General features: G+C 40.1%; 1 protein-coding gene across 1 annotated transcript; it reads left to right on the top strand.

Moving 5' to 3' along the window:
• Positions 1-43,656: 43,656 nt before the first annotated feature.
• GRM3 (glutamate metabotropic receptor 3) lies at positions 43,657-143,719 on the top strand. The gene is made up of 5 exons (XM_081536534.1): positions 43,657-44,124; positions 66,168-67,023; positions 118,891-119,957; positions 129,976-130,150; positions 143,646-143,719. The coding sequence occupies exons 1-5, from the start codon at positions 43,657-43,659 to the stop codon at positions 143,717-143,719; spliced, it is 2,640 nt and encodes an 879-aa protein (XP_081392660.1).
• Positions 143,720-144,179: the final 460 nt, after the last annotated feature.

The raw sequence follows: 144,179 nt of genomic DNA, 5'->3' as shown, positions 1-144,179 counted from the left end.
CTTCCTGTCCTACCCAGGTTCTTTACTGAATCTAGTATATATCATCACTAATCCTTCCTTCCTTATTTCCCCCCGTTGGACATTTAACAGCCTACTCTGGATATCCAGAACAATATGAAAATACAACTCCAAAAGCACCACTTTCCACTCTCCTTCTTCACGTCAAGTAAGTTACTTTTCAAGTATGTAATTAAAAATGAAAGCACTAAGAGATCTTTTAAAGGTGAATCTCAGAATTCCTGCTCCAGTTAACTGTTCACACTCTCTGTGCAACTCAGCTGGGAATCCACTGCATTTTGATACATTCATTTTCTCTGGGACCACTCTTCTTCACATAACTGGTCAATATTGATTATTCTGAAGTCATAACTGTATGTCAGCAGCCATACCTGAGTACTGGGAATAAGAAACAAAACTGAAACAGACACTGAAGTTGTCTATTTGGAGATTGCAGCCAGGATCGAGGCAGAGAATGTAAAAAACTGAGTGGGAATCAAATTTAAGTGGTAAAAGTTAAGGTCTCAAGGCACAGTCAAGAATAAAACCTATAGATTAGGGGAGAATCCAAAATGAGTAAAACAGAGTCCTCTTTTCTAGGAAAGTTAAGTAAGATATGCATGAGGGAGATAAGTGCAAGATAATTATAACACAAGGCAGAAGGTGACATAGCACAAGAAAGACACAACAAATCCACAGGAAATTTTAATGGAAGGAATGTCATTTTAACCAAACAAGACTCTCTGAGGAGAAAAACTCTCTAGAAAGACATATGACGTCTGTTCTGGTCTGGTCCCTAGTTGTAACTCCTCTCCTAGTATCCCCACCCCAATTCACATGTGCTCTAGCCCCTTCTTTACCCGAATCTGAAATCCTATCAATCCTTAAAGACGCCCTTCAGACGTCTCTTCCTCAGAAGGTGTTAGTTACGGGTACTTTGTGCCTCTCTCAGCCTACTGTACATAAAGCTGTCACAGCACATATGACAGTTTATTTTATATTTATCTTTCTTATCAGCCACTGATGTTCTTGAGCGAAGATGCTACCCTTTTCCTCCTTACACCTGTATGTTTAGTACAATACTTGATACCTTGTAACACTGACCAAATGGATGTTGAATATAGAAATGAGGATCTGATGTCAGGTCAGAAGTCCAATACAAGTGAAACATACGTTAAGAAAAAATACAGTGAGATGTTACTGTTTTTCAGTTCGCATAGGTGTATATATGAGAGTACATGAACTAAACCAGGAGTCTTCAGACTTTAGCCCATAGGCCAAAGTGTCCCCCTTTTGTACAGAAAGTTTCACTGAGACATGGTTGCACCCATTTGTTTCTGTATCATCCATGGCTGCTTTTATACCCATCCCAGAGCTGAGCAGATTTTAACAGAAAACACGATTTGCAAAACCAAGAAGATATACTATCTGACCCTTTATAGAAAAAGTTTGCCAACCCATGATACGTAATGTTTAGAATGATAAAGTATAGAGTCTAAAAATGCCATGTTATGTCCTGGAGACAATTTCATTGCTTCAAAAAACCCCTTTTGCTATGAATATCCCTTCATATACTTTCTTACTACACTACTTCATACCACCTTGCTCCTACCCAGACCTGCTTCCACACCTGCCACCTCTATTGCTTGGTCAGTCTCACAGCAGCCACTGTACAAAGAATGGAGACTTTGCCCTCTAGGAACTTAGAATTAAGCACACAAAAAAACTGACTAGTAGGAGCATCAGCAGTCCCTCTGCCTCTCACAGATCACACAGATTCTTAAGGAAAGAGTATATGCAACAGGGAGGCAGTTCCCATGGAATATGGATAAAACCACTAATGAATTTGCAGCAACATGAGCAGATATAGAGATTACCATACTAAGCGAAGTAAGCCAGACAAAGACAAATATTATATGATATCACTTACTTGTGACACCTCAAAAAATGATACAAATCAACTGATTTACAAAACAGAAATAGACTCACAGATATAGAAAACAAACTCACGGTTGTCAAAGGGGAAAGTGGGGGATGAATTAGGAGTTTGGGATTAACAGATACATAATACTCTATTGAAAACAAATAAACAACAAGGGCCTACTATATAGCACAGGGAACTATATTTAGTATCTTGTAATAACCTATAATGAAAAAGAATCTGAAGAGGTATATACACATATAACTGATATATATATATATGTGTGTGTGTATATATATATATATATATAAAACAATCACCTTACTGTATACCTGAAACTAAAACATTGTAAATCAACTATATTTCAAAAGAATTCTTTTTAATTTTTAAAATGCGAATTTCTTGAAATTTGTAATGTGCCCTTAAAACAGGCCAAAATAATTAATGCAAATCAAATGAGGGACTACCTATACTTTAGTCATCATTTTTTCAATTTATTTGCAGCAGGTGTGCACAAACTTGACTATCCTGAGAGCTTGTGACCAGTAGCATCCAGAGACATATCCCTTTCTTCCCCAGGCAGTGGGGCTGTTGAGCACATCAGTGAATTAAACTCATCTAATGGTCCATAGTGAAAGAAAGTGAAGTCGCTCAGTCGTGTCCTACTCTTCGTGACCCCATGACTGTAGCCCACCAGGCTTCTCCATCCATGGAATTTTCCAGGCAAGAGTACTGAAGTGGGTTGCCATTTCCTTCTTCAGAGTCCACAGGTTCTCACAGAGACGAACATGGCTGAAGGGACGTTGAGCACACACACACAATGGCCTAGACGGGCTTCCCAGTTGGTGCCAGTGATAAAGAAACCCCCTGTCAATGTAGGAGACCCAGGAGACTTGGGTTTGATCCCTGGGTTGGGAAGATCCTCTGGAGAAGGGAATGGCTACCCACTCCAGTATTCTTGCCTGGAGAATTCCATGAACAGAGGAGTCTGGTAGGCTATAGTCCATGGGGTCTCAAAAGAGTCAAAAACAACTCAACAGCTAACACTACATTTAATCAGCCATCAGGTCTGAGGTCTTCCAGATCCCTGTCTCCCTGCAGTCTGTCCTCGCTACTGAGCTGACAGCCTTTCATATCATCTTCTCCTCTCCTCCTAGCACAGGCTTCCACTGCTTCAGTCACTTGTGAGTGTGCAGGCCTGACTTTCCCTGTATGTTTACTGTCCTTCATCGCCACACACAGAGCAGAGCAGCCAAGTCCACATCTGTTCCATTGGTCAGAATTTTATCATTTAGCTAAATGAGCAGGCAATGAAACTGGTAAAGTAATTGCAATTAAATCCAAGCTTCCCACAGTGAAATGCAGTGGTGGAGGCACACAATTATTATCACAGAGTTTACAGTGATACAGAGTCCAAAGACTTAATTTCTTCATTCCCAGAGAAGTTTATTTTTTTTTTTTGCTAGACTATCTTTTCCTGGTCTAAAAATAGTACCTTCTAAGATAAGGAGTTTACAGTTGTCGCAGTCAATTTATCCCCAAAGAAAGTAGCTCTCTTTTATCTGCTCTGATTCTATCTTCATAGAGTGAATTCAGATGCAATCACAAAGCATTACTTCCAGTTAGCTTCCTGTTGTGAAATCATTTTTAAACAGATTTTTTAGTTGAAGAATGCTGATGTCCTTTACAAATAGCAAGGTCTAATAGTTAAGAGTTTCTATTTCTAAGTTGCACTTGCTATGGGCTAAGTCGCTTCAGTTGTGTCCAACTCTTTGCAACCCTATGGACTGTAGCCTACCAGGCTCCTCTGTCCATGGGGATTCTCCAGGCAAGAATACTAGAGTGGGTTGCCATGCTCTCCTCCAGGGGATCTTCCCAACCCAGGGATCGAACTTGTGTCTCTTATGTCTCCTGCATTGGCAGGGTAAGCTGCACTACCTGGGTTCATACCCCAGCTCTACCAACCTCAAACAAAATAACCTCTTCCCGTCTCTATACCTCAGTTTCTTCACCTAAAAAATGATGATGACAGGGCTTACCACATAATGATGTCAGAAGGATGAAGTGAGATAACATAGCTAATCTAACATTCTTAGAATAGTGAAGTGAAAGTCACTCAGTCGTGTCTGACTCTTTGCGACCCCATGAACTATATAGTCCATGGAATTCTCCAGGTCACAACTGGAGTGGGTAGCCTTTCCCTTCTCCAGGAATTCTTAGAATAGTGCCTGCCATAAAACGTGTGTCAGCAGTATTATGTCTCACTTTGGATTCACCTTTATTTATCTAGAGAGCATCCCCATGCTACCCATGGTTCCGCACAGAAGTGACTCTGTCTTGTTAATGACTTTTGAAAAGTGGTTTTGAACAAAATGCTGTTTTATACTTCTGATCCCAAACACACGCTTTTCTGTCATGGACAAAAGCTATGATTTCTAGTGTTAACTTTACCCTTTTTCATTAGCAATGAAGCCATTCACTTAGGGCTCATATCTCAGTTCTAAGTTAAAGGAAAACGATGATTTCACATATATATGTATCAAATTACGTATGTTTAACTTTTCCACCAGAATCTGAACAAATTGTTTGCATATGTTACTGTCAAACAACAGAAATAATTTCACAATCTCGTGGGAAAAAACTCTGTCCCATCATAGCTCTCATAGTTCACCACTGCTTTGATCATGTAAGATCAACTGCATTCTTTCAATAGCCCAGCATATTTAAATTTCTATTAAAAAATAGTGTGACTGGTGCCATAGTGGAAAGCTATTAAAAATATGATGGGTCTCAGTGGAGAGGAATGGCCCAGTATTCTTGTCTCTTAGGTGCTCATTTTTATAAATTGTATTTGCTACTCCACTAATTTTGTGCATTTTCATAAGGAAAATCAGTTTTCCAGAAATCACAGTATCTGTATCTTTTCCTTTAATAACTTTAGAAACCATCTAATTTCTGCCAAAATTGCAGAAAGGACAGAACTTAAGAATTTTCCCTGAAACTTCAAATATATAGACATATGTAGAAACATACTCCAAAAATAATTTTTAAAATAATTAAATAACAAGTATTAGCTAGACCATCATTCTCCCAACTGTTTCATACTCCTGGATCTTAAAAATAGGCCACTTGGCAAGATAGTCTACACTTCTTGCTTTTACTTTCTCACCACTTATTCTCTAAACCTTAGTATTCTATCCTCCACTGAACTACTAGTCACTTGGGTTTGAATCCTAGGAATCACCTTTGATTTTTCTCTCTCTCTATTCACTATACAAAATCAATTACCAAATTCTTTTTATTCTTCCCAAGAAATGACTCACAACTATTTCATTCCATCTTCTGGGAACATCACGAACATTAGCTCCCCTCTGCACTGCTGAACCTGATTTCTATCTAGCTCCCCACCCCAGCATCTCCTCACACTGATCTACAGGGTATGTGTGCATATGCACGCTCACTCATGTATGCATTCACATCAACATCCTTCCTGGATTCCATGTTGTAACTCCAAAACAAGAAAATCTTGCCAGGAGTAACCAAACACCACGCATACATTTGTTTTCTATGTGAGTGTTTCTGTTTTGCATATAGATTCATTTGTATTATTTTTTGGATTCCACATAGAAGTGATATCATATTGAAATAGTATTTGTCTTTCTCTGTCTTATTTCATTTAGTATGATAACTTCTAGATCCATCCATGGTTGCTGCAAATGGCAGTATATTTCTTTTTTTTAATAGCTGAGTAATATTCCATTAAGGGGCTTCCCCTGGTGGCTCAGTGGTAAAGAATCTGCCTGCCAATGCAAGAGACACAGGTCTGATCTCTGGGTCAGGAGGATTCTCTGGAGTAGCAAATGGCAACCCACTCCAGTGTTTTTGCCTGGAAAATCCCATGGACAGAGGAGGCTGACAGGCTACAGTCTATGGGGTTACAAAAGAGTAGAATATGATTTAGCGACTAAACAACAACAATAATATTCTATTATATATATAGATAGATAGATAGATATGTATGTATATATCATATATGTGGGTCTGTATGTATATGCCACATCTTCTTAAACCAATCATCTCTTGATAAGCATTTGGGTTGTTTCCATGTCTTGGCTATTTTAAATAGAGTTGTAATGAACATTGGTGTACGTGCATTTGAAAGATTAAAATTTTAAATGTGTAACCACAATGGAGAACAGTATGGAGGGCCCTAAAAAACTAAAAATAGAACTATAATATGATCCAGCAATCCCACTTCTGGGGATATATCCAGAGAAAACCATAATTCAAAAAGATACACGCCTCTAACGTTAACTGCAGCACTATTTACAATTGCCAGGACGTGGAAGCAACTTAAACATTCACCAACAGAGAAATGGATAAAGAAGATGTGGTATACATATACAATGGAATATCATGTAGCCATTAAAAATAAGGAAATCATATCATCTGCAGCAACATGGGGACACGTCGAGATTGTCATACTGAGTGAAGTAAGTCAGACAGGGAAAGACAAGTATCATTTGATACGGCTTATATGTGGAATACAGAAAAAGGGTACAAATGAACTTATCTACAAAACAGAAATAGAGTTACAGATGTAGCAAACAAACTTAACCAGGGTGGGGTGGGGGGCAGTGGGCAAGGAGAGGGATAAATTGGGAGACTGCGATTGATGTGTACACACTGCTACATATAAAGTAGACAACTAGAGTAATAATGACCTACTGTATAGCACAGGGAACGCTACTCACTACTCCATAATAGCCTACATGGGAAAAGAATCTAGAAAAAGAGTGGATATATATATACGTACAGCTGATTCACTTTGTTGTACATGTGAAACTAACACAACACTGTAAATCAACTATACTCCAATAAGAAAAAGAAAATTTTTATGATGTGTATTACATTCTACACGGACAGTATTTCAATTATTTCAAATATATATACTAAGAGTCTTCCATATATAAGATATATTAGGAGAAATAAGAATGTAATTGATATGGTCCCTGACCATAAGGAGTCTACAATTTAGCAGAGAAGGAATAAAATGAGTAAATAAGTTTTAAGGCAAAGTGTACTAGGTGTCTTAAGAACGGAAATATCAAATTCTTAGCATGTCAGGACTCAAGAACACCCAAGTATGAGGCAGATCCAAACCAGAGGAGAAGATAAACCTAAGGCACATGACAACGAGGGTTGGGAAGACAAACGTGGATCCAGAGGCAGTGGTTCTTATCCAACAAGCATGGCAAGTTTAGGTGTGGTTCAAGCAGAAGATTTTAACTCAGAGACTGTACCTCCACAGAGATGGCATATTGCTAATGATACTAAGAGCATAAACAATAATAACAGCTAACATTTTTGAGCATTTACTGTACGGCAGGCAATGTCCCAAGGATTAACTAGGTTCATTCTCCCAACAGTCCTATGAAGTAATACTATCAATACTAAGGAAATTTCAATATGAGGAAAGTAAGGTTTAAAAAGATTCAGTAACTTTTCAATAGTCACTCAGGTAGCAGGAGGAGTCAGTGGTAGCTAGAGACTAGGAATTAAGTACCTCTTAAAGAAAGGTAGATGGTCATCCTGGGTGACCATTCATTTCACAGAATAGAGAAATAGCTGAAGGAACATCTAGCACCACACTTAAAGCACAGACCTAGTGTGATCTCAATAAGTTCTATGGACTCTGACAACAGCACTGGAATCCAGAATCAGAAGAAAACCGAAATGCTAGGCAGCAAAACTGAGACAGAAGAATATATAAACAGAAACTCCATGGAGAAAGAAAGGATGGGGAAACAGTAAAGGGTGAGACTTAGAAGCTCACTCCCTCAAATAACTGGATTCCCGGTCTATGGAAAAAAGACTGAGGTTAAATCCAGAAAACAGCTGCCTTGAGGCTCTTGTCATTCTTCCCTCTGGGAAGTGCTAGGCACACATGAGCCTACAGATGGGCAGCATCTGTCACTCCAGAGGGATGGGCCAAAGTTTAGAAGCGCACACACAAACACTGGGCTATAAAAGGGCCTCATGGATAAGTAAGAGTTGACTTGGGTATTCAAGAAACAGAAGAATTTATAAATACTGGGCAAAAGAAAGGGACTTCTAATGAAGCAAAGATGTAGCAGGGAAACAGGGAGCAAACTAGTTTTGCTGAAGCCAAACATTTATTTCAAAAAGTAGCCAAAAAACATAGAAAAAGGAAGATGCCAGGTTGAGGACTCCATACAGCATCCAGTGAGATGAATGGTGTCCTATGGAGTTTTGAGATAATCGAGAGTCATTTTCTTCTACTTCTAACTACTAATTGTTCAAGAAAGATAAAAGGATAGGTTAAATACCAGCTCAGCATGAATTACACAGCACACCTCTTTCTAAAGCCTTTGATCTCTCCATCACCTCTGTTGCTCACTGATTTGAGCCAGTTCATTACTCAATTAGTTCCTTTTCTGGGAGAGGTTCCAGGCAGGTAGGAGGCAACACTAAATCCATCAGTTCTGGTGCCTGCTAACAATTCTGCCATTCAAAACTATGGGTTAAAATAAAATTTAGAGATTACTTTTGGATTCAGTTTCTCTCCCCTATTTCTCCCCATCAATAACATGGAATTAGTCATAAGCCATTAATCTCTTCACAGACATGTTAGGGTTAGGGAGCCCCAGTATATACTTGCAAAGAAAAAGAGCTCCATATGCCCATAAATGTCACATAGCAAATTTCTCTGCAGGCAGCTTCATTCTAGAACACCACCCTCTAATGATGCAAACGTCCTTCACAGACAAAGGTACACCCAGAGGTGTATTTCCATTCATGGATAGTTTGGGATATAGCCAAATTCTTCTCATCCTCTTCTTCTCCTCCATCCTTTCCTCACCCATCATTTGTATTTGTATTTCCACTCCCACAGCTCCCTCTGATTCCTCTCTTCCACACTGGCTCAGTTCTCTTGTACACACACTCAAATGAATTTCCTTCCTCTATATGCAGTAGAAGCTAATACATGACTACTGCAAACACTTTTCTCCTGTTTATAATGTGTGAGAGTTTATCATTATTACTATCAGTAATGGTCTCCCATATTTGTTAAAATGACTAGAAGGGAATGAAAGAAGGGAGTAGAGAGGATAATCTTTCTCTATTTGCATATGAAACTGGATCAAAATCTCAGTGTGATACGGAAGCTTCATCTACAAGAGACCACAGGGATCTGAAGAGAAACTGTGTTAACATAGCTGGACTGGGAGTGACAACACATGGTTGATGATGACAATGTGATCTCCCTGCTGTTACCCTGCCTCCTTTTCAGCCTTCTGTCCTCACTTAAGAGCAGATCTGCCTGACTGTCAATCACTGCACTCCTCAGTACAAGAAACTATGTGAAGCATTAGTTCTTACAAACATTACACAGATTTAGAAATTTTAGAAGTCATACAAAATAATATTCCCATGGCTAGCATTATACTCTCTAAGACACTTCATCGGCCTTCCAATCGATGGTGACTTCTAATTCTTCAGTATTGTTTGTATGCTTCCTTGTCTCCACTGTTAAATATTTGCTAACATGCATACAGATAGTTACTAATGCTGGGATTATCCTGACCTGCTGCAAATCCTTCAAACATATTATTTTTTATAGTTTTCAACGCTTTAACTTGAAAGCACTCATTTGGCCTCACAACTCTCTGCAAAGTAGGCATTATTAACTAAAACTCAGATAATAAAACCAAGCCATGAAGCTACTATTTCAATAAATTCCTAGTTCATACAACTAGCAAGCACTGGAATGTAAGATTCCAAAAAAGATGTCTATCAATTTGTTTTAATACACCATATTGCCTTTCACAAATAAAAAGAAATCGGGTAATCGGACTAAGTACCATTTTAATATAAAGACTGCAAAAATGAAAAGTGTTAGTTGCTCAGTTGTGTCCAACTCTTTGCAACCCCATGGGCTGTAGCCTGCCAGGCTCTTCTGTCCATGGGATTTTACACGGTGCATATTTTTATATAAATAATAGTTATAATGCCATACAGAGCACTTTGCAATTCCTTAAAACACTCGCATAAATAGGATGTCCATCCTCAAAGTATTGCAGGAAAGAAGCAGCACAAGAATTGCTCACATTTTACAGACAAGGAACCTGAGTTTAAGAGAAAAGGAGGTTTGCCCGAGGCTACGTGGTCATTAAGCAGTGGAAGCACAAGGAGCCCTCAGGTCTTCCCAGCTTATTTTCCCACTGTGTTTAAAGCAGTTGTGAGCTGAATTAAATTTCAAATTCTATCTGAATTGTCCTAACTGCTATGATATAGTACGATATGATATGATGATACATAATACAAAAGAACACTAAGATAGCCCTGAAGAGCACATGGACGGGGGATAAAGCTGATGGATACACACTGATTCTAATGGGAGGTGTGTAAGGATCCTTACAGGCTGGCAGGCAGACAGGTGGAAGAGATTCAAGGTGGTCTCCAGGGGCCATGTGCCAGTTCATTTTTCCTGCAAGCAGGTGGTGAACCTTGACTCATTAAAAGAGGTAGGTTCTCAATCAATCTGGTTGACATCCTTGCCAAAGTTTGTGAGACATTTGTTTGATACAAACAAATCCCAAGAGGGATCATGTCCCAACACAAAAGAAAGTTATATTTTGCTCATGTAAATTCCACTAGAGTGTTTTAGATGGATGGGTAGCAGTTACCCAAGCATGATCCAAAGAGACCCAGGTATTTTTCATGTACGGCTGTGCTACATTTTGCAGTTGGCTTCCAAGGCTCCTGTGCTTTCCTTCAGTTTAGCAGGGAAGAAAAAAGAACACAGAGACAATCTCATGAGGAGGTTTACAGGAGCCATACCCCACTCACCTTCAACTGGCTGAATTCAGCCACAGGAGGCTGGGGTATACTACCTCGCTCAGTGTATCGAAGGAGACGAAGAACTAGATTTGGTGAATAACTGACACACTTTCCCAGAACTCTAGCAAAATTTGCCTGTGTGTGTTTTTTTTAATTGAATCCATACCTAATGACATTCTCCTAATACATTCATCAGAAAAAAAAATTATACCTATTTTAACTCTGGTGACAGAAGTCCTGAACACTGTTATTAGGGCCCATAAACAATAGAAACCATCTAATTCCACTTTAAAAATGATAGTTTCTGTGGTTCTTTGATAAATAGCCATAAGCACCTGCCAGATCAGATTTTAGTTCAGCACAGGAATAGAAACAAGCACAGCCCTGGGCTCAAGAGGATGGACTTGGGAAATGGAAAGTTCCAGATCTGACTCCTGACTGTGCTTCTCATTGGTGAGAGTTAATGTTTAACAAGTGTCAAGGACCAAGCAAGTATTTAGCACTTGACATGTATTATCACAGAGAGTGGATTTTATGGATGCTAAAACAAGTTTAGGGCTTGCTTACCTGCCCAAGGACACGAGAGAACACAGAACTAGCCTCAGACCAAAAGCTTGACGGAGATTCCAATCCTGTGCTCTTCTCACCCTTACTGAACTTCTCTGAACACTGGCTACTTCACTTGTAAAACAGAACTAACCATACCTACTTCATAGGTTTCTTGCAAACAGTAAGTGAGCAAGTATGTAACACAAAAATAGGCACATAATGAAAAGCCTGGCTTGTTCATAATATTGAGAGTAACTGCTCTCTCAACATGAGTTTTGATCTACCACAGTTTGTTCATCTTCAAAAAAATATATCTGAGAAGAGTCTAACAAAAAATATTCTTTATGCCATATCTCTGGGACACAGAGATCTCCAGAAATTTACAGAGGGGCAGATTTGCTAGTAGTTTATAAGGTTCACATGGCCTCTGCAAGGGCAGAGCATGATATAAAACAATATGATCTTTAAAACAGCTATGGAAGAAAAGAGGTTGAAATATATCAGTAAAGCCATAATGAAACAGTCAGCATTAGCAGCAGACAATCTATAAGCTGGCAGACCAGACAAGAAGGATAAATACTCTCATTATGAAGGATAAATACTCTCGCATGACCCACTTTGTTCTATGTGAAATCTATGGTACACATTTTCCCCACCAATTGGATACTCCTCTGTCAGATTTGACACAAGAACATTTCCCAGCTTTAGAAGTTCTGCTTTATTGGGAATATTTTGTGGGCAGCCATGTGATGGAGCATTTAGCATCCCTGGCTGAATGGCAAGGAACTAAGGGCAGGAAGGACCATAGATTTCTCTCTTAAGGATGCTCAGTGACCACCCCAGGGATGGAAAGAGAAGAAGTCTCAGAAACTAGTGATGGAATGATTTCCCACTGACTCTATATTCACAGCCATTGCCCATCCTCAGCCAACTCCTGCTCCCAGATAGAACAGAAAAATGAAACCATCCTGAGAGACACCAAATCTCCAAATTTTTAGCTCAGCAAGGAAAAGGCATGGACACTCGAAAACACAGTCAAGGAGAACAAACCTGTGGCCCACTCAGCCAAAGGCATCACTTAAACCTGAGGAAACTGCTTTGGTCAGAGCTGACACCCCAGCCATCTTTAAAAAGCTAAAAGAAAAATCATAAATCACGCATAATTCTGTCTTTAGGAGGCAAAAAAGAAGAAAAAGAATTCCTAAATTGGTTGATATTACAGTGAAATCAATGCAGAGGTTAATCCGTGTATCATTTATAGTCTGCCCTCTTACGCACAGTTTCTCCACATTCACGGCTCCTCCACATCAGCGGCCTCGGCCAATCACAGACCATGTAGTACCCTAGTATTTACTACTAAAAATATCTGCTTGTAAGTGAACCCACACATTCAAGCTCACGTTTTTCAAGGGCCAACTACACATATATACCAACTTGCCACATTTGGACAGAATTAGAAAGTAGAAGCGTCTTAACTGTACCTGAAGGGAATGAACTGAAAGAGCTAAAATAATTCTCAAAGAGCCAGCCCAAACGAGCAGTGTCCACGTCAGCTGGAAGCTTGCTGAGATTTCAGGTTCGGGAGCGCTCGCTAGATCTCCAAAAACAGAAACGCTATGGCTGGAGCCTGGCCATTTGTGGTTTAACGCCCGCTCCAGGTGCTTCTGATAGTGCTCGGTTTGGTAACTATTGAATTAAGACCACCTGAACGCACTATTTGAAACTTAACTGAAGTAAAATCAGAGCCGAAAGTACCCGCAGAAGATGAGGAAAGTAGATTTATTACTTAGGATATAGTAGTAAATGATAAAGTCCTTTCTACCAGTTTTACGAGATGAAATGGTTGGATGGCATCACCGACCCCAACTCAAACTCAACAAACATGAGTTTGAGTAAGCTCCAGGAGTTGGTGATGGACAGGGAGGCCTGTGTGCTGCAGTCCACTGGGTCTCAAAGAGTCAGACACGACTGAGCAACTGAACTGAATTGAATCAGTTTTATGTTTTTTGAGAACGTACATATTTTCATTTCCTTTTTCAATTTCCTCATCTCTAAAATGGGAATAATAGTACAATTTAGTTCACCAGGAAGTTGTGAGGATTAAATAATGTTTGGATTCACAAAATGTGCCTGACACAATTGTTAGCATTCAAAAATATGAACTATTATTATTACAGTTCAAATTAACACCAAAAACAAAACATCCAAACCTGAAGAAATTGTCCACAAGTATAATCAAATTTAAGCAAACCAAATATAAATGAGAAAATTTACAAATCAGGAAGAAAAAGCAACCAGATATAAATTAGGAAAAATAGTACACCCACTATGAATGAAAAACTATGCGAAGTGAGAAAAAAAAAGAGAAAATTTTCCAATTGTGAAGTGAGTAACAGCTGAACAGATAGTTAATAAGATCTGATAACCATTCCATTAGTTCAGCTTCTACTGTGAGGAGAAAAAATAAATGTAACCTGTCCTTCCTTAGAGTAACCCATTCTAGGAGTAACTCATGCTCTCTTAACCTGGAAAATCAAGACTAAGGAGCAGAAGATGAGGTAAAATATTCCACAGTAAAACTGCATTGGACTTAGTGACAAAAATGGACACCAAGTCCATTTAAAAAGCAAGAATTTTTGACAATATAAAACTCAAAATAGCAAGTTTTTTTGCCATTGAAAAACATAAAACCAACCAGATTTTTTTTAATAAATAAAACAAAAAAATTCTGCCTATCCAAAATCAAGTTGCAGAAGAAAGTTTGTGATCTGAAACCCAACTGAATTTTTTTAAGTGCATAAGGAAATTTCAAGAAACAATTCAAACTTCAAAAGTCAAATTATGGGAGAAGTAAGCTAGAGTTGACTTCAATGAAGCAAAAACACTCTTAAAAATTCTTTGGTTATTTCAAAAATCAATCTTTTAACTGGCTGAAGACTTGAAAAAGCAGAAAGCCCTTTGCAAGGACTTCCAACTCATTGACTTCATTCATCCAGAACTTGCCTGACTGATCTGTCATCTTCCTCCTAGGGTGATGGAAATGATTTTCACCTCATCCACTTTTCCCTGTGGTGTTCTATTCTTTAGAGCATTGTAAGCATGTCAACTGCAGAGGTAGAGATCAACCTGTACAGTTCATGTCTAATTCAACCTTTGCAGGCAGATGAAGGCAGAAATACATGCATAAGTGTGGACTGACCTTGGCAGTCATGCAAAGAGAAAACAGTCCTCTCAATGCCACTATTTCCCCCTCCTGCTGAGTTTTCAAGAGCCCTTTTTTGCCAGACCGTGTGAGAGTATAGAAATATTTCACGTATTTAAGGATCATAAGGAAAGAGCTAAAAAGTGGCTAAACCTACAGATTGGCTGCCTGATGTTTTCGAACTGTTGAGATTTGATACTTCCCTTGGTGTCATGGGTTGCTGATTGTGCCGATCGACGGACATGCAAGAATCAATACTCCCAGGTCTCTGAGTGCGTGCTACCTGTGGCCCACTCAGCCAAAGGCATCACTTAAACCTGAGGAAACTGCTTTGGTCAGAGCTGACACCCCAGTCATCTTTAAAAAGCTAAAAGAAAAATCATAAATCATGCATAATTCTGTCTCTAGGAGGCAAAAAAGAAGAAAAAGAATTCCTAAATTGGTTGATATTACAGTGAAATCAATGCAGAGGTTAATCCGTGTATTATTTATAGTCTGCCCTTGTAGGCACAGTTCCTCCACATTCACAGCTCCTCCACATCAGTGGGCTCGGCCAATTACAGACCATGTAGTACCCTAGTACTACTAAAAATATCTGCTTGTAAGTGAACCCACACATTCAAGCTCACGTTTTTCAAGGGCCAACTGCACACATATACCAACTTGCCACATTTGGACGGAATTAGAAAGTAGAAGCGTCTTAACTGTACCTCAAGGGAAGGAGATAAACCAGTGATTCTCAAAGAGCCAGCCCAGACGAGCAGTGTCCACGTCAGCTGGAAGCTTGCTGAGATTTCAGGTTCGGGAGCGCTTGCCAGATCTCCAAAAATAGAAACGCTATGGGTGGAGCCTGGCCATTTGTGGTTTAACGCCCACTCCAGGTGCTTCTGATAATGCTCGGTTTGGTAACTGTTGAATTAAGACCACCTGAACGCACTATTTGAACCTTAATTGAAGTAAAATCAGAGCCGAAATTACCCGCAGAAGATAAACGTGCTACAGAGTTACTCAGAACAGGTGGTTCAGGAAGTGAGTTAACATCTATAGCCAACTATGTTGAGTTATCCACGAAGAAAGGTGTTTCCAAAGACAAGCCAGTGTGACGGACACGAGAGCCGAGTTCCACCTTCAGTTCTGCTCATTTGCTTTGCTACCTTATTTGCATTGCTACCCTGCCTCTGGACCTATTTCTGCATCATAAAGGTCAGAAGAGTAAACCTTTATTGGTGGTTTCCAAATCCAGAAACTCATCAGAAGGCTTTAACTATATTTCTGGGTACCACTCCAGATCTTCTTCATCAGAATCACAAGAAATAAGGCCCAGGATATCTATTTTGCAAAAATTCAGCTTTGGAATGATTTGATTAGATGATCATTAAGGATCATTTTTGTTTTATATGTTGTATGCTGATGCTGCTAATGCTAAGTCGCTTCAGTCGTGTCCGACTCTGTGCAACCCCACAGATGACAGCCCACCAGGCTCCCCTGTCCCTGGGATTCTCCAGGCAAGAACACTGGAGTGGGTTGCCATTTCCTTCTCCAATGCATGAAAGTGAAAAGTGAAAGTGAAGTCACTCAGTCCTATGCTCAGCACTGATTTCTCCTCCAAGTACAGAACAAATAAGAAATGCCTTTCACCATCAAAATCTTTAAATATAAAGGGGAATCAGTTCTCCCAAGTTGTTACACTTCTCTATTGCTGAGTAGCAAGCTACCCAAAACTTTATGGCTTAAGATGATAACACTAATTTTCCTCATGAAGCTGCTATTTTGCTAGAGCTTGATGGAGACATCTCACCTCTCTTCCACTCACCCTATCTGGGGCTGCCCAGGACTGGGGGCTGGAATATTTGCGTTCTCAAATGTGTGCTGGTGGAGCCTGGATGTCTGCTGGGAGCCCTGCGGGTGCTGCCACCTGAAACTCTTACACGATGCCTCTCCATATGCTGCTTAGCTTCATCCCAATAAGGTGTCCGGCTCTAAAGGTGAGCATCCCAAGAGAGAGAAAGCAGCAGAAGCAAAAAACCTTGTCCCTTTTACACCTTAAGGTCACACAGCTGCTGGCATCTCCACCTCAGTCTCTTTATAAGGAAGTCACAAAATCCCACCCAGCCTCAAAAGGATGGAAAATAGACTCCACCTCTTGAGAGAGAGTGGCAAATTTCTGGAAGAGCATGTAGGACCAGAAATATTTTGGGGAACTACCACCTGCCATACCATGAGTAAAGTAGAAGAAATTTAATAGAGAATAAGGCAGAATGGTAAGAAATAGGATTGGAAAGGCACTGTACAGAACAATTTAAAAGAACTTGAAAATCAGGAAGAAGAGTTTAGACATGCTTAGGTAGGAAATCAAGCCATGGAAGGGTTTTGAGCAAAGCATTCTTTGAGCAAAGGATTCTTACTGCATTTCACCTCCACAAGAGATACATATTATAAATAAAGGTGAACTTTGTAAAGCGCTCTAGGGAAAGTGTGTTATAGGCCTGGAGAACTGAGCTCTGTTTCTTCTCTGTGACTGCTCTCCATTACTACAGTTATGAATTTAAGAAAAGGAGAACAATGGGAGCACTTTGAGGTGTTTCCCACATGGGAGACATTTTGAATGTATTATCTTGTTTAATAATCACAAGAACAACCAGAGGTCAGTATTATTATCACCACTTTCTAGATGAGGAAACTGAAGCTCAGAAATGTTAAATAACTTGCCCAAAGTCAAAGAGCTTATAATCCATAGAGTCATGATTAAAACACAAGTCTGACTACAAAGTGAGGACTTTCTCACTGTGTTGTTCTATATGGCATCATCATTTTGAAAGTGTAAATTCTCAAACATTATATGTTTCATGCAAAAATATAAACAATGTAGTAGTCACTCTCCATGTATGTTTTAATGTCAGATAATGGAAAATGCTCAAACTACCGCACAATTGCACCCATCTCATGTGCTAGCAAAGTAATGCTCAAAATACTCCAAGCCAGGCTTCAACAGTACAACCGTGAAATTCCAGATGTTCAAGCTGGATTTAGAAAAGGCAGAGGAACCAGAAATCAAATTGCCAACATCCACTGGATCACTGAAAAAGCAAGAGAGTTCCAGAAAAGCATCTACTTCTGCTTTACTGACTATGCCAAAGCCTTTGACTGTGTGGATCACAACAAACTGTGGAAAATTCTGAAAGAGATGGGAATATCAGACCACCTGACCTGCCTCCTGAGAAATCTGTATGCAGGTCAAGAAGCAACAGTTAGAACTGGACATGGAACAACAGACTGGTTCCAAATCGGGAAAGGATTATGTCAAGGCTATATATTTTCACTTATTTAACTGCTTGTTTAACTTATATGCAGAGTACATCATGAGAAATACTGGACTGGAAGAGGCACAAACTGGAATCAGGATTGCCAGGAGAAATATCAATAACTTCAGATATGCAGATGACACTACCCTTATGGCAAAAAGCAAAGAACTAAAGAGCCTCTTGATGAAAGCGAAAGACAAGATTGAAAAAGTTGGCTTACAACTCAATATTCAGAAAACTAAGATCTTGGTATCTGATCCCATCATTTCATGGCAAATAGATGGGGAAACAGTGGAAACAGTGGCAGACTTTATTTTGGGGGGCTCCAAAATCACTGCAGATGGTGACTGATGCCATGAAATTAAAAGACGCTTGCTCCTTGGAAGAAAAGTTATGACCAACCTAGACAGCTTATTAAAAAGCAGAGACATTACTTTGCCAACAAAGGTCCGTCTAGTCAAAGCTATGGTTTTTCCAGTAGTCATGTATGGATGTGAGAGTTGGACTATAAAGAAAGCTGAGCGCCAAAGAACTGATGCTTTTGAACTGTGGTGTTGGAGAAGACTCTTGAGAGTCCCTTGGACTGCAAGGAGATCCAACCAGTCCATCCAAAAGGAAATCAGTCCTGAATATTCATTGGAGGGACTGATGCTGAAGCTGAAACTTTAGCTGATACTTTAGCCACCTGATGGGAAGAACTGACTCATTTGAAAAGACCCTGATGCTGGGAAAGATTGAAGGCAGTACGAGATGGGGACGACAGAGGATGACATGATTGGCTGGCATCACCGATTCAATGGACATGAGTTAGAGTAAACTCTGTGAGTTGGTGATGGACAGGGAGGCCTGGCATGCTGCAGTCCATGGGGTCGCAAAGAGTTGGTTGGACCTGACTGAGTGACTGAACTGAACTGAACTGAATGGAAAATGAAAGCAACAGAAGATTCAATTAAAATGTTCTGCTTTCGCCTTGAAATAAGAACTTTTTCAGAGAAATGGAAAGGCAGAAGCTATATTCCAAGTTACTATGATCTGTAAGATGTACATTTTCCTCCCTTATCACACACACAGAGATACACCTCAATGGTTCAGAAAAGCACAGTCTCTGAAAGATCAAAAGAAAACTACAAAAAAGCAGAGAGAGTTTATAAAGACTGCATGGTCCTTCCATTATTCCCTTTCTACTAAAAACAGTGTTCACATCTCATATTCTTTTCCTTTTTGAAATCACATTGTTTTGCTTATTCTGATATTCAATCTGTAACCCTGACCATACTATATCCCTGTGACGAGGGACAAATTGGAAGGTTGACAATGCTCATTTTTAGAACTTTTATTAGCAACTACTCACCCCTAAGTACTTAAAATGTCCTCTATGGGTTGGAAAAAAAAGTTTGTGATATTAATCTTGCCCAGTGAAATCTGTATTATAACAAGAGACTTATGGGTATAAAGAGTAAATCTGAAAGCAGAATTGCAGTTTGCAGGCTTTGTAAAAGAGGCTAAGCACCAGGATCTCTGTGAGTGAGAAGGGAGTGTTCAGCACCGTCTCCAAATCTATCATATACACACTAATGCACTAATTAATTTAAATTTGACCCAAGTCACTTTCATATGTAATTCCTCAAGAAGTGAGCTGGCTTAGACAATGACAATGAGATATTCCGTTATGAAGTATTTGGTTTTATATATATATATATATATATATATATATATGTATAAAACAGAGCATATCCATGAGCATTTTCTCGTTTAAGTTTATGAACAGCATTGGGAAGTGTTATTAGCATTATCTCACAGATAAGAAAACTAAGACACCAAGGGTTGTTTAAGATCACATTCAACAATGCAAAAGTTTTTCTTCAAGGAGAGCTACAGCAGACACGTGGAACCAGAAGCTCTTGCCCTCTGTAGCAGCCTAATGTCATATGGGTGTCTCTCCCAGATAGTCTGGGCCCCTGAAAAAATCTCAGAGAGTTATGCTGTTGATTTTTTTCTGCAATGGAAAGCAAGAACAGCTACCCATCACTAGGTCCTACCAAGAGGAAATAGCACCCATAGGAGTGTGAGGCTCAGAAGGAGACACAAAGATTCCAAACAGACCACACGCTGAGAGTTTCCACAAGGTCACTGGAGAAGCTTCCAACCTCCTGCTTCCAGAGCAACATGGGGGTGACGATGAGCACCACCATCTCAGAGGTAAGAGTTAAATTCCTTCTAGGTGTGGCAACATTCTCATGCATGAACAGAGGAATGAGGAAGTGAATGTACCACCAAGGAGCTTACAAGAGTTCTAGCATGGTGACCAAAACAAGTGCAGAGATAGATTCTCTACAGTACAGAAGGGGATGTGCCTTACAAAAGATACCCAAAAAAGCACCCTTGGAAGTGTATGAATGGTAACCAGCAGAAGCAGAAGTGGGCTCTGCTTGATTCCTCATGCCCAGGCCTTGGACTCTTAGCCAACACCAGTATATGCTGGTTCCCTCTGCTGTTGCCAAGTCTGGGTCCACTGGTTGTCTAGGCATCTCATGGCCCCATGTGATAAGTGGCTGATTTATGTGGTGAAGAAAAGCCAGGCTTTCTCATTTGCATTTTACCTTATGGAAATTTCCTTTCCATCTCATAACTCTCCCAGTGCTGGCATTTGGGTCATTTTCTTCTCCAGTTGGCTTTGTCAAACAGCAGCAAACTGCCTGGGCATTTGGCCACAGTGGAGGGGCAGGCAGTGCTTGACTGAGATAAAGTGCATTTGACTTGGCAGGTGTGCCCAAAGCCCCCAAGGGCAGAGGGACGTGTGCTTTATCTAATTACTCACAGCCACGCCACTGGGGTAGAGTGGGGTACTGGCCAAGGATAGAGCGAGCTCTCTCTTCTTTTAGCACTGGCCTACCTTGGAGAAGACAGACTTAGATTTAGAACACCACCCTCCAAACCTGGCAATTTGTACACTGGAAAATCTGACTGAACAGTCACGAAGGTGAAAAAAATAAAACCAGAAATCTTCCCTAGACACCTGCAGACACCTTGAATCGAGGGCTTTCTGCCATCTCATTCAGTGACCTTGGTGTAGTTACATGACGGTGCTCTGCCTCCAATTCCAACACTATATGAGCACCTTCCTGCAGACCTGCTCACCAAGAACTTAACAGACTGAGAAACTGGACCTTTGGAGTGAGAATTCTTTGGACAAAATGTGCTATGTCATCATTATAGTAGAATATATTCACATCTGATTTTTTTAATGTATATGGCTAGGAGGAATTTTTAAAAGGTCGTATTTCCAAAGCTTCTAAAAGAAATCCATAGTTTTAAAAAACCACAGAAATTTTGGAGTAAAGTTAAAGATAATATACTTACTTGATTAAATGGCTCACTTTAGGACAAAGGACAAAGACCTTACTTGTCCCATTCACCTGTGTATCTTGAGTGCCAGTCATGTCAGTGTATTAATTAGCATTGGTTTAAATGAATGACTGATGGAGAGGACCAAATTAGAAATCTATGGCTATGTCTAGTCTCCTAGTCTCATACTTAAGGCAAGCTGCTGCTGCTGCTAAGTCGCTTCAGTCGTGTCCGACTCTGTGCGATCCCATAGACGGCAGCCCACCAGGCTCCCCCGTCCCTGGGATTCTCCAGGCAAGAACACTGGAGTGGGTTGCCATTTCCTTCTCCAATGCATGAAAGTGAAAAGTGAAAGTGAAGTCGCTCAGTTGTGTCTGACTCTTAGCAACCCCATGGACTGCAGCCTACGAGGCTCCTCCGTCCATGGGATTCTCCAGGCAAGAGGACTGGAGTGGGGTGCCATTGCCTTCTCCAACTTAAGGCAAGTTAGGCCCTTAATAACTATTCTTACTTTTCATAGTTTTCTCCCTTACTTTTTTTTCCAACATTGCCAAAAATACAAAGCTTCTTCTAGGTAGGCCTCAGATATTCAGTATCTTTCAAAAATATTGAGTACCTGAGCATATTTTCTAATTATTTCCTCATCAGGCTCTCTAATCTTTATCTTATGACTAATTTGTTTGTGTTCTATCCTTGGTGGGTAAGGAGGGAGAACAAATAAGAAAGTATGGCAGGATGGGCCTAACAGAGCCCTGAACTGAGAAATCAAACCAAATACATGACTTGTAGAGGGTAAACCAGATGCATAAAAGGATATATATTTTGAATGACTTCACTAGAAGTCTATGCTGTATTTGAGAGGAGAGAAAAGTGTTGTTAAGTTAAATAGACCTCTAGAATTCCAGAAATATGTATCAACCATGAATTTAAGATGGAAAACAAAATATGCAAGTTAGAGAAGACTGATCATTCAGCTCAAACTCTTGGTTGTACAGACTGGAAAACTGAAATTCAGAGACTGCCCAAGGCCTTGTAACTCATCAGGGTCCAGCCATGGCCTTCATCACATTTGTTTCACCTTGTAAGGCAAGCTGAATCTCTAGCTTGGTGCATTTGCTAAGGCCAAATATCACAGGGCTTATACCACTTTACTCAAAAAGCACATTGGACAGAGATCCAGTGGTACTCTTAGTGATTCTTGGGTAAAGCAGACCATTTACAATCAGCTTCTTTGAATAACAGGGTTGGCAAACGTCACACAAATTTGGCCTGACAACAACTGGAAGGAGTCAAATGTCTCACACAGGCTTCAGATTCCAGTGTGCACTCTGCACTGATTTTGCAGACTGAGCAGAGCAAAGACCACTGACTCTTCCCATGGAGACAACACGCTCAGAGGACTCTGGAGTCATAAACTGAATTCTAGTCTTCATTCTGATTTCACTCTGATTTAATAATGCAGATGACACTGCTCACTGCTCCAGATCCTGAGAGGAACTGGAGGAGACACCTTGTAAGCACACTTCCACATGTAAGTGTCCATGATTCCATTACACATCCAATTACCCGGAGAAAAATTTCAACAGACACCCTTGAGCCATGTGGTGAACAGTGAACTGCCACAACTGCCTAACTAAGTTTCGGTACACTCAACAACGCGACGTTTCATCCATAAAATATGCTCTCCTTTACAGCTTCTAGACCCTCACTAATATGTCTCAGAACATGATAATGGACCCTCTCATATCTTGGGGATCCAAAAGGATTTGAAAGCCATTATTTTAAGAGAAAATTGACAGGGGATTTATTTTTTTATATCTTAAGCCATATTTTCTGTGAGCTCATTGTATTTCCTAAATGGCAATTGTGATATTGAATACGTTTGATCTTCTACATAAATCAAAGCCTCTAATTCCTTACAGGTTCAGTGTGTGCTATGAGCTCCCACTCATTTGTCTACAAATTAGGTACTGAAGAGGTTTAGCCTAAACCACATGCAACAGAGTCCAGGTATAATCCTGGCAGAAGTACTCAGAGACATAAATGGAAACCTCAGGCAGACTCTGTTGCAATATGTTGGGACCATCAGCTCTGGTTGCCAATTCTACTCAACCCATTTCCTGCTTCAGCAGCCCACCCTGGCAAACATCCGAAACGGCCAAGATCTAAAATATCCACACAGCAAGGGATACTATCATCCAACGTTTTTATTAATGATTCCTTCAAGGCCGTATCACAGTCCAGTGAACACGGAGTTGTTCAGTGTGGTCGTTCTAAAAACAGCTAATAGCAGGATGTAATTGGAAGCAGCTTTGGCTCACTTACAAAACCCTTGCTCTGTTAATTGTGATTTCACAGCCCACTAAGCAGCACAACCTGGAGCGAACGTTTCTGCAAGGAACACTCAGCGTTCTGTTACTCTGTCCTCTCTGCTGCTATTCTTCCTGTCACCCTGTGGTTAGCGTCACCTTTTTCAAAAGCTCAGGAGATGGAAGTAGTTGGCTTCCTGAAGGCAACATCCTTTTATTTGTCTCCCTATGTGGCAGCAGACAGCCTGTGGATACACCTATTATTTTGCTTTTGTCTTAACCTTTCCCTTTTTCCCTATTGTTCTCAGAGCAGCAGCATATGTCCAATACACACCTTGTATTTCCTACAGCTGGCTGCCAGCCATCCCTATGAAGCAACAAAGGAAGACCTCTTTGTCCGCCTTGGCTTACCCACGCTAGTACCCCCGATTCTTTCTTTAACAAACTCTCCCCCCCAGGAAGGAACAATATTGTCTAATGGAAGGAAAATATAAGCAGAAATTTCAAATCATTTGGGGGAAAGTAGGACTTCCCTGGTAGCTCAGAAGGTAAAGGATCTGCCTACAATGCAAGAGACTCAGGTTGGATCCCTGAGTCAGAAAGATCCTCTAGAGAAGAGAAGGGCAACCTAGCCACTATTCTTGCGTGGAGAATTCCATGGACAGAGGAACCTGGCAGGCTACAGTCCATGGGGTTGCAAGAATCAGATATGACTGACTAACACTTTCACAACAGGTCTCTATCTAGTAGAAAATATATTGGAAGAATCTAGCGTTGTGTTACATCCACAGATACTCACAAATAGGCACCACGTGCAGACTAGAGTTCATCCAGGGCAAGAGCCTTAACTCAAGTTTTCGAGAGAGACCCTAAAATAGGGATCCCCTTTCTCTTTGGGACTCAGATCCTTCATATGAAAAATTGAGAAGATCAAGAGTGGGAGTAGACTATCTCTAAGGCTCTTCTATTGAAACATTTTATCCTCTGCAAATACTCACACATATCAAAAACAAAAACACAAACTGTGATGCCAAGGACAGTGGCTGTTTAGAGGAAGGAGCAGTGGAGCTAGTACATTAAGAGGTACACCATGAAAGTTTTCATGGAGTTAGACTACTGTCTGTAGTTCACTGGTTGCCACAGAATCCACTCAAAACCCCCAAAAGAACACTTATCTTCTTTTGATACACCTATGTCAGACAGCGTCACTCATTGTTCTTGGCATGTCAAGTCTTCACAGCTCAAATAATGTGTTCCAGGGGAGTATCAGAGGGCGATTCTGTTTTGATCAATATGCAAACATCATTGAACATACTCAGATGCTAACGTTCTAGCAGGGATTTCATGTAAAGTCCACACAACCTCAGTAATATTTAAGGAAATCCAACATGCTCATTCTTTGTGCAGTTGTAACTAAAGGTGGTACTTCTCATCAATAAAATCAGAGCCCATTTTCTAATTCTTACTACAAGTTTTTGATCTAATGAAGAAATAATGGTTTTGAATAAAATCTGCTTTCCCGAGGTATTCAGTTTTCCTCTGGGTGTCATGTGAAAATACCATCCTGTGGTTGGCATCTGTGTGTCCCACCACAGACTGGGTAAAGTGGCAGCCCTCCCACTGGGAAGTGGGTCACTGGCATGCTGGGGAAGGGACGGTTGGCTAGTTCAGCATCCATACCACTGGGATAATTTTGTAGGAATTGCAAACAGGAACTGCAGTTCAGGGTTTTTGAAACTCCCAAAGGTTATTACTTGATATGTTCACTAAATAGCAAGGTGGAAATGTCTCATGCTAAGCCACAAGTTACAGAAACATCTGGACAGTGGGTGGACTTAGCTCCAAAGACGGCCCTGGTGAGAAGACTAATGGGCACCAGGTGTAGAAACAAATTCATGTTCAAAGATGTCCTCCCTAGTTAGGATCTTTCCAAGAGTCTCACCCTAGAGGAAACAGGCTTCTGAAACTAAAATGGAACTTGTATAGACTTGAAACAAAATATTTTTGAGGCAATTATACTTAAGGAATTTAAGTGAAGCAAACACAAACGCATTCAAGTAAAAAGCCCCAGAAAGACATTCAAGCCTCTTGATGGTATCTTACAGGTCATGCTCTTCTTATCCGTCCACTGGGATATCTGGAAACAATCCTCAAAGACAGGGAGTAATAACAGGAAGGCCAAAGAACTGGGAATCAGACAGATCGGTTCCATTGCTCAGTGACTCAGCAGTCCTGAGCAAGAAGTGCTGAAGTCTGCCCTTAAGCCAGTTTTATTCGTCTATTTACAAAAGAAACCTTGGGAAGAGTAAATGAGTACAAATTACAAATAAGCTCCAAAAATGTTAATTATTTTTCCATTCAGGATTGAAGGATCCAGTGAAAAAGGAAACTGATTTATTGTGAAGTGTGAAGGAAAGGAGAAAATAGTCATTTATTTAGCCAACAAATAGTTCTGGCCCACCTGCTAGGTATTGCCTGGCAACACATCATCCATTGAAAGGGAAGATCCTACCAAGCTCCACAGATCCACTTGTTCTCCAAAGGTTAGCTATGGTAACTGGTTTGTTCACAGCTTGCTAGGTAGCACATCCAGCAGTTTACTTCATGACCAATAGCAGACTTTTGCAGTACAGACCATAGCCAAACATGTGACACAACTTCTTTGTAGAATAATGCAACTGGGACAAAGGAAATGATAGAGACTTCACTAGCGCTACAGGCTGACTGATACATTAACTCGTGCAGACTAGAAAACTCTTCTGAGTTAAGAATGACAACAGAAAGCATCAAATGTTATGTTGGTATTTCCTAGGAGTTAGCTAAAGAAAATAGGCTGTAAAAGAGAACAGAAATGAAGTGAATGGGTAAAGTGATTGAAACTGGTGATGCTAAGACTAAATTGAGAGTGACAAGAGATGTCTGAATCTGTTCAAGTGACCACAAGTAAAGACTACAAGTGGAGAGCAGTATGTTGACCAGACTGAAGTGGAGATAAGACAGGCGTGTGAAATCCAACTGGAAGAAGGCTGTGACTGGCAGTCAGAAACAAAGACCAAGAGAAGATTAATGTTATCTAACAGTGGCAACAGAGAAAAGAAAGCTAAGTTAGGAGCTGCTGTGATCAAAACAGCAGTCAAGATAAGGTGAAGGCTTGAGCATATATAAAATAATGTTCACCTCAAAGATAAGATAAAAAGGATAATTAAAATCAACTTTCTATACAATCATTTGTGACCTTTTAAATGAAAGGCCATTGTAACCAAAAATACAGAGCATAAGAAAGACAACAGAAGCAAATGCCTGGATATATTCTCAGGACTGCTACTTACTGACACTTTGATCTTGGACCACAAGTTGGCCTCTGCAAGCATCAGTTTTGCAGTTGTCTAAATTGGCACCAGGCATCACAGAAGGCAGAATGGTCACACTCAGAGATTAACTGTCTCTGGAAAGGGCAGTGGTATCTACAGCCCTTGGAACCCCACCAGGTGGATGGCCCATCCTACCTTGAAATGGTAATCAAGCCCAACCTGTGTGGGAGAAGCAATTATAGCAATGACGGCAGGAGTCTTTGGGTCCCCACCAGGGCACAGAGGAGGGCTTTGCCAAAATCAGTTTGGGTTACATTACATTAACTTTCGATGATTACATGCTCTCAAGAAACCATATTTTTACCGTATGTAGCCAGGGTGCTATCCATTCATCCCTGTATCTTTAGAATCTACCAGAGGCATTGACATGTAATGGTATAGCAAATGATTTACTTAAGATTGCTGAACAGGATTTCTTCAACACTGGAACATTAAAAAGTCAAAGATTAATTCCATTTGCTTTTCAGAACTTAAACTGTGAAAGCCTTGGTTGCCTCACTTCACAATGAGGCTGAAGTTCAGCTCCACTAATTGGAGCTCACTGTTCACCTTTCTGCTCCCATCCTACCTGAGATGTTAAGTCGCAGGGACAGACTGTCAGTTTGCATGTGACTGATCACTCCAGTACTCTTGCCTGGAAAACCGCATGGATGGAGGGGCCTGGTAGGCTGCAGTCCATGGGGTCGCTAGGAGTCGGACATGACTGAGCGACTTCACTTTCACTTTTCACTTTCATGCATTGGAGAAGGAAATGGCAACCCACTCCAGTGTTCTTGCCTGGAGAATCTCAGGGACAGGGGAGCCTGTTGGGCTGCCGTCTATGGGGTCGCACAGAGTCAGACACGACTGAAGCGACTTAGCAGCAGCAGTAGCAGGTGTATGTGTCAATTACACCCCGATTCCTGGCATCTGCTTAAATACAGGAAGGAAAACAAAGTGCCAGCCTTCCTATTATAATGAGAAGGAGGTCTCTCTCTGCATCGCCCACACTCACTCTCGATGAAGTAAGGCACCTCATTTTCCACCAGGGCTTCTCACCCGGCATTAAGAGATTCTCTCATCAAGGCTGAAGCTGTCAATAAGCCCACAGTTGTAAAGTTTATATCAATACCCTGGTGACCAATTTGTCATAAAATCTCTTCAAAAAGTACACAGTCATGTTCACCATTCTTTTTCACTTTAGTCTTGCTTTTACTTTTTAAATTTTCATTGAAGGATAATATACATACACTTCATCTGTTGTAATTGTGTATCCATCCCAATTGTGCAGCTTGATGAATTTTAACAAACTGAATACTCCCTGTGAAACAAGAAAGCTACTAGCACTCAAGAAGAGCTCTCATGCTTCTTCCAGTCACTAACTTCCCACATCCCCAAGCATGACATCCATCCTCACTTTCAACACCAGAGATGACATTGACTTGGTTTTGGCTTTTTTATATGTGCAGATTCATACACTATGCACTCTTCTGTGTCTCGGCCCACCTCCACCTCCCTTTCCTGCCGGAGGAAATGGCCTTTGTGTAACATGGGAGCACTAATAATTTCATGCTGATAACTTGGGTGGTATACAAGGAAACAAAAGGATACCCTGAAACAAAGGACTTCCCTAGTGGCTCAGACGGTAAAGCGTCTGTCTACAATGCGGGAGACCTGGGTTCGATCCCTGGGTCGGGAAGATTCCCTGGAGAAGGAAAGGGAAACCCACTCCAGTACTCTTGCCTAGAAAATCCCATGGACGGAGGAGCTTGGTGCAGGCTACTGTCCATGGGGTCGCAAAGAGTCGGGCACGACTGAGCGACTTCACTTTCACTATAGGAAGACTTTGTGTTAAACTCAGTCTTTCTTAAAACACAGATTAAGGTTGTCAGACCCATTCAAGCTACCCAAGAGACATGTGAGTAATGCTGGTTGAAACTCTATGAGTCAAAATACAGCTGTGTGTTAGCAGCTCCCCACATTTGGATGTGGACAAAGAAAGGGGCTCAACTCTCCCTGAAAGCTAGGCAGGGACTGGCTAAGAGAGTAGAAGGCAATGTGGACTTGTAGGCACAGTAATTGCCATGGAATTTAAGGACTGGTCATTATTACAGCCACAAGCCTCTGTAGCTGAGATTCCTAATGCTCTGGGATCATTAACATTAAGACAGTTTTGCTGGTAGAATCTTAGTAACTGTCTGCTTTTGGTGTATGAATCAACTAATGTCCTAGTCCACAGTGACCTGGAGTAAGAGGTGCCCAGCCCCTTCCAATAAAACTCAGTATGGCAGGAAAGGATCAAGGGAGAAGGGATGAAGCAAAGTTGTTCAGAATAAGCAGAATAAATCAACTGGCAGTGAGCACCTCTTTTTCTTAGGTGGTTACTTTGCATCTTCTCCAGGCATTTTATGTTCCTGAGCACCCATACACACTGAACAGTCTAGAATTCACTGGGCATCTTAGAAGTTAGGACTTGCATCACTCAGGCAGCTAGCAATCCCCCAAGATGATGCCACTCCTAAACATCAGCCAGGAGAAAGACAGGATGCCAGAGCATTAGCACTAGGTGGTCTGCTCACTAAAAGAAGAAAGAGACTAGGCAGTGAAAGGTATCCAGTCCTGGATCAACGGTGGCCTTGAACTAGAGGTGATCATGTGGAGAGTCCAGAACACCTCCCAAATATCACTGGAGCCATTGACAAACTATCCTCACTACTATCATTCTTTTTTTTTCACTCCCTGGTGGCTCCAACAGTAAAGAATCTGCTTGCAATGCAGGAGACCTGGGTTCGATCCCTGGGTAGGGACGATGCCCTGGAGAAGTATTCTTGCCTGGAGAATTCCATAGACAGAGGAACCTGGCAGGCTACAGTCCATGGGGTTGCAAAAGAATTGGACATGACTTAGCAACTAAACAGCAACAACAAAAATGAAGCAGAAGTGGCTGTATGCCAAGGCCAGGAAGTAGATTCATGCCTTAGATCAATGTTTTCACATTCACTATTATATTTTAAACTTCTCTATTTCCTTTAACGGAGAAGGCAATGGCAACCCACTCCAGTACTCGAGCCTGGTGGGCTGCAGTCCATGGGGTCGCTACGAGTCGGACACGACTGAGCGACTTCACTTTCACTTTTCCCTTTCATGCACTGGAGAAGGAAATGGCAACCCACTCCAGTATTCTTGCCTGCAGAATCCCAGGGATGGCAGAGCCTGGTGGGCTGCCGTCTATGGGGTCGCACAGAGTCGGACACGACTGAAGTGACAGCAGCAGCAGCAGCAGCATTTCCTTTAAAGATCGTCACTACAATTCATTCACATATTTCGTGACACTTGAATAGCCCGTGATCTGCAGTTAGAAAAACACTGGCTAATGCATTATGTTGTATTGCTTTCCCAAGCTCTTCTTATTTGATTCTCTAGGAATGGACTTTATGACCACACCGATACATTTACCACCACTGGTGTGCTAGTAAATGTCTAAGAACTAGATCTTTGGGATTGTGAAGACCCTGATTATTAATGTTTGCTGATTTTTACACTGTAAATACTCCCACCATGGCCAGTTTGAAGCTATCAACATGACATTGATGAACACAGACTTGGGAAGAAATACAGATGATTGGCTCTCAAGAACTACTATCAATCAACTAAAAGAGCACCAATACATTTCCCCAAAATTTTCAACAAGAAGAACAGAAAATATGTTTTAAAGTCATATCAGTGATCAGAAGAGTTGGAGATGATTTGTCAATGACATTCAACTGCCTGTTTCATGGCAATTAGGGGCTTCCCAGGTGGTACTGGTCTTAAATAATCTGTGTGCCAATGCAGGAGATACAAGAGATGAAGGTTCGATTCCTGGGCAAGGAAGATCCCATGGAGCAGGGAATGCCAACCCACTCCAGTATTTTTGCCTGGAAAATTCCACAAACAGAGGAGCCTGGCAAGCTACAGTACATGAAACCACTGAGTCAGATACAACTCAGTGACTTTCACTTTCATGGCAATTAGTCTAAACCCACAGTTTCACGTATCTAATATATATATATAAACAAGCTTTTTCTATTTGAGTAGGGGTTCCTAAGTGTTATAACCTGAAGAATATTAATTAGGCCCTGCTACTTCATTATCTGTACACTGAGTATCTAAAATTCCATCAATAAAAGTGTTTCTCTTTTCCTTAAGCCTACATATTGGCCCATTTAAAACTTCGACCATCCATAAATAGGTAACAAATGAACTTGCATTAATGTGCTAAAAACCAGTGGTTTAAAATATCAGATTATTTTATTTGTAGTAAGTAAGAAAATTGAGAAAATGGAAGTTCAGGTAAGAGTATAAAGGAACTGATGACTTTGGAGTAATTGCATTTCTAGGAAAATCCATCATGAACAGGGTAACACAATAGGGACCATCACAAATGCTGGTATCATCTGAGATGCAGGACAGTGTCAGGCATCTGTGGAAAGGTATAACTGAGTAGGAGGAAAGTTGCAGGATTAAATAAAATAATCTATTTAGAACATTAGTTATAGTTTCTAGCACAACCTAGTTGCTCAGTAAATTTCAGTATCTTTAAAGGGAGAAGATGGGAAAAGAAGAAAGTTCTATTCAGGAATCATTTAATGAAAAGTGACATAAAAACAGATTTCAAACTAACATAAGCAAAGAGGAATTTATTATCTCACATGACTGAAAAATCTTAGCTGGATTAAATAGCACGTCCAATATTGTCAGGTCTTATTACTTCTCCATCTCTTGGCTTTGCATCTCAGACAAGCTTTGCCTCATGGTGGTGAGATGGCTCCCAGCAGCTCGAGGCTTACATCCATTCCTCTAAGTCATTCTAACAGAAAGAGGATGGTTTTCTCCTGATGGTTCTAGAAAATATCCTCACATTAACCCTGGCTGGCAATGATTTGGTTACAGGCTCATTCTGGAACAAATTGCTGTGGTCAGGGACATAGCACACTCTGGTTAGTCATGCGTGTCACAAGCCACCTAGCAAGTCAGGAATGGATTCACCTTGCTTTATGAACATAAGTTTTGGTTCCCAACAGAAAACTGTGGTATGCTTTCCAGAAAAATTGGAAATGGATGCTAATCTGTCAAACTACAAGGGAAAATCCAGCTTTGTTCTAGATCATGAGAGTTTTAAAACTGAAAGGTTCCCCAAATTTCCAACATCTTATTCAGCAAATCAATTCAGGGGTGATATGCAAAAGATTTAACAACTAATATAAAGTTACAAAAATGAACAGCAACCATACCCCTTGGACCTGGAACCTAAAGACCAGACTCTATCAGAACTGAACACTTTTCCAGCTGTGCCACAAGGAAACTGAGAGAAGTGCTGGAGATATGCCAGAGAGGGAACCGAGCAGCCAGAGGAGTGGCAGAATATTCAAAGGGTGTGGGAAACTGACTATTCACCATCCGGACAAAGTGTTTCAATATCCTAACAACTAGAACAGCTATACCAGTGTGGACCAGTGGTGTTTCAACCTTGGCTGAATCTATTTGCAGCTGTATCATAAAGAAGAATGCGCTGTTGGCTATGATCCTCTTATATTCAGAAGCCTGGCTTTTGAATTAGGAGACTGTTCTTTTCGCAGGACACCAGAGGAGCAAAAAGGTTTTCTGCTAACAAGATCTAGGATAAACGAAAACACATACACAAAGGGAGAAGTAAACTCAAACTATAAAATAAACCAAATAATAGCAGAATTCATATTTTCTTACCATTTTAAAATTTGTGACAAAATTGTCATGATCTCATCCTATCAATACTTAATAGTTAGATTTACAGATATTCTTCTATATTAAACCACATATTTACCATTTCTGCTGCTCTTCATTCTTTCCTGTAGATTTGATTTTCCATCTGGTGCCATTCCCTCTTCCTCTGAAGTAATTCCTTTAGCATTTCTCCTAGTGTAAGTCTGTTGGCAGTGAAATAAATCACTCAGTTTTAGCTGCCTGAAAACAAGTTTTTATCTTACCTTCATCCTTGAAATATATTTGAACTGGAAGTAGAATGTTGGGATACTTGACCAACTTTTTTCCCAAACCTTTAAAGGTTCCATTGAGTATGGTCGCCACTGCTTTTGAAGAAACGGATCCCTCATTCATACTGTTAGCCACAAATTGTGCTGTTTTGCTCTGTTTTCAATGTTTCTCTCTCTCTCTCTCTCTTTTTTTTTTTTGGTTTTATCAATTTGGCAAAGATTTGTCTACATATGGTTTTATTTGCATTTATCTTTCTTAGGGTTCGCTGAGCATATTGGTTCTTTTTTTAAGTTTTTTAATCTTAGGTTTAATCACAAAATTGAGGGGATTTTCAGCCATTGTTTCCCCAAGTATTGTTTTTCTTCTTTCTCCTCTACTTATGAAACTCAGATTCTACCTGTGTTAGATCTCTTAATATTCAAAAGAACTCTGAAACTTTAACTTTTTTCAATGTTTTTTCTATTAGGTCAGATTAAATAATTACTTTTCGCCTATATTCAGCTTCCCTTGTGGCTCAGCTGACAAAGAATCCCCCTGCAATGCAGAAGACCTGGGTTTGATCCCTGGGTTGGGAGAAGGGAAAGGCTACCCACTCCAGTATTCTGACCTGGAGAATTCCATGGACTATAGTCCATGGGGTTGCAAAGAGTCAGACATGACTGAATGACTTTCACTTTCACTTTCTTTCATCTATATGAAGTTTACTGACTGTTTTACCATCTTCAATCTTTTGTGTCCCCCATATACACCCAGTGGTATTTTTATTTTACATATTTACTAGATAATTAAGTAGTTTTTTTGGATATTTACTTTTATGTTCTAAAATTTCTGCAGTTTTTTTTTTAATTGCTTCAATTCTCTGCTAAGTTTCCTCATCTACTCATTCATTTTTTAAAGTCTTTGAACAAACTTATCTTTATAATAAACTATTTAAAGTTCTTATCTGCTAGTTTTAGAATGTGGATCATTTGGGGACTTATTTCTAATGAATGCTTTCTGTCTTTACTTCAGGTCCCATTTTCCTGTTTTCTTATATGTCAGGTAATTTTTGGTTGTATACTATGGAATTATAGTATGTCTGTGCCTCTTGAGGTCAACAAGACTGCCATTGCACCATGCAGAAATGCATTCCGTGCAGAATGTTGGGGAATTCATAGGGTAATCATGGTGTTTCCCTTGAATGTTTCTTTCTCTCAAAGATCATAGTTTGCCTTGTATGTGTTGTCAGTTTTATAGCTGTTTTCAGCAAGAGGACAAGTCTAATACCAGAAGTCTAATGACATGGCCAGAAGCAGAAGCTAGCTAAAGATATTCTGAAGAGTTCATTTAGCACAAGGCAAAGATAGTGCTGTTTCACACACTGTACCTTTTATATACTGAGGAGAATTTGATAGATAGGGGTGAGATTTTTGTGGAAATATGTATGATATGCATTCTCTTTTGTAAGACTACATTGGAAACTAATGATAAAAGTCTTCTTAAATCTAATTCTATATTTACTTTTCACTACTATTTTGAGCAATTTGCATTACTTTCTCTCTCTTGCTCTATTCAGGAAGCAGTAAAGCTTCATTTTTCTTCAAAACACTTTGACATTATTCAAGAGGAAAGACAGTATAGTACACACAGAGGGTATTATGAATAATATCCACTTGAGGAATCATATTGTTAATAGGTAAATGTGTTCTCCTGAAGAATATTTCTCCATTTCTTCCCCTTCATATTTTGTCCAGAGCTAGAAGGAAAGCTTATGACAAACCTAATTTCTGTGCTCTCTGTTCACGCTGACAAACCTGCAACTTCTAGTAGACTTGGCAGCTTCTAAGAGGAAAAGGAGAAAGATGCACTGCAGGGAGCCGGGGGAGGCTCCAACTCCAAGGCGTGGTAATGAGATCAGGAGATTTAAGGATGAAAAACAGCTGAAATGGCAACACACACAGACACAGAGGAAAATAACGTGCCCTGTGATATAAACAAAAATAAAGGTTTACTTTGAAGGGAAATGAATGGTTTTTAAATGTAACATATATTGAATGATCTTCTCAAGTTAACATTATTGTCAAACTACCAGCAGTTACTCTAAGGACCAAAGTTAAGCAATGTCAATGAATTGACAGTTCAAAATGGTCAATGTTTTCCTACCTCATAAAAACATGTCCCTCTAAATTCAGATGATAAAGAAAGGTGAGGAGAGTTGTCCAAGGCCATTTAGTGAAGCAGGCAAGTATCCTTTTGGCTTCATCAATGTCTCTTTCTGGCTCCATCGTCCCAATTGGTAGAGTTCCCCTCTTCACTGTAATCATGTAGGGTTCCTGGGCTTCTTTTATCTTCTCTGTGAATAAAACAGGCTCATAGGAAAGGGTCTGATCAATTTGTTCCCACTATTCTACTCAACGGTTTGGCTATTTCAAATTTTTAAATTTATGGTAGGACTTCAAAATACCTCAATCTAGAAAAATTTGAGGAAAGCAGAACTCTCCTCCCTAACTTCAAATTTTAATACATAAGCCTGGCATCCACTCTTCTTACTTGTCATTCATGTTTTCACAGAATATAACCTGTTATTTGGTGTGTTACTTTCCATTCCTCCTAATCTCTCTCAGATGGACTATATGTTTTCCAATCTTTCTAATTTCTCCAAGTGTTCTGAACTTTTCTAATTTTATTTAATTTTTTCCTTCAGTTCAGTTCAGTTGCTCAGTCATGTCCGACTCTTTGCAACCCCATGAATTGCAACACGCCAGGCCTCTCTGTCCATTGCCAACTCCCAGGGTCTACCCAAACCCATGTCCATCGAGTCGGTGATGCCATCCAACCATCTCATCCTCTGTCGTCCCCTTCTCCTCCTGCCCCCAATCCTACCCAGCATTAGGGTCTTTTCCAATGAGTCAACTCTTCACATAAGGTGGCCAAAGTATTGGAGTTTCAGCTTCAACATCAGTCATTCCAATGAACACCCAGGACTGATCTCCTTTAGGATGGATTGATTGGATCTCCTTGCAGTCCAAGGGACTCTCAAGAGTCTTCTCCAACACCACAGTTCAAAAGCATTAATTCTTCGGTGCTTAGCTTTCTTCACCGTCCAACTCTCACATCCATACATGACCACTGGAAAAACCATAGCCTTGACTAGACGGACTTTTGTTGGCAAAGTAATGTCTCTGCTTTTAAATATGCTATCTAGGTTGGCCATAACCTTCCTTCCAAGGAGTAAGTGTCTTTTAATTTCATGGCTGCAATCACCATCAGCAGAGATTTTGGAGCCCCCCAAAATAAAGTCTGACACTGTTTCCACTGTTTCCCCATCTATGTCCCATGAAGTGATGGGACCAGATGCCATGATCTTAGTTTTCTGAATGTTGAGCTTTAAGCCAACTTTTTCACTCTCCTCTTTCACTTTCATCAAGAGGCTCTTTAGTTCTTCTTCACTTTCTGCCATAAGGGTGGTGTCATCCGCATATCTGAGGTTGATATTTCTTCCAAAAATCTTGATTCCAGCTTGTGTTTTTTCCAGCCCAGTGTTTCTCATGATGTACTCTGCATAGAAGTTAAATAAGCAGGGTGACAATATACAGCCTTGACGTACTCCTTTTCCTATTTGGAACCAGTCTGTTGTTCCATGTCCAGTTCAAACTGTTGCTTCCTGACCTGCATACAGGTTTCTCAAGAGACAGGTCAGATGGTTTGGTATTTCCATCTCTTTCAGAATTTTCCACAGTTTATTGTGATCCACACAGTCAAAGGCTTTGGCATAGTCAATAAAGCAGAAATAGATGTTTTTCTGGAATTCTCTTGCTTTTTCGATGATCCAGCGGATGCTGGCAATTTGATCTTCAGTTCCTCTGCCTTTTCTAAAACCAGCTTGAACATCTGGAAGTTCACGGTTCACGTATTGCTGAAACCTGGCTTGGAGAATTTTGAGCATTACTTTACTAGCATGTGAGATGAGTGCAATTGTGCAGTAGTTTGAATATTTTTGGCATTGCCTTTCTTTGGGACTGGAACGAAAACTGACCTTTTCCAGTCCTGTGGCCACTGCTGAGTTTTCCAAATTTGCTGGCATATTGAGTGCAGCACTTTCACAGCATCATCTTTCTGGATTTGAAATAGCTCAACTGGAATTCCATCACCTCCACTAGCTTTGTTCGTAGTGATGCTTTCTAAGGCCCACTTGATTTCACATTCCAGGATGTCTGGCTCTAGGTGAGTGATCACACCATCGTGATTATCTGTGTCGTGAAGATCTTTTTTGCACAGTTCTTCTGTGTATTCTTGCCACCTCTTCTTAATATCTTCTGCTTCTGTTAGATCCATACCATTTCTGTCCTTTGTCGAGCCTATCTTTGCATGAAATGTTCCTTTGGTATCTCTAATTTTCTTGAAGAGATCTCTAGTCTTTCCCAATCTGTTGTTTTCCTCTATTTCTTTGCATTGATAGTTGAGGAAGGCTTTCTTATCTCTCCTTGCTATTCTTTGGAACTCTGCATTCAGATGGGAATATCTTTCCTTTTCTCCTTTGCTTTTCGCTTCTCTTCTCTTCCCAGCTATCTGTAAGGCCTCCTCAGACAGCCATTTTGCTTTTTTGCATTTTTTTTCCTTAAAAGCCAGCAATTTAAAGGATCAGAGCTTTAAGTAGGATCAGGGCTATTTAGGTCAAATTTTTCTAGTTCCAAGGTTGAATCTTGACCTATGATAAATATCACTTTGAAAAAACCTGGTCATTTCTTTATTCTCTGACTGGAATTTCCAAATCATTTTTCCAATCTCCTGGCCAGTCTCTCAAAAGCTTACATGCTATTTGGAATTTATCATTTGACAATGATGTACGTGAGACACTGTGAAAAATACAATATCATTTAAGGTATTGATCTTGATACCAAGTAGGTTAAAATCTAATGAGGAAAGAACAATTTACAATTGTTAAATTTCAATTTTCAAACTGTGCAAAGTAAATATAAAACAAAATATGATCATCCTAATAAACACTGGTTTCTCACATGGCGCTAGTGGTAAAGAACTCACCTCCCAATACATGAGACATAAGAGACATGGGTTCAATCCCTGGGTCAGGAAGATCCCCTGGAAAAGGGCATGGCAACCCACTCCAGTATTGTTGCCTGGAGAATCTCAAGGACAGAGGAGCCTGGCGGGCTACTGTTCATGGGGTCACAAAGAGTTGGCCATGACTGAAGTGACTTAGCATGCACATAATAAACACAGCACAAATTATAAGGGAATTCAGCAAATGGTATTAAACCTCCTTACTGATGCAGTAATATGGAAGGCTTATAAGGAGTAGAAATTTTAAGCTAGATCTGCTAAACATGAATGGATTTTAAATAGATTCTCATAGTAATTCCTTAAATGTTTCTGGAAAAAGTTCCTTTGTTGCCTAACAAGAATAAAAGTAGAACTGCACAGTGATACATCCTGCTAATAAAAATACCAGTATGGCTACAGCCTCTGTTTGCCCAATTAAAAAAGGTAGTCTAGGAACAAAAACCTTGTCTCTTATTGCCTGTAATTCTTGCAGCTGAAAACTTGATAATGAAACACGTAGCCAAATTGCACATGCTAGCACTAACCCTAAATTTTCTTCAGATCAGTTAGGTGTGCAGGCTTTGAGCACACTCAGAAGCCCTTCAGCATCCCAAGGGCTTATTTCTAGGAAAGAGTGAGCATGACTTCTGGCATTATACCTCCCCTGGATAAACTACTTATTCATTGAGTCAAACTGGATTTCACTTTCAACATTAAGTCCCTGGGCAAAGTCAAGAGAGGAAGCAAAATACGTATTAATGTATGCAGAATAGAGCAATGTGTCCTGCCCATGTCTTTCAGGGGTTATATTCACAGTCAACTCCTGAGATGCTACTAATGCAAAGATTAATAAAACGCTGGTGAGCAGGTTGCCTACGGAGTGGACTATACATGCTTGTATATGGCACACACGTCACTCATCACCCCTGAATGGAGAACTCTGGAATGCAGAGCCTCTGGCTGCATACAAATGTGGCTACAGGAGGAAGCCTGTTTATCCGGGGAATGTGCTACTGGCTGATTTATCATGAAAGGAGCCTGAAAAGAAGTGGTGGCTGCTCTTTCCCGCAATCCGATAAGCTGTTACACAGAGATAAACAGTTGCATTGAATTAAGCATGTTTGTCTATTTTTCAATGCTGACTTTTAACTTCCTGTTCAAGTTCTGCTTTAAGGAAAAGGTAAATATGAAAATATTGACAGTGAATTTAAACATTACTCTAATTGATGTTTAATTGGTAACTGCCTAAGACTACATAAGTGTTACTTAAGGATGCCCTGTCAGAGGGCTTAAAACTATTTCACGTGAAATAGGTGTTAGTCAACTTGTTTTTAAGTACTGTATATCTAATATTTTAATATATATAATATGCAATGAATTGCTTTTTCAATCAAATACTTAATAACAATTACCATGTTAAAGGAAACCCATGGCAAACTTATTATCAATATTTTCACAAATGGTGGAGATAGTTGGTAGAAAGAGAGATGAGTACTTCTCCATCACTCTCTCTATAAAAATATACAAGCATTTAAATTATTCGACATCAGGCATAATGTTTATTTGTTTACAACTAAAGTTTCTATCTTGGGTATCCAGTTCATGGCCCAGCACACACAAAGTAGATGTTCAATAAATATTTGATGAGTGACTGCATCTGTGACGCTTTGAAACAGGATAATAGGCATGCTCCTGCTTCAGTATTCTCCTGACTGAAAACCAGTAAATGTAGGAATGTAGGTCAACTTGAGGCCACATCTTTCTTGGCTTTGTACAGATCTGCCTCAGCTACAGCTTCCAAATTCAAAGACAGCATTTCCTCCTGCATGTGTACAAAATACTACCTGCTATCAGTCCTGTCATCAAAGAACATAATAGGGGAAGAACATTTGGGATGATTAGCTAGGTAATGAAATAGAACAACTGATTTCTCTAATTTCCACTTTATATGTCACAAATAAAATAGTAGAGTCATTTGCAAATATCATTATTGTGGATGTCTATATTCCTTCAAGAAATATTTGTTGAATATCACCTGGATGGCAGACACTATGCCAGGCCCCGGGTACACAAAGGTAAATAAAACACAGGCCCTACATATGAAACAGATAGGCTGACACACACTACTACTTTCAGCATGATGTGATGTTTCATTTGAAGCCTTCTCTGGCTAAAAGCATTTTCTTAAGAGAATTAAGCTTTCCATAAACTATAAGGTCATCTTTACTCTTTGTATAGTCAAATTTCCTTCATATTCAAGAGATATCTACATTTTTAATAGGAAAATGGTAAGACTGTGTTGATGACCTTCTTTTAATTAACTATTCTCTTTCATTAGGCACATAAAACAATTATTTTGTAGAGCCAATTTCAGTTTCTTTATCATTAGTGATAATGATCACAATGTCTTTTACCTTCCATGGCAGTTTTGCTTCAAAGGGAATTGCACATAAAGATCAAAGAGAGACCAGAATTGACAGGAAACAAACAAGATTCTACTACAGTATCAACCTCTTTAAAAATCATTATTATTATTAGATTTTCTGGTGCCCTATGGCAGATCTCCCAGAGAAGCTCTGGGTTAACACTGAGTGTTCCAATCACCGCCACTGTGAGTGTGGCGGTTCACACCTATTACATAAACAAAACCAAACCCAGGTGACTTGCGTGTCTCAAGAAAACAACCCATCACTTGCCTCACATAAAAAGAATAGGAAGTATGTGGAAAGCCAGGTTTTAAAGGGCAATGCCAATAGGAGAAGGAAGAAATGTCAAAGATGCTGAAATAAACACTGGACTAGTTCTTGTCTGGATGTTTTTGTTGAGTTTTGGTTCTTTTCATCCTACCTTAAAAATCCTTAATGTTGTGCATTTCATTTGTTCTAAATGAGCAAAGAAACAAACATGAATCGTAATAGTAAATGCAAATATTTCTTAATCTAGCTACAGTAGGAAGACAAAGCAAGAAATAAACAATTTGACGGAGGAAGGAAGATAGGAACAAATTCTTGGCCTTTTCTGTACTGGCCACGAGATCTTAAATGCTAAGTTGATATTTACCGAACAAACAGTGTAGAAGGGCCTTCCCAGCAAAGAGACCAGCATGTGCAGGATGATGATGTCATCATCATCTTCTGAAGTGACGAGTTCAAATAACCGAAGCATAAGGTTTGAAGGTAGAGGTGGAATGAAACTCATGGGCATGATGAACAGTAAGACTTGAGAGCTTGCCAGATTCAAGATCACGGAGCATGAAGAAGTCCTTCCTTCAACCTAAAGGCAAGGGGAAGTCAGTATAGATTAATAAGAGATGGGCACTCTGAACAGCAATTAAGATTATACATTAGACAGAGTACCTCCTCCAATGGGACACCATTCAATGGCTAATATTTACTAGTATTAATATATTTGAGAGCACACTGGTGGTGTGCCTTTTAGATAGTCTGACTGAGCCATAAGCAGCCAGGAAAGACCCCTCCTCCATAAAACCTCACAAATACACCATCATGCCCCAAATGGGAGAGCAGACCCACATACTTGACCACACACACAGGGGCATGCAACTGTGTGTTGTCAGGAAACTGCTGCAGGAGTCCCTGCTCTACCGTCTCTCACCTGCCTCTGAATGTAATCTTACATCACCAAGGGGATGGGCATATTGAGAGAGTGTGCTGGCCAGTGCTTACGCTAGTGCCAGGGAAATATGTGTCAAGAGTGCAACAGCAGGTCCACTGATTCATGTGAATGTGCAACCAGCCAGCCCCACACCAGGATTTTAAAAAAGAGTCCCCTGACAAGACCCCAGCCTACTGTCAACAACATGATCCCCACCTTTGCTTGATTCATAAAAGTTGCATATGTTCAAACTTATCATGTAAAAAGAAGCTTGATTTAGGGAACTGGCCTAAGCTCCAATGTACTGTGCAAACCCCAGTACTCATGCTTACCATTCTCCCTGAAATGTGAGGCCCATGTCAGGAGCTGCCTAACCCCAGCTAGGGAAGGCAGCCACCAGGCATCACGCTTTCTCCAAAATCGATGTTATATCTATGCTACAGGTTATACAATAAAAAAATTGTGTAAGTTTGCATTTGAGGAAGGGTATCTTTTCCTAATTCACAAAAAGATGCTTGGGGGCTAGCATCAGCTCCCTAGGAGTCTACTGCTATTGTCCTGTTAGAGATAACAAGAGTCTGACATTATGGGTTAAAAAAAAAAAGAGGACATGGCTTTGAAAGATGTTAAGCAGGTAGACACTACAGAGCTTTGTAGCTGATGGGGAAAAAATAAGAAAGGTCGAAATGGGAAGGGCTCTTTTGTGCAGGTTTCTGGCTCAGAAGCCTGGGTACAGAGAAGAACCACTCACAGAGATAAGAGTAGACCCTGAGGTGTCAGAGGATGTGTGGGTAGAACTGTTTATGTGTTATGTTTGGTCACTAGGTCGTGTCCAACTCTTTGTGACCCCATGGACTGCAGCACACCAGGCTTCCCTGTCCTTCACTATCTCCTGGAGGTTCTCAAACTCACACCCATTGAGTCGATGATGCCATCCAACCATCTCACCCAACCATCTCATCCTCTGTCTCCCTCTTCTCCTGCCCTCAATCTTCCCAGTATTTCCTCAGTCTTTTCCACTGAGTCTGCCCTTTGCATCAGGTGGTCAAAGTATTGGAGCTTCAACTTCAGCATCAGTCCTTCCAATTCAGGGCTGATTTCTGACTGGTTTGATCTCCTTGCTGTCTAAGGGACTCTCAATTGTGCAAGAGAGCTGTTTAGCAGGCAGTTAGCCTAGGAGACTGTTAAGTGGTTGAAACTGTGAACACTAGTTGAGCTAACGCAGGAAAGGAGTATTCAGTACTGGAATTGAGATGTAATCAGACATGAAGCACGAGAACAGAAACCTAGGAAACTGAAACAGGTAGAAAAGAATAAAGATTTCAATTAAGTAAAATGAGGACTACAAAGGCTTAATGGATTTAAAAACTAGAGGATCAGTAGTAGCTTTCTCCAAGGCCATTTTGTCAAGGCAGAATCTTCATCGCAGTGACTGGGAGTATCTGGGGGAGGATAGTGGGGACAACAAACACTGCAGACAATTTGTGTGAAGAGGTCAGCTATGAAGGGAGGATGGGGCTATGTTAGCAGAAATGCCGAAACAGGGACAGGGTTACCATTGGATTGTGTTTTATTTTATTCCCAAATGGAAAGTAAAGAGTGGATAAATGGAGTTGTTTATAGATATCATTGAAAGACAGGGAATAAAGACTCATAGCCAAGTTGCTTCCCAACCAATAGCAAAGTAAATGACTCAGTAGAGATTACTGAATTGAACATTAGAAACACAAGAGCCTGAACACTACTAAGTACATTCTGTCAGGTCACTTCCTCTCTTTAGTCCTCAGTGTCCATTTCTGGGAGGTGGGGCCACGAAGAGCTATGTCACAGGGTGTTGAAAGGACCAGGTGAGAATACATGGGAGCATTCCTGGTACACTGCTCCATATGTGTTTAGTAGATGGTAACTGGAGTCATTATCCCATCCAAGGTCTGAATGGGGACCATCAGTATAATCACTGTTGCCTTCTTTACCATTTTTGTTCATTCAATTTTTATCTCTTTAGGAATTTGGTGACAGCCTCTGTTAGTCTGCTCCTCCTTTACGCAAAGGACAGACCAAAGATCCACTTTGGCAATGAGAGAGGAGGACTAGTGGGCAGCATTGGCACCATCCACTGATATCTCTCAGAGGTACAGACACAGGACTCATGAAGATGTTGACAAGACTCCAAGTTCTTACATTAGCTTTGTTTTCAAAGGGATTTTTACTTTGCTTAGGGGACCATAACTTTCTGAGGAGGGAGATTAAAATAGAAGGTGACCTTGTTTTAGGGGGCCTATTTCCTATTAATGAAAAAGGCACTGGAACTGAAGAATGTGGGCGAATCAACGAAGATCGAGGGATCCAACGCCTGGAAGCCATGTTGTTTGCTATCGATGAAATTAACAAAGACAATTACCTGCTCCCAGGAGTGAAGCTGGGTGTTCACATTTTGGATACCTGCTCAAGAGATACCTACGCATTAGAGCAATCACTGGAATTTGTCAGGGCATCTTTGACTAAAGTGGATGAAGCCGAGTATATGTGTCCTGATGGATCCTATGCCATTCAAGAAAATATCCCACTGCTCATTGCAGGGGTCATTGGCGGCTCTTACAGCAGTGTTTCCATACAGGTAAGATTGGCAGTGCTGTTGATAAAACACTGTATCTCTTTGGTTTTATGTCTTTGGGGGAACAAAAGGAAAATATCCTAATAGCTTCTTCAATGGATGATATTAACCATGCAATTGTTCATTTCTGTAAGTCTCTGGTAATATAGGTTTGCAGACAGAACAGTACTTGAGCAATGAAAATTGTTTAGAGATATAGCAGGTAGCTAGTGCAGCATAATGAGCTACTCCAAAATTCAGTGACTTAAAACAACAATTATTAATTACTATAGTTTATAAGTCTGAAGACCAGCTGGAGTGATCTGATCAAGGCTAGGTTCAGCTGCAGGTAGCTCTGCTCCAAGTTTGTCCCTTATCCTCCACCTGGAATCAGTCAGCTAACCCGGGCGTGTTTGTCTGAGTGATGACAGAGGTGCAAGAGAATGCAAATTTAACTGCACAGGCCCCTTCCAAACTTCTGCATGCCTCACAACTGTGAATATCCCACCAGCCAAAGCAACTCACAGGCTCAGCTAGAATCAAGGAGCAGGGAAATAGGTGCCACCCACAACCCACATGTTGCTAAGTTACATCACAAAGAATGTGGCTACATCGCAGAGCCATGTCTTCAAGTCATCAATACAAACAAGCACAAGAAGGTTCAAAATCACTGAGCTCTATTTTTTTCCACACTAATTTTTTCCCAAGCATTGCTTTATTCAGAGATAAATTATAAAAAAATTTCTCATGTTATAAACCTGCAAATGTATGCAGAGATGCTAGATAATTACTACCCCCCCCAAAAAAAAGAGGGAACAATTTAGCACATAACTTAAACTAGATAAAAAACTGATAATTGGTTCTCATAATTTTGTTAGGGAAAGAAGGAACATATTAGTCAAACTCTTACAGTGCTCACAGGTCACAGAATTAGAGATGGAAAAGAGCTAAGAAATCATCCAGTTCAAAATCCTCATTTTCCCATGCCCTAGAAATATTGGTTTCATGAATATTCCCATTTGTAGGTAGCACATAAACTAGAACTTAGACTGATCTTTTGTACTTTCGGGCTCTTTCAACTCTCCTATGTGATTTTTATGCCACATGAAGTTCAATATTTGTCCTGGTAAATGTGGCAGTAATACAAGTCCATAAGATATGAATCATATACTTTGCTTCCTACCAAATGACTGTCATCAAAGCTCTATACGCTAGAAGAAGTCATATTACACCCATGTTGTCTGTACATGTCACCAACCACTTAAATTGGCTCTACTCACATTGGAATAATCTTATTTCTATATCAGAGACTCATGGCCTTTAAAATTCTACATAGAGTTCTGTGCTGCTCTAAGCAACTAATGCAAATTTTTTTCCTTCTATAAGCACACACTCATATTATGAGTAATTAGGATAATTGATTTTTCATAAATATCCTTTGACTTCATTAGATGGATGGAAAATACTATACATCTCAAAGCATATCATGTTAATTTTGCCACTGTTTCTACACTTGGATAAGAAAAGATGGAATTTGCTATTTGAGAAGAGAGAACTAAAAGGTATATTTGTCATACTTCACTAATAATTTCATCAGATAACTGCCAAACATTTTATAAATATTTATATTGTACCCAATATTACCACTAGTAAAGAATTACATATATGTTTTTCTGGCCTTAGTTTCTCCCAATACAGTAAATAGCACTCCACAGCAGATATGTAAATATATATTTATCCAAAGTAATTAACAAACTGTGCCAGGCAAATAAAATTTTAATCTACTTTTACTTTATTACCTATAAACTCCTCAAACGAGATCAGATTATCTTTTAAAAATGTAGGTTATTAAAACCTTGCATTTGTTCACAAGGGGAAAAAACACTTAATCATCAAAGGACCTGGCTTATTAGTTCACTTATCTGGTCTATATCACTATAAAGTCACAAATGCTAATATGGTTTTTGTCTCCACGTTATACATAAGGAAACTAAAACTGTCATGTTATATTGAAAAGGACATAGATTTAGGCAGCATCAAATGAAACTTGAACTCCAGCTCCACAATTTACAAAAAGTGAGTGAGTGTTAGTCGCTCAGTCACGTCAGAGTCTTTTAGACCCTATGGACTTTAACTCACCAGGCTCCTCTGTCCATGGGATTGCCATTTCCTCCTCCAGGGGATATTCCCGATCCGGAATCAAACCTAGGTCTCCTGCAATGCAGGCAGATTTTTTATCATCAGAGCCTTCAGGGAAGCCCCAATTTACAAGCTTATTTATAAAATAAGGAAAATACTATCCACTTAAAAAAGTTATTGAGAGGATAAATTGAGAGAATCCATGGGAAATGTCTTACCAAAAACACTAACAGATTCAATAAGTAGTAACTATTATGAACCAAAAATCATCGGAAAAATTGGTGGAAGAGCCACCTCTAATACCAGCTCCAAGCAGTCCCAAGAAACTGTTGCTGGTCCCCCCGTGTCTCGTCAGTCAGGTAATCTGTACGAAGCTCCCTGGGTGCATTCTGCAACATCACAGAGGTTAGAGAGACCACTCAAGTCACAGAACTCAGCCTTGACCTCGAGGAACCTAAATTCTGGCTATGGATACAGTATTATTATGAAATAACAGTGACTGCACTTCTGAATACATTCAAGGGACTTACATGGTAAGAAATGACCTTTGGGAAAGTTTTGAGGGTGACTTAGAGAAGGACAGCTGCACTAGAGAAAAGCTAATTGGGCCACAGTCTGAATGAAACACTAGATCTGAGGAAGTCGATCAGAAAGACATGGTAGGAGTCTGTGAGCACGAGGACAAAGACCTTGACAGCAGTAAGGGGGTGAGCAGGAGAAGAAAGGAGAGAGAGGGCTTCACTGCCCCCTTCCCGGTCCCCAGGTGCTCAGGCTCTGATTAGGCCCCCACTGGTCCCCTCAGCCAAAGGAATTGGGGAGGTGGGGCCATCTGTCTACACTCTTATCTCCAGGCCGCCTTCCAAGGAATCCTTTGCCATAGAGCCTTGCTTTCAGCTAAGCATCGAGAATGAAAAGCAGTCTTAGGGGCTCTTACATAGCTAAGAATTCAGGTGTGTTACCCTTGTGAAGCCTATCTATCTTTTAATAAGAATTCTTTTAAAGAAATAGTCAATAGCAATCCAAAGCAATAAATTCCTGATGAGGACTATGAGACACTCTTGCACCTACATTAACGAGAGAAGTGTTTTAGAAGAGAGGCATTTTCTGGGTGCCCCTCACCCTCACTTTTGCTCAGGACAGATTCTGATCCTCTGCCCTGGTGTCTGGTAACCATGGTGACAGCGTGCAGCTGGTAGCCACAAAGATGCATGCCCAGTGGTCACCTCTGCCATCCATTTTTCAACTGCTTTTAACTTCTTGAATAATTACTGGAAAATGTCAGCTTGAACTGAGCTGGGGGGAGAAAAGAGGGTTAAACTGTAGAAAAAAAAAAATATATATATATATACTAAGATAAATCCACCACATAATTTCAAAGATTTCACTCATTTAATTGTTGCATCCAATACCAAACCACAGCACAGAGTTTTTAGTCACAAAATCACTCCTGAGAGCCAGACTTATCAAGAATGATAAAATGTGTGCATCTTCTCTTTTGTGGTTGGGTCAGTTTAGACATTATCATCTCCCCATTCGGCCGGAATAGCTTTACTCTTGGGATGGCTTCAGAAGGCACTTTTCTCTCCAGGTTCCTCTCCTCTCATTATCTTCCTACTAAAGAAGAATTCCTCTAGAAATCAGCAGAGGAGACACCCTCCACTGTATTAGTTCATACAACAGGCAGCCTGCAGACAGCAAAAACCACATGAAAGGAGAAATTCTTAATGATTTGCTGAGTTAATCTGTATTGCCATTGACAAAAAACAGAATATTTTCTTGACACTCTTAGTCGACAAACCACTCTTTGGTGGTCCATTGTCTAAAGCAACAGAATTGGTTTTTTAATTTGGTAATCAATGAGAGCTAGAATCAAAAGCCTTCTTTATTAGCAAATATCCATGGGGTCTATTCACCACCCCCTGTGGTGAATAAGCTTCTTTTCAAAGTATTTTAAAGACTGTATTCCACTCTCCTCTATAAGCCTGCAACCCACCCACTTGGGGGAAAACACTATTTATTCAAGTAGAAAAGCAGGTTGGTTGCCTTTAGCAAGGCAATTGTCTACATGGTACTATTCCGAAGAGGTGTTTACGCTTGTGCTTTTTCAAACAGACTGTAGTTAGAGCTCCTAAGTTGTTCAGTCAAAAAAAAAAGTCTCATGAATTGTTCCAAAATGTTCCTCACTCCTTTCAGGAGATGTCTATTTCCTTGGTCTTTCTTGCCTTAGCCAGAGCAAGGTCAGCTGCTACAGAACAGGCATAAGTTGACCCAGTTATTATTGCGTCCCTGAGTGTTAAAGTGGCCTCGGCAACAAATGGATATTTGGGTTAAATAGTTCATACAAAGGGCAGAAGAAAGCCTTGAAAGGATCCTACCGCCTCTTTTCCATGCCTGTAAAATCTTTTTTCAGAATTTTTAGCACTAGCCACATCCCAAGAACTCCCTGACTCTGAGAGGTGGTCATTATATTGTTTATCATGACATGGATTTGGACATGCCATGCGTTGCTCACATCATGTCCCTGAGAAGAGTAACTCAAATTAAATCCCTTGCAATAAGTTTCCCCGATTTTATCTAGATAGGGTATGAAGAATAGCCTATAAAGACACTAAGCAGTCTATTCTTCCTCCTCCACCCAATTCCACAGTAAGAAAGTGGACCAGCACTCCAGTCAATCTCTATTAAATATCATCCTCCCTAAATGATTCATTCCTCGTTTAATTCAAATGCTGTGGGGAAGAATCATACATGAATTGCTGTTATCATAGGAACATCAGAAAAACAGTTGAAGGACTAGGTGTTACAAAAGGCCTCATAGGGTTAGCTGTGTCCAAGTATCAGATAGACTCCAGAATGGAAAAATAATGCATTTTTTCTGTGGATAAATAAATAAATTTAAACTAGAGCAGAGTTTTCAACATTGTCACTACTGGGCTGGATACTTCTGCTGTGTGGAGCTGCCCTGTGCGCTACAGGTTGGTTAGCAGCATCACTGGCCCCTCCTCACTAGACTGCATGCCAACAGGACCTTAAGTTGTGGTGTACCCAAATGTTTCCATACACTGTCAAATGACAAAGTTCTCCCCCTTCCCCATGGACCAGCACTGACTTAGAGCAGGGCGTATCTAGAGCCAACATAAGGAAGAGTTATTAGAAACGAAATGATAGTCCTGAATGAGAAGGCTGTTAAGTCCTTAGTCACTGGAGTTATTCAAACAAAAACTGACCTATATATAATTGAGGAGACATAGCAACATATTAGTATCTGAATTGTGTTGTATTTAAGGGCATTTTCTTAATTTTATAATTATATGGTGCTCAAGCAAAATATTCTATTAAGATCAGTGATTATAATGAAAGTATCTGAAACATGAAATAAAATATAGACTCTTTTCCATCGGGATTAATTTGAGGAAGTCTAATCAATTGTTCTAGAGAAGGAAATGGCAACCCACTTCAGTATTCTTGCCTGGAGAATCCCAGGAACAGCGAAGCCTGATGGGCTGCCGTCTGTGGGGTCGCACAGAGTCGGACACGACTGAAGCGACTTAGCAGCAGCAGCAGCAGCAATCAATTGTTACTTCACTTGATTATGGTAGTATTTGTGTGAGTGTGGTAAATAAAGCATCTCAATTATGTACTAGTTACAACTAGGACACATATAATATCACTTTCATTAGAAAATAAGCATTTATTAAGCATATGTATTTTAGGTTCAGCAAGAACACTCCTGTGTAGACTAGGTAAGGGGAAGCAGACAGACAGCATGCAAAATAAAATGCATAAATCTTATTACAAAATAGAAACAGGCTCATAGAAATAGAAAACAAGTTTAGAGTTACCAAAGGGGAAAGGGTAGCGAGGATATATTAGGAGTTTGGGATTAACAGAGACATACTACTATATATAAAATAGATAAACAATAAGGAGCTACTATATGGCATAGGGAACTATATTAATATCTTATAACTACCCACGCAGGAAAAGACTCTGAAAAAGAGTATCACTTTGCTGTATACCTGAAACACTGTAAATCAACTGTACTTCAATAAAAACATTTATAAATAGTAGACATTTTATGAGCCCCTGAGGCATCTATAAGCAAATATCAAATCCATACATAAAACATATACAAGAACTGAGAATCAGTTGACTGTGTAAGTACTAGGAGACCAGAGAGAACAGAGAATGAGCAGAAGGGAATGGAAGGTAAAGAGGAAAAAGACTCTTAGATCTGTGTGAACAGAAAGCAGATCCGTGTGAACAGAAAGCCTGCCTTTGAAGTGTCCCTGGAAAGCTGCTTTCTCATAGTCTAATGATGTATACTATCTGCTCATTCTTGCCTAAAAAGGAGAACATAGGGTTTCTTCTATCTGGAATGCACTGTCCCTTAGTCATTTGGCCATGCCAAATCCTTCTCTCCTGCAGTTCTCAGCTCAGACACTGCCCTTTTTTAAAAAAAAAAAAAAATCCCTTTTATTTGTTTTTAACTTTTTGGCCGTGCCACACAGCATATGGAATCTTAGTTCCCTGACCAGGAATAGAACTCGTGCCTCCTACAGTGAAAGTGCAGAGTCTTAACCACTGTACAGCCAGGGAAGTCTCATACCCTATCTCTTTTGAGAAATGTTTCCCAAGCTCCCACTACTTAAGCACACACCTCCATTACTAGCTTATTAACTATAATTATTCCTTTGCATATCTATTTTCCCACCTAACGATAAGCTACTTGAGTTTGGCAATCACATCTTTTATCTTTGTATTGAGGGTACCTAAAACAACACCTCCACCAAGTTGAGAGTAAATGCTTTTTGAATGAATTGAAAGAGTTAACAGACTGATAACCTGCTGCCTGTCCAGAAGGCTGGAAATCCCTGAATGAATCTTGGGTTGCAGATCACAACCATGACCTACTTATTCTAGGTCAGTCTGGATGATCATAAATGAAAAATAAGCATTTTTCTACAATGGAAAACTGTGCATGATACAAAAGACAGATGATGTAGCAAAGTGAGGTTGTGGGTCAAAACCCCCCCACCCTCCCCACCTTTACTGCGTGCCACAAAGATGCCTTGATTTGACAGTAGCTCTAAGGGTTCCACTCCATTTGTCCTTAGACTGACTATTCCCAGAGACTACTATCCAACACTCAACATAGGTGGGCACCCAGGGCCATTCCTGATTAGATCAGTGTCCCATACTTACTCTAATCAAGCTCTCTTCAGTCTTTCCACATAAAGAATACAGTGTTGACTATGCCAGATTCTGTGCTAGGAGCCAATACGAAAGAGAAAGAAACATGATCCTATCCTTAAGACAAGTAGGGTGACAGCATTAGAAATCCATTCACCACTCCACCTTTAGTGTCTCTATCACTAGAAAAGTAAAAATGATAGCTGCATTTAATGAGCTTAAAATTGCAAACACAACAATCACAGCACAGATACAGCTATACATTTTTAGCATGACTTCCTAAAAATTTCAGCTCAGTGTTTAAAACTCTAATGCATATATATGGAATTTGAAAGATGGTAACAATAACCCTATATGCGAGACAGAATAAGAGACACAGATGCATAGAACAGTCTATAAGACTCTGAGGGAGAAGGTGAGGGTGGGACGTTCTGGGAGAATAGCATTGAAACATGTATATTATCATATGTGAAACAGAACACCATTCCAGGTGCGATGCATGAGACAAAGGCTCAGGGCTGGGGCAATGGGATGACCCAGAGGGATGGGATGGAGAGGGAGGTGGGAGGGGTATTCAGGATGGGGAACACATGTAAACCCATGGCTGATTCATGTCAATGTATAGCAAAAACCACTACAATATTGTAAAGTAATTAGCCCCCAACTAAAATAAATAAATTTATTAAAAAAAAAAAAAACTCTGAGTGCAGACTAACTAGGATTTATTTAATCCTTCATTGCCTCTTTGCTCATTTCTAAGCCTACGATATTAATAGTACCTCTTTTATTGGGTTATTGCATGAATTAAATGAGAAAATACATGAAAATCAGGTTAAAAAAATAGAGTTTCACACATAATGAGAATTAAACATTTTAGATTTTAGTAGATATTATCTGTTGGCTTTTTTTTTAAACTTTCAACATCTCCAGTGCAAGAGGAATAGTTCCAAGAGGAATTGAGGTTCATGAAGGTTAAGTCCCAAGTTTAAGTTCCTACCACTTTACAAGTAGTGGAATCAACATTAAAATCTAGATAGCTTGCCTCCCACACTGCTATCCTGATCACCCCCTCACACAGCCTAAGCGTCAGAAAAACTCAACTCAAAAATTATCTAGATAGAATCTTTTTATTTATTTCCTTCCCAGACTTTCCATGCTAAAGCAATCTCACAAATCCCACCCCCCCCAACCCCCCCATCAAAACAGGGCTGTGCTATTTAAGGACTTTATCACAGGGAGGGAGGCAACAGCAAGAGCAATTCAAAAATGCTTTTGTGAACATTGTTTCACTGTAGAAATTTCTCGCCAGAGGTAATTGTCTAAGATGCACTATTTCTTTTCCTTTGCTTTGGAGTTAATTTATTCCTTAATTAATTCTCCTTCTGTCATGTGTTTATTTGGAAACTACTCATGAAAAACAAGAGATTACCATCAGGACCACTGGCCACAGGGCAATAGAATGGCCCATGACTGAGAACCAGCTTCTGTGGTGTTCACACGTCTAGGATGGAGGTCATGAAATGAAAATCAAGGGGTACGGGCATTCCTGAAAGATCAGTAAGTGTTTCATAATACAGTACAATTATAGACTAATAGGTCAGCTCATCAATGTAGGACTGCTGGAACTTTCAGTTAAAATGAAGTTGTGATTTTGCTTTAACAACATAAAGTTCTCTTTCCAAGTCACTATTAAATATGTGCCTTTTTAATAGCTCAATATATACAAGGCTCAGGATTTCAATATGGAAAGAGCCAATACGTAACAGTTTATAATAATGAAAGTCTACTGATTTAATGCAGAATAGAAGCACTTTTACAGTTCTCTGAAAAATGCAGTTGAAAACTTACAGCGTATTTTCACAATTAGTGAACTCTGAAAACTCAAGAATAGTGTTCCAAAAACACCTGCAGTTAAACTCTAAGCAAACACTGCTACTCCAGGCCATATAGCAGTGGGACTTGGAACACTAAAATTGTGGTGTCGCTATTTTTGACATCACCACCTGGTATATTGTGGAAATCCCTCTGTTACTAGTGACAAAGTCTTGATTCCTGCCAGCTCCTTGACTTTACATTCCCGTAGAGGGAACTGTAAAACACAAGAAAATACAATAGGGACAACATCTTCAAAAATGATATTTCAAATATAGACCAGGTTTACTTGCCAAGTGGTCAGAATGGCAAAGCATATTGAGCATTTGCCGTCACTTATTAAGGTCAAATTGGCAGGGTGTGCATCCCAGGGACTAGCCAGCCCCTACCAGGCACTGCATCTCCACTTTGGGTAGCTGCCATTAGGTTCACAATGAGGCCTCAGAGAATACAAACCAGGCAATTAAGCTCTCCCAGTGTGGAAAACAGATGTGATAGAACACATAATCTATAATTTGTTCAGGAATTTTCTCCAAAAAGTAACTTTCCATTAAAGTAAAAAGGACATATGTGCATTAAGCATATATTACCTATATTGACACAGTAGTTTTAAGGAATATCATTTATACAAGATTTGAGAAATGTGACAATAAATGCAGGCTGGTGTCATCCAGTAAACTTCAACTGCTATCAGAGTTCACTTAACTGAATCTCTGCTTTTATTTCTACCTGGAAGAAACTGTTTATGCCCTTTTTCTGAGATGCTTCCAGGAATTTAAAAGTTCTTTAGCCTTTTTATGGTCTCCAGTGATGAACATTATTTATGGCCTGCTTCTTTTCAAGATTTCAAGGTGACTTGTAATGGCACAAACAGGAGAACAAATTAAGACATGAGTACTTAAGTAATTACTACCAACCAAATAAATGGTTTTAATGAACTCAGGTTTTATTCTTAAACCTCCCATCTTGACCTTTCTACTATTAACTTATTAACTGCTATTAGGATTACAAGGTCCCTGGCCTTCAAAACCTCACAGCCTGAGTCAGAATGATTATGTTTTCCATCTGATTACCCTTCCCTGACTTTTTCTTTTCAAGTTGGATGTCATCCACTGTGGCCTGCTAAGAACATAACTTTGGTCATGTCATTCCTTTATTTAAACTTTGTAATGTCTTTTTATCTCTTAAAGAAGAAAAGTCAAAATCTTTATCATAGCATGTGAAATACTTAGTCCAGCCACAATCTTTTTATTCTTCTCATCTTACTAATCCCTAGAGGGCACTGGGTACCCTGATAACACTGAATAATCTGCTACTCATCAAGCAGATGTGAATTTGCCCATCTCTGTCTTTGTGCTCATCTTTCTGCCTGAAAACTTCCTTTCCCTTCCTCTGCTTGGTAAACATTTCCTCGGTCTTCAATATCAAGTCTAAGTGTTACCTCTACATGGGAACCCACCATGACTCACTTGAACCTGCTCCTTCACCTGTGTTTTTATATATGTACATGTATCTCAAAATTTTATCCTTAGTATGCTTCTTTGTCTCCCACAAGACTACACTTCCTAGAAGACAGTGGGGGTACATCACTCATCTTAGGACAATATAAATTTGAGAATAGTGTCTTGTAACATCAATGTCGATTGAAGTTTGCTGAATGAATGACTGCTGGATCAGCCGTTCTCACCACCTCTTTCATTTTTTGAACATTTACTAAGTGCCAGCTGGTGAATTAAGTGCTTCACATGTATTATCACTTCATCCTTAAGTAATTTTACGAGCCAGAGACTACTTATTCCCTTTTTACAAAAGAGGTGACTGAAGCCTAAGGAATTAAAATAACTTAAATACACCAATAACTTAAAAAACTAAATTCAAGCAGCTAGTGAGAGAACGGGCTGGTATTCCACTGCTGGCCTATTTGATGCCAATCCTATGTACTAAATGGTTACCTTTTGCTTATATACCTGACAGTTCTGTTGAAGTAATGAACATTTAACAGGAAACCCATGAATAGCATAGTTTTATTTGCTGCAAATAATATGGTATATAGCCCTCTGCCCTAAACTATTGCAAGGGATGCCAGAAATAAATGAAAATCATTTTTTAAAAATTAAGCTACAGCCCTTAGCTCTTCCTACACATACTCAACAGTTTCAGACTTCAGTTAACAGTAAAAAAGGATAAGGGTGTCTTTTTTAATCAATAGGACTAAATTTATCATATTATGTTATACAAGTGACTTCAGGGGCCACAGAAAAATATGGATTTGTTCAACTTGTGGCTTTGTTAAATCCTCAAGAGGCACTGTAAAAAAATCAATATCCAAGGCACAAAAGGATGTGTTTTTAACAGGTCTTATGCTGTCAAGTCATCCTTGAAGTCATCTTTTTGCAGGTGTCACTGGCAAACACTAACACACACAGTCTATATGCCATAGACTTTCTGATCTTATTGTTAGGGACTGCAATTCAGGCTCATTCAATCCCATGATTTCTCTTAAAAATTAATTCACGAGGAGAAAAGGAATAAAGAGCAGATACAGACTTATACAGTACACAAAATGTCATCTTGTTCCCCTTCTAAGGATCTGCTAAGTCTAGTTGGAAACAATGTCATTCCTGAGACAGTGCCTTGTTAGAAAGGGAGCAAGACAGACCCTTGTCGAACGTGGGTTTTCACGATGAGAAACCTGACATGTCTGATGATGCCAGTCTCCCAGGAAAATGTGATTCAAGGGACCCTCCATGGTCTACATAGCAGTTCAGCCTCAGTGATAAGGGATGAGAATGCCAAAATGGCTAAACTTGCTATTCATAAATTACTTAGTCACAAAGGAAGAAAATGAAAATGTCTGACAATATGGGTTACAAACCACAGGTGTTGAGTGCAAAGATTTCAGGAGAGAGAAAGATGGCAATCAGGGTTACTATAAGCCATTTATGAAGGTTTCTACCAGATTAAAGAGTCCTTTTCTGGAACATCCCTACAAAATCATCAGGAGTGAGTCATACCATTAATGGGAATGGCAGTACAAATCTTGGACTAGAGTGTTTTTCGTGCTCACGGCATGTAAGAATCAGTGACTTATGCAGATTAAACTGAGAAAATTGGCATTTGCTATGCTCTGTTATCGGAGAAGGCAATGGCACCCCACTCCAGTACTCTTGCCTGGAAAATCCCATGGACGGAGGAGCCTGGTAGGCTACAGTCCTTGGGGTCGCTAAGAGTCGGACATGACTGAGCGACTTCACTTTCACCTTTCCCTTTCATGCACTAGAGAAGGAAATGGCAACCCACTCCAGTATTCTTGCCTGGAGAATCCTAGGGACGGCGGAGCCTGGTGAGCTGCCGTCTGTGGGGTCGCACAGAGTCGGACACGACTGAAGCGACTTAGCATAGCATAGCATAGCATATGCTCTGTTATACGACTTCCTAAATCCAGATTAATCTCTGACCCTCAAACATGGACTCCAGTCAACTCATTTCATGCAAAACATTCCCAGATGTGCTGCAGGTAGTGTGGTCCAAAACAAACAAACAAACAAAAACAATGACTAATCCTTTCTGCAATAACAGTATGATTGGCATCCTTTATGGGCAGATAACTCATGTGATGGGAACAGCTTGAATTCCTCAGGCAGTTTCTCAACTACACACCACCTCCAGTTTCATTTTAAAATCCAAGCCAATTTGAGGTTTTTGTACAGCTAATAGTACAGCTTGATCATTCTCAATAGGAGGGTCACTGTGGTTTCATCCCATAACAACTTTGAGAACTGGCTTGATGTAATAACATGGGTTATAAGGTAGCAGATGGCTTAAAGTACAGTAGTCTTGTGGGCTTGTATATAATCACTTAATTAAAAGAATGAAACAAAGCATTCAGCACTGCATGTGTGATAAAACAATTAAAGGTGTAGCTTATTCTTAGAAAACAGCCCCAAAGTGATATGGAAACAACACCAAATGCAAAGGCAAACTCTTGCAGGTTATTATCAGGTCTCCTCATTCCTGGGACAGCACCAATGGCTTATTTTTCAAATGCATACAGTTCAGCTTTGTAGACTGCACTTTTCTTGGGAAGTAATAATTTGATGCCTCTTTACCATCTGGAATTCTTATAGCTAAGCACAGGTCCCCGTAAAAACCAGCTATTGTTGTCCCCATCAGCACAGCCTCAGAAGACAATAACCACGAAAGTTCTGAAAAGAATCCTCATCATGGACAATCACTTTAGCAAGACACTTACTTCTACTCGACTCTAGACCTACATCTGCCTTTTTGTCTTCTGTTGAAACAATTGTCTGGCATTGTGTCACCACAGAAGGCATGAAGCTCATGTTTAAAATGGGTATGTCATATCCCTTATATGTGATCTTAAAAAAAAAAAGATGCAAGTGGACTTACTTACAAAACAGAAAGAGACTCAGACTTAAAAAATGAAGTTGTGGTTGTCGGGGGGGAAGGGATAGTTAGAAAATCTGGGATGGACATGTACACACTGCTATATTTAAAATGGATAACCAACAAGAACCTATGTATAGCACATGGAACTCTGCTCAGTGTTATGTGCCAGGCTGGATGGAAGCAGGATTTGGGGAAGAATGGATACATGTATTATGTGTGGCTGAGTCCCTTCACTGTTGACCTGAAACTACCACAACATTGTTAATCAGCCATACCCCAATATAAAATAAAAGTTAAAAAGTTTGGGGGGAAAGAATAGGTATCTCAGTGAAACTAAAAAATAAAATGGGCATGTCATGGATGTCCTGAATGGGAAGAGCGTCCACAGGATGTGGAGGCTCACCGGTGACTGACATTTCTAATTCATATTCCCTTTTTTCACAACCTCAAAGAAGAGACTACCCCAGCTCTTTCCCAAAGTATATACTCTTTTATCGCCTTGATCAGAGCATCATTGAAATGAAGCATGACACCTAGAATTCTAAAGACTTCCCATGACTTGCTAAAAAACTGCCAGGAGAAGTAAAACTCCCAAATAAATTGGTCTTTAACTCAAAATTCTCAACAGTGAATAAGGATGGTTTGTAAACCTACAGGAGCCTGACTCCATAGTCAGCTATTGATTATTGGAAAAACATTCCCAAGAAAGAATAAGAACTGGGCAACTGATGTGACTGCTGAGGGTTTGGCTGCTTACGTATCTGTACACAATGCATTAGTCTGCAGAAAAATCTTACCTTATGAGCAGACCTTAGTATGGGTTCATTTGATGAAGACTTCCCTTAGATATATGTTTATCTGATTCCTACTTTATGTTTATATGGTTTAAGGACTAAGGCTTCATGATAAGGCCCTTAGTTTGTTTTCCTTAAGACAAAAAGTCACCTTTGTAGCCCAAAGAAATCGGTGCAATAACCAGATCCAGTTGGCATTATACTGACTTCCTTTTGTATACTCCTAGTTAGTTACACAGAGATATTTGGAGAAATTTTAGTTTTAACAGTATGAAAACCTTTGCTTCAGCTACCTTAAAGTCTAAGCCAATTGTCTATGTATCATCTCACTTTGGTGAAAACTTGACAATGATTAGCAAAGGATCTGCAATGCACAGTATATTGTTTATAGGTAGTGTTTGAGAGGAGCTTTACATTGCTTGCTGGGGTAGTTAGTTTGGGGGGGGTTCCCTCAGAAACACATCGTTGCAATTAGAAGAGGTCACATGGAAGTGCAGCAAATTATCCACTCATTCATCAGCTCACTTATTTAACAAATCATATGGCGTGCAGGCATCCCAGGGAGCACTAGTGGTAAAGAGCCTGCCTGTCAATGCAGGAGAGACATAAGAGATGTGGGTTTGATCCCTGGGTTGAGAAATCCTCTGGACAAGGGCATGGAAACCCACTCCAATATTCTTGCCTGGAAAATCCCCTGGACAGAGGAGCCTGGCAGGCTACAGTTCATAGGGTCACAAAGAGTCGGACACAACTGAAGCGATTTAGTGCACACACACATACGGATCTTTTACTCCACAAGGCATCGAGGAAACAGAACTTAACAATGCACATTCCCTGGCCTTCAGAGTTTTCGTTCCAGTAGAGGAATAAGTGAGTGATCTAGAAATCACCATACATTTTGATTAGTGCCATGAGGGAAATACATAATGGAGTGACAGTCTCAGCAGATGGGTGCACAACTCAGCCTGAAATAACTTCTCAGAGAAGGGGCCCTTGAATGGATTCACTGAGCAGACAAGTGGTAAAAGTCACTTTAAGCACAGGGAACAACATAGGCAAAGGTATATAGATTTGAGGACACAGTACATGGGAGAAACTAGATAGTTCACTGGGAGACAGAAATAATAGGGAAATAGTAGCAGACATTTAACACTATATACCGTTGGTTGTTGGACAACTATTGCTGGTGAAGGCCATCCTGGGACTTCCCTGATGGCTCAGCAGATAAAGAATCCGCCTGCAATATAGGAGACACAGGAGACATGGGTTCAACCCCTGGGTTGGAAAGGGCATGGCAACCCACTTTAGTATTCTTGCCTGGAGAATCCCGTGGACAGAGAAGCCTGGAGGGCTACAGTCCATGGGGTAGCAGAGTTGGACATGACTGAGCGACTAACACGTTCACTTTCACTAAAACTGCAAAAATGAAACAAAGGCAGAAATATTAATTCAAACCATCACATCTGCTGGAAAATATAACAGTAGTTGGCCAAGCCCAGCATCTTTAGCATTTCTCAAATTAAAAAAAAAAAGTCCATACATTTGTGACTTGAGAGGGTGCATTGAAAACATTGCACTGCCTAGTCCAGGATAAATTCAAACCACCCAGAAAGTGGATACTCCTCAGGTGTTTGAACACTGAACATAAAACTATAGTACACTATGTGCAGAAAGGGCTTCTAGGAAACCTGGATGCAGTCTTTCAGGCCTTAGGAAACAATGGGCTCTGCCATAAGGTCTTGATGTTTCCTACATAAATCGTAAACCCAAACTTGATCACGATATGTATAACTTGAAGCTTTCAAAGCTTTCATTTCCCAGCTGAAATAACCCCTGGTTTCTTAGACCAGTGTTCTTACCTCTGTAGATGGTCAGGCAGTAAACAAACATCTACATAGTTATCTCAAAGTACAGAACTGACAAATGAAAAAGTATATCTTTAATAATAAGGAATGACTACTCATGGTCCCAGAGAAGGCAATGGCACCCCACTCCAGTACTCTTGCCTGGAAAATCTCATGGACGGAGGAGCCTGGTAGGCTACAGTCCATGGGGTTGCTAAGAGTCGGACACGACTGAGTGACTTCACTTTCACTTTTCCCTTTCATGCACTGGAGAAGGAAAGGGCAACCCACTCCAGTATTCTTGCCTGGAGAATCCCAGGGACGGCGGAGCCTGATGGGCTGCCGTCTATGGGGTCGCACAGAGTCGGACACGACTGAAGCGACTAAAGGAAGGAAGGACTCATGGTCCTCCAGTCGAGGAGACAGTGCCTTAAGAAATGAAAAAGGACAGACATATTATAACTTGAAATATATCATTGCTATACTGTAATGAGAGGAATTCCATATGACAGAGGTTAAGAGCTTGAATTGCAGAATGAATTGAATAAGAGGAGAAGGGGACAACAGAAGATGAGATGGTTGGATGTTATAACCAACTCGATGGACGTAAGTTTGAGCAAGCGCCGGGAGTTGGTGATGGACAGGGAAGCCTGGTGTGCTGCAGCCCATGGGGTCACAAAGAGTCAGACACAACTGAGCGACTGAACCAAACTGAACTGGGAAAGTAAGCATAGTGTCAGACACCTGGGACGCAAGATCCCCAGGTGCTCTGTGCCTCAGTTCCTCAATCTATAAAATGGGATAATGGTAGTATCAGCCTCATAAGATTGTTATGAGGATTAAAGGAGATAATACATCAATAACAGTGGATCTCAAATTGAATCAAAAGAGAGCAAACCACTTAATAATTCCTCTTTGACTTTAGCCACCCTTGGATTTCTGGTGGATTTTTGCAACATTCAACTTGGCATCTAGACCCTCATTTTCCCCTAGTTTTCTTATTTTTTCTTCACTAATATGTAATTTTAACTTAAATCCAGAAACATACATCTCTTCCTATGTAATATCACCTAATCGCCAGAAAAGAAGGCTAGTCCTTTGGAAAAATCAAGAAACGGCTCCACTCAGCTTTTTTACTTATTGGTTGTGTAAATTTTAGAAAGTCACTTCACTCTGTGAGCTTCAGTTTCCTCACCTATAAAGCAAAAAGCTTAGATTAGCTTCATGGCTCCTTCTAGCTCAAAAATGTAATGATCTCATAGCTTATTTATGTTTCTTTTCCAAAGTCACTGATAAAAATTTAATCTTACTTGACCACCTCATATAGAATTTCTTCCAAGGTATTGTATTTTAGTATATTTAAATTTTTATCCAATTCCTATCACTTTCCCCTTTTCATGAGAATCCAGGTAATGTCACCAATACCTTGTTGAAGTCAGAGTTCATGGCTACAACTCCTCTCTAAATGGTCCAACTAATGTTGGAAGATGCTACTGAAATTCATTCTCAGTGAATCCATGCTGATTTCTAGCAATTTTTTTGTTCATTTCTAAATGCCTGCATGCTCTCTATAGGGAACTCTGAGAAAAAAATGACCAAAATATATCATGATTATTGATTTGTATTTATTCCTGATTTATAGTTCCTGCATTTTCTCTTACTCCTCCCTTTTTATCCTCTGACAGTCCTCCCATTATTAATTTCTCAGAGATTATTAATAGTAATTACCTGATTTAATCTGTGATTTCTTCCAGAATTCAGAACCAGAGGCAAACTTAATTGATTATGGACCCTTCTTGTGGTCTTCTCCCTTGCTTGGGTGTGAGAGAACTTTTTCATATATTTGTATCACAATCTCCAGATTAGAAAACATTCTCACGAAGGCTCCTAAGGAGGCAGAAAGGACTGGGCAGTGTCTTGCTTTCACTCATTTAGAACCAACTCTCCCAACCAGTGATTCTCTCTCTTCTTACCACAACTTCTCCTAAAATATAATTGAAAAACAATCATAGCAACAGTCAACATCACTCCATTTTCACATTCTGTGCTTTATTCTTCCTAGTTCTCACAGGTTCATGCCAGTCTTGTATACTGTCCAAGACCTGCCCAAGGGCCTAACACACCTACAGGCTTCATCCCTCTCGCTAGTTCTTTCAACACTCACATGGCCCAATGCAGCTTAGCCATCCAGCGGCTTCTTTGGAGATCTTGACTTTTCTGTCTTATTGAGACTATTCTGTATTATTTGAATTATTTTTTAAGTTTTCCTATTGCTCTTAAGCTATACACCTTTTTATTAGAGTTTCTAACCATGAAAAGTATCTCTCTACTTTTAAAGTGGTTTTCCCTAAAAGATATAACTAGATCTTTTTGCCCTTCCTCTATTCCTACTAACACTATAACTGGGTAACTTTCTTCCAAAAGTCCACATTATTTCTCCACCCTAAAATGATTCTTTTATTTTTAAAATGATGTCCAATGTAGATGTCCTCTTACACCTTCATGTTTTCACAGAGGAAACCACATGGCCAGTAAAGCAAATCAAGAATGATTCAGGTGGCCGGTTTTATGTTAAAAAGAAAGCTCCTAGTAGCAATTAGGTGATCCATAGTGTAAACCACAATACTGCTTCGGTTCTTCCCTCCCGTTCTTCCTACCTGGGTGCCCATCTGTGCTTCAGATCTGAGATTCACAGTCACACAGGAGACAGCGGACTCAAAGTTATGTGAGGGCAGCTATGGTCGTTTAGGTCAAAAGACCTGCTTCTAAATCATGATTTTGCCTCTACTTTCTAATCCTATGATCACAAACAAATTTCTTCATCTCAGTTTCTCCAGTGCTACAATGGAGAAAACAATATCCATTATAAAAGGCAGTTGTGAATATAAAAGGAGAAAATACACATATAAATACCTAGTATATTAGTCACTGGCTTTACAACAGAATAAATAACTTTGAAAATGCACAAATCAAGCTAAGAACTTTATTCTTCTCTAGAAGTCAGGCTGGAGAGGGTGAGAGAGAGAAAGAAAATGAGATTTATAATCTGCTTATTTCTGTGGTGTTTAATTTTTATATTAAGCATTTTTACTCATGTAATCTAAGGAAACTAGTATTAAAATGAATGGTTCACCATGACAAAAAGACTTCAACGCTTTGTTCTGTCATTCATTTGCATTACATGTGTTTCAGAAATGTAAATGTAACTCTGAACATCATGCTCTGACTATATGATTGCTCCATGCTATTTAAGAGGTAATACAGTTGAGATTACACTTTATTAGAGTTCCATTCTCATGTTTAGCTCACTAAATGTGCCTCCTTTTTCTAAAGTAGGCTGTAGTCTCCTCATTAAACACTCATACACAAGCTATTGTATTATTGAAGTAGAATTGATTTACAAAGTTGTGTTAGCTTCAGGTGTACAACAAAGTGATTCAGATATATAGATGGATAGAGATACATATTTATATATCTATATATATTCCTTCAGATTCTTTTCCATTATAGATTATTATAAGATATTGAATACAGTTCCTTGTGCTATACAGTAGATCCTTATTGTATATTTTGTACATAATCATTTGTATATCAGATAACTACTCATAAAATGATAGCAATTGCTGCAGTTGTATTCTAACCCACTACCTACCCAAACCTGCTACAGTTGTGCCCCTTCCTACCCAGAGAATCTTCTCCACATCGCCATCATTCTATGCCCAGTTCACTCTCTTGTACATCTGCCTTGTTTGTAAATTGCTCTCAGATATCCTGGAGAGGTAGACGTGGAGCCACAGGATCCCATTCATCAAAAGACAAGAACTTTTTCTTTACTCATATCCCTCTGGGAGAAGGAAGTTTCAACAGTTTAGGATTCTTTCTCTGTGGTTCCTAGCTGCCAGAAAATTATGTCTACGGGCATTTATCAGATCCTTTCATTCTCTGCCTCCCTGAGGGGTTCAGATCCTGATGAATAGAACTTGAAGATTAGAAAACTGTAGCATCCAGAAGAGATGGTCTCTCCAATGTCATCCAAAGTCTCCATAATTAAGCCAAGTCCATGCACAGACAGAGGTCTCATCACAGTCTGCCACAGTGCTACTTACATTCGAAAGAAGCCAGGTACTCAGTACAGAAGTGATGACAGTACTGGCTCAGTGCCATCACAATCAGGCTGAGTAAACAACCAGCACTCCCATGTTCAAATGAATCAGGAGAGTCCATTTTGTTCAGGGTCTCTAGGCCTGAGAAAAAATAAATGGCATACTAGCCTTCATCCACCCACTTACCCATTCACTCACCTCCATTCCCCAGAATTTACTCACATCTTAGTATATATACATATATTAAAAGTCAAGATGCAAAAAAGATCTGGATCCTAAATTTGCATTATATTGCATGCTAAGTGCCAGATTTTCTTGCTGTTCTATTTGTAGTTACCTGAGAGGTACCATGATTTGCAAAGATACAGAAAACATTTTTGATAGCTCTGGGCTATATCAAGTATTGGTGTTAATAGCAGGCCAGATCTCAGAACATGCTGTGTGGCTGTGTATGAATATGGCTGTTGGTTTCCACTGACAGATGAAATGATGATTAATCAGGACTCAGCTGTCAGTTGTTTGATGTTACTTGTGCTCTTTGCTAACAGCTGCCTACTTCAAGCTGTGCTTCCTACATGTCAAACATAAACCTGAAACCGCAATTTTCAGAAGGGAAATTTCAAAGTTCTCATAGAGTATGTTGGAATAGTCAACATTATTTCCAATTAAAGTCTACTTAGTATATTATGTAACAAAAATCATTGTAAAGATAGAAATGTTCAGAATATGTGAGGTAGCCAGGAAAAACAAAAACTTATTAGATTTACATACAACCTGCCTATATATTTTAAAATGCATAAACTTCACAAATACTCTATGCATAAAATGTTCCTTAATATGCTACTGTCATTTTCCTTTTTTATTCTGTAATACATAAGAAGTGAAATATTACTGCAAGGTAAATTATAAGAAATTTACATTCTTTATTCAGAATAAACTTTAAACATTTTAAAGTAAATAGTTCTTTATAGACAAGGTCCTCAACACTCCCTAATTTGCTTTTTAATAAAAAATATCATAAAAATAACATTTATATGCTTGGGCTATGTATAATACAAGCAGAAACAAAATTTTTAAAAGGCAAAGAAAATGTTGGTCAAGCTCTTTAAGGTTAGAAATGCATATACCTAAACTTGGGGTGGACCAAAAAGAATGGACTTTTTTTTTTTTGGCTTAACCTAGATAATAAGTGTCTAATTTGGACTGTCCATGTGGCATACAGTTCCCAAATTAAATTCTTTCAGAGACTGCCTTTTTTAGCAAAAGAGGGGGAAGTGAGAATTAGACAACACCCAGGCTCTTTCTATACAACCACAGCCAAGTTTGTCTAAAAACCGAATTTGGCTAATTCACTGTAGTTCATTGTTAGACTGAGTTATAAGAGGACTCCAGAAACTTAAAGCAGCCCCACTGACACCTGAACAGAACTGATTCTGGTCCGGGATGTAGTATAAAGTCTAGGAGAGAAAGAGCCTTGCCCTTCTCATTTCTCTTTGTATTTTCCCAACCCTTGAATTACCTGCTTGGAACCTGTTTCCTAATTCCCCAAATACAGTGTCCAGGAAAGCAGCTGGCAAAGCGTCCAGAACAGCTTAGCGATCTGGAGTTGCAAAGGGAGCTGGGTAAAGGCCCGGTATGCTTCATCTTTCCTGTGCAGTCAGTTACCTCCGGATTTCTAAAAAAATGGTACCTGCCTTGTCTCCCTCCCCCAGGTGGCAAACCTGCTGAGGCTCTTCCAGATCCCGCAGATAAGCTACGCATCCACCAGCGCCAAACTCAGCGACAAATCGCGCTACGATTACTTTGCCAGGACCGTGCCCCCCGATTTCTACCAGGCCAAAGCCATGGCCGAGATCTTGCGTTTCTTCAACTGGACCTACGTGTCCACCGTGGCCTCGGAGGGCGACTATGGGGAGACGGGGATCGAGGCCTTCGAGCAGGAAGCCCGCCTGCGCAACATCTGCATCGCCACTGCGGAGAAGGTGGGCCGCTCCAACATCCGCAAATCCTACGACAGCGTGATCCGCGAGCTGCTGCAGAAGCCCAACGCGCGCGTCGTGGTCCTCTTCATGCGCAGCGACGACTCCCGGGAGCTCATCGCCGCTGCCAGCCGCGCCAACGCCTCTTTCACCTGGGTGGCCAGCGACGGCTGGGGTGCGCAGGAGAGCATCATCAAGGGCAGCGAGCACGTGGCCTATGGCGCCATCACCCTGGAGCTGGCCTCGCAGCCCGTCCGCCAGTTCGATCGCTACTTCCAGAGCCTCAACCCGTACAACAACCACCGCAACCCCTGGTTCCGGGACTTCTGGGAGCAGAAGTTCCAGTGCAGCCTCCAGAACAAGCACAACCACAGGCGCCCTTGCGACAAGCACCTGGCCATCGACAGCAGCAACTACGAGCAGGAATCCAAGATTATGTTCGTGGTGAATGCAGTGTATGCCATGGCCCACGCCCTGCATAAAATGCAGCGCACGCTCTGCCCCAACACCACCAAGCTCTGCGACGCCATGAAGATCCTGGACGGGAAGAAGCTGTACAAAGATTACTTGCTGAAAATCAACTTCACAGGTAAGCAAGAAGCCTTTAATCAATCATCTTCTATGATGCAAACAGTGGAATCAAAGAGGAATCAAATACCTCTGCCCCAACCCAGAAATCTTTGTTCCAGAGCCACCCAAGCGATTCAAACTGCAATATTCCAAGATGCAATATGATGGGTTTTTGATGTCGGTTACTTATTTTCGAGTGAATATTTTGGCTGGTACACCACATGAGGTTGAAGCCCCCCGAGGCTGGACTGATCTGCGGTAGCTGGCTAGATGTGGGCTATGCCACATTTGCTCTCTTTCTTGTAATTAGCTGTGGGATATGACACCTGCGCAAAGGGCATTTAATCTTCTTTAGCAGAACTGACAACTCTCTAAGGAACATGAACTTCCAAGCTTTCCTTCTGGGTGATTTGAGCAAAAGAGTCTCATAACTTTCACAGTAGGGGTAAGAAAAAAAAGTCACTCTTCTCCCAGAGCCTAATTAGGGAAGGAAAGAGAAAAACATTCAGAGCATGGTGATTCCAGGCATTCGAGTTTATATCTTGTGCTGTACAGCAGCATTTCCATGTCAGTATTAAGAGTTGTGGATTTTTCTCAGATTATCTTATGAAATAAAACTGTTTTCCTGGCAGCTTGACTTTAAGCAACTGAAGACTGATGGAAGTCATTCTGATATAGAAGTGAACATCCAGAGGTGTGTTCAAAATGGCTTTTGCTGCTCTGTTTATAAATATGGTCTATACATTTCTAAATATAGCACTGTGTTTTAATGTACTACTAACATATAAAAAACACAACATCTTTAGAATTTCATGCTCTTCTACAGCTCATGTGATATCATTGCATTAAGGTACCAGTTTTGGAGAATTTAGCTTAAACCTAAATCATAAAATGGTAAGTAATATTACTGAGCACAAAAGATTTTGATGCCAAAAATATTGCAATGATAGAACACTTTCATTTGTCTAAATTGCTAATCATCTCCCATGCCACTAGGGCATCATTCTAGTCTGCAGAGTCTGTTTCAATTGATTTATCATCCAAGACATGAAAGTTTTTATGCTCAAATCATATTATCAGGGAAGCAAGTAACAATTCTCACTTCTCCCTTATAGATAATCACTCAGAAGTCAAATGGACTGAAAAAAATCAATGGTAGAACTGAAAGAAGATCCCATGACAACTGGCCTCTAGTCCAGAACTCTAACCCCTACTCTAGCCTAGAAAATAAGCACCAAAATTATCAGCCTGCATTTTTGCACATCCTTTCTTCATTCTACACAGAGAGCCAAAAGTAGCTAAAATTGATTATGTCAGCTTTCACTCCTATTCATCTGATAGATACCATCTCTTACCATTAGAACAGGCACTGAAAATGGTAAAGATGAAGCCTTTCCTGTGCCCTATATTCCCACAAGTGTATTCCATATAAGAATATGTGCATGTGTGTGTATGAGTGTGTGATATACATGTATACATGTCCAGGATTTATCTCAAAATCCCAGATAAGTTCACACTGATGACTCCAGAATATAAGAATGGACCACAGAGTCAGTAAAAAAAAAAAAAAAAATGAATATCTTTAAATATAAATGAACTCTCAGGTATCTATAAATAGCATCTACAATGCACGTAATTCTTCAAGCTGAATAAGATAAGCAACTTCCTTCCCTTTCAGACTACCCTTGGGGTAATCATTCATCTTTATGCACCACAAGTATTCATTAACTCTGTTATTCTAGTTCATTACTCCTTGGTATGCAAATATACAAATATATCCACTCATTAACTCTTGGATTTCAGAGGGCCTTTGCAAAGTGTTTTTTGTAACCAAAATATTTTCCTTGATTTCACTGATTGAATCTTAAACAGCAAAGAAAAATGAAGAAATAAGGCCATTATTTAGATAAATGAAACAACAGGATCTTCTTTTTGTCTGCCTTGTTCAATTACTGGCTTTGATTCTACAATTTAGTTTGGCTGTGGAGACCTGACCACAAAGTGCTATTTTTGCCTTCTCAATTTGCTCGACATTACTACTAGTCACTCTCCATCTCTGAAGAGAATAGCAGGGTGAAAAACAGATTCACACTACAGAAAAGAGGGATTTAGACCAGCTACCAGGCACATATGCATAGTAGTAAGACTTGGGCAAGAAAATGCCTTACTATGAGAGGATCCTGAGATGCTAAACTAGCTAAATATGTCTGTTGAAAGAATAAGGTTAACCTAGTAAACTACTGAAAAATAGATCTGTTTTACATTTTTTTGGAAATAGTGTCTCTGGTTTTCTAACTTGAATACTGAGGCAGTGGATTAGGCACAATAATGAACACTTCAGCAAACATTGCACAATCTTCTCTTGGATCAAAAAAATCCTCATGCACCCATCTGCTTGTACTCAGTGCATTTACTCCAGGATTCTTCTGGCAGATAGTTGTAGTCAATCCCCTTAGAGCCCTAGTCCTCACAGGATGGAAGCTCTAAGCCTCCTGAGAATACTCCTCTGTTTCTGAGTACATTCCTACTAACTAGTTCCAACTCTGGCCACTATGAGTATTCCTTAAAGTTAACCAACTGTGAATATTCCTTTTGCAAAAGAGATTTTTGCAAAACTATGTATGCTGTGTTAAAAAGACTTCTAAATAGTGAGCCCTCCTGGCATAAGATCTAATGACTCTCTACCTCTCTAGACTCATCTTCTGCCACACACCCAGCATTCACCCTTCCTTTCATTAAGACTACTTGGAGATCACCATGAACATCATGCCTTTCTTTCTGCCTCTGTGCCCTCTGTATATGCTATATCCTCTACCTGAAACATGCTCACCCCACCCCTTTCTGTCAGGTCTAGCCCCTTCACTTATTCCATCTCAACTGCTACTACCCTGGTCTAAGCTGCCAACACCCACCTCCAACCCATCCACAGCACAACAGCCAGGATGGACTTCTACAGTGTTCAGCTCAGTTCAGTCACTCAGTCGTGTCCAATTCTTTGCGACCCCATGAACTGAAGCACGCCAGGCCTCCCTGTCCAACACCAACTCCCGGAGCCCACCCAAACTCATGTCCATTGAGTCGGAGATGCCATCCAACCGTTTCATCCTCTGTCGTCTCCTTCTCCTCCTGCCTTCAATCTTTCCCAGTACCAGGGTCTTTTCAAATGAGTCAGTTCTTCCCATCAGGTGGCCAAAGTATTGGAGTTTCAGCTTCAGCATCAGTCCTTCCAAGGAACACCCAGGACTGATCTCCTTTAGGATGGACTGGTTGGATTCTCTTGCAGTCCAAGGGACTCTCAAGAGTCTTCTCCAACACCACAGTTCAAAAGCATCAATTCTTCAGCGCTCAGCTTTCGTTACCATCCAACTCTCACATCCATACATGACTACTAGAAAAACCATATCTTTGACTAGATGGACCTTTGTTGGCAAAGTAATGTCCCTTCTTTTTAATAAGCTGTCTAGGTTGGTCATAGCTTTTCTTCCAAGGAGCAAGCGTCTTTTAATTTCATAGCAGCAGTCACCATCTGCAGTGATTTTGGAGCCCAAAAAAATAAAATCTGCCACTGTTTCCCCATCTATTTGCCATGAAATGATGGTACCAGATGCCATGATCTTAGTTCTCTGAATGTTGAGCTGTAAGCCAACTTTTTCACTCTCCTCTTTAAATTTCATCAATAGGCTCTTTAATTCTTCACTTTCTGCCATAAGGGTGGTGTCATTCAGAGGTTATTGATATTTCTCCTAGCAATCTTGATTCCAGTTTGTGCTTCCTCCAGCCCAGCATTTCACATGATGTACTCTGCATATAAGTTAAATAAGCAGGGTGACAATATACGGCCTTGACATACTCCTTTCCCCATTTGGAACCAATCTGTTGCTCCATGTCCAGTTCTAACTCTATTTTCTTGACCTGCATACAGATTTCTCAGGAGGCAGGTCAGGTGGTCTAGTATTCCCATCTCTTGAAGAATTTTCCACAGTTTGACCTGATCCACACAGTCAAAGGCTTTATCATAGTCAATAAAGAAGAAGTAGATGTTTTTCTGGAACTCTCTTGCTTTTTCGATGATCCAACAGATGTTGGCAATTTGATCTCTGGTTCTCTGTCTTTTCTAAATCCAGCTCGAACATCTGGAAGTTCACAGTTCATGTACTGTTGAAGCCTGACTTGGAAAATTTTGGTCATTACTTTGCTCGTGTGTGAGATGAGTGCAATTTTGCAGTAGTTTGAGCATTCTTTGGCATTGCCTTTCTTTGGGATTGGAATGAAAGTCAGAGCAAGTCACTTCTCTACTTAAAACCTCTTAGAGAGTCTCCCCATGTAACTCACAGTCAAAGTCAAACTTCTAACAGTGTTCTACAAGGTCCAACTTGGTTGGCCCACCCTGGCTCCCGCACCCCTTTTACTGCTGCTCCCCTGCCATCATCCCTCTCTTGCTCACTTCACTCTAGCCAGCCTTGTTTCCACACTTAGGGCTTTTCCACTCCCAATTCCCTCTGCCTGGTGGAGCCCTTTCCCCAGACATCCCTATAGCTAATTTATTCCCTTACTCCCTTCGGGCTTTCCTCAAATTCTAGTTTCTTATTGAGGACCACCTGGCAATGCTTCTTAGGATGGCAATGCCCCCAATCCCTACACATGTGCCCCTGTTTGCCTTTAATCTATCCTATGTTTTTTTCACTCCATGATCTTTTCCACCTTCTGTTATATCAATAATATCTACATTTTCATGTTTATTCTTTATTGCTTGATCTTCACATTTGAATATAAACTCCTGAAAACCAAAATTATTATCAGTTTTATTCACTGCAGTAGCCCCAGCATAAGTGTTTAGTAAGTATTTGTTGATTATGACTAGCACTTAACACCCATATTCGTGTTTCCTTCTCTATCTCCATTTCTAGACTGTGAACTTTTTCAAGGCAGAAAACATATGTTCCATCTCTGATCTCAAATACGCAACACATTTACTGGCATAGAGTGCACAATATATCAGTGTTTACCAAAGGAATATGGGGTGAGAAAAACAATCAATAGCTTTATAATGTGATTCTTTTTTGTGAAAATTAAATGTATATTTTTTCATTAACAAATGAATTTCAAGAAAGAAAAGTTTATGACTTCTAGAATGACTGGCTTTTTTTTTAACCTAAGCACTGTCCATTAGTTACGTTCTGTCTTTGTATTTGAGGCACATTTAAAACCAAAGAGCATCAGCACTGGATCTGGGATTGTTCCTGTTTTATATATGAAGCCCCACAACTGAAAGTAATTTGCCCAAGATCATCATCTTCTTAGTGGCAAGGAGCAAAGTTGAAATCCAGGTCATCAGACCCAGTGCTGCACGGGAACTCTGGGAAGTTGGGGACTTTGATTGCAAACACCTAACACAGCGACTGACACATGCTCACTATTTATTAATGGAGTGCTTATTAAAGGAATGAAAGACAGTCAATAAGTTCAAAATATGCTTCTTCTTGCTCTCCTTTTCATTATACCTTTAATGCTCCTGGATCACTTTCTCAATTATTTGGAGCTAAGGTTATTCATAAAACAGCCAAACTTTGGAAGCTGAGCCTTAGAAACTAAACCTTAGGATATTAAAAGAAAAAAAAAGCTTCAAAGTATTCTTTTATTAGTAAAATTTTTTTCTTCTGAAAGAGCCATGCCATGTTGAATTTTAAAATAAATATTTAAATGAGAATTATGTTTGGTGGCATGAGACTTTTCCAAATCCTTTTGAGTAAACTTCCACGCACTCATCATGTAAAAAGAGAACTTAAAATCACCAGTGCAGATAAAAACAGAGGAGACAGAGAGGGCTATGAAGCAGCTAAAGAAACGCAGTGTCACTCTCATTTTGGGTGTTCATGGTCTACTACAATGCCTCTCACTTTTTATTAAGAGACGAGCTCCAGAAAATGGAATAGACTAAAACCATATAGTTCCAAAAGGCCTTCCTCAAAGAGAAACATACTTTTATTCCTCACTTGACAGAAGTGGAAATTCAGAATGTCAGCATTATGATCTTCACTTACTGAAACACCTAAAAGCGAATGCAACTGTCAGGGTGACGTGGTAACTAGAGTACACCCGATTCAAAAGAAAGCACTCCCACTGGCTGTGCACACTGCCAGGGTTCTCCAAGACACAGCCAGCGTCGAGGATGCATTATCTTGGGGACAACACTCATAACATTCCTTTGTGTGATTCACAAGCCTGGGCTAAAATGTTTGAGAATGGAAAAACTGAGAATTTTACACAGTAGGAAACTGATCCAAGATCACAGAAAAAATAGGTGGTAGAACAAATCCTCAAGGTCCTGATGTAGCCATTGATTCCAACTAAAGTTTAGACTTTAGTCTAGGTCCTGGGAACCCAACAGTAAACAAGACAGTTGGAGTTCCAGCTCTGTGAAGCTTACACCACCAGCCAGTCCCCAGAACAACCTCAAAATATAGAAGCAGGATCACTGGGACTGCATAAAAAAGAATGAAATAATGCCATTTGCAGCAAGATGGATGGACCTAGAGGTTGTGATACTAAGTGAAATAACTCAGAGAAAGACAAATTTATGATATCACTAATATGTGAAATCTTAAAAAATGATACAAATGTACTTATTTACAAAATAGAAGCAAACTTAGAAAACAAAGATATGGTTACAAAAAGGGAAAGGTGGGAGGGAAGGGATAAGTTAGGAGGTTGGAATTAACATATACACATATTAATATATGTAAAATAGATGACCAACAAGCACCTACTGTATAGTACAAGGAACTCTACTTAATATTCTATAATAACGAATATGGGAAAAGAATCTGACAAAGAATACATATATGTATATGCATGACTGAATCACTTTGCTGTACACCTGAACTAACATAACATTGTAAATCAAATGTACTCCAATATAAACGATTTTTTTTAAAGAATTAGTGTTGCTGCAATAGTATTCTTGTCTGGAGAATTCTATAGAGGAGCCTGGCGGGTGTCCGTAGGGCTGCAAAGAGTCAGACACGACTGAAGCAACTTAGCATGCACACACACCTTAAGTTCTGTGTTCTATTTGGTTTTGAGTTTTGTTTTGGATTGGAAAATCATTGTGTATCTTATGCCCAGAATAAATCTAAATTCACTGAACAAATCTTACTCCCAAGACTTGAATTATCACCAAAGAGGGCAGCTCCTTGTTAGTACTGGACCTGGTAGTCAGTCGTAATGGGCTGAGCAGTAGAACACACAGCTGTGAAGGTTTTTTGTTCATTTGTTTGTTAGTTGCTTTTCTCTTTCTCTCTCTCTTTGTGGCACACTTGTCTCCTGGTACCAGCAGAGAGACAGACTCCTGAGATCAGAGGGGCCTGGAGCTCACGGAGATGGTCTAGCTTTGTTCTTATGTTTACAATTCTCCAAACCTAAAACAGGAGCAGAGGCAGAAAATGGGTAGTCCAGCCTCACTGCCCCATTCAGCCCTGCATCTGACTCATCCGGTAGGTAGAATGTTCACTCCTGTTTGGAGCTGTAATCACAGAGCACAGGCCAGGAAGGGCAGGTTTTCTGGGACACTGCACTCCTAAGGAATATGTGTGAGCTGGCCCCAACCCAGCAAGGCTCTCCTCTTGCAAAGTCCAGGGCCATCCAAGGCACAGCAAGGAAGCCAAAATGGTAATGGCCACATCTTTAGATGAATGGGCTTTGAAGTTCCTGAAAGAGCAAACTGCTCTTGATCTTGCTTCCTCCCCTGGAACTTTTGTAGTTCCCACAAAAGCACAGAAACTTGTTCCAGCTCTGCTGATCAAAAGCATTTGCAAAATGTAAAGATAAATATCCTGTACTTTTTTTTGCCCCCTTTTCTCTCTGGTCAGCTTCCTGGGGTCACCAGAATAAGATTTAAACCCCCAAAGGACACTGCTCACGCAATTACTTATTTGTTTACACATCATGCATCTGTGCTTTGGTCGCCTAGAAGCTTGAGAAATGATTCTCATTTTAAGGTCACACAGTGGAGAACAGGAGCCTCTAGAAAACCTAATTTTCCACTTTGGCCTGAGCTTTCTGCTGCTGCTGCTGCTGCTGCTTATTATTATGATCATATGGTTGTTATTATTATTACTATGATTATTTCATAATGCTTACTTTCTCTCGATCCATTTGAAGAGCCTTCCTGTCAATGAAGCAGAAAAATATAATCATCCCCAATAAAATGGATTTTTCCATCTTGCTAATTGGAAAAAAATGATACGATGAATGTGCTATCTCTTCTATGTGTCCAGACTCTGGGACACGCGGTGTATTTACAAGGACATTACCAGTAAAGGTGTCTGGAGACTGAAGAAAATATTCAGACCATTTTTAAAAATATATAATTAACATATTCTTCAAAAATAAACTTAGCCTACAATCCTAACTTTCGGAATACCCAGGAAGCGCTGATTATGGGAAGTTCCCCAGAGCTGGGTTTAGTAAACCTTCCTAGGAACCTAGCAAAATTCTCCTAATGCCTAAGCAGTGAGCACAGCTTCTGTAGATGACAGGAGCTGCTGTTCTGCACTGAGGAGTAGGCACTTAGGAGGCTGGCCAAGGCACTCGAGGACTGCTCACTCTTCTAACCACCCTCTTTTGTTTTTTTTAACTTTTCATTTTATCTTGGAGTATAGTTGATTAACAAAGGTGTGATAGTTTCTGGTGTGCCACAAAATGATTCAGTGATACATATACATGTATCTATTCTTTTTCAAATTCTGTTCACATTTAGGTTGTTACATAATATAACTGGGGTGATGTGTCTTTTCAAACCATATTTTTCTCCAGATATATGCCCAGGAGTGGAATTGCTGGATCATATGATAACTCTGTTTCTAGTTTTTTAAGGAACCTCCATTCTGTTTTCCATAGTGATTGTACCAGTTTACTTCCCTCCAATGGTATAGGAGGGTGACCTCCCTCTTACTTTAAATACCTAACAAATGTCCACGATATATTTAGTCACTATATATGACATCACCAGGCAAGATTACATAGTCATTCTTCACATTTTCCCCCAAATACCTAGCATTGTACCTGAGGTAATGTAGACACTCCAATTGGGTGCGTTTCATTTCAAAACTATGATAGCTAAATAATTCATTTCGCTGTCTAAGATAAATTGGAATTTGATAAGATGGCAGACTCCCCAGAACTTATAGTGCTAAATAACACTTCAGAATATTCGAGTATTTAATTCCATCCAAAAACTATAAACAATTTTACTAGCACAGAATTGACCCTATATTAAATTTGCAGAATAACATCACAAATACAAGCTTATCCACAACCTAAGCCACTGACCCTAGTATGATTAGATGTTCTAAGACTGACCATTAATAATTTTCTTTATTATTTTTAAAAAATCAAGCTTATTGCAATATAATTGACATAGCACATTTTGCAAGTGTAAAGTGTACAACATGTTGACACATTTGTATGTTACAAAGTAATTACCATTATAGTCTTGGCTAACACCTCCATCCCATTACAGAATTACCATTACATTTCTGTGGTGAGAACATTTAAGAACTGTTCTCTTTGCAACGTCAAGTATGTAATACAGTTTTATTGGCTATAATCACCATGTTTTATATTAGATCCTCCAAATTTATTCCTCTTATTACCAGAAGTTATTGCTATATTGCTATACTAAAAAGAGTATAATTTTGAAACTTTTCAAAGAATGTTTAGTTTTCACAGTGAATTAGTGTCAGGTACTGTAAAGTATGAAGAAAAAAAAAAGAGTAATTGCGTCCTTTCTGCACTTAAGTAGCTTCATAACTAGTAAAGGCACTAAGAGAATATATCTTGCACTATACAGCATTTCTGTCCTTTATCGAGCCTATCTTTGCGTGAAATGTTCCCTTGGTATCTCTAATTTTCTTGAAGAGGTCTCTAGTCTTTCCCAATCTGTTGTTTTCCTCTATTTGTTTGCACTGATCACTGAGGAAGGCTTTCTTATCTCTCCTTGCTATTCTTTGGAACTCTGCATTCAGATGAGAATATCTTTCCTTTTCTCCTTTGCTTTTCGCTTCTCTTCTCTTCCCAGCTATCTGTAAGGCCTCCTCAGACAGCCATTTTGCTTTTTTGCATTTCTTTTCCATGGGGATTTTCTTGATCCCTGTCTCCTGTACAATGTCACGAACCTCTGTCCATAGTTCATCAGGCATTCTGTCTATCAGGTCTAGTCCCTTAAATCTATTTTTCACTTCTACTGTATACTCATAAGGGATTTGATCTAGGTCATACCTGAATGGTCTAGTGGTTTTCCCTACTTTCTTCAATTTAAGTCTGAATTTGGCAATAAGCAGTTCATGATCTGAGCCACAGTCTGCTCCCGGTCTTGTTTTTGCTGACTGTATAGAGCTTCTCCATCTTTGGCTGCAAAGAATATAATCAATCTGATTTTGGTGTTGGCCATCTGGTGATGTCCACGTGTAGAGTCTTCTCTTGTGTTGTTGGAATAGGGTGTTTGCTATTACCAGTGCGTTCTCATGGCAAAACTCTATTAGCCTTTGCCCTGCTTCATTCTGTACTCCAAGGCCAAACCTGCCTGTTACGCCAGGTGTTTCTTGACTTCCTACTTTTGCATTCCAGTCCCCTATAATGAAAAGGACATCTTTTTTGGGTGTTAGTTCTAGAAGGTCTTGTAGGTCTTCATAGAATCGTTCAACTTCAGCTTCTTCGGCGTTACTGGTCGGGGCATAGACTTGGATTACCGTGATATTGAACGGTTTGCCTTGGAAGCGAACAGAGATCATTCTGTCGTTTTTGAGATTGCATCCAAGTACTGTATTTCGGACTCTTCTGTTGACCATGATGGCTACTCCATTTCTTCTAAGGGATTCTTGCCCACAGTAGTAGATATAATGGTCATCTGAGTTAAATTCACCCATTCCAGTCCATCTTAGTTCGCTGATTCCTAGAATGTCAACGTTCACTCTTGCCATCTCCTGTTTGACCACTTCCAGTTTGCCTTGATTCATGGACCTAACATTCCAGGTTCCTATGCAATATTGCTCTTTACAGCATCGGACTTTGCATCTATCACCAATCACATCCACAGTTGGGTATCGTTTTTGCTTTGGCTCCATCCCATCATTCTTTCTGGAGTTATTTCTCCACTGATCTCCATTAGCATATTGGGCACCTACTGACCTGGGGAGTTCATCTTTCAGTGTCCTATCCTTTTGCCTTTTCATACTGTTCATGGGGTTCTCAAGGCAAGAATACTGAAGTGGTTTGCCATGCCCTTCTCCAGTGGACCACAATCTGTCAGACCCCTCCACCATGACCCATCCGTCTTGGGTGGCCCCACACGGCATGGCTTAGTTTCATTGAGATAGACAAGGCTGTGGTCCGTGTGATCAGATTAGCTAGTTTTCTGTTGTTTTAGTTTTAGTGTGTCTGCCCTCTGAGGCCCTCTCGCAACACTTACCGTCTTACTTGGATTTCTCTTACCTTGGGCCTTGGGTAATTCCTCTTGCCGCCGCCACCGCTGCCGCCAGCCCCAGCCCCCGGCCCGGCCTAGGCCCTCTCGGTCGCCGCCCCCAGCTCCTGGCCCCCGGCCCGGCCTAGCCCCTGTCGGCCGCCGCCCCCGGGAGGCGGCTGCGACGGCTCGGCGCAGAAGCGAGGCGGCTGCGACGGCTCGGCGCAGAAGCGAGGCGGCTGCGACGGCTCGGCGCAGAAGCGAGGCGGCTGCGACGGCTCGGCGCAGAAGCGAGGCGGCTGCGACGGCTCGGCGCAGAAGCGAGGCGGCTGCGACGGCTCGGCGCAGAAGCGAGGCGGCTGCGACGGCTCGGCGCAGAAGCGAGGCCAAGAGGTATGGACCTAACAGAAGCAGAAGATATTAAGAAGAGGTGGCAAGAATACACAGAAGAACTGTACAAAAAAGATCTTCACGACACAGATAATCACGATGGTGTGATCACTCACCTAGAGCCAGACATCCTGGAATGTGAAGTCAAGTGGGCCTTAGAAAGCATCACTACGAACAAAGCTAGTGGAGGTGATGGAATTCCAGTTGAGCTATTTCAAATCCTCAAAGGTGATGCTGTGAAAGTGCTGCACTCGATATGCCAGCAAATTTGGAAAACTCAGCAGTGGCCACAGGACTGGAAGAGGTCAGTCTTCGTTCCAATCCCAAAGAAAGGCAATGCCAAAGAATGCTCAAACTACCGCACAATTGCACTCATCTCACATGCTAGTAAAGTAATGCTCAAAATTCTCCAAGCCAGGCTTCAGCAATACGTGAACCGTGAACTTCCAGATGTTCAAGCTGGTTTTAGAAAAGGCAGAGGAACCAGAGATCAAATTGCCAATATCCGCTGGATCATCGAAAAAGCAAGAGAGTTCCAGAAAAACATCTATTTCTGCTTTATTGACTATGCCAAAGCCTTTGACTGTGTGGATCACAATAAACTGTGGAAAATTCTGAAAGAGATGGGAATACCAGACCATCTGACCTGTCTCTTGAGAAACCTGTATGCAGGTCAGGAAGCAACAGTCAGAACTGGACATGGAACAACAGACTGGTTCCAAATAGGAAAAGGAGTACGTCAAGGCTGTATATTGTCACCCTGCTTATTTAACTTATATGCAGAGTACATCATGAGAAACGCTGGGCTGGAAGAAACACAAGCTGGAATCAAGATTGCCGGGAGAAATATCAATAACCTCAGATATGCGGATGACACCACCCTTATGGCAGAAAGTGAAGAAGAACTAAAGAGCCTCTTGATGAAGGTGAAGGAGGAGAGTGAAAAAGTTGGCTTAAAGCTCAATGTTCAGAAAACTAAGATCATGGCATCTGGTCCCATCACTCCATGGGAAATAGATGGGGAAACAGTGGAAACCGTGTCAGACTTTACTTTTTTGGGCTCCAGAATCACTGCTGATGGTGACTGCAGCCATGAAATTAAAAGACGCTTACTACTTGGAAGGAAGGTTATGGCCAACCTAGATAGCATGTTTAAAAGCAGAGACATTACTTTGCCAACAAAAGTCCATCTAGTCAAGACTATGGTTTTTCCAGTGGTCATGTATGGATGTGAGAGTTGGACGGTGAAGAAAGCTGAGCGCCGCAGAATTGATGCTTTTGAACTGTGGTGTTGGAGAAGACTCTTGAGAGTTTCTTGGACTGCAAGGAGATCCAATCAATCCATCCTAAAAGAGATCAATCCTGGGTGTTCATTGGAAGGTCTGATGTTGTAGCTGAAGCTCCAATACTTTGGCCACCTCATGCGAAGGGTTGACTCATTGGAAAAGACCCTAATGCTGGGTAGGATTGGGGGCGGGAGGACAAGGGGACGACAGAGGATGAGATGGTTGGATGGCATCACCGACTCGATGAACATGGGTTTGGGTAGACTCCGGGAGTTGGTGATGGACAGAGAGGCCTGGCGTGCTGCAATTCATGGGGTCGCAGAGAGTCGGACACGACTGAGCGACTGAACTGAACTGAACTGTTACAGCATTTCATCTTTGGCATCTTAAGAGAGGGACAGGTAGAAGAGAGAGAGTGTAGATACAAAGAAGAAATCAACAGTGAGCTGGATTTTAGAAAAGGCTTTCTAAAATATAGAACACTGGATATGACTAATATTTTGTTAGAAGTGGAGAGGGACAAGGAGACTTTCCAGGTGAATCAACCATTCCACACCACACCAGCACATGTTAATAACTTCTAAAATGTGTCATTTCTGTTTAACTTGCATTAAATGCAGAGCTCTTTTGGAAACTAAAATTAAACAGTAAAGTATTGATCTGAGTTTTTAGATTAGATCTGAAATGTGCCTTTTCAGTCTCCTCCTATAGAAAATGAATAAAATTTTCCCAAATCACATTGTTTGTGATCACTATCCTCTTATCTTAACCCTGAACTTCAGCTAAAACCAGCAGAGCTCTAACCTGAAGAAAGGATGAAAAGAAAAAGAAACCAGAGTTTATTGATTGCCACCTGCCTGACAATAGCCATTGTACATTTCATTCATTAATTCTCACAAAAATTCTGTTAACTAAGTAGATGTTATTTCCCCAGGTTTAAAGGTTTTCAATGAAACCCAAAGGAGTTAAATCACTATCTCAAATTTGCAAAGCTAAGTAGCCTCCAAAGCCAACTTAAGGCTGTTTCCTAATCACACATTATTTTCCACTATTGTTTCCTAAGGAGAGAAAAGGTAAGTTTATACAGAGAAAAAGGAGACAGCCCTATCATCATTTGACTCTGCTTTCTGTGTGCAGTTGCAGAAATAACAAAAAATTGCTCCCAAATGATGATGATCCAAAAAGAAATCTGTTAACTCTTTCATTAATTGCTTTAATGGCGTCTTCATAAAGAATGACTGCTGAGGCCTCCGATTATATACTTCACTCCTTCTTCTGAAAGCACCTAATTGCACTAGATCAATATTCTTGATATCATACTGTTATTTCCAAAAATCAATAATAAATTGCAAAAAAAGAGTAATCAGGCTGCAGGTCACTGTATCTTAAACACTGTTTAAGACTGCATTTCTGCATTTTTCTTCCCTGTCACCCATTCTCTCATTCTAATTATAAACCTTCATACTTAATTAAAAGTAAATTGATAAAAGCAAGAGGGAAAATAGTGGATGTGAAACCCTTCCAGAATTTCCATCCAAGGCCATAATAATTGTGAGGGCTTGTTTGTTTAATGTATTTGAATGTTTTTTTCTGTTCTGTGCTTACTGTTGGGTAGTGGTGGTGGTTTAGCACACATCACAAATCAGGTGTTCTTTCTAAAAAATTTTTAAATATGCTTCAGACTTTCATAAGATAGGACTTTTTATTTTTAAGAATTTTTCTGTCACTAAGTTTTGTTTATAGTTCCAATTATTGATCACATATGGTAACACTATACTAGCTTCTCGGGGTACCTAAAAAGTCTTCTCAGGGATACAGCTATACATGGTTGATTCACTTGCTATACAACAGAAACTAACACAACATTGTAAAGCAATTATATTCCAATAAAAATATAGCAAAAAAGTCTTCTTATCCCTAAAATATTATATCTAATAAAAGTTTATCTTTATCTATATTTTAATAAAAGTAGAAACAAAGAAAATGTCTCAATCATCAAAAAGCAAGCTTTGGATAATGAGGTTATTTATAGCCTCTTCATTTTTATTCATTAAGAACTCTGTGTCAACTCCAGATATATTTTAAATAAAATTATATATGAAAGTGAAACTGTTAGTTGTTTAGTCGTTTCTAACTCTTTGCAACCCCATGGACTGTAGCCCACCAGGTTTCTCTGTCCATGGAATTCTCCAGGCAAGAATACTGGAGTAGGTAGCCATTTCTTTCTCCAGGGGATCTTCCCAACCTAGGGATTAAACCACGGTCTCCTGCATCGTAGGCAGATTCTTTACCATCTGAGCCACCAGGGAAGCCTCCCAAATTTTGTATGTGCATATATATATAGATATATATAGATATATAGACACAGATAAAAAGTTTCTAAAAGGAAAACAATAATGCCAACTTCCAGAGATGAGCTCCTCCACTCTTTTGCCTATCTAAATTCTCCATGTAAATATATTCTCTGGATAATCCCTCCTCCATTCAATTCCTCCCTTGTCAATGCAGAAATTTATTAAGTTCTTTTTCTGTCTTTTGTCTTACAAGCATCTTTTGCTGCTGAATTAATCCAGTATTTAAACAGAATTAAAAAAAATAAAGGAACATCTATTTTGTTTTGCTTTTCTTCATTTCTTCAAAATTATTATAATATTATTTAAAATATTGTAGCAATATTTAGGATTCTGACAGATACTTTTAAAGTGAAGTAAGATCAATTCCTTTGACAACAGAAGTAAGAAAACAAGAGCTGGATATCCCAGTTCTCCACTCCTTTTTGCTGGTCTCTTCAGTTTAAATTTAAACAGTATTTAAACAGTATTCTGGCCTGGAGAATTCCATTGGACTGTATAGTCCATGGGGTCGCAAAGAGTCAGACATGACTGAGCGACTTTCACTTTCAGTTTAAATTTAGTCATCCAAGCTATTTATTAGACTAGGGATTGAATGAGGTGATACAGTTAATTCAATTCCATGACTACACAGGCTCATCCCTTTTCACCCTATCTCAAGCCACAAGGAGTTCAGTATCCTGTCCCTCATGTCTGATAGCCCATCACCAGAACTCACTCCATCAATAAAAATGAAAACTTCACCAAAAATTTAGAATCCTAAAATCCCAATGATAGTTGTAAAAATGTATATCGTTTACACTATCTTTTTAAAAAACTTTGAAACACACTAAAACTAGATCCTATGAACTAGGTTGCATAGCTACTATTTATAATTTTACAGAAGAGGTGAAGTCACTCACCCAAAATCAAAGAATAAAAACTCCTCCTGGATTAGAATTCATGTCCCTTCATCATTAGTTGTGATATGTCCCCTTGATAGCTTGATGAATGGTGTCAGATTCATGATTTCCGAAGAAGATTTAGCTTCGGGATCAGGGACCAGGCTTGATCACTCAAGAGCTTTTGTGTAGCAGACTTTTATTAAAGTATGAAAAGGGGCAGAGAGAGTGTCTGACATAGACATCAGAAGGGGAACGGAGAGTGCCCCATTCACTAGTGTTAGCAAGGGAGTTATATACTTTTTAAATTAGTTATTACAATAAATCAAAAGAATGTCTCAAGGTTGTAAAGATCTTACTAGGCCCACTCCCATAATTTACATTTTAAGATAACAGGATTAGCCAGAAGGTTTTCAGGAAGGAGAAACTGTCCTTAAGCAGGATACATGGTTGTTATATAATCCTTAGTACAGAGTTTAAACTGAGTTGTTGGTTGTGTAATCATCAGTTCTGGACTTAAGGAGAAAAACGTTTTATGTGACTAAGACTAAGGAATGTAGAGGGAAAAAAAAAAACGTTTGTCCTTTCCTTCTCCTTGAGAATTCCAGACCCCTATCTCTGCTTCAAGAGCCCTAGACCCCTTTCTCCTCCTCCTCAGGGACCCTGGACTTCTTATCAACCTGCCTAAGAATTGACTCTCTCATTCCCCTCTTTTCTTTTAGAAGAATTATGTTGCCAAGGGAAAGGGGCATCATTTTTATTCCATAACTACTTCCAGCTATTGAGAAGTATGACCCCTAAATTGTTGAGGCAATGTATTCTCCTAATCCTCATATTGAGGGTCTCTGATCCAGGGGCCCCAAGTAATAGTTGGAGGAGGTTGTGGCACTCATGGGAGCCTGGACAACCATTTGTAACTTAAAAGCTTTCAGACAGTTAGAAACAAACCACATTTTACAGTTACAGATGTAAGGCAAAATAGTCATTAAACCAAGTTAAAACATAATCAAAATTAAAAGTCACATTATGTCTATAATGTGTCCACCAGTCCATCTTAGGACTGTGAGATGTCATCAGATCAAGAAGAGGCATCACATACAATTGTTGATGAAGGTTTTTGCAGAGTTGAAGAAAGTCCTTTCCTTGAAGTGGAGAAACCCACCATGTTAAACCTTCAGTTGACGGGGGGGGGGGGGGGCGGCGGGGGGGGCGGTGTTGCTCCACAGACCCAGCAATTAGACCGATTGTGGAATGCAGCATAGGAAAGAGTTCAGGACAGGATGGTGTTGACTTTAGGGTCAAAGCAGACTCAGGACTTTTGGAGTCAGCAGAAGCAAGCCCACCTAGATTCTCAGGCCCATCTTGGTTCCTGGCTCAAATAGCAGCTTGTTTGACTCAAAGGCTAGGTCAGGAATTAACCTCCTGGTAATGTCTGTTGAAAAGCTAAACGCTGAGTCACATAGTTAATTTTAAGGCTTCAGGATCTATGACAATATCTGTGCACAAAAACAGTTGTCATAGAGAAAGTCCCATTTTGGGGGGCAGTTCGAGCCCTCATTAAAGCTACAGGTAAAACTTTAAACCAACTGTCTTGTGTTTCCTGAGTTAGCTTACACAGGTGTCTTTTAATAACATCATTAATCTTTTCAACTTTTTCTGAAGATTGGGGTCTCCAGGAACAGTGTAAGTGATATTCTATTCCTAGAGCTTTTGACACCCCTTGAGTTACAGCAGCTTTAAAGGTGGAGCATTGTTGCTCTGAACTTTAGAGTTCAAGATCCCACTTACATCATGAGAAGTCAGTACAGTAAGATTTTGCCCATTCCTTAACCTCAGTCTTAAGTGAATACTGCTTTTGATGTGGAAATAAGAGAGGGTCATTGAGCTTGATAATGATAGGAACAGCATTTGGTGCTCGACCCACAGTTTCCCATCAGCCCACACTCTAGGATTTACAGTTTGTTCCATCAAAAAGAGCTGGTTCCATATTCATGAAAACAGAGGCCTGGACCTTGCTCAGTATATACCTCCCCCAAGGGGTGAGGGAGACTCTGGCATGATTAGAAACTCGTGAGAAAACAGCACAGAGTCCCAATGCCACTTAAAGGATGACTGACATAATAATGCTTGGCTCATCCAGACAGTCCCATTACGGGAGTGGATCAGGAGGAAAGCAGGCCAGGGGCTTCAGTGAGCACAGAGAAAGTTGCCCCAGTGTCCAAAAGAAATCGACTGATTGGCCTCCACAGTTATTAATACCCGGGATTCCTCAGGTGTAATTTGGACAGGAGCTTGTGTGGGGACCCCTGAGCACCTTCAGTCCTGATTGTCTTGAGAGTCTGACCCCTGGGGCCTACACCTAGGAGGGCAGTCTCTTCTCCAGTATGATCCTTTGCAGACCGGACCTGGAGCCGGAGGCAGCTTGATTCCTGAGGGCAATCCCGCTTGAGATGCTCCTCCTTTCCACAGTAATAGCAAGTTCATCCCTTTTCACCTGGGTTCCTCTGGGCATTTTTCCTCAGGCTATTTCAGAGCAGATCTAACAGCCATTGTTGCGGCTTCAGTCTTTTGCCTGGTTCTTTTTTGCCTCTTATTTTCCTCCTTATATTCTCTACCATAATATACTGTCTAAGACAGTTGCAACAGATTATCTTAAGACTGATTTGGTCCAAACTCCTGTTTTCATAACTTACAGCAGATATCTGGAGCCGACTGAGTGAGAAATCTATCTTTTAAGATCATTCTTCCTTCTGCAACATCAGTAAACTTGTGGAGAGCCTCCCATAGTATATATAGGAATTTACCAGGAGTTTCCTTCTCTCCCTATTCTATGTCAGCCAACTTGGCAAAGTCTAAAGTCTTAGCGTGTGCTTGCTTAAGTCCTTCAAGAATATATCCAGCAAAGCGGCTCTGTTATTGTGTTGACTAAAAAAAAAATGTACAGCTTGAGATTTGTGAGTTAAGTTTTATTTGGGGCAAAATGAGGACTGCAGCCCGGGAGGCAGCATCTCAGATAGCACCGAGAGACTGCTCCAAAGCAGCAGTGGAGAAAAGTCAATATACAAGGTTTTGGTGAAGGGGGAGTTCAATGCCATGAAGCACTCATTTTACAAAAGGTTTTTGTTAGTCATGAGGATCTGATGTCACCACGAAGATATTTAGTCCTTCTCTAGATATGAGGAGATTCGAGGTTTGAGATCATAAAATCTGTTCCTAAAAACATCCAACTATCTAAAGACCTGTCCCACCAGATTCCCTGGAGCACAGAGTGCCTCACTCCACCCGAATTCCCTCAGGGGTTGTTGAAGGTCAACAGCTATAGCAGCATGGGGTTCAATCTCCGTAGAGGCAGATTGCGATATCTTTGTTGTTCAGGCATTGGCAGTGCTCTTGGTTAAGTGCCAATTTGTAGTTGACAATTGGAACCACTTGGCTCCCAGTAGGAAGGAGGGCTATTTTGTGTTCCCTCTTTTCCCTTATCTCATGTTCAAGCCATTCATCTCCAAAAGCAGTAGCTTCCCCCAAAACTCAAGCTCTTGAGTCAGGAATCAGCATCTGTCCCAAGACATGCATTATATCTCTTCAAGTAAGCTCATAAAATAGTTTGTCCTGTAAAGCCTTCTATGTACCTTTTGGATCCTCTCGATAGTCTTGGCCACAATTGGTACTGTTTGCATTTCTACCAAGACTGAGGCAACTTCTACTGGAAGGATGCCCTGATTCTCAGCCTATTCAGTTGGGAGCCTCTGATATAGGGGCAAAGTAAGAGGACGTGAGGGAGCTGAAGTTTTCACATGCTAATCTGCACCCTTAGGACACAAGTCTGGTATGTCTCTCAGAGAGATAAAGAGCAACACTTATGGCACTTCTACCCATTTCTCGTTTTCTACAGAACCTGTCTAGTTGTAAAACTGGATTGTAATTCAGAGACCTTCAACAGGCCAATGTTCCCCATCTTCCAAAGGATACTGTGGCCATTCAGTATCACAGAAGAAGATCAGGAGTGTCTTTTTAAATTCTAGGGATGGAACTTGCCCCAGTTTTCTTAAATACATTTTAAAGGAGTGGTTCTGCTACCTCCCATCTGTAAGAGAGAAAAAAGGGGCATCCACAGCCATGGCTTTTTTCCACCGGAAGCATCCTTCCCTGCTCTGGATGGGGGTGTAGACAGACTCTCCACCGAAGCTTTCCTTCCCTGGTCAGACTTAGCCTGTCCCTTACCAACACAGGCGTCTTACTCATCCGTCCCGGTTCTATCACCAAGGCAGGGTGGAGATGCACCAGGGGTAGACCTGATGGCATGCCAGATTGATTTTCAGTTCCTTACCACAAAGACCTTTGTTTGATTTGCTAGAGTAGTTTCCCAGGATGTTTCCCAAGCTAAGACTACTAGGGGAAGCATCCGTCTTACCTGTGCCCGTGCACATTCCTGAGTACAGTCCTGACCGCAGTAGAAGCAGTGAGTCATAAAGGGACAAACAACAACCAAGATGTCCCTTCTGAGTGTCACCATGCCAGTATATGTGATAGCAAAAGACGTGGTGGAGGGTTGGCCAGCGAGGAAAAAGTGATTTTTGTCCTCAAGCTACTAGGGCCAATCTTTCCAGTTCATTCCCACAGTTTCCACAAAAGGAATATCTAGGGAGTTGAGACAAAAGCCATCAGAGAGCCTCCTCTGATCCACTAACAGTTACCACTACCAAAGGAAGAAGCCCACTGTACTTCCAATCTGAACAGATCCTGCAGTTCCTGATGTGTGTCCTCAGAAACCTCATGGTCACCAGCAGTACTTCTATCCACATAGACAGGAGACACAGCCGTGACAAAGACTCACTTTCAGGTCCCTGGCCACTGAGGCAGGCCTTTACTCTGAGTTAGATTAGAAGCCATCAGAAGGCTCTGAAAAAGAAGTGACAGGAACCACAGCAAAGATTTAGAAGAGGGCACTTTTTGAAAGTATGGTTACCCAGCAGAAAAGCTGGGTTCCCCACGTGGTGCTAGTAGTAAAGAATCCTCCTGCCAATGCAGGAGATGCAAGACACACAGCTTCAATCCTTGGATCAGGAAGATCCCCTAGAGAAGGAAATGGCAACTCACTCCAGTATTCTTGCCTGGAAAAATCCCATGAATGAAGGAGCCTGGCGGGCTACAGTCCATGGAGTGGCAAAGAGTCAGACAGGACTGAGCGTCTGAGCATGCACACATCAGAAAAGCTAATGAGGAAACTTAAAGAGGCCTGTCAAGGTTGGCATCCTAATACACATCTTCTATAAATTCTGAAGATTCTAAGACATTTTAATTTCTCAAGAGTAAACCTTTTGTTAAATCTCTGAAGCACTCAACTAGAACTGGAATCAGTTTTATTGTACATTACCTACAAATCACAGATGAATTTGCTTTTCATATTAAGCTGTGAATTTTATATTCCAGATTCAAAACTGGACAAAAGTGCTTACCAAATAACAATGTGGTTCTGCAGGAATTTGTATTCTCTCCATCCAGACTTCCTACCATATAATTGTTGATCATATCTACAAAAAGAGAAAAATCATGGTGATAATAGGATAGTCCTTTCTCTGCAAATCTGTCTTCACCACAGCACAATACACCTACTCCAATTGTGCAACTTCAAACAATCCTCAAATTGTTCTGTCCTCATGCACTTCCTGTGCATAATATTGATAGTAAGGTGATCTACTTCTGTCCCTTTAATATTTATTATTAATGATAGGAACATGACAAAATGTTATGGGCTTCATTGATCAAAGTATTAAGTCATTTCTACTACAATTATTGAAGCATCTTTCTTATGTCATACACAGAAAGAGGACAAAGAAAAAGATGTGATTACTACCCTTGAACAACCACATAATCAGCTGCAAGAGGCAAACATATATCTTAAAACATCACATGAGGACGCATTAAAGTCTATAATTATTAAGGCAGTAAAATAACTCATTTGGTACTTTACATTTTTAAAACATACTTATACATATAATATCTCATTTGATTTTTATACCATTTACAAATGAACAATGCTTATTAAACACAGGTGAAGGTAATGCAAATTTCAACTAGGGATTGACAAAAGAGCAGGATTTGCTCAAGAAAGTCCTCTCAAGAGGAACTTGAAGAATAAGGCATTTTTAAAATTGGGTAAATATTTGCACAATATGTAAGACACCTTAAAAATCCCCAAACTAGAGCCACTGCCTTCTCACCCAAGGATGGTGTCTCTTGCTGTATGGTTAGTGATGACCTTGGATTTTCTATTCTAGGGAAAACTGCATCAATTATGGCCTATAATGGTTTACTCAGCCTCATTCCTTGTCAAACAGCCAAGATACTAGAAACTTCTCCTCAATATATTAAATAAGAATATATTGAAACCCATTACATGATTGTGGTCATCATCAGCATTCAGGAACCTAGCAATCACAAACCTTGCTTTCAAGAATTACATGGGTATAAAGTGAAATCTCAAAAATTACATTCTGCTAGAAATTTATAAATACATGCTACTTTTCTTATGAAGAAAAACAGTGTTGATATATAGCCTGTATCATCAAGAATTTCATCTTCTGGTTCTGCTTTACTGACAATGACAAGGTAATCTGGTGTGGTTCTTCCAAATTGGAAACTACTTCACATAATATTGACTGAAAATATCCCCTCTAGTTTGAAAAAGTCTTCTTTCTTGAAGCCAGTTTTTGCTTAACCCTAACTGAAGGTTGACTGCATATAACCAAGTATTATGATATAAGTGAAGCACACTGAACAGAGAATCAGATGTGAAGTCTGCCCCAAGTTGTGACATTAACCAGCCCTGAGATCTTGAAGCAAGTTATGCAAGCTCACTCATCCTCAGTTATGTCATATATCAAATAAAAGAATCTTTCCTGAAAAGAGCCTTCTTTTTTTTAAAGAAAATTTTAATTAAAACCCTCATTTCTTTCTCTCTCACACACACATGTATACATCACACACGTATACATCACACATGTATACATCAGTTCAGTCGCTCAGTCGTGTCCAACTCTTTGCGACCCCATGAATTGCAGCATGCCAGGCCTCCCTGTCCATCACCAACTCTCAGAGTTTATCCAAACCCATGTCCATTGAGTTGGTGATGCCATCCAACCATCTCATCCTCTGTCGTCCCCTTCTCCTCCTGCCCCCAATCCTTCCCAGCATCAGGGTCTTTTCCAATGAGTCAACTCTTCGCATGAGGTGGCCAAAGTATTGGAGTTTCAGCTTCAACATCAGTCCTTCCAATGAACACCCAGAACTGATCTCCTTTAGGATGGACTGATTGGATCTCCTTGCAGTCCAAGGGACTCTCAAGAGTCTTCTCCAACACCACAGTTCAAAAGCATCAATTCTGCGGCGCTCAGCTTTCTTCATCATCCAACTCTCACATCCATACATGACCACTGGAAAAACCATAGCCTTCACTAGATGGACCTTTGTTGGCAAAGTAATGTCTCTGCTTTTAAACATGCTATCTAGGTTGGTCATAACCTTCCTTCCAAGGAGTAAGCGTCTTTTAATTTCATGGCTGCAATCACCATCAGCAGTGATTTTGGAGCCCAAAAAAATTAAGTCTGACCCTGTTTCCACTGTTTCCCCATCTATTTCCCATGAAGTGATGGGACCAGATGCCATGATCTTAGTTTTCTGAATGTTGAGCTTTAAGCCAACTTTTTCACTCTCCTCTTTCACTTTCATCAAGAGGCTCTTTCGTTCCTCTTCACTCTCTGCCATAAGGGTGGTGTCATCTGCATATCTGAGGTTATTGATATTTCTCCCAGCAATCTTGATTCCAGCTTGTGCTTCTTCCAGCCCAGTGTTTCTCATGATGTATGCTGCATGTAAGTTAAATAAGCAGGGTGACAATATACAGCCTTGACGTACTCCTTTTCCTATTTGGAACCAGTCTGTTGTTCCATGTCCAGTTCTAACTGTTGCTTCCTGACCTGCATACAGGTTTCTCAAGAGACAGATCAGATGGTCTGATATTCCCATCTCTTTCAGAATTTTCCACAGTCTATGGTGATCCACACAGTCAAAGGCTTTGGCATAGTCAATAAAGCAGAAATAGATGTTTTTCTGGAACTCTCTTGCTTTTTCGATGATCCAGTGGGTGTTGGCAATTTGATCTCTGGTTCCTCTGCCTTTTCTAAAACCAGCTTGAACATCTGGGAGTTCACGGTTCACGTATTGCTGAAGCCTGGCTTGGAGAATTTTGAGCATTGCTTTACTAGCATGTGAGATGAGTGCAATTGTGTGGTAGTTTGAGCATTCTTTGGCATTGCCTTTCTTTGGGATTGGAATGAAAACTGACCTTTTCCAGTCCTGTGGCCACTGCTGAGTTTTCCAAATTTGCTGGCATATTGAGTGCAGCACTTTCACAGCCTCATCTTTCAGGATTTGAAATAGCTCAACTGGAATTCCATCACCTCCACTAGCTTTGTTCGTAGTGATGCTTTCTAAGGCCCACTTGACTTCACATTCCAGGATGTCTGGCTCTAGGTGAGTGATCACACCATCGTGATTATCTGTGTCGTGAAGATCTTTTTTGTACAGTTCTTCTGTGTATTCTTGCCACCTCTTCTTAATATCTTTTGCTTCTGTTAGGTCCATACCATTTCTGTCCTTTATCGAGCCCATCTTTGCATGAAATGTTCCCTTGGTATCTCTAATTTTCTTGAAGAGATCTCTAGTCTTTCCCAATCTGTTGTTTTCCTCTATTTCTTTGCATTGATCGCTAAGGAAGGCTTTCTTATCTCTCCTTGCTATTCTTTGGAACTCTGCATTCAGATGGGAATATCTTTCCTTTTCTCCTTTGCTGTTCACTTCTCTTCTTTTCCCAGCTATTTGTAAGGCCTTCTCAGACAGCCATTTTGCTTTTTTGCATTTCTTTTCCATGGGGATGGTCTTGAACCCTGTCTCCTATACAATGTCACGAACCTCTGTCCATAGTTCATCAGGCACTCTGTCTATCAGATCTAGTCCCTTAAATCTATTTGTCACTTCCACTGTATGATCATAACGGATTTGATTTAGGTCATACGTGAATGGTCTTGTATACATCACATACACACACGTATACATCACACATGTATACATCACACACATGTATACATCACACACGTATACATCACATACACACACGTATACATCACACATGTATACATCACATACACACACGTATACATAACATACAAAGACACCCATTGCAGTGAGGTCTCATCTTTTTTCACAAAACCACCACAGAACAGTTTCTTTACCTTATCTTTTAGTACCACAGAAACAATGGATCATTTTCCCAACTTCATCAAAATTTTGTGTAGTCAATACTGTTTCCTGGCCCTGTGGGAGCATGTTTAATCCATATTGCTCAGTATGTCATTGTTCCCGTTTTTCTAGAGTTCATAATAAAATTGCCCAGAATATCTATTTTTCTGTGAGTTTCACCATAAGGGAAACATCAGGTGAGAAGCGGAGAAGAGAGAGTAGGAAGTAACTGCAACTCATTTCAACCATAAATTTTGTTTACAACATATGAGGTACCATCCAATTGCTTTGAAGCCGTCAATAGAGCAAAAGTTCATGGTAAGGGACAATAGTAAGTTTACTGAAAAGCTGAGGGGAAAAAATTTAGCTTTTTATCTTTTCAATTTTTTTTCGGATTGCTAATATCAAGAATCAACTTTTGAACTTTTAAGACATTTTTAGCTTGTCCTAAAAGAACCAATAAAAGAAACTAAATCATTCCATGAACCATCTTTGTTGCTCTGTCCTAGGTATATGATTTTCTCTTTCTGCATTGTCCCCGCTTTCCAGGAAGTGTCATCTCCAGGGGCTATTGAAGGTAGATGAGTGAAGAGAGATTCAGAATTTTGATGGTGCTCTTTTACCCACTTGATGCTTCCATGGCAAATGTGCCCCAAGCTCTGAACTATGTTCTTGATGTGACCGCGTATCTATCTGACCCTACATGCTGAGAGGCTTCAGAGAGCTCTCACTGAGCAGATTCTTTTAACAAAATGGAAAGGGAACTTTGAGATTACTTAATCAAAGTTTTCACGCTCTTTTAAAAATTAACCTATTTCTTAAACAGTATTATACTAAGAAGTAGAATGTCGAAAACAGATAAAAGTGGAGGCACTTTGATTGAATTTGGGGGTGTTGGGAACCCCGATATCCATCCAATAGTCTGCTTCCCTACTGCTCCTTCTCCTCAGTTCATTGTACTCATTTGCTGGATGAGAAGCCAGACATATATCTCAATCTATATACTAGAAAGACTGTATAAAACATATAGAGCATTATATTGATACATTATATAACATAGATGGAGAAGGAAATGGCAACCTACTCCAGTATCCTTGCCTGGGAAATCCTGTGGACTGAGGGACCTAACAGGCTATAGTCCATAGGGTCGCAAAAAGTTGGACACTACTTAGTGACTAAACAACATAATATAGAACATATGAAATAGAAGCTTCCCTATTTACAGATTTTAAACTTCTTAATTTGTACTCAGATTAGCAAAGTTATGATCTGGAATAAAAATTCTTCCCCACCCTACCACCATCCAATAGGGGCTTGAGCAACCCTCTGTGGCCATCATGTCCACAACCATTGCATGTTGTTACTTTGAAGTGTTTTTATGAAAAGCGTTTACCCCATTTTGAAAGGTTAAAAGTAGCAAGAATGTTAAAAGTGCTAATAAGATGTATTTGATTATAAGACAAAATAGATATAAGATCACTTTTTAAGTGTGACCAATTTTACAACACACATTAAGATCAAGTATCAGAGAGTTCCGCTGTTTCTCACAGACAGCCTGACTCAAAAGGTGGGGAAGCCCACGTCCTTGTGCTGATGCAGGAGACAAGGAGAAGCAACGGACCAAAGTGGGGAAACTTTGGAGTGTGTGGGGCTACAAAACTGGTAATTTACCTCTGATGCCTGTTAACCATGTGATGATTCAAAAAGATGTTAGAATTCCAATAAAGAACTGAAAACTAATTCTTCATAAAAGTGTTGCTGTTGAAGCTTCTGTCCCTAGCCACAGATAGCCCACTGGTTTCAAAGCACATGTGACTCTAAACAGAATCAAAGTGAGCGTTAAAGTAGTGATGGAGAATAGAGCCTCTGAGAAAATCCTCACGGTATTTGCAGGGAACATCAAGGGTAATCCCGTCCCTGCAGACTTTTGATGCAGAAAAATTGGTCTATTTGGGAAAAGAATAATATGTCTATTTTACCATTCCTGCTTATGTTTAGTAAAAATGAAGGGACTGTAGGCATAAACTCACCTCAGTCACTTTGGACTTAGGACCAAAAGCACTAATGGACCGTGTTTTGGAGTCTAGTTCATTCATATTAGGGGCTTCCCAGGTGGTGCTAGCGGTAAAGAATCCGCCTGCCAGTGTAGGAGATACAAATACAGGTTTGATCCCTGGGTTGGGAAGATCCCCTGGAGAAGGAATGGCAACTCACTCCAGTATTGTTGCCTGGAAAATTCCATGGGCAGAGGAACCTGGTTGGCTACAGTCCATAGGGCCACAAAAAGTTGGCCACGACTGAGTGATAGAGAACAAGTTTGCTTCATATAATGAAAAAACAAACTTCTGAGTAACACCAAAACCCCCTTATCTTGACTCATTTGGTCTATCTGGAGGGCACTGTACTTAAATTTTTATTTTTCTTGGTAGATACAGTTTGGTTGACAGAATGAAGTCTAATCACAGTGGCCCTCGTTATTATCCAAACTCCTTGAGTTATTTTGGAGTTCTGAGATTATTTTCATTACTCCCCTAATTTAAAAGTACAACGTAAAAATAAATTGTATTGTGTTTCAAGTCATAAAATCTATATTCATCTGCTAAATGTGGAAAATTCTCCCCATAAAGCTAATTAACTAGATAAAAGGTCCATATCAGGCTTGAAGCAGTTCCTGTCTCTAAGGGCCTAACTCAGTAATTAATTATGTTTCTGAGAGTCTCTGAAAACACTTTTCCAGCTTCCTGGGTCTTTAGAAATGAAACATTTGGGGCATCATCCAAAATATCTTAATCTCTCAATCTGCTTAGAGTCCAGTCAAGTTCTACAAGGGAAAAAGGATGTGTGAGTCCTTAACATCCTCATCATTTCATCAGTTATTCACCTCAGGGTTCAGATAACACCAACTGAATTTTTAATCAATCTCATCTTTTGAGATTTGTTAACATTCGAGTGACCATTCATTTGCAGTGAGTTTAGAGTATTGGCTTGGTTGAAATCAAAGCTATTAATAAAGCATGAGTTAAGCACTAAAAGTATAGAACAAATAAAGAGATGTACTGTTATTTAATAAGCCACATCTTGCTCCCTGTTAAAGTTCCCCATGTTAGGTAGGATGTGTGTGGACATGTCCTAGTGGCCGGGACTCTTGGGCAGCATCACCTGTGTATTATACCATCATGTTAACTTCATTCCTCTATTGAGGAAAATGCTTTGTCAATTCAAGATCTCTCATGCAATGTGACATTTTGTCGGCTAGAACCCTAGTTGTGTGTGAGTTGCTGAGGGCAGAACACTGAAGAATAATGTACATGGACATAGGATCTAGAGGAACTGGCATCCAGGAGGGAAGAGAAAAGTGAAAATCACCTTCCCCACTGAATCATTCTGCCTAGCCCTTTACTTTGGGCTTGCCCCCAAATCCAGACCAGATGGTTTTTTAGAGCTCCTCAGGGGAAAACAGCCTATAAACATCTAAGCATAATCAAAAGATGTGCATAGATGACACTGATTCTTTATAAAGCCCACATATATCTAGGAGTTCGCACTGCCAGTTATACAGTTGTGCTCACTATCACAGTCTGAATACACTCACCCCTCTCTATATTGTCTCCAGATTTGAAAAGCTTTCAAATTATTCTTAAAGAAACAAGAGTCATATAATACTTCAAAAAACAACTAGTAGAGGATGGGGTAGACAATATCAGAAGAAATACAGCCTGTTGAAGATAGAAAGCTACCCTCCAAAGACTATTTGAAATGACAAGTTCTTCCCTTTCCCTTGGAATTCCATAGTATCACCCTAACAAAGCTGAAGAGGGTTGGAATTTTTAATTACAGGCTCCCTTGCTATGTTTACCAAACAGCTAGTAGCCCTGAGGGTGGAATTAGGCTGTTTAAAGTCATGTTTTAATCTCCTTTGTAATTGCAATTTGATTGTGGGTGTAAATTACCTAGTAGGCTTGCCACCTTCAGTGCCAGCTACTTCCCAGAGTGCATAATTTTGAATTAAAAGGCTGATATCCATCCAAAAGTTTCCCAGAATGTTTCATGGGCTTGGTGAATTATGCATTAAACAGAATTCTTTAAAAAGAAGGCAAGAGGTTCCTTTGATGTCAGCTGGGGTTTTTCATCATATTATGGGCTATTAATTCCTAGACTCTTTTAGAGGTACTTTCTTGAAATCTATGTTCAATTTAGGACTTATTACTGATCTTTCTCTAACCTTTATATTTTATTTTAACAGCATCATATATCACCTTGAATATGGCAGGTTCTGGCAGAAACCTGGTGGTTAATTTCCTTGGGGGTGTAGGGATGGGGCGAAGAGGAAGAAATGGATAGTTTGCTGCAAAGACACCATCTGCTGGACAAAGTGTGGATATACTGTTAGGAATCTGCCTGCACATTAGGAAAATGATTAGAAGCCTATGAGGACAAAACCAATTAGGGAGCTGAGATGTATATGGGGGCTCATCTGTGGGACTTCTCTAAGCTATATCCACATGCTAGTGGCTTCATTTCTTGATTTTTTTTTAACACCTCGAAAGTTGTGTTGATATGTTTGACTTTGAGCTGTGTTCCCTATTCAACTGTAACATTATAGGATATAATAAGCAAAATTCATCGTAAGAAAATAAACAGGGACCTCCTTTATGCAGTCAAGTTTCTACCATCATGGACAAATGCAGATTCTGGGGAAATTATTTATGTTTTACACAATTCCATATTTCTACTCTCTCTCTCTTTTTATTTCTGTACACAAAGCACTTTGAAATTTGTCAAGGGCGTGCTTTTCTACACCTCATAAATTGGGTGAATATAGACTTTATCCTTCAACATAGACTCTTTTGAGAGTGAAAAGGAATGCTGTGAACAACAGAAGAGAGAGCATAAACTGGGACTGTCCTGGGCTAATTCAGGATAAAATGTCCCTCCCATCATAGGTAACCCAATCTCCTCACAAACAGAAACCAACTCTCATTCTCTATCTACTGCCAATTCATGTTAAAGAACAAAACTTAAAAGTTTAAATGATTCGGTGTCTTGAAAAGATTCCAGACTGGGGCAATGAGGAAAACTTGAGTTTTCATCACAAATAGGTTCAGCCTTGAAATAATTTGATTCTGTTTTGCATGCATTAATTCATCCATGACTAAATATCACAGGAAGGTCAGATAAAGTTTCACAAGTACTGAGAAGGGATTTATACTAAGTCACTTCCTTTGTGTCTGACTCTTTGTGACTCTATGGACTACAGCCCAACAGGCTCCTCTGTTCATAGGATTCTCCAGGCAACAATACTGGAGTGGGTTGCCATGCCCTCCTCCAGGGGATCTTCCTGATCCAGGCAGGGATCGAACCCATGTCTCCTACATCTCCTGCACTGGCAGGAGGGTTCTTTACCACAGCACCACCCGGGATTTAAGTCCTTTCTATTAATACCTGGGTGGATACACTGCCTTATGAATAAGGCAGCATTTGAAGTGAGCATTGAAAAAGAAGCAGGATTTGGGGACTGAGCACTCCAACAAAGATAGAAGCTTTCAATAATAACCTGTGCAAATCAAGGGAACTATAGTGCTTCCCATCACATAGTTAACTGCTTTTCCACAAACATTTCTTAAAGTTTACTAAGTGTCAAGCACTCACTCTGACACACTGATGGATGAAACAGACATCAGCTTCTCCCTTGAAGAATACACAGCCTGGCAAGCAGTAGTATTGAGCATCTGTATTTCAGAGGCCATTTCTAAATTAGAGCCAAGTTGGGAATCATCAGTGTATTTAAACTGACATGAAACAGATAAGATGGCTTAGGGGAAAAATGTATAGGAAAAAGGAAAAGACACAGAACCAAACCCTGATGTACTCTGATATTTAGAAATAGGATGAAGAAATTCTCAAAGGAGCAACAACAAAACTAGCTGGTATGGTAACAATGAAACAAAAAGAAAAAAATATCTTATTCCTCTCTCCAATTGGGGGATTTAGGTATAGCTCAGAAGAAACGAAGCTTGTTACGGTGTAGATCAGATGTAGCTTTAAGCTTCCTCATTATCTAATAATTAACACAATAATTTTAAAATTATGAACACCTTTCTCTAAGGAACCCTAATTGCTATGTGTGTCCCTTCTAATGTATCTTGCTAGCACTGTAATTAAATTATAAAATTATATGTTATTGAAAATTAAGCAAAAACATCATTACCATCTATGCTATATTTGATTTTAGATTTCCTGTGGGGGAATGTGCAGTTCTACCTTTTCACTTTCAATGAGGTGAGTCAAACCAGGGTTAAAATTCCAATCTTATTTATGAATATAAAATTAACTCGAAATATAGCTCAGTCAGTCTCCCCAACTCCCTCCTGTATGGTATACTGTGTCACACTGTCCATCATTTTTTAATGAATCTTATTCAATGAGCTGTTCAGGGGCCTGCTTCTGATTGCCTTTTATGTTAATTTTTATAGAAAATTTAAAGTATAACTTAGGCTGGAAGTGAGTGTGAAGAAGGGCAAATACTTCCCATATTTCCTGAGCCTAGTCTCACTTTAGCTGTCATCTTGTTAGGCTCTGGAGTTCATTTATCCACTCAGTAAATATTTAATAAGCATCCAGTAGGTGTTAGGCCCTGTCCCTGCACATTAAGGCTAGAAAGTTATCCTAATTTACCTTCAGGGAAGTTAGAATCTATTGGAGAATACACATGAATAAAGAGGTGACTGCAGTCTAGTGTAATAAGTCTACCCCACTTGGGACACAATTGACCTTTTACTTTTTTATTCATTCTATTTTAGGATTCTCTGGCTTCTGTTACTTTTCACAACACAATTCTTCTATGACATCCACGATTCCATACCCTCTTTATCTTTTCTCCTTCCTCTGCAGCCCTTCTCTTTCAGTCTCCTTGGAAGGCTTCCTCTCCTCACCCTGTGTCCAAACTCTCCATGGTGGGACACCTAAAGACCCCATCCTCCTACTCCTTCCCATATAGTTACCTCCTCTAGTCCCTAATATTGGACATCATCCATGTAGTAATGACTCACAAGTGAATTTTCTCCATCCCTGCCCTTTCTGCTGGCATAGAGAATTGTATATTTAATGGCTTCTTTGACATCTCATCTTGCATAGGCAAAAAAAAAATCTCGTTTATCATATCCAACTCAAAGATCTTTATTTTTCACCTCTCCTTCCTGCACCAAAACATACACACACACACACACACACACACACACAACCAATCATTTACCAACTTTAGTCAATAGTACCATCATCTGCTTATTTAAATAAAACCTTATAATCAATCAAAGATTAACTCTGTTTTCTCATTCCTAATGTTCAGTTCATGAGCGCCACTTCAAAAGATACTTCCTAAATCTGACCACTTCTTACTGTCTGCACTCCTCTTCCAAGTCATCCATCTTCATCTCTTGATCCCTGAAACAGGAGCTAAATGACTTTCCTTGTCGCCCTTCTGATGCTCTTAAGAGTTCATTCTCCACATAGTAACCAGAGTGAGCCTTTCAAAATGTAAATCTAGTCAGAATATCCTCTGAACACTTTTCACTGATGGTAGAATAAAATCTAAATACATTACCAAAGCCCATAAGCCCCTCTAGGATCCAGTCCCCTGCTTGCCACTCCAAATTCACATCTTGCACCGCACTTGCTTCTTATTCTCTATACATGAACCACACTGGCTTTCTTCTTGCCCATTGAGCACTTTAAGCATGTTCCAACTTGAGAAACTGTATTTCCTGCTCCTTCAATCTAGTATATTCTTCCTCCAGAGCCTCAAGTGTCTCACTCCTTCCTGTCTTTAAGTTCAGCTCAGATATTACTTCCCTGAAGAATCCTCCCAGCCACCATTACCTGTCATTCTCTATACCATTACCTTGCTTGACTTTTTGTCACAGCATTGACTGATCACAATTTGAAGTTACAGTATATGTTTATTTGTTTGTTTGTAATCCACTAGGGTCATCTGCATAGAGGCAAGGATTATAGTCATGTTGGTCACACGTTTAGCCTTAGCATCTGCTACCTGTTTGATAAATACATGAATCAACTGAGGTTAGAATGAAATACTATGGAAATACAAAGGAGTCGTGCGTATCCTAATTTGTTGGGGGGAGGGAGTCAGCAAAAATAATACATGTCTTCAGACGTAAATAAAGATTAGTAAGAAGGAGTCAGGTGAAGGAAATTGCTTGTGCAAAGGAACAAAGGCAAGAACATGGAAGTTTCAGGGAATAGGAAGTGATTCAGTACTCACAGAGCACAGAGCTTTCGAAGGGTTTTCTGGGGCAGAAGTGGTGGGGACACACACTGGGAAGAAGGATGTGTGGGAATAGTTAAGCATTTGTTGGAGAAGTAAAAGGATCACATTGTCAAAGACATAGAGTCTCCTGTTGAGGAATCTGAAGTATTTTTCATGAAGGCATAAGCCCGTTGGAAGGTTTTAATCAAGAGGGAACCTAACAAATATGATTTTAGGAAGCTTGTTACTGACACAGCATGATTGGGGTGGCCAAGTGCCAGAGTGGGCTCAGCTAAAATCTGGAAATTCACTTACTAGGCTGAAAAGTCCTTCTCTGGACGTCTGTAAGTATCAGTTCAGTTCAGTCGCTCAGTCGTGTCCAACTCTTTGCAACCCCATGGACTGCAGCACGGCAGGCTTCCCTGTCCATCACCAACTCCTGGAGCCTCCTCAAACTCATGTCCATCCTGTCGGTGATCCATCCAACCATCCCATCCTCTGTTGTCCCCTTCTCCTCCCACCTTCAATCTTTCCCAGCGTCAAGGTCTTTTCCAATGAGTCAGTTCTTTGCATCAGGTGGCCAAAGTACTGTAGTTTCAGCTTCAGCATCAGTCCTTCCAATGAATATTCAGGACTGATTTCCTTTAGGATAGACTGGTTGGATTTCTTTGCAGTCCAAGGGACTCTCAGGAGTCTTCTCCAACAACCACAGTTCAAAAGCATCAATTCTTTGGCACTTAGCTTTCTTTATAGTCCAACTCTCACATGCATACATGACCACTGGAAAAACCAGAGCTTTGACTAGACAGACTTTTGTTGGTAAAGTAATGTCTCTGCTTTTTAATATGCTGTCTGCTGCTGCTGCTAAGTCACTTCAGTCGTGTCCGACTCTGTGCAACCCCATAGACAGCAGCCCACCAGGCTCCTCTGTCACTGGGATTCTCCAGGCAAGAATACTGGAGTGAGTTTCCATTTCCTTCTCCAATGCATGCATGCATGCTAAGTCACTTCAGTTGTATCCGACTCTCTGCGACCCTATGGACAGCAGCCCACCAGGCTCCTCTGTCCATGGGATTCTCTAGGCAAGAATACTAGAGTGGGTTGCCATTTCCTTCTCCACTATGCTGTCTAGGTTGGTCATAGCTTTTCTTCCAAGGAGCAAACATCTTTTAATTTCATGGCTCTAGTCACCATCTGCAGTAATTTTGGAGCCTCCAAAAATAAAGTCTCTCACTGTTTCCATTCCATAAGTATAGTCTTTATGAACTGATTTAGTATCTGGAATAGTAATGGAATCTGCCTCATGGAGCTGCTGCTGCTGCTCAGTCGCTCCAATCGTGTCTGACTCTGTGCGACCCCATAGACGGCAGCCCAGCAGGCTCCGCCGTCCCTGGGATTCTCCAGGCAAGAATACTGGAGTGGGTTGCCATTTCCTTCTCCAGTGCATGAAAGGGAAAAGTGAAAGTGAAGTCGCTCAGTCGTGTCCGACTCTTAGTGACCCCATGGACTGCAGCCTACCAGGCTCCTCCGTCCATGGTATTTTCCAGGCAAGAGTACTGGAGTGGGGTGCCGTTGCCTTCTCCAATGGAGCTGCTACTAGAAGTCAAAAAATTAATGTGTATCTATCAGGAAAGATGGAAAGAATTCAGAGCCTTCTACAGTTTCTCAACTTCCCCCTTTACTTTAATTAATAAGATACAATTTTTTAATTGCTCACAATGAAAACTCACAAATATGGTCTCAAAAGTTATTAATCAATGAGATACTCAGAGCAACAACATTAAATCTGTCCAGAAGACACTTAAACCACCAAAGCAACTATCTGGTATGCAGCCTTGAGCCAGAAAGGGAATTTAGATCTATTGAAGTAGACCATGCACTACACACACACACACACACGGCATGTCTCGTAGATGTTGATTCATATTGCAGATGAGGGTATTCCTTCTAGTCTAGATCACTCCTTTCCCTGGTGACAGCAAAAAAACAAATTACTTCTAAAATTACCCACTTACAGAAATTTTCAAATCGCACTGTGAAGATGTTTGCTTATTTTGTCTAAAAGACCAGCCCTGATTGTCATTCCTAATCACTCATCTAACAATTATTGAAATGCTTACTCTGTGCCTCTTACTGTGCTAAATATTAAGGATGAATAAAATATGGTTTCTTCCTTCAAGACAACTAAATCAGTATGTGAAAATCACTAAGGTAGATGAACTCATTTAATATTTATGGAAGCACCATGAACAAACATATAAATTAGGCTAAGGAGACAAGACTCATGCTAAGAAAGGACAGACCATAGTTCAGAGCACAAGTGCTGTTGTCATACAGACCAGGGCCTGGTTCTGAGATGTTCACATACTAGTCTCATGACTCAGCCTCTTTCACATTCACTTCTCTCACATGTAAGTGTTCAATAAGGATCCACTTGATTTGGTTAAATTAAATGAGATGATGTATGGAAAGCACAAGAGTAGCACTACTCAGGTAGATGCATATGTAGCAGTATTCATAAATATAGCTTATAATTCCTCTCTTAGATGATTATAAGAAGGAACTTCTGAGAAGGTACTAAAGGGTATTTATTATCCAGTAAGAGAAGGTGCATATAATGCCAAATGCCTCAATGGTTGCAGAAACCTGCAGCCTTACTCACTTCCCAGCAGCACCTAAAATTCCAGAAACTAAATACAATTGGCAACCCACTCCAGTATCCTTGCCTGGGAAATCCCATGGACAGAGGACCCTGGCAGGCTACAGTCCATGCAGTAACAAGAGTCAGATACAACTTAGCAACTAAACCACCTCCATCTAATTAATACAACAATTAACAATAAAAGAGGAAGATCTGATCCAGCAATGCTACATGATGTGGATCGGCTTCTAGGACATGCACATGTACATTTTGGACCATAAACTTCTCTTCTAGGCACCAAATCTCTTATCTTGTTGACCAAACCTCTGATGGGAACTGGGCAAAGAAGCTATAGGGTATCCCTCAGCCGTCACAGTCACCCCCAAAACATCTGTCTTCAAGTTCTTTGTTGTAAGACATATCTACCTGTAAGATATATCCCTGACAAGTCTGCTCCACCAGCTTCAACTACTTCACTAGAAAGAAGACTTTACTTTCTATGGCAATTATCACAGCCAGAGACACTTGATGCCATTTGCTGAATTCATAGGATGAAAATAAAAAAGAAATCAATAGCTGTCATTGTTTGTATGTCTTTATGCATGTGTGGGAAGCAGTAAATCTAAGGGGAAAATAGCTTTTCATCTTTCCCCTTTATCCCGGCAACAAAATTTTTGCAAATTTCTTCTGTCTCAAATCATACATTATTAAGAGAGGCCTTGAAAAAAGAAAGGATTTTGCATTCATTCCAATTCCTACCTTAATAATGTTATTGCTTATTGATTTTGCTTCAAATGAGTTACCATTTAAGGACAATCATATGCCCTAAAGCCAACCACAGAAATGCTCCAAGGACAATTTGGAACCTGTTTGAAGAAAAGTATTGAAAACTGACCACTGTAGCAGCAGCAATCAGAGATGTAGGGGCTGAGTTGAAGTTAATACCAGGCTGCCCAGCACGCTCAGGGGCACAAACACATCACAATGGCTATGATCAGCAGCCAAAAAATGAACTCTCCTCCAAACTGCAATTTCTGCAGTGCAATTACTCAGAGGCATTTGATCCAAGATGTACCACGTTCTATCTCATGAATGTCAAAATCACACATCATCACTGCCTCCTTCCAAAGCTGTCTGTCACTAGCTCTGAGTGGAAAGCACTCACCACAATGAAAATAGTCAAAAACAAAATAGATTTAAAAACAATACACACAAACATCAAAACAAAACACACACACACAAATCCCTTCCCACTCCACGTTCCACAGAAGGTGCTTTGAAGTCAAAATAAAATAGAATCTGTCAAGTTCTAGGAGAATGACAAAGACTCCCCACTGTCCTTGAATATATTCTTCCCACCCTTCCAAAATTATCTGTTCCTAGATGATCATATTCAATCCCATTAAGATTGAAGACTTTTACAAAATGAACCTATGATCCAACTCTTGCAGTGATTTTAAACTTATACTCCAGTCTCTATAACCAATAATCACACCCTTGGGGGCAAGTTTTGATGTAGAAAATGTTTCTGGCTCATAACACATGGAAAGCATATAAGTGTTGTGGGAAAAAAAAAACTGGATACTCAAAATTCAAACATCCAATGCCAGTGCCTAGATACAGCTCTGAGTGTGGCTTGTCCTGCTGGGAGTAGACCAGACCTGCATTTAGGGCATGGCGGGTGTGGTAAAGAACCTGCCTGCCTATGCAGGTAGACGTAAGAGACCCGGGTTTGGTCCCTGGGTCAGGAAGATCCCCTGGAGAAGGAAATGGCAATCCACTCCAGTATTCTTGCCTGGAGAATCCCATGGACAGAGGAGCCTGGAGGGCTGTAATCCATAGGGTCGCATAATCCATAGGGTCACACAGTCAGACACACACTGAAGCAACTTTAGCATGCAAAAGGTACTCTCTGATTTCCATCAGGATCTCAGCCCTGGTGCTTGAATGGAGAGGCGAGGAAGAATTACTTTATCTCAAAGTCATTATTATTTTAGTCATTATTATTCTAAAATAGATAACAGAAATTAATTAAAACCTTAAATGGGGCTTTCCCAAATTAACTCATTAGGTAGTATGTATTAAGTACCTTACACAAGCAGATAATCTACTTAACTTGCAAATACTTGCAATACTATTTTTTAGTATTCAGATGAAAGCTTTGAAGTATTAACCCTAAATATATCAGGTTTCTTCAGAGTGTTATGACCATACTTATAGCATCATAATAATATACAATGGGCTTCCCTGGTGGCTCAGTTGGTAAAAAAATCTTCCTGCAGGAGGCCACGTTTAATCCCTGGTTTGAGAAGATTCTCTGGAGAAGGACATGGCAACCCATTCCAGTATTCTTGCCAGGGGAAATTCTATGGACAGAGGAGCCTGGCAGACTACAGTCCATGGGGTCACAAGAGTTGGACACAACTTAGTGACTAAACCACCAACTAAACCACCACCAATAATAAACTATAATAATATATACTATACCATATATATTTATAAGAATTTTATCAACTTATCATCTAATGCTTGGGGAGGTCCCTTGCTTTCTGCCTCATATTATTCATTCTTTCTTTCTTCTTCTAGTTCCTTTATCCATTCCTCCAGCACAAAATTGGTAAATGCTAGCTACTAAGGTTAGAACGATTAATAATACAAAATCCTTGCTATCAAACATGTTATAGGTTCTCCAAAAGAAAAGGACAGGGATAGGAAAGTAGAACCAGAACAAACTTTCCAAAGCAAATGCTTCCACCCTTCCAGGCCCTTCCTCCTTCAGCGTTCCCCCATGCCCATCTTCTGGCAAGAAATCCCTAGAAGCGCAGAGAGACAAAGTCATAGGTTTTTCTTCCTTAGTTCCATAGCCAAAATTATATCTTGAAGAAAAGAAAAGGTCCAACATTTCTTCACTACCTCTAGCTTTGTGTGTGTGTGTGTGTGTGTGTGTTGACATCCAAATCTAACAGAGGTACTCAGGCAAGGTTTAGGGTGTGGTGGGATGCAGTTACTTCATAAGCAATTTGCAAAATTGGAAACAAAGACAATATTACAGATTATATACTCCATGGTAACAAGCTGAATGAAGAGGAAAGTTTTCTTAGCTATAAATAAATATATTATGTTCTAAACACGTAGGCAGTCTTAGTCTAATTTAGGTCAGTGAAGTCTGGAATCTAAAGAACTATGGTTCACAGATTAGCTATGGTTCCTGTAATGATTATTGGAACAGACCTAAGCCATTTAATGAAGACTCAGAGAACCAGCTGGCTGACAACATCGTGGCTGTACAATGGTGGACACAGAATCACTCTCTCATTCATTCATTTGTTAATTTAACAACCATTTTTCAACTACCTACCAGGGAACAGATGCTCTAATAATCAGAGAGTGATAGAACCTTTCAGTACACTATACACTGTACTAAGCACTGTCAATGTAATGGTCCCAGGAATTCTTTAGGTCACTGAAACACGAGTAAGTAACCAGTAAGTGATGAAACCCAGATTCCAATGTCGGCAGGCAGGCAGGCTCCAGTGAAAATCGATATGCGTGACATAGTTCCAGGTCTCATGGGGCTCTCAGTCTAGACTGGGGTCCCAGAGCAAATAAACAATTTATTAACGATGAATCACTCTCTGCTACAGGTATACACATGGGCTCTGGAACCCCAGAAGAGAGTTCATTTATGGCCAGGCATCATTGTTTACTTGCATTCTCCACCAACACACTTCCTCCATTTACTTCCTCTCTCCTCATTTTGAAAAGAAATTCAAATTTTGAAATCTTAAATTTTCTTCCTAAATAGAAGATTATTTTTCCCTCTCCCTTGGTATTTGCTGAGGTAGTTACACTTGGCTTAAAACAACTGTTTTTCAAGAACCTGTTCTGTATTAGGCATTATTTAAGAGGTGGAAGTTCAAATACCTCACCAAGTATGTATTTGAATTGCAACTCCCATCAGCCATGGCTGTTTTTCAATAAAGGCCCAGAGTTATCTGGTCTTTCTGTGATTCAAGAGATGAAAATAAATCTAAACTTTTCTCTCAGTATTTTAATAAAGATAATTCAAATGTTTTACAAATACTCTGGTGGCTCAGACAATGAAGAATCTGTCCACAATGCAGGAGACCTGGGTTCAATCCCTGGATCAGGAAGATCCCCTGGAGAATGGAATAGCAACCCACTTCAGTATTCTTGCCTGGAGAATTCCATGGTCAAAGGAGTCTGGAGGACTATAGTCCATGGGATCACAAAGAGTCGGACATGACTGAGCAACTAACACTTTTACAAATGCAGAATAGGACAAATGAAACTATTTCTCAGGCTGATCTTCGCCTACGGGTCCCAGGTTATCTCTGAAAGATGATAAAGTTTGGCTTCTGCCACTGAGGAGCTCAAAAGAAGGATAATAATGGAAAAGAGAGACAAAAACAATCTATACTAAGAGAAAGACGATGAGTGCCGAAGAAAAGGAATGTTATACGTAGGCTCAGAGAGGAGTTACACTTTCAACTGAGATTCAGCAAAGGACAGCAATTCAATGTGAGCAATTTCACAGGCGTTTACAAGAAAGAGAGGACGTATGGAGCACAGGGAGGGGGATGAGTCAAGCTGCAGGTGGAAAAGTGGAGGCTGCATCATGACAAAGTGGAAGAGGATTATTGGAGTTTCTTGTGCATTGTGAAGGGCGAAAGTGAAAGATACAAACAGTGAGAGGGACTGGATTTTGCAGGACTGTGGAATTTAGCATGATACTTTATTCTGGAGGGTAGAGTCCCAAGAATCACCAATACACAAGATGTTAGGTGTCTTTTAATGAAGTAAGCGACATAAAGTTTGGAAGTCCAATCTTGGGGAAAGGCTGTATACCACATCAATCTCTGGATGATTCTCAAAACAGATTCACAAATTAATGCTCTGAGAACTAAACCCTGTACAGTTAGGAACAAACTTTAAAGCAATTACCTAGCTTCCACATACTGTAGGTGTCTTCATAATATTAAGGTTGTATAGATAGATAGATAGTAGCATGCTATATATTGTTGTTGTTTAGTCGCTAAATCGTGTCCAACTCTTTTGCGACCCCATGGACTGTAGCCTGCCAGGCTGCTTTATCCATGAGATTTCCCAGGCAAGAATACTGGAGTGGGTAGCCATTCCCTTCTCCAGGGGATCTTTCTGACCCAGGGGTTGAACCCACATCTCCTACAATGGCAGGCAGATCCTTTACCACTGAACCACCAGGCTATAACAGGAGTGTGAACCAGTAAAATAAAGGGGAAGAGGGAGAGGAGAGAGACTGGATACAGAAAGTTACCTAGGAGGCTATTACAATAGTCCACTGTAATAATAACAGTTTGGGATTGCTAGCACTCCCTGTGTACCAGATGTCACATGAGGTGCTGTTCATATATACATATTGTAATGAGAACCAGAGTTAGGGTAAGAGCAGTCCTCACTATTCAGTTTCAGGAAAAAGTTGGATCAGCCAGTATTCACTCCTCCCATCCTATCCTCTCAGCTTTTTTCTATCATTTTTCCCTGTCCTTTTACTTCTAATACGAGTGCATGTGCCCTATAACTACAATTTGAAAGAAAACAAACACTAGTCATTTGAATGCTTCCATTAAACCATTTTTGCAACAGTTGAGACTCATTCCTCTCTTTTTACTGTTCCCTGAAGTAGGTCATTAACAGTGCCAAATCCCTATTCTCTTTTCTCTCCTCCTGGGTTTTAGTACATAAGGATCAATAGCCAAGAGGAAACAAATTTCAATGTTTGTTTAAAAAAATGAGCAAGGGCTTGATCTCCTTCCCACCTTCCTCTCCCTACAACACTGCTATGATATTACAGGTAGGATATAAGGCAAAGGCCAGAAGCGGAAAAAAAGCTTTGGTTTCCTCCCTCTAAACAGCTGAATCTTCAGAGCAGATTCCAAGCCTACTAATCCAAACGTCTGTTTACATGAGGAGTGAATATCAGGACTTTCTCCCCTACCCACCCCCCAACCCGGCATTCTCCAGGCAGGAGGAACAGAGAGCCTGGAGGAGGATCAGAGCTACTAGACAAATGTTAGCATGTCTGCATACTCTGCAGACTAGAGGTGCAAACATGGGCATGAAGATGGTCCAGGTCAGCCCTGAGAGGCTGGTGCCTCCACCAGTTGGCCATGGGAGGTAGAAGAGTACCTGCCTGTCTTTCTTAATCACTGTGATTCTGACAGTTAGAGAAAAACAATCCATGAATGTCAGACTCTGCCAATCACATCCACAGATTTTCTTCTGTGGAGGAGAAAGATAAGATGGAAAAAGAGATAAAGTTAAGGAGCAGAAATCCCTCTTTCCTAGGACTGAGGCCAAAACATGAAAGGATATTATTTTAGGGAAGCTGGACAAAACTTCTTTGCCCAAAATTCTTTCTCTACTGAGATATCACATTCCATCATCAATAATGTATCCCTGATGACCTTTCACACTGTCCTCTAAGTATGATCTCTTTCAATATGAACAGCCCTGAAAGGAGTAACCTAAACAGAATCTAGTACTTTGATGGGAATTACTTTTGCCTAGGGCTATATGGGAAGCTGGGGTATTGGAAACAAGAAAGCATGCTGAGAAAATAAGAAGATAAAAAGGAAGTAGATGAGTCCCAAGAACAATTTGTGCCACCTTCATTATTCCACACCTGCTCAGATGCTATCAGCAAATACTATCATGTTCTCACTGATTTCAAGGATGACTTTGGGTAAAATCCTAGATGTTAACAATGCCCTATCCTCTGGTTTTGCAGTAAAAGTATCATCTGGGAAATGAAGAAATTTATGCAAGAAAATTATATATATATGACTTTATAATAGATAAAATTAACTTGGTGACAGAATCCTAACATCTCTTAAGCATAATGATTAAATAAGTATATATAATGTTATATACATTATAGATACTACGTCAGTATACATTGTCTAATTATATAATTGACATGTATGTGTGTGCTCAGTCGTATCCAACTCTTTGAGACCCCATTGACTGTAGCCCACCAGACTCCTCTGTCCGTGGAATTTTCCAGGCAAGAATACTGGAGTGGGTTGCCATTTCCTTCTCCGGGGGATCTTCCTGATCCAAGGATTGAATCCATGTCTCTTGCATCTCCTGCATTGGCAGGCAGATTCTTTACCTCTGCGCCACATGGGAAGTCCTATATAATTGATAATTACATGCTAATATATTATATAATTACATAAGGGATATGTTAGAGTTCTATCAGTAAGTTAATTTAACACAATTGGAGGAAGAGTGGAAGACTCATCTGATTTAAAATGATTCCTGAGGTTGATTAATTTCTAGGAATATTTTCTAAGAAGGAACAAAATAAGTAGATTTATGATACCCTTTGCACTCTTATTTTTAGAATAATTCAAAATAGATTTTAGGGCACAAATTGGGGTGAAGATGTAAAGCAATTACTTTCAGTTTTGTCACCTTAATTATTTCCAGCGGAACAGAAACCCTTTTGGGGAGATGCAGGTTTGGAATTTTTAACAGTGTGTGAAAGTGCTTGATGCCCTGACAAGGTCACTTAACATACAGGAGTTCATTGATGCAGTCCCTCTCAGTGAAGACCTGCTACGCTACAGTGATTTAGGAAAAACATGACAATGTAACAACAGACCCGCATACTGGGAGAGAAGCAATTTATTTCCCCTGTATTCTCTTTGCACCATACCACACAGAGTGTCAAATGCATGCCCAGACATGCATAAGGCAAGAGACTAGAACTTAATTTGCTTCCCTCATAGAAACCGCAGTTACCGCATGCTAAGCTGCCCTGCCTATCTGTGGATGTTCATCCATGAATGCTGAATAAAATTTCTGCTGTTTGGCTTTTTATATGAAATGGTATACTGTTTACTTAAAAAGGGAAACTCATTTTACCAAGCATTCTTGCATTCTTGCAACGGTGATTATATTCTTCAGAATATTAGCTCTGCTACTATTTTTTAAGTAAGTTTTCTTGTTTTAACAGTTTTTACTGCTGACTTACCATCACCTCTCTGAAAGGGATTGTCTCAGTTTTCATCTTCACACCTCCCTCTCCTGCAGCATTTAGAATTGGAGCCCAGCAGGCCAAGCGATTGAAGGGCAGGACAATGGGAAACAGATGCCTTTATTTTTTTTTTTAACAAAGTCATGGACACGTGCTTGTATCCAACTTTGGTTTGGGGAAGCACTTTTTTTTAATCTATGTGATTACATTATTTAATTTATGTGAGGTAGTCACCTTGAAAAGCATGAGGACAGATTAAATTTATCTTCAGAATTCACAATTTCTTTTCCTAACATTGAACACCTCTGGTGAGTGTTGCAAAGTCACAGTGTTCTTGGGTGCTTAGATTTGTGCCGGAGATGTCACATTAAAGAGGAAGAAAATTACCACAGAGCCCCCACTGCCTGTTCCCCCCGACAGCTCTTCTTGCTGTGATCTGCTCTAAAAGGGTCCCTGACACCCACCCCTGTGACACACAAGAGACTGCTGCTCTCCTACGGGGTGACTGACAGCCAGGAGACACCCAGCCAGGCTGACCGTTTTTTTCAAAATGGATGAAAGGAAAATCACCGAGATCTGTATGAAATGGGGTCTCTGGTAGAGGTGAGAGGATGTGGAGAGGGGACTGGGGGCAGTAACGCTGTTGAGGAACATGAAAAGGAAAGGACTTTGAAGGAGAACACTGGAAGGACTTTGTAAGGTGGAAATGGCTGGAGGAAGGAAAAAGACTAGATAATTATAACATCCATATGACAACACCAATAAAGAATTTCTCCGGAATGGATGTTTTCAATTTTTACAGAGGTTTGAGATTATTGAACTATTTCTAAAACTCCAAACAGGTATTACCTTACACCAGGATTTCTCAATCTTGGCACTGATGAAATTTAGGGCTGGGAAATTGTTTGTTGTGAGTTTGTGATCAGTGCCTTGTGGACTGGTTAGTAGCACCCCAGGCGTCTCCCCACTAGATGCCAGTAGTAGCCCCCAGCCTGAGTCATAACAACCAAAATGTCTCCAGACATTGTCAAATATTTTCTGGGAGGAAATATCACTCCTGGCTGAGAACCACCGGTTGTTAACCATGGCTGTATAATAATACAGTAAACTATCAAAATACAAGTGCAGGCCCATTTCCCAAGACTGATGTTTAATCCGTCTCTGGTATGACTCAGTCACTGGCATGTGTTTCAAGTTCCTAGAATGATGCTATTCGACCTAATAAGTCTAATCATCAGTTTAGGAAACAATCAGTGAATGCATCCTGCGTGCCCAGCATTGCCTTGGATGATGAGAGAGCAAAGATGAATGAGAGGCTTAGGACCTAGTGAAGAGATGGACACATAGTGGAAACTTTTCCAAGATGTACTCGATTTTCTTAATGTTAAATGTACAGGACACTGTACCAACACAGAGGAAGAACTGGTAGCCTGATGGCACAACATTTGAGATATCACTGCACTTCCATCAGAACAGCTAAAATTCAAAAGCAGCAACATTCAGGGAGTAAAGCAACCGGAACTCACATACATGGTAGGTTTACTACTGTCAACATGTACATATGTACACTTGTACACACACACACACATCAGAAGTGCACACATGTATTAGAACGGTCATAGCATCATGCAGGAGATGCTCTCAGTGCCTCCCCCAAATTCCCTTAGCACTCACTGTTCTCGTACATGTCAAGGGCTTCCTAATAGAAGCATCTGTGACCCTCTGCCAGGGAGCTGTCTCTGGCCACAGAGCCAGGCTCTGCCCATACCAAGAGCAGCTGAAGGGGCCTGAGGCAGCCATTAACCAATGACAAACAAGAGCTGTCCCATCCCAGCTAGTGAGTAGCTCTGGTATTCTCTCCCAACACCCGTTCTGTAAAGACCCCAGGGAGAATGAGACCCATGGTGCTCATGCACACACTCTGTATTGGACTCTTTCCTGTGTGTGTCTTATTTCTCCGTTTCCCTATCAACTCTCAAATCAACTATTTGAACCCAAATCTACTCTTACGGTTTACTGCCAGGATAACCCAGTGAAAGACGCAGCATGATTCATATAAGCTGAAGATTTTAAAAAGAAGGGGGAAAAGGCATGACTGTCAACAGCAGCATGGCTAAGTAAATTGTGGCACATCCATATAATAAAATATGATGCATCAATAAAAGTAAACCAACTATAGCTTCTTAATGTTACTTGAATGAATCTCACCAAACTTAATTTTGAGCAAAAGATGTTAGAAATAACATAACCCATACTTTATTACTATATTCATATCACGCATAATATCAGGCAACCATTGTTCATGGTACTTAAAGATGCTGGTGGTACCTTTGGGAAGAAGCAAGAGCAGACGGATAGGAACAAGAGTACTGGCAATGTTCCATTTCCTAACATCCATAATGTTACATAGAGGTATTCACTTTGTGATAAATCCTTATTTTTACTCCTTTTCTGTATATATATTTCAATTAAAAGTTCTTAAAAATTTCATCATAGGGCATGTGAGAAAAGCAATAGATTATGTAAGGGAGATCAGGACTTGGGGAAGAGAGGGTAGAAAAAGATGTGGTAGTTACATTAGCTCAGGTTAAAAATAGTCCCTAACCAAGATTCAGGGGCCACTGTGAACCTTCCAGCTAAAACCAAAAAAAAAAAAAAAAAAGCAAAGGCAGACCCTGAGCCTGCCCCCTGAATTGGGGCTGAAGGAGATTGAAATCTCACTAATTTCCACTCACTGCTATTTTCTCTGTGCCTTGCCTCCACACTCTTCATTTTAGTCTAGGAAAACATTGTTCCTTTCTGAGCCTCCTCCAGTGCTGAAAATTTCAGCTGTAATATGTAGATTCTAGACAGGGAAACAGGAAAATATGTAATGAGACAACAGAAGTGTTAGCTGTGCTAACTTCTCAGGAGAATTTGAGAGGTCTTTACACCAAGTCTTAACACTCTAAAAAAATGCAATGTTCTTTCAATAGCTCTTCTAGAACATTCACTTTGCCTTGCACCTGAGGTACTTAGCCAGTATTTTTCCCTGTATGAGACAGCACTTCAGACATCTAGATGGTGCTGTGCCTCAGCAACCACCTCAGGTGATAAATAACTGTGGAAATGCTTTGGCAATTGTGTTCCTAATCAGTAGATAAATTAATTACACATAGCCAAGAATTCATTTTTATTCTTTCCTGTCTTCCTGCCGCATGATGTTTGTAAAGGATTCTGTTGGCTCCAGCCAGAGGATTTTGATTTCTTCACCTCTTGACCCCTAATGAGGTCTTTCAAGGGAAAAGTCATTTTCTGTCTTCTCACCTAGGTCTTTATTCCAATCCATCAAAGTAGTTCACAGAAATTTCAGTGATGGCCTGGTTGTAAAACTGGAGCCATGTTGCTGCTGGTAGCTCTTGCAATCTTTATTAGCATTTATGGACGTGAACCCAGGCAGTGGCAGTTACATTCCCATTATTAACAGCCTGTTAAGAGCCACATTACTGTCTTGCCTTTATTGGACTTCTGTCTGAGAGGAAAAAATAAAGAACTGATTTAATTTCCTCCTGCCATTGACCTGTGGTATTTGTAAGGTATCAACCTGCCTCGTCTCTATGAAATGGACCCTAGGAGGGCTGGTCACCTTGGTATGAAACTTCCTGAATAAATCCATTTGAAACTGGGATCAGAACTAACTGGATAATGAGCTAAACTGAGAAGTTAGTCTCCTGAGTCGAGGCCAGATCAGGTTTCCTCTGAAACATGAAGACCTGATTTTGAGGCACTTAGGGCAGTGAAGTAGCTTTTGGAGAAAGGTTCTAAGTCTTTGTGAAAAAAACAAAAACAAAAATTCCGCTATCTTTCCAATTCTTCCCCAACCCCTTTAGTTTTTTTCATGCTGTTACCACAACAACAGGGGTGATTTATCTTTCCATTTTGAATGATGCTTGGTTGCCTTGGGGAGATTCAACTCGAGAAATAGGAAACTCACTCTAAAGAACAGTACAGCTCATCTCCAGAGAACCATACTTCCGGTTCACTGGACTTGAACTATTTCCCAGGTGAGTCATTTGACTTAGAAGCAACTCTGAGTGCATCAGGGAGGTGACAGGATCAATGCTTTCACGCTGCTCAGGAAATGGCACCCCACTCCAGTACTCTTGCCTGGAAAATCACATGGATGGAGGAGCCTGGTAGGCTACAGTCCATGGGGTCACAAAGAGTCACACACAACTGAGTGACTTCACTTTCTGTCACTTGAAGTCACTCCAGCAACACCTGAGAAAGAGCTAGGTTTTCCTACCTGCCTCCTCACTACCCAGGTCAGTCGTGTTTGGATCAGCATTCAGGTACAGGAAGATTCTCCCTTGTGGAATATTTGACAGATATGGTTTACCTTTTTCTTCTAGGTTCCCCTTTCATTCTTTTTTTTTCTAATATAGACATAGCAAGGGCTTCCCAAGGGGTGCAGTGGTAAATAATCTACCTGCCAATGCAGGAGACTCAAGAGACCCGAGCTCAATCTCAGGGTTGGGAAGAGCCCTTAGAGGAGGAAATGGCAACCCACTACAGTGTTCTTGCCTGGAGAATCCCATGGACAGAGGAGCCTAGCGGGCTACAGTCCATGAGATTCTCTGGGCAAGATTCTCTCAGATCTCAAAGAGTCGGACATGACTAAGGGACTAATACACGCACAGACACAGTAGCTCTTTATTCCAAACTACAGATCAGAACACTTCTGCTGACAATGGGTTTGTTAGATATTTAATGAGACAGATTTAACAAGAGGAAAATTTATATTAAAAAATTCCACCAAACGACTGTTTGTTTACCACCCACTTACCAAGCACTTGTGAAAATATTTGCAGCAGTATCATTTTCCTTATTTATTTACTTCACAAGCTGTTCTGCCTGACCTGGCCTAATTACTCATTATACTTTTTAACTTTATAATTTATTTTTATCAAAATAATACATGTACATAATTTTTACATGACTTTGACAAAGCTCATAAGAAAGAGCAATAGTCTCTTGTCACCCTTTCCCAGGTCAGTTTGTCCAATAATTTACTTTGACTCTCTTGATACTGTCCTCCTATGTTCTCTTTCTCTCTTTCTAAAACATCTCTTGATTGAATGCTGAAATTCCATAGAATGTTCTCAAATCTTTATTTTATTTTCTACTTTCCTTCTGAGCATTTTGGTCAAACTTTGAGAGTTCTCTCAGATTTAATTTTCAATCCTTATACTTATTTCTATTTTCTGCTCTCAATTCCAAAAGTTCATTCTTGTTCTCTGAATGTTCCTTTTTAAGAATAGACTGTAGCTATCTCCTAGATGCAGCATCTTTTCTTATCTCTCTGAGCTCATTATTGTTATAAAGTTTTCATTTTTTGCTCCCTGCATTGTCTCTATTGATGCCAAATTTCCTTTTCTGGTTGTTTTTCTTTCACTTTCAGGGTGGAAGTTTACTCAAATATCTGGTAGTCCTTGATTGTCAGTGTATATTTTCCTTTATTGTTATTGTATTTTAAATAGGTATTATAATCATATGCTTCAAAATGCAAAAATATAAATATAAAAGAATTTAGTAAAAATTTCCCACCCATCTTTGCCATGTATCTGCCCACTTCCCATCTCTTGCCATTGGTAACCACTATCCTTGGACATCCTCCCAGAGGTCCTTTATGCACAAAAGAGATGTAGAAGCCACATTTCCCAGCCATTCTTGAAGTTGGGAGTGACCCTGTAACTAATTTCTAGTCAGTAAATGTAAACAGAAACACGTGGCACTTCCAGGTTTATACTTTTAAGAATCAGGTGCAACTATTTCATACTCTTTTTCTCCTCCCACTGGGTGGATGCTGATGAGAAGGAGGCCCTAGGAATTGGTACAGCTTCAAGATGGAAGGGACCCGAGTTCCTGAATCACCGTGTGGAGGAGAGATACCCATGGACCAAGACCTTAGCCTGCTGCACGAGGGGGACATAAACTTCCATTGTGTTTGAACCCTTAAATAATTTGGGTCTATTTATCCACACAGACAAGCCTACCCTAACTAATAAAATTTGTCTACGCATCACAGAGACATCAGCCACATTCTCTACATTTAAGGAAAGAGTAAGAGTCAGCAGTGTGAAATAGTAGGCACAGAGTCAACCAAAGAAGGTGGCATAAAAACGGCAGCAGATGTTGGCAAGAGACATGAGGAGCAGCAGCTGAAAAAGAGGAACCAGACATGCCTAGACAGCCGCTGCTCTTAGGTACCAGCTATAAGAGACAGTGTTAAGAGTACCAATCCTGTACAGTTAGGAACAAACTTTAAGGCAATTACATAGCTTCTGCATACTGTAGGTGCCTTCAGAATATTCAGGTTGTGTGTAGATAGACAGATAGAATGGAGTATGTTATACATGCGGCTTCCCCAGTGGCTCAGCAGTAAAGAATCTGCTTGCAATGCAGGAGTCACAGGAGACGTGGGTTCGATCCTTGGGTCAGGAAGATCCCTTGAAGGAGAGCATGGCAATCCACTCCAGTATTCTTGCCTGGAGAATCCCATGGACAGAGGAGCCTGGTGGGCTATAGTCCATAAGGTCACAAAGAGTCAGACATGACTGAAATGACTTAGCATGCATGCTGTATATAGATGCTTGCAAATATGTAGTCAGAATGACTATCCTCCAAAACATGAAAATACTATAGTTGAAGGATTATGGATGAGTGGGTTTTTTTCCCTCTGAATCATCTAAACTGTTTAAAAGAAACATACCATTCATTTATGTTGAAAATATTTTTTCTTGACTTTGAAGGAGAAAAAAAATCTTCCTTTTAATTATATACTTCCATGAAAATATTTAATTTCTATGCATTCAATAAATAATACAGATGCAATTCAAAGTTTTGTCCAATTCCTATTTGGAGTTTTTCAAGAAATGAATATTTATATACCACATAGACTATGACTGCATGTTTGCCATTCGCCAGTTCCCCAGTTCCCCAGTTATATAATCAGCTCCTTTGAAGGCAGACACTATATTGTACTCGCAGATTGTCACTGGCACTTGGCACATACGAGGCACTCAGGAATGTTAAGTGAATGAATTTATGAATGCTTGAGTATTCCAGTAGCTTTTAATATGTAAATTCAATGGTAATTGATAAATTATCTCAGCTTTGGAATCCTGTTCCCTGTTATTTCAGTTTTGCTAAGTGTATGATATAAAGTCATTTACTGATCATACTTAAGACACCTAAACAGTGTTCTTTTTTTTTCTTTTACTTTACACATCACAGCTCCATTCATCGCAAATAAAGGTGTAGATAGCATTGTCAAGTTTGACACTTTTGGAGATGGCATGGGACAATACAACGTGTTCAACTTCCAGTATGTGGGTGGCAAGTATTCCTACCTGAAGGTTGGTCATTGGTCAGAAACCTTATCGCTAAATGTTGACTCTATCCACTGGTCCCGGAACTCAATGCCCATTTCCCAGTGCAGCGACCCTTGTGCACCCAATGAAATGAAGAATATGCAACCAGGGGATGTCTGCTGCTGGATCTGCATCCCCTGCGAGCCCTATGAATACCTGGCTGATGAGTTTACTTGTATGGATTGTGGCCTTGGGCAGTGGCCCACTGCAGACCTATCTGGCTGCTTTGACCTTCCTGAGGACTACATCAAGTGGGAAGATGCCTGGGCCATCGGTCCGGTCACCATTGCCTGCCTGGGTTTTATGTGCACATGCATAGTTGTGACTGTTTTTATCAAGCACAACAACACACCCTTGGTCAAAGCATCAGGCCGGGAGCTCTGCTACATCCTGTTGTTTGGGGTTGGCCTGTCCTATTGCATGACGTTCTTCTTCATTTCCAAGCCATCACCAGTCATCTGCGCATTGCGCCGACTGGGGCTGGGGACCTCCTTCGCTGTCTGTTACTCAGCCCTGCTGACCAAGACAAACTGCATTGCCCGCATCTTTGATGGGGTAAAGAATGGCGCTCAGAGGCCAAAATTCATCAGCCCGAGTTCTCAGGTTTTCATCTGCCTGGGTCTGATACTGGTGCAGATCGTGGTCGTGTCCGTGTGGCTCATCCTGGAGGCTCCAGGCACCAGGCGGCACACCCTTCCAGAGAAGCGGGAAACAGTCATCTTAAAATGCAACGTCAAAGATTCCAGCATGTTGATCTCACTTACCTACGACGTAGTCCTGGTCATCTTATGCACTGTGTATGCCTTCAAAACGCGAAAGTGCCCAGAAAATTTCAACGAGGCCAAGTTCATTGGTTTTACCATGTACACCACGTGCATCATCTGGTTGGCCTTCCTCCCTATATTTTATGTGACATCAAGTGACTACAGAGTAAGTCTTGGAATGGTTTCTCCTTTTCCTTCTTGTATCCTTCTACTGTTTTGTTATGTAGCATTTACAATAGACTCCCTTTATCTCAGCAATCAGGTAGCTAAATAACAAATGCTATGATGAACTGCCATGTTGCATATGGAAATTAATTCACTGTGTTTTAAAAGCATTTAATTAGTGCTTACTATGTAGAAAACATTGTGCTAGGCACAGAGAGGAAGGTGTATATGGCATGGTCATTCAGACAATTTATAATCTGGTGGGAGAAAAGTATAATACACACACACACCCTTAAAACTTTCAATTAAATTTAGAAAGTGAGTGATGAGAGAATAAGACTTACACCACTAGAAATCTAATGAGAATACTTTAAATTAGACACAAGAGGACCAGGCTACCATAGATCGATCTGTAAGTTAAAGTAGACTTGCAACATTAAGCCAGGATCAATTTAAAGACCTAAAAACTCTCACTTGAGTTTCAGATAAGCATCATTATTTCTCTAAAATGGGTTAAAATACAATGTTTACTTATTGTACTTTTCCTACAACTCTAGTTCCTGTAGGCATGGTGTATATATATGTAATCCTTGAATTAGTTAAAAATTTTACTGTCTATATTTGGGCAATTTAATTAAATCATTATTCATATAGTCTTCAGCGATATTTAGTTCAAAGTTCTGGGCTTCAATATAATTATCATCTTTTCTGAAAGAAACTGGTTCTTCATTCCATCAAAACTTCTCAAATTGTTGAAACGATGCATCAATTGCTCTTGCATTTAAAACTGTAATTTTAGTATCTTCCAATGAGTGAGTATAGGAATTTTTCCCTCTTAAAGCAATCAGTTTTTATTTTCTATATTTCTTAAGTCATCATAAAGTTCTCCAGAGGCATTATGGTTTCCTTGTTACACCGTGATTTCACCAAATAAAGTGCCTCTGTAGGTTAGAATAGTCTCCAAAACTTTTGTTTATCAGCAGTTCCTATGTTACCAAGCTCTTGAATATCACAGCTCAAAAATAAGACAAAGCTATTGACAGCAACAGATCAAGAGACTGGCAAAGCTTAGTGTGTCTATTCTATTAAATTATCCACTACCATATGACTGAAACCTCTGGACTACCATAAAGGAAGAACAAGAAAAATGAAGACTATATATTGAGTGTTGGGGTAACAATCAGGCTTTCTAAGATTATCTATAAAAATTTTCAAAAATCTGTCAAAGGAAAAAACATCAAACTAAATCAAAGGTCAGAACTAAAATCAAAGGCCAGATTATACGCACCACAAGGGACTTTGTACCTTTTGAGTGTGGGGATTAAATGGAGAACTACAGTTCATGTATTTTAATGCCCCCAATTCTATCTTTTATTTTTCAGTACATATCACCCTCTTAAAGACTTGTAAGGATTTTTTTTCCAGTTCTTAGGAAGCCATCCTTAGTAGATAGGACTTGGGGTATTGGGACTGCAAAATGGTTATTACACTGTTAATTATTTCAGCCTCAACATATGATTTGAAACTATTCTTTCTCAGAAAAGCTAATAAAAAAAATAGAGCAGAAAATACTACTGAGAATGAAATTTAATTTCATTGAATGAACTAGCATTTATTTCTAAAAATGACTTTTCCCCCCTTTAACATGATAGCAGTATGATTAAATGAAATTAGCTGAAGACCCAAAGTTTCACCACATGACAGAATTTACTAGAGAAATGCAGCAGAGACTGTGAAGTTGAGTGTTTTAAGGTGTGTGCTAATTAAGGCAACGAATCACACAGAGATCATCTGAGGTCTCACTTATCCTTGCAATAATACCAACCCTAAATTTACAAGAGAAATGAGAAGGTACACCAGAGCCCCCAACACAGTGGTTTTCATTTCAACTGCACATTGAATCAACTGGGTAGTTTTGAAAAAATACTGATACCTGGGGCAGAGCCCTAGAAATTCTGACTTAATTGGCCTGATCTGAGGCCTGAACATCAGGATTTGTCAAAGCTCCCCAAGTGACTCTCACTTACAGCCACGATTAAAAATCACTGCTCTAATGAATCACATGCTCTTCTCATCTCATAGATAGCTTTAGTTTGGCCTGCATTGTTCTGAAATTCTTTGAAATATCTGTCAAAGTTAGAAAACTGAGAAGTTTTATATAGCTATCCAGATTCTTGACTCCTCTTAGCAAAGTGAAACATGTGAACCCTAATTCCTACATGCAACAGTTAGCTGGTTGAGTAGTGCTCATGTCTCTAGACAGAACTCTCACTCCTGTTGCCCACAATGCCCACCAACCCCTGAATTCTTACATTTGGCTTCCTTCATGTGTGAAGTATTTGAACTCGGGCCCCTTGTTTTAGACTGAGATTTTCAATTTCTCAGAGGTAAACCATGTGGCTCAGATAGAATCAGCAGCATTAGAAAAGTACCCATGAATCTGAGAACCGGCACTAGAAATTTGGACATCAGTCAACAAGGTTTATGACTCAGTACTTTGCCACCCACTGGGAGTTACACATAAATATAAAGTACCATACTAGTCTTCAAAAAGCTTACACTCCAGTTGGGAAAAAATAACAAGAATGAATGAATTCAAGATTAACGCAGAATAGTTTATAATTAAATTACTGACACAAACTCTTAAATGCCTACTTGTTTCAAAAAAAGAGTTGGATCAGTAAGAGCTTGGTTTTTCCAGAAATACTCCTGCTTAAAAAGGTGAGATTTCACCCTGGACCTTCGTTGGAAAGTGCAAATAAGGTAGTTAGAAAATATAAGGCTTACAGGGAATATTCTTGAAACAAAATAGAAATGAACCAAGAAAAATGTGGTAATATCGGTTGTACTCAAATGGAAGGTAAGGGGAGTCTAGTAAGAAACTCATGGGAACTGGCAATTTGGTCAGATTATACCAGGTAAAAGAATTCATTTAAATAATGTTTAAGGGCTTTGAGGTCCTATGATTTTTTTTTTAATTTTTCTTGTTTTCTTTTAGTTGGTTGTTTGCTTAGGCAAAAAAGGAACATAATTAGGGTAAGAGGGAAAAGGAAAGAACTGACTCTACCTGATCGACCTCCGAGACCTTCCTCTACTAAATGCTTTGCATACTTGAGCTCACTTATTCTCATTAGCACCCTGGAAAGCAAATTTCATTATCCATTGGAAAGATGAGTAAGCAGACTCAGAGGATAATTAACTTCCCAGGTGGCACAGTTAAGAAATAGTAGGACAAGATTTTTGGATCCAAATCCATGCCTTTCATACTACACCACAAACTTATATGTTCTTAATAGGAGGAGTATATTTGTAGGAGTAAAGCCTAAAACAAGCAAGACTAATTGATGCTATAAGAGGCATCAAGACAAAGCAAGCAAAAACTTGGGTAAGAATCCAAAAATGTGAAGAATCTTTGAGGAATACCCAGACCATCTCCTTCTTCATTGCAATGAACCCATCCTAGATAGTGTAAAGAAATAAACACTGAGTCATCAGGGATTCAATACATAGTGTACACGGTGTAAATAAAAAATTAGGCCATGTTTGGGTGGAAAGTTTTCTATAAAAAATTAAAATGGTAATTACTAAGTATTTTGTTCAGTCATGTTTTCCAAAAGTATTTGGACATTTATCATGGGCCTTGGAGATACAGCAATTAACATAGACCAGCCCCTGCTCTTTTATATCTTACAGTCTAGTAGGGAACAAGAGGAGATAGAGATGGAGAGTGAGTAATGAACAAATGAAAATTCGGGATAACTCATGCAGGAGTGAGTGCTGTGATGGAAGGGAGAGTGGGTATGCTACTTCCCAAGCTTTAAGGTATATACACCTGGGAGTCTTGCTAAACATTTTGATTCAGTGAGAAGGGATGAGGCCCAAGATTCTGGATTTCTCGCAAGCTCTCAGGTGATGGAGATGCTGCTGGGCAAAGGACTGTACTTCAGGTTTCAAGGTGCTAGATTCTTTTTCTGGGAATTGGGACAGGCAAAGCACTTAATCTAGGCAGAGACTTGGGGGTGACTTTAGACTTTTTTTTTTTACAAGGTTTAAGTACTTGCAAAGAAATTTCAGTGTTCCCACATTGAATATTTGAAGACTTAAAGAAAAGTATCACGTCCCATTCTTTCAAAAAAATCTTTGCTACCCCTTCTAGTACCCATTTCATAATACTCTACTGAAAGATGGAAAAGCCAGACAGGGGAATTCCACACACTAGACAGAAGCAGCAGTAAGCACAAATGCCTCTAGGCAAAAATGTCATAGCAAAGAAAGGTATATCTGGCTACAGTTTAATGAGTAGATGGAAGTGTGATTTTATATGAGAAGTAGGCAGAGCATGGGGAGCTAGACCACATAGGACTTCATAGCACATAGCAAAAAGTTTAGATTTGGTTCTGTATGGAAAAAGAAACCACTGAAATTCACTTTTAAGCAGAACAGTTTAGTGATCTCACATTTTAGGAAAAAAAAATTCAATCTGCTGAAGACACTATATGACAGAAAGGCAAAAGCAGGAAAGGGGCGAGTGGCTCCAGTTGGAGCTGATGGTGACTGGAGCCAAGGGTAGGATGTCAGCGATGGAGACAAAACCTGTCCGGAACTGTGAAGGGTTTTCAAACCAACCTGCACTCTAACAGGTGAGTCCACCACAGTTTCAGGGATGCTGCCAGAAGACATGAGATTCCTGATTCAGAGACAAAGGACTTTATCACTCATAGCCACCACTGTACCAGCACATCAGCATTTGTGTAGGCTTCCCAATTTCCACTAGGCAATGCAGAGTGTGCTGGTGACACCTGCATACACAGTCATCATGACAAGATCAGTGTTATTGACTTTTCTTTTTACCTTCTCTTTGAATCTGTCACAGCCCAGCACTGTTACCGATCTTATCCTTTTTTTAAAAGGTAGGTATTGTGTTCATCATAGGCTTTTAGCAAGAATTTTTAAGAAACATTGCAATAAAATATTATTGATTTCTGAGTTTGGGATGCCTCCTTAAATCTCCCTCTCAAGTAAGTGCCTCACTTGTCTCATTCTGATCCCAGCCCTAACTTCTCCCTAACAGGTCTGGGTAGGATGGTGACTTGGTCATTTGTAACCAACAGAACATAAATATTTGAGTTCTTACCTCCCCAAAGTTTCCCAGCATACTGGGTCTGGTGCATAGAGTTGGCAGCTACCCTTGGGGATGGGGAGACTTTCATCCTATCCTTCCTATCTTCTTAAGGCAGCTGCAGTCAGGATGGAGAGTAAGGAAGGAACCAGGTAGCAGGAAAATCTGTGTGCCAGGAAAGAAAGCACATTTGCTGTGTGTTTCAAGCATGTAGAGCTATGCATGGTTCAACTGAATGAAGATCCAATGTTTCTGGGCACCCAAAACCTTGAACTGAATGGCAAGATCATTACTCTCACTGTTCAACTTTGGGGACCCCTTGACTCAAGAGGCCAGAGCCAGATAGCTATCTGCCTAGGGAATGTTGCTTGTGTATTTCAGCTTACTTGGCACTGACTCACATAGACAGCAACATTTTTAAAGGCATCCATCTCAACTCAGGGCATTTGCTATCTCAACACGATGACATCGCCTAGTGTCTTGCCTGGTTTTAGCTTAGAGCTAGGCAAGTGTCCCAGCACTGCAGCTGACTGTAAGAATCTCTCTAGATTTCCTCACATCAGTTTCTCATTCTTTGGTGTAGCACTTTTGTCAGCATTTGAAACCCAATGCAGGTCAGTAAAAGCCCAAATACTAGTCGGTGCCTCATCTATGGTCTTCCAAAGCATTATTCTGTTTCAGGGAAATCTCATAGAGAGGACCAAAGCTCCTTTTCTGCAGCCACGTTTCCACTGTAAAAAAGCTGAGACCTTTGTCATCTTGGAATGGATCTAAGTTTGGCAAGAGAGACTACAGCAGGGGCTGAGCCATAAGGGGCTTAGATGTTGCCATTCCTCCTTCACAAGCACTAGGCACCTGCCTCCCTCATCTTCCAGGGGAGGCAGGCAAAGTCCAAATGATTCACCTGGTCTCTGCAAGGTTTCTCTTTTCGTGGTCAGCATAGTCACATGTCCTTGCATCTTTTATGTGAAAAAGAGTGGAACTTTCTGCCCATCAAGGACCCGAATCAGAATAGGGAGGAAATCCACCCCATGCCCAGAGGAGAGTCAGCAACAATTTCAGTATTGGTCCAGCAGCTCTACCTAAACCCACTTCCTGTTTCTCAGCCTGCGACCCCATCCCTCAAATCTTCTTCATTGATGGCAATAAAGTGGAGCACTATTTATTGCTTGGATGACCACTTAGTTTGGTCAACCTGTTTGCTACAGATTCTCTGGACTTCTCTTGAAGCCTGTTAATCAGCCCACATTTCCTCTTTGAGAAAACCTTTCCAATCTCGCTGTCACAGCTGTCAATGACCATAAAGTCTGGATTTTACTCAACTTATTTTAACTTACCATGCTAGCCTGCCACCGTTTTGTGGATGCTGACAAAAAGGACTTTATAACTCAAAGCAATAGCAGTAGCTGGGAGTTTAGCACTGGCTCTGGTTCCCTGAGCCCTACTTCCTGCAGGCTAGGAAAAGGGGGCTGTAACCACTGCATAGTTAGTGGTGGCATTACCTGGAGGAACTGTGAGATTAGGGAACCTGAGTCTTCTCTAATGGATGATATGCTGGTCCCTTGTTTCACAGGCACTATCTCCATCTCTTAAGGCTCTTTGCAATAAAAAATCCCTTGAAAAGAAAGTCCAGAACAAAGGCAGTCAGAGCCACTGCTTGAAAGATATAGAAGCCCAAGAGATCGTAGAGGATTATCTTCCAGAAGAACAAACATAACTTGCTATTGGACTGGATGTGTGGGTGTAAGGGAAATGGAAAAATTAAGGATGACTCTCAGGTTTGGGGCTGCACAGTTGGGTGGCATTTGGTGTCACTTAAATGGAGACACTTGGAGGAAAGGATCAAGTTCTGCTTCCAGATTCATTCTGATTTGCCTACCACATATCCACAACGATACGCCAAGATGGCAGTTGAGTGTATAGGTCTGGAAGCCCAGAGGATAAATTGGAACTAGTACTACATCTGTGAATATCATCCACACAGGAAGTACTTATACCCTGGAACTCAATGAGATGATGAAGGGAACAGTGTCCAAAACTGAGTTCTGAGACACTCCAGCACTTAGAGCTCAGGTAGAAGAGAAAAAAGTCAGCAAAGGTAACTCAGAAGAGGAACTGTCAGTGAGGGAAGGATGTATCCAGGAAGTGGTTAACCATGTCAGGTATTGCTAGGAACTTGAGGAAGATGAAAACAGAGCAGTGTGAACTGGGAATGTTCAAAGATGCAGGACAAATAATTATATGTAAATGCAGACTTTGTATAGTGTGATTTATAGAAGGAACTGGGCAACTGAAACTATGAGGCTGATACTTGGGTTTTGAAAAAAAATTAAAAGGTACCTTTTAATTTTGCAGCATAAACTGTGACCAAAATGCACCTTTAGTTTTGCCTCCCATTGTTCCCTTAGTAGTGAGTGCGAGTAATCACCCCCCAGCCCTGGATGGAAATCCCAGGGGATAGAACAAAAACATAGGGTATTCACCATGTGAGGCATCATGTTAGTGCTGGGACAATGCTCAGGAGGTCCATGAGTTTGTGTGCCCTTAGGTAACATGAGGTCCTACAATAATTTTCAGTGGGAAATAGTCTATTAGGAAATTCAAATGCCTTGTCCATTTAATTATCAAAACCATATCATGACTTAACATTCAATCTGATTTTTTCCTGCAGTCCGGCCTGCCTTAGAGCTGCAGCAGTTGGTTGCCCCTTTCTCCCAGCTCATAGTCCCCAGTCCACCAGGTGCTGTTTCCCCTCAGCTCTGGTTAAAGAGTAATAAGGAAGAAGTAGGACAGTTCTTATGTAACAGGATGGCTTTATGATCTTTGAGTCCCTAGTGGCTAAAGACACATCCTTGGGATAATCTGGAAGATGATTAAAGGATGTTTTCATGTGATTATCAGAAATTTCCTGCTGTTTTATTTTCTTGCAGGTCCTTGAGTGAGTTGGCTGGCAATTTTCTACTCTAAGTCGTCACACGTAGGCCCAGAACATCCAGCTGTTCCCCCTCCTGCCTCCTTCCCATCCTGGGAAAGACTCCAGGCCCCTCCACATGGGCCCTAGATTCCCGATGGTTCTCAATCCCGTGGCTCATCTTGTCCAGTATCCCACTCACTTAGCCTCTGCTTTGATAAATTCTTAAAGGGCTATTTCAACACATTTGCAAGTCTCCTTGCAGTGGTACAAAAGTAACTGGCCATTTCTCACCTAGGAATCAGGCTCCCAGTCAGAGCATCTTCCCTCCACAGAAAAAATTTCAAACCTTCTGTGAACAGCCACACCGATGCCCTTCTCTCTAGACTTTAAGTGAGGAGATGGGTACAATCCCCCTATAGTAGAGAGGATGTGGAATTCACAGTACAACTTTGTGCAAGCTCTTCTCACAAAAGCCTTCCTCCTCCTCTCCTTGTAATGTCTTAAAACGTGTGATGAGTTTCAAATTTATAGAAGTGTTTTTAGAAAAGGTTTAGAAAATGTGCACATTTGAACCTGTCTCACCCTCATGGGATAACTGATTCCTCTGATACTGGCACCCCAGTCAGATCCGAGACAGGAAGAACACAATTCTAATAACATGTGTTATATATCTATGTAAAAAATTGTGTTAGTAATGGACTTGCTATGAATAACATACTTATGATTGATCAAGGCTTTTCCATCATGAAATTAGATAGTAGACTTTTCTGAGAAGTTTAAGGAGCCTGAAATCGGGGACCAAGTTGGAGAGCACTGGAGTGGTTAGGGGAGCAGGAGCTTTAAAACAGTGAGGAGAGACTGACTTTCACCAATTAAAGTAAAACCAGATTCTGAAGAGTTATGAAATACATGTAACCTGGTTTTTAAAAAATCAGAAACAGAAAGAAATCTTCCAAAACTATGTGGCTCTTCTAGTTAACTGTTCACTCTTCAGTTTTCCTTGATTATAGAAGAAGTTCAGATACTTTGGGGATGAGAAATTATTGCTATCTGGTAATAGCATCACCTGAAGAAAAAGGAAAAAACTCTAAAATGACTCTAGGATTTACCATAGCTACTCCAAGTAGAAACTGATAGAAGAAATAATTAATTGCCATTTTTCATACTAAGAGTGATTAAACATGTAGAATCTAATTTGGGATTTTCCAGAAAAATCTATGGGAGCTGAAGCCAGGACAAATGAGAAGATCAGAGAAGATGAAGAATGAAGGCAAAAGAATGAAAAGAGGAGATGATAAAACCTAGTTCTGAGGTTTGCTTTCAGGGGAAGCAAAGGGATAAAGGGGAAATTCTTTCTTTGAAAGAAAGGGAAAACAAAGATGGACTAGTGAGTATCCAATGTGTCAAAATTCCAGGGAGATGCTAATGAAATGATTAAGAGTAGGTACCCTAGAAGAAAATTGATAGTGTCCCCCACTATTGAGTAAGGAAACCAAGAGCAGATAGGCAGCACTCCCAGCCTGAAAGAGAGACAGAAATATGAAACAGGATTAAATTTGTTCTTAATATAGTAAACCTTAAACAAGCCAAGTTGATTAACTCAAACCACGAGAAAACAGGTCACTCTATCACTTAGTACTGATATTTTACTACTTAAGATTCTGACTTTGGTGGCTCTGCAGAAGTATCTTTTATACAAATATAATGAAGAAAACAAACAAAACAAGAAAGTCCGTGGGAAGTCTTGGCAAGCCTTGAGGAACACCCATCACAAAGAGTGTTTGCTTACAAATCCTCAGCAATGTTTCCATGTGGATCCCAGGCTCAGAAGATTCAACATAATTGCTGTATTGGTTTGGCTAGAATAAGAACAGAACTGTAGATGATCTGGTTTTTTCAGTTTGCTCTTTTTTTAGCATTCTCTTGAGTTGACCACTGTATCGAATTTATAGTCAAGATACTTAACTAGGCAACCTTTTCTTGTAGGTGCAGACGACGACCATGTGCATCTCTGTTAGCCTGAGTGGCTTCGTGGTCCTGGGGTGTTTGTTTGCACCTAAGGTGCACATCATCCTGTTTCAACCCCAGAAGAATGTGGTCACACACAGGCTGCACTTGAACAGGTTCAGTGTCAGTGGAACTGGAACCACATATTCTCAGTGTAAGTATGGCACTTGACACGGACCCCTTCAAACATAGCACTGTGGTAGGGAGCAGGCTGGGAGGGGGAACAGTTGACATAGACAGAAACAGACAACACATGTCCACCCCATAATCAATCTCAATTCAGTTTTAAAAAGTGCTGGTTTAATCACTATGTGCCAGGGACTGTGCTGGGTGTTAACAATACAATGACAAGTGGAAGAGGTCAAGTTCCTGTATTCAGTCTAGCTGAGATGACAGACATTAAATCCACGACCACAACTGGGATCTTTAACGACGTTGTGGACTCAGACAACCAGGTTTCTAGTCCAACCAGTTCAATAGTGAACCTTGAGCACTATTACTTTACTGCTTCCTTCCTTAGGTGGTCTAGAGGGCTGGACTAGATTGGTGCTCTATAAATTGTGTTTTGTGTCACATAGATGCTGAAGGTGCTTCATAAAAATTAAAAGAGGAAGATAATCAAATAAGACGGAAAATGCAACATCCTAAATACCCACTTGGAAGTTCAAAGTAGCTCCTTTGACATGAGCATGATAAAAGTTCTAAGAATCTCTACAGCAAGGAAACCTGTTTCATTCTGTTATTTACAGTTTCTTAAAAGTATCTGACCACAAGAAAACCAACTCACATCCCATGGAATACACCTTGGAAAATATGGACTAGATCTACCTCCTATTACAAAGACACAATGTTTTCTCAGCTGACAACCAGCTGAGAAGGCAGTGTGAACTGAAAGTTACCAGGATAACTCCCAATCAGAATTCTCTCTCCTCTTGGCCTGCAAATATCTGAAACTATCCTTACAGAATCATTTAATTTTTTTGAGTCATCCAAAGCACAAATGTACCTAAAGGGGACAACCTTTTAAGCCATTTTCAGCTAATCTGTGTTATGAAGTAGGAGAAATTCACTGACAGAAGGATGAAGAAGGGGAAGCGCGGGGGAGAGGGGCTGAAAGTGACAGAGACAAATGACTACTTCACAATTTTGCCCCAAGCCGATTAGAAAGAAAACTTCAAAATAGCTCAGCATCACAGACTGAGCAATCGCATTAGTGCCCCAGTTTCTTCAACAACATACAGAATTTTATAGTGCAGTCCTTTCCCTAGCAAACAAAGGGAAAACTGAGAGCTGCCAGCACCTTTCAGGGACGTGCTGAATATACCACTCCTCCCCAGTCTCAGCTGCTGTAGAGATGGGCACCTTATTTATTTTCAGCTCGATTTCCAGGTGTCACAATGGCTGAGTCCCAGGACCTGGTAAAACCTGTGACATCATTTTCCTTGGCCTTTAAAGAAACCTGCTTATTTCTTGAGCAAACAAATCTCTTGTCTAGCAGCCAAACTATAACAGTTAGCTAATCCAGACAAGAAAGAGCTGGCATATAACTAATAATAATAACTAATAAAAACAAAAACAGTAATGGAGCTAAGAGAAACTATCATTTATTGTTTCCTTTTTGCTGGGCATTGTGCTAAATACTTCATACATGTGTGCACGCCTGATACAGCTAATTTAATGCTCACAACTCTAGGAGATAAGGAAACCTACCCGAGGTCACACATACTGACAGTGGCAGAACCAGAACTTAGAGACAGTTTCTCCGATTTCCAAGCCAGGGCACCACACCGCTGCATGGTGCTACTTCAAACAGGAAATTTCCCATGGACAAGGTACTTGGGGGGCTTTCAAGGGAAAATAAAAGCAAGGTTACCCTAGGCTGCACAGCATGATATACCTCTGGGTGGAAAGAGTCCTGTTGAAAGCTTAGAACTCTTGGTTGTTATTAAAACAAGTTATCAAAATCCCCAAGTCTTTCACAGACATTTTTCAAATCTCATACACCCAAACCTCAGTAATTTAGAAATGGTGGCATTTTCTGATGCATAGTCCAGGAATTAATAAATTCCTGAAGAGGTAACAAAGGCACTTTACCCAATCAAGTCTCTCCTCAGAATTTCAGAGACATCCACTGACACAAAAACAATGCGATGCAGCCTCCACGGACGCGCTCCGGCTGTCACTCTGTCTCATGTGCTAGCGGCCCAGCCAGTACTTCAACATAGACGTCTACCAGCCCAACATTTTAGGACTGTTTTGTTACTCAGTGAAATTCATTTTTTATCTTTTAAAAAGTCTAAATTTAGACCTCATCCTCCCCATGCTGCTGCTGCTGCTAAGTCACTTCAGTCATGTCTGACTCTGTGCGACCCCATAGACGGCAGCCCACCAGGCTCCGCCATCCCTGGGATTCTCCAGGCAAGAACACTGGAGTGGGTTGCCATTTCCTTCTCTAATGCATGAAAGTGAAAAGTGAAAGTGAAGTCGCTCAGTCGTGTCCGACTCTTCACGACCCCATGGACTGCAGCCTACCATGCTCCTCCGACCATGGGATTTTCCAGGCAAGAGTACTGGAGTGGGGTGCCATTGCCTTCTCCAATGACTTTCCTCTAATTAATCCAAATTAATTAAGTGGCATTAAAGTAACAAAGTGAAGTACTTTTGTCATGTTTCTAGGCATTTCAAAGTGCTTAAGTAACAAATCTATTGATCTTTTACTTATAATTCTTTATCTTTTACTCACAATAGTTTTATATTTGTGGGCTCATTTTATCCCATGAATACTGGATATCATGAATTCTATTTTATAGCAAGAAAATAAGAGATGTTACTTCTCAATGATACACAAGGATTTCAGCACTGACAATGGATTTTCTGATTTGTGATTAGTATCCTTCCCATTTTAATACATTGGAACCATTATCATGAAATTCATTCAATCATTAAATGCTTGAATGCCTTCTATACACCAGAAATCTCTAAGCACCTGTGTACACAATGAATAGGATAGAATCCCTGGTCCCAGGAAGCTTAGTGTCTAGGGCAGTGTTTTTCATGCTATAGAATGTAATCCATGAATGGGTCATGAAATTGATTTAGTAGGTTTGACCAGCATTTTTTAAAAGAAAATATAAAGTATCTTAGAGTGCATCACATGTAATAGGGTAAATAGCATTTCATGAAACTTGCTCAAGTTTATATATGGGTACCAGTTTCAGGTAAAGCGTTTATTTCTATGAATTGCCATCAACGAAATTTGAAAGCCATTGATCTATGGAATCTAGTTAGAAGTATAAACATGCTACTGACCCACTGTGGTGAAAATATGAGCAATTGGTTTAACATCTCGATGCCTGTTTCCTCCATTACAGATTCAGTTCAATTAATATTCATTTCGCTCCTAAATACTGGGAAGTATGTTTTTTAAGTAATCAAGAAAAATCCTTAAACTGTTCTGAGTTCACTAAGTAAAGCATATGCTTTTCTTAAGTTGTACATAATTTATATTCTTCTGGTGAGTATCTGCAAGCATGTTATTCCATTGGGTTATTGCTACCAATATTGCTGCTGACTTTCTTCCTTCAGAGGTAAAAACAAAAACCCTATGTATGGATGAGAGTAAGCTGGTATAGCAACAAAGTAACCCCCCCAGAGACACATTTAGTTATCTAGTCCCACATAACAAACTTCCCCCCAAATTTAGTGGTTTAAAAGAAAGCCCTTTTACTATGTCTCTTGGTTTTGTGGGTCAGGAAATCAGGCAAGGCTGGACTGAGCAGTCCATCTGCCCTACGAGGCCTTTACTGGGGTCCTTTTGTGCTGTTAGCTGAGATTGAGCTAATCTGGAGAGAACACAGTGGTTCACTCTCTTATATGGCACCTTGGTGGAACACATCTCCACGTGGGACCTGGAGAGCATGACAGAGCCTACCCTAACTCAAGGGGAGGGGTGAAGACCCCACTTCTCAGAGAACGTGCGGTCATTTCCATCATGCTACACTCTCCAAATCCTAAATCCATCCAGCACTGCACTCTTAGCAGAGATTAAGTGATATGACACACGCAATACCTAGAACTCACCTTGACTGAAAGGTACAGCCACATTAACTCCCAGTTAATTCTCTGGCAAGACAATAGCAGAGATACCACATCCCTGACAGCAGCTAAGGTGGTTGCTAGTAGAAAGAGTATCAGTTATTGGGTTTTAAAAGCTGTGCAGTTGCTCCAAAAAGATAGAAAAGAATGGCCAAACTCAGAAGCAGGCATGGAAGAAAGAACATGGTTAAGGACATCCTGGAAAATCCACAATCCGAGAAATATTTACATATTACTGTATATAAGAGAGAACAATTTTAGTTGCATCTGATTAACTATATACAGAATAATAAAAATAAAGGAAACAGTAAATTTTTTCCACTAAATGTGCCCATAGGCTAATTGTTCCCAATATTTATGTATTAAAGAAAAAAAAACTGTTCGAAATGGAAATTCCCAGACCCAATCTCCAGACCCTTTGTATCATGGATTCTTGATAAATGCCAGAAATCTGGTCCACAACAGATACTCCATCTGGTTCAATAGAAATGGTCCAAGGAAAACATTTTGAGAACCTCGGCCGAAGCCAACCTGTCTACTTCATCCACTGCTATCAGTGAAGAGCAGGGAGCATCATTTATATGACTCTCAAAGAGGAAGGAGGCCCTGGGTTCAGAGAAGGAGAGCTGTTTTGAAGTCCTGTCCTTTGCCTCATGATGCCAAGAGCTACATCTGAGCACAGTTATTTCCCCACCACCCTTCGGAACCCTCAAGGAAAGGTATTTCTTTCATAGAAGCACCAGGCCCCTCAAAAAAATACATTTACTAAAGGTGAAGGTGGGAATAGACATCAGAAAGCAGTAGAACTCAGAGACCCTAATATCCTAAACTCATACTCGTAATGCTGTTCCCATACCCACACACATAAGCAAACAGCCTTCATATTTGGAAGAGAAAAAAAAAAAGAGGTCATTCTTTGTTTTGTTCAGCTTTAGAAGCAAAGAATCTTCCCAGAGCTGATCCCCAAAGTAAGGCAATCAAGAACATATGCTGAGAATCTTAACATCTGCAAATTTAATGATATTTTTAAAAGTAAAAACCTTCCCTTTCCCGTTTCACCTGGCAGTCTTGTTCTACCACCATGGGTGTACAGCATAAGGGAATGGCATCATTTTGAGGGAGACAAGCTGGGTGAACATGTGAGGTTTCACACCATAAAATCCTATAGGACCTGTGCAGGTTAGAATGTTGTTGACAGTAATATGAGTTTGCATCAGCATAGACTGTGGGGAGAAGAGAGAAATGGAGTGTGCCCAATAGTCTTCAGAGCTATTATGTACCCAGACATGGTCCTACAGGGATGTGTAGTTCTCTTGCTTATGGTGATCATTCAACTGTATGTATGTCATTATCATTAAGATCAGCCAAGAGGCTTCTGCTAACTAATGATGCCCAGATTTGGGTCTCAGAGGAGCCATGAGCATATGGAGATTTTTTTCTGCCAAAACCTTATTCAGAAAGTCACTTGTTTTGGAGGTAATGTGTGAACAGCTCAATTAATAGAATTATTCTTTATTATTAAGAATTTTCACATTATAAAAAGAAAGCAGTAGTCTTAAAAGATCAAGGGAGGGACTTCCCTGGCAGTCCAGTGGTTAAGACTTCACCTTCCAAGGCAGAGGGTGCAGGTTCAATTCCGGGTCTGGGAGCTAAGATCCCATATGCCTCAGGGCCAAAAAAACAAAACCAAAACAAAAGTGATATTGTAACAAATTCAATAAAGACTTTTTAAAAAATTGCCCACATCAAACAAAAATCTTTTAATAAAATAAAATGGTAAAGGGGACAGTCTTCTAGCATTACAGTATAATGTGCCATGGATCTATAGCAACAGAAAGTAACTGCATGAGGGCCAGATTTTATACTTATCAGTGGTCAATCTTTGAAGATACCCCAGTTGGCAGGGGCAAGCCACTGTTCAATTCTGAATAGCACTTTATAAAAGAAAAAAAAAAGCACATAATACCAAGTTTCTTCTCTACACTGATAGTTCAGAAAAACAGTATAACATACCTGCACTTCACAGTTCAGGGAGTCTCATGACGACTGGCCAGCAAATTAGGAAGTTATTTGGCAACCCACATAGAAGTGACGGTCTTCTTTGCCACAGGCATAAGTATATTATAAACATAAATCCTCTCTGACCAATGTAGGAAGAGCCTAGAGTTTTCAGCAAGTTAAGCCATTTGCTTCAGGCAGAATACACCTAGTGCATCCAAATCAGATAGACGTCAATCTATTTTCCCTTAAGAAAGCCAAGTCCACAGCACTCCTGAAAACCTCTTTCTATTGCCTTTCTGTCCCTCATTGAGGAAGGAAGGATAGTCTCCACCTGTAATAGGTAACCCCATATATATCAGGGAACTGATGTTTAATACCTCTCCTTCTCTTATTTGACATTTCCATTTACTTGTCTCACAACCACTCTTACACAACCTTTAAATCATTTTCTCTTTACTTCTACTATTTTCCTAGGTTTTCCCCAAGTTACTATAGCCCACCTCCTTTAATACAGAGACTGGAGCTGGAAGGGACGATATGGATCATTTATTCTAACATACACATTTATAGATGAGGAAACCAAGGTCCCATCTATTAGGTACTTTATGGAATTTGATAACTGAAGACATAGATAAAACCCTCAAAAGCTTCTCTGTGGCTCCTCTGGCCTCTCTGGAGTTTCTGCCTCGGATCAGTTATAGAATTCATCTCAGAGACCATTCTGACAGTGAGAATCTTAGCATCTGCAAATTCAGTGATTTTTTTTTTTTTTGTAAGTTCAAAGCTTTCTCTTAAGCTTAGCACATGATGTCATCTTGTTCTAACAGCAGGGGTGCAGACTTGTGTTCCTCTCAAAAACCCATACCAAGGAGTTCAGCACCGTAAATCATGTCTCTCTGAAAGCCCTGTGATCCCCACACCCTGGCTACACACAGACAAGGTGATGTATTCCAAAAGGGCTACCCACAAAGTTTCTTAGAAAATGTGATTTGATGAAGACAAAGGAATATAGTTAATGGTGACCCTCTCTAAATGTCTATGTCAGAGATATAATTTCTCCCATTAACATAGTTTTTTAAAAGCCTCACTTTCCTGAATTACTTTGTACAGTTTCTCTTCTGTATTGTATATTAGAACAGAACATAAACACAGCAGTTCAAAGAAAGTTCCTAAACCAGAGAATTTAGTATTTTATGAGAGATGCTTATAGTCATATGCATTTCCATGTAACCCCAAATTTATTAATGCCTTTAAGAACAGGGTACCATGTTCAGAACTATGCATGTATGTCAATAAAAAAGAAAATATGTATTTAATCAAATACTGTCCATACATTGATATCAGATGATCAATACCTTAAAACAAAGCAAAGAGTCTAACATCAATTTATTATATCTTATTTCTTCTACTTCTTTTACATTTTAAGTCAAATTCTCTAGAGAACATCCATAAAGGGAGATATCTGTATGCCTATAGCAGGAAAATGCCTACTCATATGGAAAAAATTTTTTTTAACATTTCTACCTCATCTGAAGTAATTGCAAAGGCTTTGGGAGAGGAGCCACTAACCAAGTAAATGTGACCAATTTGATGAATAATACAATCTTTGATTGAAGAAATTTTGTGCCCAAGCTCAGCTCTAGGCACTGTGGTCATGGATGAAACTGTATACTCATGATGCTTGCATTCTCATCAAGCAAGGTGGGGCACACAGAAACCAATATTCCGTAATAACTCAGGTGTTGGTTGATAAGCAACGTGTAGAAAATAATAGGGAACACAGGCAAATAAGGCAGTTGGGGAATAGAATGTGTTACTATTTTTATAAAATGGGAGGAAGTGATAAAGTGACACTGAGCAGAGTCATGAACTAAATGAAAGAAGGGAGTCATGCTGATATCTGGGGAAATGACATTCCACACGTGGGAAACAGCATGTGTAAAGGGCCAAAGAAGCAATGAGCCTATAGGTAAATGGTGAAAGGAGAGGAGATGAGGACAAAGATGGAGCAGATCCTTTAGGATAAGTCATTGTTAAGGACTTTTACTTTTCTACTGAAAGAACTGGGAAAACACTCGAAGGGTTTCATCAGAAGTGGCAAGACCCAACTTGAAAAGCATTGTTTTGGCTGTGTGGGCAGAATATGAGACAGGGAGCGGGCAGAGACCTACCTCATTTAGCAGGCTGCTGGCTAGCCCAGATGATGACTTAAATCAGGGTGGTAGCGATGGAAGCCAATACAGTGTGCAGATGCTGGGGATAATTGGAAGATGAGGCTATCAGGATCAGCTCCACAAGAAACGAGGACTAATACCTGACATTATTTTATTAGAGCTTAACACTTTCAGCTTTCGACTTGGGTCCCTAGATGTAGTAGCACTTACAGCTCCTATTCGTTGTTTGAATTAATTGTTGTATATGAGTTTCTGATCCTAGTCTGAGAACACATTTGGATAGAAAAGAGGAAAAACAGATGTTTAGCAACTAAGAAGAGGGGAGAAGAACAAAAAATAAGTAGAACAGTACAAAAACTTCTTGAGTATTTTTATTTAGAGATTATTGTGCATCTAACTTTGGTATTTCTTGGGGGAGGGAAGAGAAGATAAAGGAACATAATTGGAAAGAAAACACGACAGCATTATGATGCAAAATGGACTGAGGTATTAAGTTGAAGATCAAGTGGAATTTCTGTCGATAATGTAATTAAGTTGTATCATGGGTTCTATTTCTCTTTCCGTGAATCTTGTCTCATAAGAAATGAATCACTAAATGAAGCAATCTTTGCTTGCTTAAGTTCTAACTCCACATTTGGAAACTAACTCTTGAGTTTATAGAAAATAATTTCCTCTTCAAACTACTGGTAACAGTTGAAGACATTTTGGTTATAAAGGGAAAATTAAATTATTAATAATGGATTCTCTGTCTCCTACTGAGAAATCTCTACGTAGCAAGGCTACCAAATGGTTGGCTAGCAGTGTCACGTCTGCCCAGACAACATTATCAACACATGCACTTCTTTTGAAATGGGACCAAGGGGCCCTAGCACAAGTAAATTAAGGTGAAGAGTAAAACAAAAACAGGTCCAATAACAAAGCAGGAGGACAACGCAACAGATAGTGGATGGAAATTGTATTCCATGACCATAGCAGTAAAATCCCTAAACAAGCAGACACACTGGGAGAAATTATTCGGGGTCACTGAGGGCAAGGAAATGGAACAGATGGGAACAGACTGGAATGTCTGTTCTATTTAAATGTTTATTTTTTTCCAAGTCTGATGTATTACACAGAGTAACACACTGATTCTCAGGAACCAAGTCTCAGCCACTGAACTGACTAACAGACTTGGCATCCATAAGAATCTATTAAATAAATATGTTTAGCATTGATTGAGAGCCCAGTTACTCAGAAAAATTGGGTCATTTTCTCCAAAGCCTGGCCAGTCTCTGCATTACTGGTACAAGAAAAATGGATTTCATGGTGCTAGACAAAGCTGCCACTTGGCTGCATTGATCTCTAAAACTTCACCAACTTTTGTGAAGCAAAACATGCCTTTGATGGACGTGAATGGTCCTTCCGTGGTCAGCTATGGAACTTATTAGGTCTTTTTCAGCTTTCTTCAGTTTTCACTTTAAATAGCAAAAAGTACCATGTTAACCTAGAGTAACAGCTGCTACTCACCCCCACTCCCAGGAAAGCCAAAAATAAGCCTGCACACTTATTTCTGACAGAAAGGACAATTATAGAAATCTGCCTAACTGCACTTAATAAAACAGGCTAAACTTATGCCATTAAAAATCTTGTGAGAATTTCATTAGAATCGTAGAAAAGCTCATCACAAACACACACACACACACAAATGACAGTACTTTCCTCTTCCACATATTTTACTACCTTGGGGAATAACAGATGGACTAATATAGGAGGCATATGTAAAATATTTATGAAAGGCAAAGTAATTGTGATGGTAAACTCATAAAACAGTAATTTCCTCTGCTATATTCAGCAGCATGTACAAAAATGAGAATATCTTTTACATAATAAAAAATGCACTAACAAAAGCTACAGATGAAACAGTAAAAGAAAAGCAGAAAAATACAAGTTACAATCCCCTTTGATACACTAAAAAGTGTTTAGGAAAAAAATAAAACTGCAGTGTCTTGTGGGTTTTTTGCTGTTATTCCTTGCAAGAAGATCTTGAATTTGCACTATCTTCCTCTCAAATAGTTTAGACATTCTAACATAGGGTGTTCCCTTTAATGTCCCTATGAAGCAGGTAGATAATTTCAGGTTACTCTGTAACCTTCCATGATGATGTTCATATTGTGTTTGGCATAAGATTATGTGACACTAATAGTTTGAGAATTTTCCATGTGCCTACCTTTGCAGCCCATGTACTTCTTACCTACATGGTCAAAATATACCCAATTTTTAAGAAATTAGAATGCAGTGAGCAAGCAGATCATAAGTGCACACTTACTAGCATTCACCAAATTCCACAATAGTATGGGGAACATTGAAGTAGGTTTCTGATACCATCTTTAGAAATGCAGGTAGAAGGGATTAGACGAATTCAAGGTGGACAAGGAGCACTAACACACTCATCCCTGGTTATGCTAGACATACCCCCATGACACAGCATTCCTCTTCAATCTCTGAAAATGAAAATCCTGCACAGAAACAATAAAACTTGATCCTGGAAAAGATGAAGAGCTTAGTCAAAATGTCAAAGGCAGTACTCCTGCTATGGGATGCTCACAGCCCAGCCAGTTTTCTGCAAGCACAGTCGATGCCACCATGGGACTTGAGAAGGAAAAAGGCCAACTTGCTCCAAAACAAGGCCGCTCACAAGCCTCACATTTGCTGTCATTTCTTCAGGATAATAAATTATTTCCCATATTGAAATTAAAGGCAACCATTCATACAATCATTCAAAAAAGAATTTATACAGTGTCTGTTCCATTACCAGCAAGATGAATAAAATAATGAAAAAGACAAGCAGAGCCCCAGCATACTTTCTAGTCAAGAGTGTAAGACTTAAGATGCTAAGGGGGAAAAAAGGCAAGGAAAAAATTCAGTTTTAAGACTGGGTAACATGACAGAGAGTAACTGGTTGGTTACTTTAGACTAGATGGCTGGATGATAGCCTTTTCCAGAGGATGACATTTCACATGTGGATGACAAGAAGGAGCCAGATATGTGATTAAGAGAGGGAAGAATATTCCTGGCAGAGGCAACAACTATTGCAAAAGGCCAGAAATTGAGAAACAGATATTCTGTATTAGAGAACAAAATCAAAAGGGGATGGGGTCGGGGGAGGAGAGAATTAGATGAATTCAGAAAGCTAAGCAGTGTCTGAATCGTGCTGAGATTTATAAACCAGAGTTAGGAGAGCACAGAGAGGCCACGGGAGGTGTGTAAGTAGGTGACTTACATTTATTTACAAATATGCTGGCTGCTATAGAGGAAACGCACTGCAGGGAAGCAAGGATGGACACAGATAGCCCAGTGGTGCAGCTGTTACAGTAGCCGAGAGAGAGAGAATGCTGGCCTGGCCCAGGGCAGCAGACAGACAAGTAGCTGGAGGTGGAGATAGAGTTGATTGGACCTGATGATAGATTTGACATGAGAGGAGAGAGAAAAAAGGAAGGAAGTGTAAATGTTAGACTTTTGGTTGGATAACTGGCCAGATGGTGAGACCGTTCACTGAGAAAAGGAAGACTAAACAGGGACAGGTCAAGAAATCAAAATTATGTGTTGGCCACTTGAGTCTGAAATGTCTATTGAACAGCCACATGGAGATGCCAAGGACACAAGTGAACACAAGCTGTAGAGAAAGTACACACTGAGTGGCCAGGAGCACTCCCCCGGGTTTCCAGTGAACTGTGGTTTGAACTTCATTTCACCTTGTTCTTTCTCTTGCCTTACCTAGCTTTGATGAAGCAAGAATCAGACAAAGTATATGAAGAAGCTTTGCAAAGAATAAATTAACACCCTCACATTTGTAATTATTATCACATATCACCTTCCATCAAATATTTATCTGGTACACACTGTGTCTTCACCATGGAAGTTTCAGGAAATGTAGATTATGCCATCCCTGTCCCCCAGGATATTGTAGCTTCTAGTGGGCTTACATGGTAAAGACAAGTGAGCCTCATTCTAAAAATGATAAAAGGGAACAATCTCCAAAAGAGCATGTCACATGACTCCTCTGTAACCTTAAGCAGCCACACAGACTTGACTTTCTTATTGTCTCACACACCAAGACAAATAGCACAGAATTGAGAGGCTGGAGTTTCCCTAGCAGGGTGTCTGCTGAAAAACTTCTAGTGCCCCAACTATGGTGAATGTTCCCACACTGAATGCCACATAGTAGCAAATATCACAATTAGCTTCTCCTTCATGTTTAAAGACATTCCTATGAAAAATGCAGTTTCATGCGGCAAGAATATTTTCACTGTGACAGTGAACATGAACACTTTAGCATAAAGTTAGTTTATTCGATTATTAACTGAGAGAGATATATCTTTAAAGAATGGGACAGCTGACTGGGCAGCTTTATCTGGGCTGTGGTCAGGTAGCCAAGGAGATCAGCTCCTCCTGTTCAGAGCACGCCCAGATGGACAGAACAAGGACAGGATGTCAGCAGTTCCAAAAGGTAATGTGAGGCCATTGCTAACTGATTCTCTTGGCCATGTTGTTTCATACCATGGAGGATGGGGGTATTTGCTTTTGTTCTTATTCGGTAAAAGGAAAAAGCTTTCAGGGAGACATAGATATAACTTAGCTGTCTTTATATTTCTCTCACACACACACACACACACGCACACACGCACCCACACACAAAAATGTTCAAAACAAGTTCAGCTATGAATTTCATCTAGGAAAATAATGACCCATAAAAAGAATATTTGTATCCATATTATACTCACACCCTGACACAGTCATCACTGTTGTCACTAATGAGAGCATCATCCTTTTGAAATGCCTTCCTTTCTGCAAACTATTATGAAATTGAAGTTCTTACAACTCAGCTCTCACTAGAATTTTCACTGAGGTTATCCACTTGAAGAATGAAAATATGTGAAACCATTCTCAAAGGCAGTGGGTTCACAGATGACTCTTGGACCTACAGAGTCATCCTGTCCAAAGAGAACAAAATTAATTAAGGTATTGAAAATAATAATTAATTTAACAATCTAAGTAAAGTGCCATGAGTATTCAAGTTTACACACTGTATTTTAACCAGTTTGGAGATTACAAAAGTTAATTTTAAACCCACAAGTGACTTCTTTCAACAGTGATTATGCTTATCAACTCTCTCCAATAGGTATGACATTAGTAGAGGTAAGATCCAGGATACACACTAATTTTGTGCAGAGCACATTTTGAAACTTGACCTGCTGCAGCATTAAATCACCTAGCATTTTCTAAAGCCAAGTTAAAATGAGTTTTCCACTTAATTTTAACTAGTATCTAGGATTATCCATGCCAGTAGCTCTATGGCCCCCTTGACTAATGCAGAATTTTCTCTCCTGCTCTGTTTTCCAGCCTCTGCCAGCACATATGTGCCGACGGTGTGCAACGGCCGGGAAGTCCTCGACTCCACCACCTCATCTCTGTGATTGTGAATTGCAGTTCAGTTGTCGTGTTTTTAGGATATTAGATGAAAGTGCTCGTGTGCAGCTCCAGAATGTGGAAACAGCAAAAGAATACCCTTAGTACCTTTTTTTAGAAACAGTACAATAAATTATTTTTAAGGACTGTACAGTATATAGTGATGTGCTAGAACTTTTTAGACTGATTTTAGTGATTATTAATGATTCCTTAGAACCTGGAAATAACCCATTGTTTACAAAGCTGAGCATTGGTGACAGGGTCTGACAGGGTCAGTCTATTAGAAAATATGGTGGCAATATTAGATAACTTTTTTTCCTATGAAGTTTTTTGTAGGCCCTTGTTGTAACTAACTTAGGATGAGTTTCTATGTTGTATATTAAAGTTACATTATGTGTAACAGATTGTTTTTCTCAGCACAAAATCAAAAGCATCTGTATTAATGTAAAAATACTGAGAATAAAACCT

The sequence above is a fragment of the Giraffa tippelskirchi genome, chromosome 10 (assembly GCF_054371585.1).
Source record: "Giraffa tippelskirchi isolate mGirTip1 chromosome 10, T2T-mGirTip1v1.2.pri, whole genome shotgun sequence".
Classification (NCBI taxonomy): domain Eukaryota; kingdom Metazoa; phylum Chordata; class Mammalia; order Artiodactyla; family Giraffidae; genus Giraffa; species Giraffa tippelskirchi.
The sequence above is the reverse complement of the archived record's forward strand: the minus strand, read 5'-3'. Positions and strand labels throughout refer to the sequence as shown.

Excerpts from the sequence above, each read along its gene's own strand:
- GRM3 (XM_081536534.1), top strand. The coding sequence starts at position 43,657 with ATGAAGATGTTGACAAGACTCCAAGTTCTTACATTAGCTTTGTTTTCA. Across the intron at positions 67,024-118,890 it reads GCTGAAAATCAACTTCACAG|CTCCATTCATCGCAAATAAA; the intron begins GTAAGCAAGAAG and ends TACACATCACAG. Across the intron at positions 130,151-143,645 it reads TGGAACCACATATTCTCAGT|CCTCTGCCAGCACATATGTG; the intron begins GTAAGTATGGCA and ends TCTGTTTTCCAG.